Raw genomic sequence first — 139,354 nt, forward strand, 5'->3', positions numbered from 1 at the left:
GGATTGGAATGAGAAACCGGGTTAAGTTGATATAGATTTGAGGTATCAATTCTGATATCATGTATTTGGTTGAGTGCTAGAGTTAATACACTTAATTTTTATAATAAAAAAATTGGTTATTTAATTTAATTTATTCAAAATGTTAATAAAATTATTACTATATATTTTTACATCATTGATTTTTGTATTAGATATTTATACAATTGCTTATACATGGACATAAATATCAAGAATAAAGTTTATTCACATACCCATCTCTAATACCCACATCCCTATAGGTTTCCAAAGCCCGTATTTGTGGAGGTTTGAGGTATGGGTTTTAAAATTTTATTTTTTTTCAACTGAACACCAGATTTAGATTTGGAATGGATGAAATCCATACCTGATTCTAAAAACGTCTTGAACCAAACTTACTTAAAAATTTTGAAATGCAGGACAGCTCAGCTGCTACAACTCCCATGACAATAGCAAAAAAGTTAGATAAAGATATTGGGTCATCAGTAGATATTACTATCTACAAAGATATGACTAACTCTCTTCTTTATTTGATTTCTAGTAGACCTTATATCATGTTTCCTACCTGTCTGTGTGCAAGGTTCCTAGTTGATCACGAGGAACCAAATCCGGTAGTTCTGAAGAGAAATTTCAAATATGTTACGGTACAATAAATTTGGGTCTGTGGTATCCCTGATAATCAAATTTTAAGCTAATGGGCAATTCAGATGCAGATTTTGCATGATGCAAAGTAGACAGGCAGTTGCCAATTTCTTGGTGGTAGATTATTTAATAGTTTATCAAGAAATAAAAGTCAATTTTCACTTTCACGGCAGAGGCTGAGTATATTGCTATTATTTATTCTTTAATTTTTATTTAGCACTTAACTTAATCATCTTATTTGTTTACTTACCGCAATTCACTTTTTATTTCTCTCTCTTGTTACTTGATTGACATTCTGGTAACACTTTAGTTCCCCGCAAGAAAAATAACCAGATAAACCTAGTGTACGTATTTCTATACTTTCTACACTTCATAGTTGTTATTACTTTAAGTGCATAAATATCATATGGTTGGATTTGCATATTAAGATTGGTTAATTATTTGTTTATGCTAAAATTAAAAATTGAAAAACTCTCACTCCGAATGAAATAGAAATTATCTAGTCTCAGAAAACTATATTAAGAGAAGTGTTATATTAAAATAAGCTGTTAGTTACAGATCTTAAATTAAACAAGAATATTTAAATTCTCTTACTTCGAAAGTAGACATATTTTCAAATGCGAAGTAATAATTTCAATCTCATGTCATAGAGCTAAAAAAGACCTAATATTATGCTCTATTTCTTTCTTTGTTTTTTTTTTATCTCCGCACTTACTACGATACTCTTGATACAAGTTTTAAAAGGGAATTTTTTTTATTACACTTTATTAAACTTTAGATTGGTGATTAAGCTATTTAATCCCTTTTAGCTTAAGTAAATCATATATCAGGATAAAATATCATTAATACAAAATTATGATTGCATGAACATTCAGAGCTAAAAGTGTTAGATTTATTATATCAGCAAATATGTCAATGAATATACCAATTGATATATTATTTTGGCTTGACAAATATGATTATATTAGATCATTTTCAGTTATATAAAATCCTTAGATAAAAATAATTACACATTATAAACAAAAAAATATAGAGATTATGTGAAACAGATCATCTCTAATGGTATATTTGATGTGCTCAAATCAGGCAGTTCTGAATATTTTTTTTGTCTATTAATATAGCCAAACACCTGAAATGACTTTATTTGTCGAAACTCTATACACCTATAATTTTTTTAAAGAAGATTCTATGTCATTTATTATCATATTGAAATCATATATTTTTTTTATAACAACCTAATATATTAATAACATACTATTTTTAAAATATAACCGATCAATATAACCAATATCATCGAAACACAACATCTTACTTTAATATAATATTTTATAAATTTAATTTAACTAACCAATTTAACCAACCTAGTTGGAGATATTTTAGCGAACCTAGTTGGAGATACTCTTGCGCAAACACATGGAGACATGTGCAATTGTAAATGCTGTAAGAGGCCGTTTGTAAACATGCATTTCATTTCAAATGATAAGATTTGAGTTGTCATTTGAAATTCTCAGATTTATACTAATATTTGAATGTCTGGATTTCAAATAAAATCCAAATCTAAATTCTAAAACATGTTGTTTGATCAAATCCAGAATTTCAAATGAAATCCAGATTTTCAAACATGCCTTTATGTTCAGTTTGTTTGCAAGAACGGAATTTGTTTTTTTCATTTACAACTTCTATTTACTTCTGGAAAATAATTTTTAAAAATTAAAAATACTAAACAATTAGAAATGTTGGAAAATTCTGTAAATATATTCTATGATATATGTTATTTTGTTGCAAGAATATATTATTTAATTTTAGATAAGACATAAAGATGTAGTATGAGTTAAGATTTTAACTTATGAATAAATATCAAATTTGAAAATTTGTCGTTTAGGGCGTGTTTAAAAGGGTGTTGGACCATAATGTCGCATTTGGAGTGAAAATGCCATCAATGTCAAGATCGCTCAAAATGGCACTTCATGTCACCTCAAAACACAACTTCGGTTTGCATTTAGGTCAGAACACTACTTCGGTTGTCGTTTTTACTCATAACGCAACTTGAAGTTGTGTTTTACGGTCTAAATTGTGACGCCCCCGGCTCGGGATGACCTCAGCAACCCGACCCGGGGGTGCCATTCTACTGAACAAACCGAAATATGTCTTCATAATCTCAAACTTAATATAACTTAAAGGCATAATTAACCTTACATCAGAGTCTTACATCACTCTTCTAGAAGTTCACAAATATTTCTTTCGATTACATAATACTTCTACTTGCAAATCCAACCAAGTCTAGCACTTCGGTTCATCACACTTTTACCCTTGCATGAATATCCTTCTCCAGAATTCTTCCCTGTAAGGTTAGTACATAAAAAGGGATGAGCTCATAAAGCTCAGTAAGCATATACGTACATTTCAACTGAGTTTTATTCACAAAACTTGGTGAACCAAATCAATATTTCATCAGAGTCATCAAAACATTTTCACACATCAAGATGAGTATAAGTATGAGTATTCAAGCACGATAAGTTCATCAATTCATCAAGTTGGGATCCCGGCCAGCTAAACAATTGGTTTAGCTTTACTTCCAATAAGGAAGCATCATCATCAGTTCATCAAGTATCAATGCAAGAATACTCATTTCTCATCAGAAAATCATCAACAAATTTTTCACCGAAACATCACAAAATATCAACAGTGAAGGGTACAGTATATACTTACAGTGCACCACGTTCCAATTTATGTTGACTAATCAAGCTCGCCTTCCAGATAATCAATCTTCTATGTCACAAAATAATAAATTTAGAATCTTATCTTAAAATAACGATCTCGTAAATTCTACTTATAATTCCTCGTTTAATATTACTGAGATCATTTCCCATTTATTCTTCTCTTATTATTGATTTAAGTAAAATATTCCTACTAACTCATGTTACTATCCCAAAAGTCTCATTTTTTCTAAATTATTCCTTTTATTCAATTATTAACTAAATCCACCAATTGAACTTGCTATTTACTATCTCAACCAAAATATAAATTTATTTAATATCTCTCGAACCCAAAATTAGGCTTCACCATTATATCCGAAATATTATTTACTTAAACTTTCATGTTTTACATTTTTACTGATTCCATCATTTAACCCCTCAAATTAATTAAACACTAATTTTCAATATTCTAACCAATCAGAGGATGCCACGTCATCATCTTCTCCAACACACCCATCTACTTTCTCTCTCCACGAAGTCAACACTCATGGCCAAACTTTGACCAAGCATTACTCTCTCATTTTTCATCCAAATCATGTGATTCAAGAGTCCATTCCATCTATTTTTTCACAAGGAATTTAAATATGAATTTTATTTTACAATCCGACATCAAATAAATACCCAGCAGATTGTTTATCAGAACTATTTATACTTAATTACTAAACTGCCCCTACACTCATCTCCCTCATCTCTCTTTTTTTTTCTTTCTGCCCAGCAAACACCATCGTCGGCCGGAGGAGTCTCCGGCGCACCTCCGTCAACTCTTCCTCTCCTCTCCAACCTCTCTCTCATTTTCCGACACCCACACTCGACATATACACAATCACACACCCACACACCACTCTTCTCCACCCTCCCCTCGCCGTTCTTCTCTCCTGCCGCCGTGGCTCCGTCGGCGACGCCGATGTGAGCTCCGGCCGGACTCCCCCCATCGCACCTCTCAGCCACTCTGCATCCCCAATCAAGCAAGCCCCCATTCTTAATTAACCAACAGCCATCAATTGAACAAAAAGCCCCAAAATTCTTTATTATGAACCCTAACCCAGCTTTTCATTTTATTAAAAAGAAATTGGTTCTGCTCAATAAGTGCGTATGTTGATATGTACACCATTAGTAAAATATTAATGAAAAGAAAAGAGTGTCCTACCATAAGTATAGTCTAGACTATTTAAATGAATTTAAATGAATATTGTGTGTTTAAGGGAGAGAGTGATTACCTTATTTGATGAAACAGAAACTTAATGCTTCTTTCCAAAATTACGGACTAGCCTCTGTTTTCCACAATTCCCTCACTCACTTTGCAAAAAGAAGACACCGCTTGTCTCTTGTTCTTCTGCGTTTTATACTACAATTTAATTGTAATTATCTCTCTAATTAATCCATAAATTATTCCTAATTATCCTCTTGCTTAGGCCCCAAGTCAAATTACTTAGGCACCAAGTAATTTGCTTGCGGGTAAAGCAACGAGACTGAAAAAAATACTTAACCCCTCGACTTATTTATTCTTGTATCGGTTCTAATTAGCGTGAATATAAAATAATTAAATATTGTACAAAATAATTAGATAAATATATTATTAACTATTTTAATATTTTCTGGCTAATCCTCAAATTTATAAAATAATAAAGATAAAATAATCATCTCGGCTAAAACGTAATATTTATTCACGAGTCGGTAAATAAATAATCACGTCTACTATAATTCTCGTATAGACGCAGCTCCCTCGTTAATATACATATTTAAATTAACGACCGGCCCACACAATATAACCCACATGTTTCTAGCATTCTCGAAACTGTAATATTCTAATTAATACCTCTCGCATTATAATCTAAATCCGTGACTAATAAAATAGTCTTTCTACACAATAAATAATTAAATTAAATAAATGCATTTTTAGGAAATTGAAAATTTCACGGTTGTTACATTCTTCCCTCCTTAAAGGATTCCGTCCTCGGAATCCCGATTGGTGCTGAACAACTCTGGGTAGCTTTTCTTATTACGTCTTCTAATTCCCACGTAACTTCTTTCTATTAACTCTGGTTGCACTAACATCTCATAAATCCTTCCCTCCTTATGCTCTGAATTCTTAATCTTGAAACTTAACTTTTCAATTGTCTTAATCAACTCCTTTGATAAAGACATGTCATTAACTCTTCATTTTCAACTTAATTCATCAGCAACTACATTTGCTTTCCCTGAGTGACAGTTAATCATATAGTCCTAGCCCTTTATCAAGTCCAACCATCTCATTTGTCTCATATTTAACTTTTTCTGAGTAACCAGGTATTTTAACTATTATAATCTGTAAATATCTCACAGTTTCCACCATACAAGTGATGTTGCCAATCTTTAAAGCAAATACTAAAGCAACTAATTTCGAGGTTATGGGTACGATATCTCAATTTGTAGTCCCTAAGTTACCTAGAAACATATACTATTACTTTTCCATGTTACGTAGGAATACATCATATTCATAAGATCCATAATTGCTACAGGTGCATTAGTAAATCCGAAAAACATCTCCTAAGAATTCATCATGTTCATGTCGGGTCCTAAAGGCCGTCTTAGGTACATTTTTAGGTCTCATCCTTGATTGATGGTATTCAGATCTCAAGTCTAGCTTAGAAAAGTAAGATGCTTCCTTTAATTAGTCAACAAATCATCAAAAATGGTCATCTTATTTATCCCCCAATAATCGATGTGGCATCATTCAAATCCAGGGTCTGGATCTTACGTCATCATACAATATCTTCTTAAAACAAATTGTAATTTTGAAAAGGACAAAATCAAAGGATTTGAAATCTGAGCATTTTCAAAGGAACTCAAAGGAAATAAAAATTTGAAGAACTTTATTGGATGTATAGGAGTCTTTCACAGTGGCAATCACCGATCACTGATTTTTCAAAATAGCTTTCATTTGAAATAAAAAGATGACTGGGAGACCAACATGATCAAATGAACTAAGTGTTGCGTGTCCAATTTAAGACACTACTAAAGGTTGTTAACCTTCTTGTAATCACAACACACACAAGTGATGGCGTCCCATCCAACTCCTATCACACAGACAGGTATACCTTGTGTCCCCTATAATTAGGGTTGTTCATCCCAATCGGATTAAAGAAATATCAAGAAAACAAGATTTATCTCAAAGATTTGTTTTTGAACGGTTATCTCATAACTTGGACAAACTTGATTTACCGTAATTATTTCCTGGTCAACTAATTCTATACTCATTCGCTTCTGCTAAGGGTATTGACTTTTCTTTACTATTTGAGGCACATATCTTATACTCGAGCAACGGGGTCTCTTTTCTAACACATTCGCGGTCTATGAAGATCTAAACCTTTGATTTATTTGTATATCACTTATTCTCTGCTCGCGACATCTCTTACTTCTGAGAAGGTTTCTTCATATTATGATCCTAAGGTTTCTTTCCAACATTTTGATTATTTTGCGGGGGTTTCCGCTTCCTATCGACTTTCTCTTTGTTAAAACAACTCACAACTTAACTCAACGATACCAGCTTTGTGCACTAACATCGCACAAATAGTAATCTAAAGGATAGCAACCCTATTCTAAATCCAGAGCTTTTAGCCTGGCTGAAAACGTCTAACTTCCTTTTCATCCGTATTTACTTAATGCGGAATCAATCTCGAAAGTTCGATACACTTAGCTTCTTACTCAGCTATTGGCATAATCTCTTGCTTCAGCTCTAGAAATTTGAGCTCTATTTGATTCTCTATGTGTTTAGGAAAATACTTTTCTAGTAATAATTTTGTAAATCTAGTCCATGATATCACACTAGACTCTTCTGCTATTTGCTTAGCTTCCCACCAATAATTAGTTTCTCCATTAAGCATATAAGCATCTAAGAAAGTTTTCTTATCCTCCTCCACACCAACTACTTCAAAAATATTCTTTATTTCTCTTAGCCATAGCTTGGCCTCAACACGATCTACAGTCTCTTAACTCTGAGGTTTCCAACCATAGTAAGTACTAAACACATAGTATATTCCGCACATTCACAACTAAGATCCATATATCCCCCAGACCTCTTAACTTAAAATCACATCAGTCTAAAGTCTTAACCTTATTTTTGCCGATTCTCGAACCTATAGCTCTGATACCACCTGTGACGCCCCCGGCCCGGGATGACCTCAGCAACCCGACCCGGGGGTGCCATTCTACTGAACAAACCGAAATATGTCTTCATAATCTCAAACTTAATATAACTTAAAGGCATAATTAACCTTACATCAGAGTCTTACATCACTCTTCTAGAAGTTCACAAATATTTCTTTCGATTACATAATACTTCTACTTGCAAATCCAACCAAGTCTAGCACTTCGGTTCATCACACTTTTACCCTTGCATGAATATCCTTCTCCAGAATTCTTCCCTGTAAGGTTAGTACATAAAAAGGGATGAGCTCATAAAGCTCAGTAAGCATATACGTACATTTCAACTGAGTTTTATTCACAAAACTTGGTGAACCAAATCAATATTTCATCAGAGTCATCAAAACATTTTCACACATCAAGATGAGTATAAGTATGAGTATTCAAGCACGATAAGTTCATCAATTCATCAAGTTGGGATCCCGGCCAGCTAAACAATTGGTTTAGCTTTACTTCCAATAAGGAAGCATCATCATCAGTTCATCAAGTATCAATGCAAGAATACTCATTTCTCATCAGAAAATTGGTTCTGCTCAATAAGTGCGTATGTTGATATGTACACCATTAGTAAAATATTAATGAAAAGAAAAGAGTGTCCTACCATAAGTATAGTCTAGACTATTTAAATGAATTTAAATGAATATTGTGTGTTTAAGGGAGAGAGTGATTACCTTATTTGATGAAACAGAAACTTAATGCTTCTTTCCAAAATTACGGACTAGCCTCTGTTTTCCACAATTCCCTCACTCACTTTGCAAAAAGAAGACACCGCTTGTCTCTTGTTCTTCTGCGTTTTATACTACAATTTAATTGTAATTATCTTTCTAATTAATCCATAAATTATTCCTAATTATCCTCTTGCTTAGGCCCCGAGTCAAATTACTTAGGCACCAAGTAATTTGCTTGCGGGTAAAGCAACGAGACTGAAAAAAATACTTAACCCCTCGACTTATTTATTCTTGTATCGGTTCTAATTAGCGTGAATATAAAATAATTAAATATTGTACAAAATAATTAGATAAATATATTATTAACTATTTTAATATTTTCTGGCTAATCCTCAAATTTATAAAATAATAAAGATAAAATAATCATCTCGGCTAAAACGTAATATTTATTCACGAGTCAGTAAATAAATAATCACGTCTACTATAATTCTCGTATAGACGCAGCTCCCTCGTTAATATACATATTTAAATTAACGACCGGCCCACACAATATAACCCACATGTTTCTAGCATTCTCGAAACTGTAATATTTTAATTAATACCTCTCGCATTATAATCTAAATCCGTGACTAATAAAATAGTCTTTCTACACAATAAATAATTAAATTAAATAAATGCATTTTTAGGAAATTGAAAATTTCACGGTTGTTACATAAATGTTACTTATAGTTGCGTTTGGAATATTGTTTTTTTTTAGTTTTTTTAAAATCAATTTAATTTCAAGTATAAATAAATCATTCTCAAACCCAAATATGAACCCTAAATATTAAAAACTATTAATATATGTTTTTAGATTAATTTTTAAATTTGGTTCATCGGCTTTAGGGCCTCACGGCCCCAAAGTCTCGAATTAATTAGGGTTTAGGCTCGAGGGTTTAGGGCCTAAAGGCCCTAAACTCTCAATCCTAAACCGTAAACATCGGCCAATTTAATTTCAAGTATAAATAAATCTTTCAAAAACTCAAATATGCACACTAAAATATTAAAAACTATTAATGTATGTTTTTAGATTAATTTTTTAATTTGGTTTCTCAGCTTTAGGGTCCCACGGCCCTAAAATCTCAAATTAATTACGGTTTAGACCATCCACAATGCATGGACATATTGTGCCTCGGGGTACGTAAAGAGTAACTGGGCACCTCACATGTACACTTTTAGCATTGGACAGAAATTTAGAAAACCGGTCATGGGCAACATGGTGGCCTTAGACAACTCTATGAAACCTGCAATATTTATATTATTTTAATACAAAAAGTGAAAGATGCTGCAACTACTTTATAAAGATACAGAAACAATTGAAATGAGTAGTTAAAATGATAAAGTAACGTTAATATGTTAACGGTTACATTTTTTTTCTATAAATACATAATATTCACATCTTATTATTCACACTCTTACTTATTAAAAAATTAAAATTTCTCTTAAAATTAACATGAATCCAAATAATCACCCTCCTCCAAATTCTACAAATCCGAACACTCAATTTCCATATCCATATCCAAATTCTTATTTCCCAAATCCATAAAATTTTTATTCTCTAACCCCAAATTCTCAATACTCATTTCCACATTCTAAAAATTCTCAATATCCATTTTCATATCCTCAAAATTCTCCATATCAGTATCCATTTCCTACATTTTCAAATTCACAATTTGAAACTCAATAATCACCTACTAATTTCAAAAATTCTCCACGCTCACAAGTGCCCGCCTTTAATAACAGAAATTTTATTGATCTAAATGATGATTTTGAGGAAACTGAAGAAGTACGAGAAATTACTGGACTGTGGAAGTGGGCTGAAGATAAGCTTTTAATAAATGCATGGTTGTATGTGTCAATTGATCCCCTGGTGGGTACTGATCAAAGAGCCGACGCATTTTGGGACCGAATTCAACAATATTGCGAGGAAGATAATCCCGGTGTCATCAAGAGAGGAGCTGCAGCTATGAGAAAAAGGTGGCAACGCATAAATGAAGGTGCCCGGAAATTTAGATTATGTTATGAAGACGCTTATAAGAAAATGTAGAACGTGATCTACTATAGATGGGCGAGGCTCGTGGATTTCCTGGTATGGTGGGCAGCATTGACTGCATGCACTGGCAGTGGAAAAATTGTCCTTAAGCGTGGAAGGGAATGTTCATGTGGGGGTCACAAAGGAGTTGCAACAATTTTACTGGAAGCGGTTGCTTCATCTGATCTATGGATATAACATGCATTTTTTGGAGTTGCTGAATCAAATAATGACATAAATGTATTAGACAGATCACCAGTATTTGATGAAGTGTTACAACGTCGTGCTCCAGAGGTAAATTATCCTATCAATGAGAACAATTATTAGATGGGCTACTACTTGATAGATGGAATATATCATGAATGGGCAACATTTGTGAAAACAATATCACGTCCACAAGGAGAGAAAAGAATAACATGATTGTTGAAGACGAGAGGGACACGTACGCCACTCAATTTGGTCCCTTACCAACTTATGATGATGCAACAAATGACTTAATGCAACCAAATTTAGGTGAGAACCTTTTATCCCGTATAAAACGTATATTCAAAATATCGTACAGATGTGTGATAAAACGAACACATCGTCAGCTCCAAAATGACTTGATTGAGCATATCTCGCAGTTTCATAACAATCGTTAATTTTTATATTGTAATTTTTAAATTTAATGCTTTCTTGTATGATGTTTATGTAACATTTTATTATTTAAGTTTTTAATAATATGATGCATTTTAATTACATGATATGTTTTCATTTTAATAAAAATTTTAAAAAAATAAACACAAAATATGATAATTAGATTTTTACCATTGAGTTAAGTTAAACATTTTAACGAAATATAGCATACATAACTTAACTACAAATATGAAACAATAAAAATAACTAAAATGGGTCCTACAAATTAAAGCAAATGGGCTGGAACATTGCAGGAGTTTGGACGCTTTTATACGGTGGACGGTTTGTGATGAGGTGGTATAAAAATGGGGCCCATTCAAGGAAAACATGTCCACAACATTGTGGATGGTCTTTGAGCAGCCACAACGCTTGTGGCCATTTACCACACCTCCGTGACCCGACTGCTTGACACATGTACACAGCTGGGCGTTGAACTTTTTTTGGCTAAAGTTGGTCCAATTTGTATAGCCCATGTACCAACTTTACAGGTCCTATTACGTTCTTATTTTATTATATTTATAATAACATGATTGTTTATAATATAAAAATATGCACGTAGTTAATCATATTATTAAAAACCAATTTCAAGGAAAATATTATATTAAATAAATGACACAAGAAAGCGTTGAATTTAAAACATTACAATTAAAAAAAATTAACGATTAACATGAAATTGCGAGATATGCTCAACCAAGTCATTTTGTAGCTGACGATGTGTCTGTTTATCACGCATCTGTATAGTGTTTTGAATATACGTTTCATAACTCCTGTTTTGATGACGACGGGATTGTCGTCTTCACAATATTGCTTAATTCTGTCTAAAAAGGCTTCGGCTTTTTGATCAGTACCGATAAGTGGATCAATTGACACGTTCAACCATGCACTTATCAAGAGCTTATCTTCAACCCACGTCCAGTGACCAGTATTTTCACGTACATCTTCGGTTTCCTCATAATCATCAATTTACAAAATTTGTGTTACCAAAGGCCGACACTTGCGAATCTAGAGAATTTTAGATATTGACGGGTGATTGTTGGGTTTCAAATTGTGAATTTGAAAAGTGAGGAAATGAGAATGGATAAGGAGAATTTTGAGGATATGGAAACGGAATTTGAGAAGCTTGAGAATGTGGAAATGGGTTTTGAGAATTTGGGATTTGAGAATTAAAATTAAAATTTTGAGGTCTGGAAAATAAAATTTTGGATATGGATATGGAAAATGAGGGTTTGGATTTTGAGAATTTGGAGGATGAGGGTTATTTGGATTCATTTTTTTGAGAGAGAAAAATTAAAACTTTTATGAAGTAGAAAATATGTATAATAGGATGATTATATATAGGAGTAAAAAAGTAACCGTTACAAATATATATGTTACCTGTTTTCTAACGTTCATATGCTAAAGTCGATGAAGCATTAATACAGTGCCTGTCAGGAAAGTAATAATATAAAAACAAAACTTGCGTGAATGGTCGTAGCCACTTTACTGGCCGTGTCCACTTTTTCAATTTTTGTCCAACGCGTAGATTTAGAAATGGGTTGGCGAATTTAGTTTTCACGTGGTTACATGCACCCAAATGGGGGCAGCATTGAAGCTGCTCTTAAGGCCTCCTAAACCCTAACCGTTGCCAATTTAATTTCAAGTATAAATAAATCATTCTAAAAACCCAAAACATGAACCCTAATATGTTAATAACTGTTAATTTCAAGTATTTTTTATAAATCACGTGGTTACATGCACCCAAATGGGGGCAGCATTGGAGCTGCTCTTAAGGCCTCCTAAACCCTAACCGTTGCCAATTTAATTTCAAGTATATAAATAAATCATTCTAAAAACCCAAAACGTGAACCCTAAAATGTTAATAACTGTTAATTTCAAGTATTTTTTATAAATTAATACCTAAAACGTAATTTCGTGTTACGTTTCAAGACAGTAAAACACAATTTCGTGTTATGTTTATACTTATTAAAAAAATAAAAACACAAAACGTGACTGCGTGTTGCGTTTTATGAAAAATATTACACGCCACTTAAGTTGAGTTTGGAAGTGACGGACCTTTTTCCTGGACACTGACATTTGGGGAATTATGTATTGAAATTGTAATTCTAGGCCTTTTTTTCTGTCTAAAATATTTTAATCTTATTTATCTTTTTTTAAACATTTTGGTACTTGACAATTTGTATAGTGAATAAAAATAATTAGTAAGTTTATTTCTCATAATTAAAATTATGTGCTACTTTCAGTAATTTATTTATATTTTATTATGTGAATTAGAATCATAAATATGATAATTAATAAACTAATATTAAAGTGTAATTTAAAATATAATATTCACTTAAGAATAGAGTATGTTTTCTGAAAAAGGGTGAAAGGGGCTGAACCTAAACAAAAGAAAGAGAGAAGCCCTAATTATCAACAAATTGGAATCGAGTAGTGTAAATTGTCGTGGTAAAGGAGCGGAGCGCACATATCTGAAGAACAGAGTAGATTAGCTCATTCCTTCTGCTAAAACCCTAAAGCTCCGTCCAGGTAATTACCCCTCTTTTTTCAATTGATTTACACTGTATCTATTCCCATATACTTGTATTATTCTTTGTCTTGTAATTTAATTGCGATTCGTGGAGTTGCTTGAGATGTATCTATGTTTATGTTTACAGGTCCCCCATGATTCAGCTTCAATTACGAGTGTGCAGTAGTAGTAAAGTGGATTCAGTCGAATCACGCATAAGTCATAACTAAATAAGTAATTCAAAGTGGGATTGCATTTCCCATTCCTGTTATTAGGCCTCATTATTGCCTTGTGTGTATTACAATCGGCTACCCTACTTAGATTTAGAGGGTGGGATTGCATTTCCCATTCCTGTTATTCGGCCTCATTATTGCCTTGTGTGTATTAACAATCGGCTACCCTACTTAAATTTAGAGGGCGTTTGGATGGGAATGGGAATGGGGGTTAATGGGAATGAGAATAGTATGGAAACCCAAGAGGTGAGATGAGTATAATTTAACCACCTAAAAGGGTTAGGGTTCATATGTCATGCAACCAAATAACTAATCCAAACACTTATTTATGGGATTGAGGTTTCGATTCCTGTTAACTGGGCTAATTAACCACGAACTAAACACCTCCTTAGTCGTTCTCTGCTCTTACTTGCAATTAATTGTTTGCTGCGCATTATCTGTAAATTTATTCTGCCTTAAGACAGATGGTAGTTCAATGGATTTTACTGTATGGTCCTTTATTTCAACCTTAATTGTTTTTTTTTTTGTCTCTGAATTGCAGATTTTTCATTGATGTTATCATATCCTGTATTTTATGATCTTGGATCTTTTATATTACTATGCATCTGACCTGTCAGATTTAAGTTTGCTGCCTATGAAATTCAGAATTATAGCCAACATAAGCGAACTAGTATGTCCCTTGTTAAGATAGACAAGTAAGAATTTTTTTTCTACCATCTTAAATCACCCCTGTTTCTATGTCCTTGTAATACATATAGACTATGCAATTATATTATAATTTGAATTAAATGATTTTTATTTCTTTCTAGTATTTATGCAGTATACATATTGAAAGAGGCGTGTAGGTCTACATGCTCTCAGTCTATTTGATAAATGTAAATTGATAGTCATATACACATGTTGATTCTGACATCTGCACATTTTGCTTGAAATTACATAATATTTTCTTGTTTACATATAAACTGTGCGTTGGTGACCTTTATAAATTTTGATCCAGCTGTTTCCTCTTCATGTTTGATTTTTTGTGTTTCTCTTAATAATATATGATATCGGTAAAATCTTGAGACTTGTTGCAACTTACAAAGTTTGGTGTCTGCATATTAAGCTTTATAGTTTCGGGGCAACTTGTTGAACCTAGGTTGAAGTCATTGTTTTTATGCTATGGTCATAACACCTGTATATTGTATTCAATAGTAATATGATCTGATTTACCTTTTTTTTTTTTTTGCTGACATGTGATTTGATTATAATCATTTAGTTTTTTTTTTTCCAGTAAGCAAGAAGCCATGATGCAAGCATTGCACAGAGATGGTGAAAGTTCTTTGTCTCTGATGGGCCCCAGACCTATGGAATTATCTACTGCTCCACATGGTGGTTCTCATGCCTCCAGGTCAAATGGAAAGCAGCGAACATCAAACTTGGAGTCGCCAATTATGCTACTGACTGGTCATCAGAGTGCCGTATACACTATGAAATTTAATCCGACTGGAAATGTGATTGCCTCTGGGTCTCATGACAGAGAAATTTTTCTGTGGAATGTCCATGGTGAATGTAAGAACTTCATGGTACTCAAAGGTCACAAAAATGCAATTCTTGACCTGCAGTGGACTACTGATGGATCACAAATAATCTCAGCTAGTGCTGACAAGACACTGAGAGCATGGGATGTCGAAACAGGAAAGCAGATAAAAAGAATGGCTGAGCACTCCTTCTGTGTGAATTCATGTTGTCCTTCCCGTCGGGGTCCTCCCCTTGCTGTCAGCGGATCAGATGATGGCACTGCCAAACTCTGGGATCTGCGACAGCGGGGTGCCATCCAGACCTTTCCGGACAAATACCAAATAACAGCAGTCGGTTTCTCTGATGCTTCTGATAAGATCTACTCGGGTGGCATTGACAACAATGTTAAGGTGTGGGATCTCCGTAGGAATGAAGTTACCATGACACTTGAAGGCCATCAGGACACGATAACTGGTATGCAGTTGAGTCCAGATGGTTCTTATCTTCTCACCAATGGCATGGACAGCACTCTCCGCATCTGGGATATGCGCCCATACGCTCCTCAGAATCGCTGTGTGAAGGTAATGGATGGTCATCAGCATAACTTCGAGCAGAACTTGTTAAAGTGTGGCTGGTCACCTGATGGTAGCAAGGTCACTGCTGGCAGTGCTGACCGGATGGTGTATATATGGGACACGACTACTCGACGTATACTGTATAAGCTGCCTGGCCACACGGGATCTGTGAACGAATGTTGCTTCCATCCTAATGAACCTATTATTGGATCCTGTGGTAGTGATAAACAAATCTATCTTGGGGAGATCTGATCAACCCTGCCAGCCACCTGATACCTTCAATTTTAATTTCAGTTTAGCTACTACTATCATCAATGACTGACGCCCTGAAATATTACAATTCTAGAATGTGGAATGTGAACAAATGCTACAATTTATTTACTCTGCTATGATTGGGTTAATGTCAATCTCCGTCAAGGATGTAATGAGAAGAATTCGGTTTATTTATGTTACAGGACGATTTTTTATCGAGACTGCTGTCAGTGTAAGATTAATGAGTGTATACTGGATTCATAATTAGAAAAGTCTGTTGTTAAGTTCAAACTGTCAGTTACACGCAATCGAGAGATGAGTCCCAGTATTATGTACTGAAACACCTATAAAATAATATGATACATAAACCGTTCCGATCATGCACATTTTGGACCGCACTCATAAATATTTTTAACAAATATCAACATATTCTGCATATAACGGTAATATTATAAAAACACCGTTGTATCTGTTTGAGAATTGAGATTGAGATATTCACTAGCCGTTGCGTTGGGGTGATCCATTGAATTACGCAGCTAGCCGTTAAAGACCAACGGTCATATATCCTAGATTTATACTATAACTACACATTGACATGTAGAAACCTCAACATATTTTCTCAACATCATCATCATCTTTACAAACAATACACAAAATCGAAACAATGGGTGGTCTGTCGATCCAAACCCCCTCGCAATCAATCCCCGAATGGCAGCACAAAATCTTCCTCCTAAGCAACTACACTGTGCTTGGCGCAGCCTCAAGCTGCATTTTCCTCACACTCTCTCTGCGTCTCTTACCTTCCTGGTGCGGTTTCCTCCTCATTCTCCTCCACATCCTCACAATCGGAGGCGCTGTCACGGGCTGCACGGCAGCCTCAGCGGGCTCCAACAAGTGGTACGCAGCCCATCTGATAACCACCGTTGTAACGGCTATATTCCAAGGCTCTGTTGCAGTTGTCATATTCTCATCAACGTCGAGCTTTTTGGGCAATCTCAAGTCCTATGTGAGGGAGGAAGATGGCGGTGTGATACTAAAATTGGAAGGGAGTTTGTGCGTGCTTATATTTTGCCTGGAGTGGCTGGTTTTGGGGCTGGCATTCGTGTTTAGGTACCGTGAGTTTGTGCAAGGAGGGAATGGTGGAAGGAGCGCGGCGAATGGGAAAGTTGAGCATGAAGATTCTAGTGATTGGCCTTGGCCTTTCCAAGTTTAGGAGTATCTATATATGTTGTTGAAGCTCATTGCATATGAGCATTTCGTTTATTGTTTCATTCTTTGTAATGTCACTCTTTCTTTTGTGTCAAGCCAATTCTTTGTAGTTTCCTTCATTGTTCTCTTAAATTTTTTAGGAGACAGACGTGATTTTGAAATCAGAATTTAGCGCTGCATTTTTAAATCAAATTTAGGTTTCTACTTTAGAGCAGTTAATTGGTTACTATTTTGGCTTAATGACCTTTTAACCCTCAAAGTTTGGAGGGTTGTTCCGAGTCAGCCTCGATGTTTTAACTCGTTCGATTTAACCCTCCAAGTTTCCCGAATGTACCTTTTAACCCTTATACCGGTATGATTTAAAAAACCGGTATAAATCGGAGGGTAAAGTAGACAAATCCTAATGTGGGTAAACTTTGAGGGCATAAGGGTTAAAAGGTACAACCCTCCAAACTTTGAGGGCTAAAAGGTAAACACTTATATTTGCTTCATCAACTCATGCATTCAAACATCTATTCCTCTTGTTACAGTGGCTTCAATCACAAAGAAGCACAAAAATCCACATGTTCGTCGTGGTTCTTAAACTAACGAGTCCGCTATATTCCTTAAGATTTTGTATAATAAGAGGGTTAAAAGGTCATTAAGCCTAGATATAATCATGAAATGTGTTTGTGTGCTTTCATTCTTGCCTGACAAAAATAATCCTGATTTAACTTTTGTGTTTGTCTGAGTAATTTAATTTGTTACGTGAGAAAATTCTAATGTTAATGGTTTTAGATGCATTTAGTGACTCCTACTAAAGTCTTAACGTTTAGTAAAGTTGGTCCTTTAACATCTGATCTTGCTTAATTAAATCCGAGTAGGATAAAAGGAAATAACTAGTTTAACTCAAACTTCCAAGCTTAATTCAACTCCTCAGTTCTCCTCGTTTTCATGCTAAAGTATTATGGATCACATTCACCCTGAACCATTTATCATACAGGTCTTGCTAAATCACATCAAACTTATAATACTTCCTTCCCCTGACGCTGCTCCTAACCAACCGCGAGTAATGATTGTAGCGTGGTAGCTTCCTGTCGCGCACAGTGAATTTGCATAATTGTGACCCCAGAAGTTCCCTTTGGCACGTATTGATAGCCTTCGAATTGCCAAATTTCAGAGGAGTAACCTGCAAAAAAAATAAATATACCAAGCTATTATAGTATTCATCAAATCCCATTCCCGTTAGAATAAAAATCCGATGCAAATGCAACTACTGTGACTTTTTAAATAGTGTGACAAAATCATATCAATTCAGATTTTTAAACAAAAAGCAAGAAGATGGTACATTAATCCAAACTTCTGTCCGTGATCTGGTTGGGCTCCCCTGTTTGTAAGGCTTGTCATTAGTTGTACCCACAATTTACGAACTCCATCATCAAAACTGTAACGATCATCAAGTGGTTCGTTGTATGGTTTCTGCATCTTTATATTATCATCGTTTAATGGCAGACGAGTAAATCCATCTGTCGAATCAGCCCGACAAATTCCATTGGGGCTTGTTGAAACACATACAATAATCAATAGCAGCATAGTATAGTAATAGGACATCTTCATTTCGTTTGTGATTGGAGCCAGTGTAACAAGAGGAATAGATGTTTGAATGCATGAGTTGAAGAAACAAATATAAGTGTTTACCATTTAGCCCTCAAAGTTTGGAGGGTTGTACCTTTTAACCCTTATGCCCAAAGTTTACCCTAATTAGGATTTGTCTACTTTACCCTCCGATTTATACCGTTTTTTTAAATCATACCGGTATAAGGGTTAAAAGGTACATTCGAGAAACTTGGAGGGTTGAATCGAACGAGTTAGAACATCGAGGCTGACTCGGAACAACCCTCCAAACTTTGAGGGTTAAAAGGTCATTAAGCCTACTATTTTAGAGAATTGTAAACACGAAATACACAGTTTTAACATACAACGCGAGAAAGTGGGAAAGATGCATTCAAGAGTGCCTAGCTACATTGAAATCTTAAACAAGGTCCTTTTTTTGGACAGTGAACTGGACTATTTTATGCTGTTTGCCGATGAATTGAAACTGCAGTGAATTAACAGACAAAACTGACTGTTATTTGGATCAGGTTACTAGATTAGTCACTCAAGTTGAAGTAAAGATCCTCACAAGAACGATGCCTATTACCACACGAATGAACACATGTTTAGCTCAGTTACAAACTTTTTCCATCCGGCAGGGCACCCTATAATGGACTCAAAAGTTGGCAGTTTTGATATCCCAGCAGCCTCTATTCCTGTTATTCCTCTATTGTTTATGTGCATTCTCGTACCAATATATGAAGTTTTCCTTGTCCCCGTGTTTAGAAAACTGACAGGCCATCTCCAAAGGGGGTTGGTGTTGGGCTAATTTTCTCAGCCATTTGTATGAAAATAGCCGGACTTGTAGAAGTAAAACGAAGGAATGAATTTGTGAACCATAACAAGCGCATTAGCCTCTTCTGACTTTCATACCAGTACGAGGTATTTGGAATAGCAGATATGCTTATTTTTGTTGGCCTAATGGAATTCATCTACAGTGAGGCTCCAAAAGGCTTGAAATCACTCTCCACTTTTTTTTCATGGCTTTCGCTCTCAATAGGATATACTTGAGCACAATCTTCGTGGAAATTATTAGTTTGGTGACTGGTAAGTGCACTTCAAGTAAAAGAGGATGGCTAAAAACGGCTTGATATGAACAAAAACCATGTTGAACTTCTTTGTACAAGAGAGATATTCCAGTTGAGAATATTGACCAGCCGGTGCTGACAGAAACGCCTCGTGACAGTCCATCTCCTTTAGGATGGAGTCAATTGATATTAGAAACTAAACAAGGTGAAAGGACCAATTAAGTACATTTCCATAGTATACAACTTGAAGATTGACAACTAAAGCCAAAAAACACTGCGAGAACAGAGCAGGTAGAGCCTGTTAGATCCATTTATTGGGGTTGGTACAGGCATCAAGCAGCTTCCACTCTTCACTTCATTCTGCTGGAGCCTGTGGTACACAAAAATTATCACAATCTGATGAATTCACAAACTGATAAATTTCACTTCATTCTTCAGTCTTGATTTTCACAGATAATATGATAAGACAGTGATATTCTTGCCATCATGACACTCATATATAAGTTACACATTCTAACCATTTTCAGACGGTAACGATATCCTGTTATCTGATCAGATTTTTTTTTTTTTTTTTTTTTTTTAACGTGGGTACCCGCAGCCGCTACCCTTCGGGTGCGCACTGGGTAAACCCACGAGCTCACGCAATAGCCTGTAAACTACGTGAACTCTGCTCCCTTCGGGAGTCGAACCTGTGACCAAGAGGATACATGTCCTCTCTTTAACCAGCTGAACCAACCCTTGCGGGCCAGTTTTATGAGATTTTGACGATCATTAAATCAACAATTATGACATATTTTTTTTAATTTGGATAATATAATAATAATTATAATTATAATAAATGAATTTTTGTTATTAATATTTATGAAAACAATGTTATTTAATATTTTTAATTGTCTATTTTATTATTATGAAGGATAATTATTGTAGAAATCGTTAATCGAAATTAATTCGAGTGTAATTAATAAATTGGAGAATTTAGTTAAAATAAAATATAATCAATAATTTAATTAAATAATTTTTAAAAATAACCAAATATTAATCAAAAAAATTTCAATAAATAGGACTTTTAGAACGACCGAGGACCTTTTTTTTTAACAAAAAGTTTAAATGAGATATATCGATTTAAGAAAAAAATTGACGGTGGGACTTGGTGGAAAAGAAAGCCAAACCCTTAAACCCACAAGAATACACAGTAGTTGTACAGCGGCAGCAACCACCAAACCCCAAATCCAGAAAACACTATAAACTGTGATTGTAAAGAGAGATGGATCACATAGCAGCAGCGGAGGAACGAATTGTTACAGAGAGATTGAGGCAGAAGCTTAACCAAGTTAATTCTGCTGCTCAATCACACCTCTCTTCCGTTCAAGACCATGTCAATTTTACTCTTCAGGTTATCACTAACTTATGAACTTAACCCTCTCTCTCTCTCTCTCTCTCTCTCTCTCTCTCTCTCCCCCTCTCTCCCTCCCTCCCTCCCTCTCTCTCTCTCCCTCTCCCTCTCCCTCCCTCTCTCTCTCCCTGTCTCTCTCTCCATCTCTCTCCCGTTATATATTATTTATGGATGTTGTTTTTATTGTAGCAAGCGTATTTTAAGTGTGCATATGAATGCTTTGACAAAACCAAAAGTCAGGAAGACATAGGAAGGTGCGTTGAAAATTGCAGTGCTCCCGTTGTTGCGGCTCAGCGTCTTGTCGAAGACGAGATGGCCAAGTTTCAGGTTTCTTTTCCTTTTTATGTTTACCTCTTCCTCTTTCAATTTTTTGCTCATATTTGCTACCTGTAAATCATGTGTACTGTTTAACGATCTATTTGTTTGCCTATATTAATTTAAAAGTTAACTATAATACATTAAGCAGTATCGAGTTAGATAACGACCGACATCACATTAAGTAATATGAAAATAGGCATTTTTCTTACGAGAACACTTTTTGTGGTTGAAATAACAAGTTATTCAAGAAAATCAAGTCAATTTTAACCTGTCTTCTGTGATGTATATCAATATCAATCTACTAATAGTGTTATTATCAAGTATTATGGTAAGGCTAATGATGTCATAACAAGCACTAACCAAAAAAAGTTATAAGTTATAACACAGAATTATGACAATTAAAACAAGATTAAAAGCAAAGAATCAAGTACATCATTTTCGCTTCATATGGCCAATGTCAAAGGGTGCTTGGTTCATAAGCGAATGGAGCAAATATATTATTTTTGATAAAGTCTAGTTATTGAGGATCAGAAGAAGCAAAAGGTGAATTATTTATCCCTTGCAAGTTGTAGTCCAATTGGAATGGTTCATCTTCATCTTTCTTTGAAGTTCTTGACCTTTCATCACATGGCTTGAAGTCGATTCTTATATAATACTCTACTAGATATAAACTATAACTGAATAAAATTACAAGAATAAAGTACCCTTTTTTCTCTTGAGCACGAGGCTTCGAACGAGGACCCACTTTGCCAACGGACTGCCCCTGTAGGCGTAACATCCTCTTACGCTGCTGAACTCGATAGCTGAAAGCATCTCTTTCTCTTTCAACTTCTCCATCCACACTTCCATCATCTGAGTCTATCATAACATCTGCTGCTCTTTTTAGCTCGGTCTTCTATCATATGAACATCGTTTTTTTATTACTAGCCTTTAGCTTCTTTATCAGCTCTCAGTCTGCCTCCAGCCATGAGGATCTTTTTGTTTCTTATGGTCTACTACTGTAGTATCCTGATCCAAAAACTCTGCTAAAGATATCTGACATTTTTTTTTGTGGAATCTCTCTATCAGCTCCATTCCATGTGTATCTATTCGTATGATCTTTTTCTCCCTCAAACGTATCCTTGTCTTTAGGAAAATGCTTTCTCTCCCAATCAAACTTTTAAGCTTCTTTCGCGTTGCATACGAATTTTTAGCCCTCATTACTAATGTTACCTAGTTACAAGTTACTACTGGGATCGCTTCTTTCTTTATCCTTTTTCCTGGTTTACGGTGCTTTCGTTACTTCCTTTTCCAGTCTTTATCCTCTTTAACCTCTTCAAATCAACCTTGGGTAATAAGCGAATTCTTCAAGTGAGTGCTTTGTCTCATGTGGCCGTATTTCAATGTGGAGGGATGACCTCCAAGTTCCAACATCCTCATGCAACTTCTTATTTGGAGTACCACTCATTCTCGCAGCTTACCGCACGAAACAGATGCCAGATATGGGCACACTACGTAACAGTTGAAAGTTCACTTCTTTAATCGACTGCACTCACGGGCGAATACAAGGCCAAATCAGTACTTCATATAAAGAATTACTTTGCTGCTAATAAAAGGATTATATCATGTTGTGAATGTAAAATACTCCTCAAGTCCCACAAGAGTTGATAAATGTTCTTTTCCAAAAAATACAATAATTATAATAGTTAACATAATAATAATAATAATGATGATGATGATATTTTTTACCCTGGAGAATATTAAATGGTGGTAATAATTTATGACTTGACATGACACTACCATAAGAAGCTTGGTAATATTATCATCTTCTAAAAGCAGACTATTCCACAACAGAAGCTAGTTACAATTTCATCAAAAATAGAAAATATTTTGTAATACAAAGGGTGAAGCGCCAGGAGTAAAAAAGGGCCAAAGATTGAGGCCACTTTAGTGTGAAATCCTCAATATATAATTTTAACAGAGTACAAACCAATTTGATGCCACTGCAACTGAAATGAAACGTGATAAACTTGAACCGAATGAGGTGCCAGCAGATCTGTATCTTAAGTAAACAAATCACACAGATTAAACGTGAAACACACATAAAAACCTTCTGTGAATTTCAATGTTGATTCTTCAAAATCTTGCTTCCAGTTCAACATAACTAAACACTTGGCATAAATAATCTATAAACAAACAAAGAAGAAACACTAGGACTCAATTTTCAGAAACAGTGATAAATTCATAAAATGTAATGACAGAATTTCACAAAACTGCATCAATATATTCAAAAGACACAAACATATTAACGTATTAGCACAAAACTGCCAAAATGCTTAATTTTCCATAGTGAAATTCATTCAAATCAAATTCAAGAAGCTCAAATCTAACAAATTTATGCTGTGAATTAACATAATTTACATATATTCATTGCTCAACAATATAGTTCAAGGCCTTAACAGTCTAGACATACAAAACTTTGTAACAATCAAAATTAGACACACAAAAAGAAACAAAAATGCAAGTAAAAATATATTACTGCTGGTTATAACATATCAAGTAAATTTTGACCAAGGAGGCCACTTTAGTGTCAAACCTCGATAAATAATTTTAACAGAAGACATGCCAATCTGACGGCGCTGCAACTGAAATGAAACATGATAAACTTGAACCAAAGAAAGCGCTGACAGATCTGTTTTTTAAGTAAAAGAATCATGCACAGACTAAACGTAAGACACACGTAAATGCAGCCATGTCTTCTTCAGTATCATATCAGGTCTACCATGAAAATTATCCAGAACTGTGGAAATATCTATAAATAAAAAATAAAATAAACTATCAATTAATGGTGTCAGGTCACAATAAAACTAAAACTATGTATAATAGAATAACTAGAACAAAGATAAGTTTTTTCTCTGGTCTATCACGAACCCTCCTTAATTCCAATATATTTTAATTACATAAAAGAATCAATGGGAGTAAAACATGAATTAACAATCAATTCAAACATGTTCTGTAAATGTCTTCTTCACATAGTTTTTTTGGCACATATGATTTGAAGTAATAAAATCTAAATGATCCTAATATGCAAGGATCCGCAAACTAGTTTATGACATGATTAGTGCTAAGTACCCCAAATTATTTTCCCAAATGATGTGGCGTGGAGGTCAGTATAGGATGATTTATTGGTGATATTAATGTGAATGCTAGAGGTCCATTTTCATTTATTGATAACACGTCCAATAAGAAGATGCCATGTCGAATTTGGAAACTATTTTCGGATTTTTTTGGGGTACCTAGCATTTTCCTTTTGACGTATATGATAAATAAACACCTTGTACTAGCACCCTAACACAACTCCCTTTGCAGCAATCAACAATAAGAAACAACGACCATCAAGAATCTTGATCATAAGTTAAATAATAAAACTCTAATCTAATCAGAATTTGAATTTATAAGTCAGACCAAATTTGTCGAACGAACACATCAGTTCAATGTATAGTTTTACATATTAGGAGAATCTTATCTTTCTTCTCCACTATCTGTTTATATTAACTGTGTAATGAGATGTCTATATAAATTATACATATCATATGTATACGTATCTGTTTAGTTGCTAAAAATATAAAGATTCTGATCAATTATATCAACCCTAGAATCACGTATATTTCAGAATATTCACAGAATATTGCCATTATAGTAGAATTATTTGATTATAATAAAATTATAAATAATTAATGGTCTGGATAGTGGTATATCGAGTCTCTTGATAGGGAGGTTCTCCCTAGAACCCAACCCTATATATATATATATATATATATATATATAAGATATTATTAATTAATATTGTATTATGTATGCTGCATAATTCATGAAAATTTTATTTTGGTCAGTTCCAAGTGACCTCTGGTACCGGTGGTCGTTCTGTTAGGCTTAATAGATTAATGGAATGTAACCATTGATTCTACTGTTGTGGCACATTTATATTTTAAAGGTTTTACCCAAATTAGAATGTAAATTGATACATGTTGGATTGTTTTGCAGGAAAGGTTAAACAGGTCTCTGATGGTCTGCCAAGACAAATTTGAGTCCACCAAACTCCAAAAAATCAAAACTGATGCCACCAATGATTTAGAGTCATGTGTAGACCAATCGGTCCAAGATAGTATTAATACGTTGCCTCATCTTGTTCGACGATTGAAGACTTCTCTTTCCATCAATGAGTAGAACTATCAGGTAATGTGTAGAGTCTACACACAGTGACATCTCCCCTTTTCTCTACTCATAACAAGTGAGAAACTTGATATTTCTGCAGTGACTTTTAAAGATCAAGGTTTGATTGATGCAAGAGCCATCTGCAAAGTTACTTTGAACTTCATACTTTTGTTTTCAGTTGTTAAATTGTTAGTTTTTGATTCTGCCTCCTATCTGGTGGCACTTAATTTGATAAGCTTCCTAATCATAATGTGAATGATGTTAGGACGGAGAATATTTTTTCCAATAACGCATCTTTGCAGGATATTTGGATGATATGTTCTATTTTTTTATTTGCTAATTGATATGTACATCAATGTGATTTGATATGTTCCCTTCCTGCACCATGAATGTTGTATCTTGGAACAAAATCAGTCTTTTCAATAACATGTAAGACAGCAAACAACAAGTCTTTTGTCGGATCTTTAGACTTAACAATAAGAAGAGGCATAAATATGTATGGAGCCTTCGTGCACAAAGCCAAGGAAAGGTTGTAAACAACAATCATCACGGGTCATATTGTATGGTCTCTCGCATGTGTATTATGAAAGGGATCAAATCCGTCAGTACAAAATCCGAGTCTCACATTTCGAATCTCCTTTGAAAATCTACGATTAGATTGTTTACATTCATTTTTTTCGGTTGGATGACTTAATTCACTTTCAACCACATTTCTGTCATGATTCCAACTCATATATTTTGCAGTCTTCCCAGTCATGAACAAATGTTGCAATCTAAGGGTGAGAAGAAAATAGCACAAGACCTTTCGTAGGATCTTTTTCTCTATTTTTTTGCTATGATTTTTAATTCCTTGTATCAACTTTCATTATATATCACAACGCGTCTTCTCGTTGTTTTCCGTGTAAAATAGCATACAATCATCTTCACAAGCATTAATTTTTTCATATCTCAAATTCAATCTCTTAAGTATATTTTACATAGTATAATAGGTTTGAATAGGTTTATGAATGACAAGAAAGAGTGATCCAATGAGCTTAAGTAACTCATCAAAATCATTGTTAGTGCAATTATACTTGTTGAAATAAACGAACTCAACGATTGTATAGTTGACATTAGTTGGATAAATTGGTTATGAAGCACTATGAATCATCTTGCAAAATTCTTTTGCCACTGGATTTAGTTCATCCTACATATGCTCACAATACCTATTCGTCTCCCACAATCTCTTAACATATCATAGGCGTCCTAATACATATCATGATATCATCATTCACATCACCAACATGTTATTACTCATTTCGACCTTTTCTTCTGCCATTTTCTCTCCATGTGCAGTTCATGTAGTATACCAGTATATCATACTGTATCGATACAAATCAAGTTTGATAATAATACGAGTCTTGTGATGCTTGTTTTTACAATTTCCATATGAACACCTAACAAGCCCGCCATTTCTTCCACGAAGATTCTCACAAGCAAATTTAATGAAATTATCAATACTATTTTGGTATTAGTCTCTTAAATATCTTGACTCATTAAACCGATCATGACTAATTAAACTACGATCAGATTAATATATATATACATTGAATTTATTTGAATGCATTTCAACACAAATACACTAATAAAAATATGCTACAATTATGTGCAAACATTTCACAACTATGGAAATATGAAAATTTCATATATATGTAAAAAAAATTCTACTATTACAATAATTGATAAACACATGCATATATAAGTTGTTAATGACTAAAAAATTATTTACTTGATGTTTTATAAAGATTTCATACGAAAATCATAAGTTTCATATCATAAGTCTGAGAAAAAAAAAGAAAGAGACAAAAAGAAAGTAAATGGGGGTAAGAGGAAGAAGTAATATAGGAAACAACGGTTATCGGAAAAGAAAGATGGTTGAATATCTCACTTTTTGCAGCTAATTTTGACTAAAAACGATCGAAAATGTGTAAGCGACTAAAAACAGTCGAAATTATAATATCGACCAAAACCAGTCGAAAAAATATAATTAACGAGACCAAGTTAAATTACTTTTTTCGATCGGTTTCTGTCCAAAAATTTATTTTTGACTAAATAAGGTTGACAAATCGAAAGCCGAAAGGGACCAACATTATTGTGAACATTTTCAATTGAAAAATGCGACAAATTTCTCGCCACGAAACATTTTTGACCAAAATAATGGCCGGGGAGAACTTGAGGGAGTAAATTCAAGTGGCCAAAATGCCCGATCACAATTAAATATATTTTTGATCGTGTTTTTTTGACTGCGCTTATTTTCAACCACATAAGGTCACTTTTAATTGGTCTGACCGACTTAATTCGACTACTTTTAATATCAATCGTTTACGTTCGAAAAAAAAAGACCCGTCGAAACTTGTGATTAAATTTAGCCGCATTTTCTATGATGAAAGGGAAGGGCTCTTCCATATTCTTATCATCTAAATGGCTCTCATAAGACTTCTTCTTCTTCAAAAATTGTACTCTCGGAGGACGTGCCCTTCCGATATACATCACTCTTCTCATATAAATTCTTATGCAACTAGACCTTACAAGCAATATATTTTTCTGGGAGGTTACAACATCTAAAGGCGTGTCCTCTAACACGAAGACTCAATCGTATCGTTATTAACATCCTTGACCACATAAAGTCACTCACATTTGACAAAAATCCCATCCAATATTAGATATGCAATTTTGTTGAAAAAATTATTTTATTTTAGTGAGTTGGACGATTATATTTACTAAATCCTAAACTAATATATATGGGTTGCACTCCAAAAAAAACACTTTAAAAAAAACATCACAAAACACTATAATAACACCTTATTTATCACAGAAAATATTTGGCAAGACCATAATTACATAGTTAAACACCAATTAAACTCAATATATAAAATCTAAAATCCAAACTCATCTAAATTATTAATATGAAATATTATAAAATCCAGAGCAGAATCTAGAATAGAATCATATATGTATGTTTTGCACGATTAATATAACATAGAATCATGTTATTTTTAATTCATATATATTGTTAAATATGATAGATACAGTTAATTATTATTCATAATAAAAGTTTAATTAGCTTAAAATTAGAGTTTAGTTCAAGTTTTAGATGAGATTCTATATTAAATTCTAAATTGTTCTTCTTTGTTCTTTTTTTAAGAGAGTTCTTCTTTGAGCAATGCTATATATATATATATATATATATATATATATATATATATATATATATATATATATATATATATATATATATATATATATATATATATATATATATATATATATATATATATATATAGGGTAGCAATCTAGGGAGGGCACCTTATATGGAGTTATATAGTACACTCGATCTGAACCGTTGATATTAAAAAAAACTAACGGCTGTGATTAAGCATATTAAATACATGTTAAAACAGTTGGATCTAAATTTAATTTGGCAACTATACACACAGAGGAGCTATACACACACTGGACCTATACACACGGAAACTTCACACTGAGAGCTTCACACACACAGCAACTACACAGCTTGAGAGATTCGAACGACGAAGCTCAGAAACAAGCTCGAAACAACGAATCGAGCTTCTTTATCTATCAAACCGAAGGTTCAGAAGCGAATCGAAGCAATTCGATTCAATTTTGTTTTGATAAATTAGGGTTTCAAAATAATCGAAGCTAATCGAAGCTGTTTTGGTTTGTTTCAGGTGATTTAGAGCAGTATTGATAGCTTAGAAGATGCTCCGCCGAATAGGTCAGTAAAATTCCGGCGAACTCTTCATAATTTTATATTCTACAATAGAATGTTGTGAATTAGAATAATATACAATATACAATAGAATGTTTATTATTGTTCTACAGTAGGTGATTTAGCAATGTTCGAAATACATATGTTCCACAATAGATGTAATTCTGATTATTCTATATTAGAATAATATCATTTTCATAAAACAGAGCATGTTTATTAAGTTTATAGAGTATTTTTCATTATTTTGCATCTGTAGTAGAACATATTACAATTTCATGATGTTTGTGCTACATTAGAATAAAATCATTGTTTATAGTACATAGAGTTTTATCTTCCACAGTAGAATATATTACAAGTTTGTCAAATTTGTTGTATATTAGAATAAAATCATTGTTTATAGTACATAGAGTTTTATCTTCCACAGTAGAATATATTACAAGTTTGTCAAATTTGTTGTATATTAGAATAAAGATATATCATTCCTCGAGCAATTCTGATTGCAATATCAAAGCGTGTATTCCAATTTAGCACTAAACATAAAAACCTTTTGTTGTCCTTTAGTTCCACGCAAGCTTCATTTGTGGAAGATAGGTTGGATGATCAAAATAACCTTGCCATAAAAAATTCTTCTCACTAAACATATTCTTAAATAGAACTAAGTTTCCAGTATTCAGTAGCTGAGCTGAGTTTTTACATCCGGATTATGAAATGTTAGTTGACTAAATTGAAATATGAGGAGTTTCACTGTAAAATAAAACAAGTTGTCCTGTTTTATCCATTTAGTATCACTTAAGCTTGTGTGACATTTAGTCATTGTTTCATGTTATAATTGTATGGAACATTGTTTACAGGCACATATTTAGAGTACAACTTTAAAGCTATTTGCTCTTTCCATATTTTAACTCAAAGTGTATCTCTTAAGGAATAACTCAAAGTGGATCATATAAAATTATACTGGCTCTGCCTCTGGGTCATATGACAGCACAATCATTCTAATACTTTATTTATTTATTTGCATAAATTAATTAAAGTGTTTTAGGATGTCTCGGTGGTATTACCATCCTTTATCTTTTCGAAGCTATTTGACTGAAAAATCAGTTAAAAAACTGAAAAAATGGGTATCAAGACATAAAGTGTTCTCAAGCAGATATGTCTTCATTCCAATGTGCCAATCGTAAGTAAATTAACAACATGATGTTAGATATGTACTAAACATTCTTCAAACCAATTCTAATAAATTTATATTTGTTCATGACAGAAATCACTGGAACATGCTCATTATATGCAACATTGGCGAGGATATGAATTCTGAAACAAATAGTCCATGCATGTTCTTATTGGACTCGCTTCAAATCGGTGAAGCTACAAGACTTGAACCAAGATTAAGAGAGTAATATCTTATATTAACTACTAATTATAGTTTAATTATTTCTTATATATAAATATTATATTGTAACATAAAATTTGATATGATGCAAACTTCAGGTTTGTGTTTCATTTATATGAATCTGGAAATCGAAGAGAATCTGCTGAGGAAATCTTCAATATACCATACAACATACCATCAATTCCACAACAAGAAGATGGGACTAAATGTGGTTATTACATGTTGTTTTACATGTTCAAATTCCTCACTGCTTGTCCTTATCAATTTGACATTTCTAAGGATTATCCAGGATTTGTAAGTTCTTATTTATTGGCTTTCTGTAATCTATATGTTCCTAATCTGTGTAATGATTTATAAAATAAAATGATGTGTTAAAAACTTGTCTGTTGTAACAGATGACTGAAGATTGGTTTGATAAGGATGAATTTCAAAAATTTTATGAAGACTTGACATCAGAGAAAGAAAAGGATTGTAGTTTATCTGACACAACTACAGATAAAAAGAAAGATGGTGAAGGAAGTAGCATTCAAAAAATTGAGAATGTGAATAATGATATGCTGCAAACAACGCCATCACATGATCTATTCAGATCTAATGATGCCCTCCCTCCACTGGTATCATACACCCCAGAAAGCTCACAAGAAGAGCAGAAAATAACTCAATGTAAGGAATTCTCCACTTTGTTAAGTTTATATTCTTTAGAACTTTGTTTATTGCAAATTGCTTTAAAGAAACATAATGTTGTTCTTTAAATATGTCTCCCTGTAGGCAATAAGCCATCCCCTTTGCCAGTAATTGAAGAATCAAAGATCGAGGCTGATGTTGTCAAAAAGAAAAAGACAATCAAATTTAAAATCAAATCAGGGGAACAAAGAAAATCACCTAGGCTCATTGAAGCAAAGAAAAGTCCTAATGATTACGCCAAGGATGAGACAAAAGATGCTGCAGAAGAAGATGAAAGAAATTCTACAGAAGAAGAAGCTGAACCAGTCGTGATTGCTGTAGTTGATGGTAATGAGGATGAAGAAAATCTGGATGAAGACAAGGCTGATGAAGATGATTTTATTGAAGATGGTAAAAGCAAGAAAACAACTAAGCCTAAGAAAAAGAAGAGAAAAGCTTCAAGTCCGGTAAATAAGTTTATTATTCAACATTCTATTTCTTGTTTCACTTCATATATTAGGAACACTCTTTCATATATGTGCACACATTTGGAACCTGTCTATCTTTTGATATGTGTAATTCAAATACTAAATATTTTCCTTTAATCTGGATGATATTAGGTCAAAATGAAAAGAGCCAAGAAACGAAAAAATGTCAAAGAAGAAGAAGAAGAAACAGAAGAAGAGGAACCAACTGAGAACAGAAGAAATCCTGAAACAGACATGCCAAATAAGATATTGTTACGTGCCTACCCGAAAACCTTCACCGATGCTATCCAGGCATTGACAGAAGATCAGAAAAAATGGGTGACTGAAGCGGGATTTGGCCCTCTCTTATCATTTGCAATGAGAAAAGTTCCGCACTCAATGTGTGTGAATATAATTTGGTGGTATGATTTGACCGAAGATGAGATGATCTTCAGTAAACAAAGGGTGAAGATCACAGAGCAAGATGTGGCTGATACCCTTGGGCTGCCAAAGGGAGAGAAAGAAATCTGTTTCAAAAAAGGCAAAGTTAATAGAGACAAATTCTCTAGATGGAGGGCACAATTTCCTGACAAAGATGGAAATAGAATCACAGAGTTGACCGTGTATGAGGCGATAACAAGATCAAGAGTGGTGGATCTTCATTTCAAACAAAACTTCATGATTCTAATGATGAATCTGTTTGTATACACAAACAACAGCTCTTTCGTTTGTCAAGATGTTTTGGGATTTGAAGACGAGTTTGAAAACGCAAGCCACTACAATTGGTGCAAGCTTGTGGTTGAATCTCTTCGATCTACTCATGAGGAATGGTGGGATGATCCTCAGAAAAAGTACTACACTGGTTCACTAGTGTTCCTCCTTGTAAGTAAACATATAATATTAATAATTCATACTTGTCCTTAATTTCTATTGTGCATTGATTTTAACTAACAATGTTTGCAGTTCTTCTACCTTGACCGAAGCGTCCATACTGAATATAGAGCAGAAAGGACAAGGCCTGTATTCATTGGTTGGAGGGATTCAATGATTGAAAATAGAAACAGAAGTGAATCCATTGATGGAACATTTATGAGAGGAGAAATTGTAGGTTCATTTGTCCAATTAATATAATTCTCAACCGATTTCTTTGAAAGATTATGATTAAATTTTGTTTTTGAAATACATTTCAGGTTGGACCATTGCACATTTCAAACACTGGAGAGAGACAGAGTACTAGAAATGTATCAGCTGAAGAACATAGGCAGCAGGTAAGAATGACAAACACATCATAAACTACATTCTCAATATAAACATATGTGATAAGTAAACTACAATTTTCATATGTTATTGAACTTTGAAAATATAGGATGTAAATCATGAAAATGAGGAGGCTGCAATTTTGAAAAACAAAGGAAAGTTACCAGCTGAAGAATTTGTGGATGTAAACTTCTCAATTCTATTCTCTAAAGATTATTTTAATTTATTTGGATTTATTTTAATTATGTTCTATAGTACAATAGTAATTTTGTGCTTCCAAAGTATGCTCGATTTAATTGATTATTAAACTGCATCAATCTTATGCTTTTATTAACAACATAAATATGTCTTCTCTTACAGATATTTCAAGAAGGTGAGAATTTTAAAACACCAAAAGAAACCTTAAGGGGAGTAGAAATGATTCCACAAGTTTTCAAGGAAGATGAAACTTATTCTGGAATCATGTCTGTGGCGAGAGATATTAAGTACACGTATGAAGATAATGAAATTATCACTGAAGAGGTACAAATCTTTTTTTTTTATAATTCTATAAAATCTAGTTTATCTTGTGTAATTATATAAAGTTTTGAATAATGTTATTATGTCTTTGAAACTATGAAATGATGACACAAGTTGATAAAGACATCAAAGAATTGGAATTTGTGTATCAAAAATGCAAAAACAACTTGAAGCTGGCAAATGACCTCTTCCCAAACAACCATAACCTGAAGCTGTATGAAGACAAATTTGCGAAAATGTATCAACCACAAAGTCAGGAAGAAGAAGAACAACAAAGGTATTATAACAACACTTAGAATATAATGTAATTTTTGTGATTGTTTACTTTGATAATTGTATGATTCAATATTCTTATTTATCATATGTCATTCTCTTCTATTCTAGTTATCATTAAAATATAATTCAAGTGACAATAACATATTTTGAAAAACAGAATTGAACCAGAGAGTGACAGAGACCCAGAATGGCCTTACTACACGAACAAGGACTGGAAAACCATTGATATTTTAGCGCTTCCAAAATACGATAGAGCATATAACAAAATGTTTGATCTCGATGATTTTCTTGGTGATCTAACATTGGGTGGTGAACGTATTGATTTTGATAGATTTGAAAGAGAAGGTGACACTGAATATAATCCAGGAAGACTGAGGAGAGAGGTAAAGGTCGGAGACTCCAAAAAATCACCATTTCTTGATCGCACAATTGACTTCAACAAGCAAAAGATTACAAAGGCAGAGGAGGAGGTGTGGAATTGGATCACAGCAGATACATCAGATGCAACGTATGTTTTCACTAACATATTTGATTAAATTAAAAAATACGTCATTACTAAATCTATGCAGTGCTTTTAAGTATGAATAATATAATGTTACTGCAGCCAAATTATTTTCTTCTGGGAGGATGTAATTTGCATGAGCTACCAGATTAAAACTTTTCAATTCAATGAAAAAATATCAACTGCTGTCATTGATGTATATGCGACCATCCTGAATGAAGATGAAAAATACAGATCCCCAGACTCCCCACACCGGTTCTTTTGCAACACTAGTATCACGGTATGCTACTAGACGAAATATTTTAGACACAATGAAAGTCTTTAATAATATGTAATATGCACTGATTTATATTAACTTCTATACACTAGTGCAAAAATGACTTTCAGCGTCGGTCAAAATAGCCCTAAGGCGTCGGTCAACAGGCGTAGCAAATGTAGAAGACGCTGCAAATGTAGGAGACGCTGTAGGTCTAGACCTACAGCGTCGGTTAACCTAGCGTCGCTGATGGTGAACCAACAGCGTCGGTCTTCTAGATTGCCGACGCTATAAGTCAGTACAAAAGCGTCGGTCTTCTAAATTGCCGTCGCTATAGGTCAAGACCAACAGCGTCGGTCTTCTAAAATGCCGACGCTATTGTCTTGACAACAGCGTCGGTCTTTTAGAATGCCGACGCTTAAAGTGGTGCCATCTGCGTCAATTTTTTAGAATGCCGACGCCTTTGCTGTTGATATGGCAGCGGCTGTTTTTTCTACTTAACCGACGCTTTTGGTATTTTTAATTTTTCTTTTTTTAGATTTTTTTTATACCTACTAAACCCATCAATTATAAACCTGTTTCATCATAAATTCAATATTCAAAAACTAATAGCTCAAAATTATAAATACAATACACCCAAAATTTAATATAGCTCAAAAATTATATTATAATAAATTAAAAAGATTGTTTACATTAGAAAGAGTACAATATTAATTACAATCTCTCTAGAAATTAAGTCAGTTACATTAAACATCTTAGAGCATAAAAATCTCTCAACTAACTCCGCTTTCTTGAAGCTCCTTTTTCTGCACTCCCGTTTTTGCATTAATCGCCATCTGTCATGAATCAAAATAGTTTATGTAAGTACATAAAGCATATTGAAAATCACTCTTCGAGAAATCATGAATTGAGAATATGAATTATTTACATGTACTTCAACAAATTACCCGACTAGAGACATTCAAGAGTAAAAAACTGAGCCCAAATCTCTCGAATCTCATTGATTTCCTTTTTGCCATAACTCCTAGAACCAAGAACCTGCCAAGTATACCAAATATAAGAGATAACATATTTCAAAAATAAAACTCGAGCTTTAAACTTGTAAAATAGTGTTTGAGTTGTTTCTCTTACCACTTCCCACTTCCCAGTTCGTGTTAGAATTTTTCTGAGAAAGCATGACTATGTCATACATGTACCTCATGACAAAAAATCCACATTCTGTACCTCCTACCTGTTGAGGACACTATACATAGATAAACAAAATTTAGTAAGTAATAATTAAATAAATGAGGAAGAAAATAATTTAAACAACAGAAAGTTATACCTGAACCTCAGTGTGATGCCATATAAATTCTTTTCTATTGTTCCTCAGTCCACTTTGAGACACGTATAATTTGAATGTCCTGTAAAATACATATATGTCATCAAATCACTTATAGAACTAGAATACATACATTACATTACAGAACATGAAACTTGAACTTATATATAACATACATTCGTGCAGGTATTCTTCCTTTCTTTTTTCAATGAATCAAACACGCAGATAGCACTTTCATTAAGACAAAAAAGGAGCAACATCCAGTGGTCACTACAATAATACAAACATATATAATTAGATAGGACTACATCATATAACAATACAATTCTAATTAAAAATGATTTTGTTCTTACTCTTGGATGTAAGGTGCTATGATATAACGTTTATCTTGGAAGCATTTCTGCTAGAAGTTTGAGCATTTATGTGAAACTCTTGTCACTCCACCCATTTTTTACTTTGAGCTTACACAACTTTAAGGTTGTCGATAACCTGGTAAATTAATTATTGCACCCAGGATATAAAAGTTTTTTGGAATCGTCCACCAAATTTTCAAGAACTTCCGGCTGGTGCATTAGAATATCTTCAACGTCATGGATCATCTCATCGACCCTGTCGTTTTCTGCATCATCTTCTTCTTTTGAAGGCATTTTATCTCCATTACTTTCATGATTTCCACTATATGTCTCGGTATTCTCAGAGTGTATTCCCTCCCCATGCCAAATCCACTTAATATAATCAGCCATAAAACCACGCCGAAATAAATGTTCACGAACTGTATCAACATTAGGATATTTTTTCAAATTATAACAATCACGACATGGACATGTGATCCTCTCTTCTCCTTTCCTCTTCAAATATTCCACCGCACATGCAATGAACTCATTAACGCCAGTAACATATTCATGCGCAACCCGTGAAATTTTGCACATCCAGGTAAGACGATCCATTATCTATCTCTATAGAATGTGTAAAACAAAGGTCAGCAAGTATTAAATTAATGGTGGTGTTTATGAACAAAATAAGACATTACATAAAGTTTTTTAAAATATTTATTATTTTAAACTCCACAATTTAATTAATTAATTAATTAAGTACATATATAAGTTATAGATGACCATTATATGTACTACTGTATTTGTATATGTCGCACGACTGAACACATATGCTAGAGTATATAATACTAACAAAATAACTAGAGCTAGCAATATGGTCTAAATCCATGAAACAGAACCACATTTCTGGTTTTGGTTTATACCAAGATCATAGACTTTATTTTTGACCGGTTTGGTTTAGGATCACAGGTTTGCTCAAGTTATAGATATTTGACTGTGATAGCTATACTTGAAACCATAATAACTGACTTCGTGTTATAATACTCCAAACTGTAATGAAACACAGAAAAACACATAGATGGTGTGTTTCCATGTCCCTTCCCTGGTGCAACCCAGCTTACTCAGAAATAACATAGTAAAATCCTCAATCAAAAATACACATATACTTCCAAGCTATAAACTGAAAGTTAAAAGGAAAAATAGAGACAAGGTAAACTGCTTGAACTATTTCGGTGACTTGATGTCATAGTGTATCAGTCTAGTGGTTATATAATTAAACATTACTGAAAATTCTATTATTCATCAAAAATTTCTTTGGACGTGTACCTATTTTAAGCACCTATATATGTTAGATGTCCACAGCAATACCAAATGAAAAGTATTATAAAATGAAAAGAATTTATTTATCATAAATTATATTTAATTATATATATTTATTTGATTGTAAATTTATTAATTAAATTTACAATAGTGTTCGAGGCTTGTATCTTGATATTACAATAGTGTTTGTGCTGTTTTCACATGTGAGTCTAAAGCCAAACCAATTTTAATGCTGTAGTTTTCTCTTGCTTAAACATATTGATTAGTTTTAGATGTTTAAGCATTGTATGTATACAAAGTTTTTGACTAAGTTTTGTTTTGTTCTGTTATAATTAGAAGCCAAACAAGATGACAATGTCATAGTACAGAGAGACAAAAACACTTCTACTGCCAAAAATTAGAATTGAAAACTACACAACACCATAATCACTAAACTTATACTCAGAACATTTTAAAATAAAACCCAATATATACAAAATTATCGACTTTTAAAAATAACTGCAAAAATACCATTCATAATTTTTAAAATTTGTGCTCAGGAAAGAAAATAGAGAACATGAACAAAATCTAAATTTTTTTCCCTGATCAGAAAAAGTATTATCTTTAATGAATTCTATTTTATTCTGATACTTTGTGCAAGTAACCTGTTAAGATGCTAATCTATTACGACGGTGCTCCACTCCCTGTCCCCCACAGAAGTGCTACAATAGTGGACGAGGTTTGTATCTTGATCAAGGAGCTGACTGTGCATCATTCTTCTTATTAAAACAGCACAAGATCGAAATCACCCAACTATTCTAAATTTGTTTTACTGTGTCTTGTGGTTTTGTACTGGTCTTTCAAGTCAATCTAGCCTTAATCCTAAATTACTCAAGCACATCCAAATGATTAGTTTCAAGTATTTTTACTTATTCCTTTCCATTCTCCCCAACCAAACACAATATTAGTCCTTTACAGGTGAATGCTTGCATATATACTAGGATATCTAACACTTTCCTTAACAAAATAATTAGAACAATATATGAAGAGATTTTGCTAAATAAACTATGGTGTTTTTGTCAGATTTTCAGCAGAGAACAAAAGAAACACAACAATCTCAGCCAAAGTTAAATAAATCGGGGAGGATAAAAAACCCAAATCTTAAACAAGAAGTTAAACGAGAAGAAAACCTGGAATAACAAAGCTCTTAAACCTTGAACCCACCACTAGTAGCAGCCCAACGAGAAAACCCCTAAATTGAAAGCAGCCGAGAGATAAACCCCTGAATTGAAAGCAGCCGAGAGAGAAACCCCTAAATTGAAAGCAACCCAGCAAGAAAACCCAGCGGAAACGAGAGAATCACAGTTGCTGGTGAAGGTGAGAGAAACCCCTAAATTGCTGACGATATAGCGGGTTGTTGGTGACGATACAGTGGATTTAGCGATGAGGAATGGGTGAAATCAGCCCAGCAAGAAAACCCAAATAACAACCTGAGAAAACCCAGCAGCGAATTAACAATTGAACCCAGCGATGGAGATTTTCAGCGAGGGTCAGGATGCGGAGAGACAAGGGAGTATGTAGTCGCGCGAAATGTCGAAGTAGAGTTTAGAGTCAGGTTTAGTGAGCAGCGGGGGTTTAATTAATCTAGAATTTTGTTTTTTAAAAAATATAAACACTTCTTACGTTGGTTAAATGAACACCGACAGTATTGCCTCTTTTACAGCGTCGGTTAAAGCATGACCAAAACAAAATGATAACAAGTAGCGTCGGTTAGAGAGGGAACCGACATTATAGAGTGATCAATAGCGTCGGCATTCCAACAGCCGACACCTTTGTATCGAATATAGTGATCAATAGCGTCGACATTCAAATGACCGACACTATTGGTGTATAAACAGCGTCGGTTAAGTGACTAAACCGATGCTAAAAGTGGTGAAAAAATAGCAACAACGTCGGCATACCAAATAACCGACACTGATTGGTATCAAGCGTGTCGGTCCTCTACTTAACCGACACTAAAAGTGCGACTCCAAAAGTCACTTTTGTACTAGTGATAGTTTATATTAATTTGAGTTTGTTTGTACAATACATGGGATGTCATTGACAAAAAGGAACCATGTTGAGACTCCTGAAGAGGCTAAAGCAAAGTATAGAAGGTTTTGTTCAAGATTAAATATATGGCTTCTAAAACATGATACAAAAATTGATGATATCGATCTGGTACATTCTAAATCATTTAATAAATAATTTCTGTTTCACACAAAAACACAAACATAGATAGACTAAAATATATATATTTCACATTTATTTATGCAGATATTTTTCCCAATCCATGATGTAGACCACTATTATGTTGTCTGTTTCAACATTAAAAATCCATCAATAGAGATCATTGACAACAATAGAATTGCAGATGGCAGCAATGCAGTCTATGATGGATTACCGGAATGCTTGGTATTTTTCTACTTTTATTTGTAACTATTAGTTGTGTTATATGTATTGACCACAAATTTGTTTTCAGCAACAACATTTTGTGAGCTACTTGGAAACAAGCAGTCCGGCCAAGAGTAAACAGTTGGGCAGCGTTTCAATTGTTCGACTAGATATGAAATGGCGAACAATGTATAACAAGGTGGATTCTGGAGTGTTTGCCATTAACCATATGGAAACCTACAAAGGCAATGGATTGAGGAACTGGGAATGCAAATTTGCATATGAAAAGGTAAGACCATTCCATATCTGATTTGAGTTGTATAATAATTAAATTATAGTATCACCAAAATGCTATTTAGATACTTTACTCTAATACTATTGGTATTCAGTGTTCTACTATCTATTCAGTTCTAGAATACTTTATGCTCCAGACAAACTAACTAGTTTAAATGATCAATATATTGATGCAGGGAGTTCAACAGAAAAAACAGCTGGAGAAGGCATGCCAGATTTATGCCTCAAAGATTATATATTCACCAATAAATCTGTACAAAAACAAAATGGTGAATGAGATCAAGTCGTTGTGTCAACCAAGATGAATAGTAGTTGTCTTTGAAAGTACTTGTCTTAGAAAATACTTGTCTTTGAAAAGGATGTGAATAGTGAGGTGAAGCAAGTACTTATTTTTGAAAGTGATGTGAATACTCATTGTTTGCTGTTATAATGGTATGGAACAGTGTTTAGAGGCACATATTTAGAGTACAGCTTTAAAACTATTTGCTGTTTGAAAGTGATTGTGAATAGTGATCAACTGCTAGTAAAAATGATGCAGATTTTTACTCTCTTGTAATGTCTGTTTTCATTTGCTACATATTGGAATATGATGCGAGAAATTTTAAAAGAAATATTCTCTTGTAATGTCTGTTTTGCTCTATCTATCATTCTATATATAAAATAATCATTGTTATGTACTAACTTGTGTTGATCTCCATATGGATTGTAAGTTATTAAAAATGGATAGTAAGCTAATAATAGTAAGTTAATAATAGTATTCTTTAGTGGAATCATTATATTTTACCAAAACCAAAAAACCTACATTGTTCACATCAATATTCAATAGTAGAATAATTTAATTTATTAAAAAGAATTTTGGTTTTGACTGTAATACATCTAAATTTTAGTAAGCTAATAATAGTAAGTTAATAATAGTATTCTTTAGTGGAATAATTATATTTTACCAAAACCAAAAAACCTACATTGTTCACATCAATATTCAATAGTAGAATAATTTAATTTATTAAAAAGAATTTTGGTTTTGACTGTAATACATCTAAATTTTAGTAAGCTAATATTAGTAAGTTAATAATAGTATTCTTTAGTGGAATCATTATATTTTACCTAAACCAAAAAACGTTCACATCAATATTCAATAGTAGAATAATTTAATTTATTAAAAAGAATTTTGGTTTTCACTGTAATACACTTACATTTTTATAATGTTCTACACTAGAATCATAGTTTACATGATACCCTAGAAACAGGCCAAGCCTCAAGGGATGGTACATTAAGCCAAATAATTTACATGATCTTTACTCCGAAATACCATGTGAATCACAAGGCATCCCTCCTACTCATCTCGTATATGCAGCCTCTCTATGGCAGCCTGCCAAAAGATTACAACCTGGTCTTTAGCTTGTGCATTCAAGTACATATATAGAATCTGTATAGCCTAGCAAATTTGGTCAAGCAAATTCATATCTATGCCAATAAAGCCAATTGAAAAATAATCCATAGTTACATCTCCACCGTGAGAAGACATTGGTATAAAATCAGAGTTTCAGACAGTCATTCTTGCTTAGTAAAATTTGTAATTTAATCTCATGAACAAAGTAAAATTTGTTCATTTACACTGCAAAATATATTAAGAACTATAAACTTGACAAATCCACATTTTTGCTTCAATCCTTGTTTCTTCTTGTCCGATGATCCATGCAAACTAGCTGATTATTCCTAAAAACAGATATATGGAAATAAGTTATAAATTGAAATCAATCTATAAGTTTCAATTACCATTAGATAAAAATATTTAACAAGCATAATTGCAGAGAACTTTAAATTGCAGAATACCTGTATTGATGGTCTGGTTAGTGCTAATATTGTCGACAGAATTATTAGCAGCTTGCATGATTGGATTTTGCATCTTCTTCTTCGGGCAAGTACGTGAATCGTGATATCCTTCCAGCATACAGAATTTGCACACCCTTAATTTCCTCTTCTTTCCATCACAACTTTTTTCTGCAGGACCAACAAGTCTTTTTCGGCTACCTTTATTATTACTTTGGAGTGGTGGATGAACAGTAGTTATAGTTGAAGGTCTCACTCCGAAACATTCTTCTAGCATATCTTCTTTTGTAGCTCTGGAACTTTCAAATTTTTCTTCAACCCTTATTTTCAAACTATTCATCTCATCAAATAAAAACTGCATACCATCACCATTGTTTGAAACATATTCAATGCATCCTTGGAACACAGTCCATACTTTTTTTGACATATCCCTAATGTTCTGTACATTAGTACTTTCCATCACATCTGAAAATTTTGATTTACAAAATCTGTCCTCTGCATTTCTCATCCAGCGACTACACAAATACTGATGTGGAATTCGTTCAACACCCCATAGACCCAAACAGTAGAAACAATGCCGACAAAGGTATCCCACTCTAGTAAAAAGCTTGCAAGAACAATCCACATTGTTTGTCAAGAACGAAAACTGAACCTCGAAATACTTCTCATCATAAGTTTTATCACGTACAATATACGTACTAACACCATCAGCAACAATTGGCTGTCCAGCCAAACTAATATGAAAACAACTAGCTTTAATCTGTTTTTGAACCTTGTAAAACATTGTACGAGTGTAAAGCTGGGCTGCTTCCTTTTCAATTTCTTTTTCAGTGATAGTTTTAGGAATACATCTATCTCCATCATTAAGTTTTTTATTTTCATAAATCTGTTTCTCAATGGCACTCTCATAGCATATATAGAACTCTGACAGTGTGTCTCCCCTCTGCACAAAATGATTAAAGAAAAAGTTACTACTTTCTGACCTTGATGTCGTTCTCAGCAACGCTCCCATGGGCTTGTCCCGAAAAAAGGCAGGAATCCACGATTCTCTCATAAGGTACATTTCATTCAACCATACATGTTCGCTCAATCCAAACTCATCCAACACAGAATTCCAACCTTGTTCAAATTCAGATATCGTCAAATGTGATGACCAAACAAATTTATTAAGTTTCTCCATAAAACCAGATTCCGCACAGAAAACAGGACCAACCTATAATAAAAATATTATTTTTAATGGTTTTATACAAATGAGAAGGTATTTCTAACACACAACAGATAATCGAATTAAGTAGATAATGTACAACTAATCTATTCCTCTAATAGAATAAATGATAAAATATAATAACTCAAATCATACTAATGAGTATCTATATTACCAACAAACATATAACAGAAACAAGTAAATCAAAATCATTTAATTTCCACAAGGCAGATGTATTTGATTACCTTAGCTGTAAACTTTTGCATTATATGCCACATGCAATATCGATGAATTGAATTAGGGAATATCTTGTTGATAGCAACTTTCATAGCCGGGCATTGATCAGTGATAATACATTTTGGTGCCTGCTGAAAGACTTTCAAAAACATCTCGCACACCCATGTAAAATTTGTCGAATCCTCGTGATTAAGCAAAGCAGATGCAAAGGTAACACTTTTCCAATGATTGTCAACACCTATAAATGGTACAAAAACCATTCCATACCTACAATTACACAATATAAATTATACAAAAGCAGAGGTGAAAAAATGAAACAAAGATTATAAACTTATACAAATATAAAACTAACATACTTATTTGTGCGATAAGTTGCATCAAAAGAGACCACATCACCAAACACTTCATAACTTTGGCGTCCTGGAATATCAGCCCAAAATAGACGAGTAAGATGACCATCCGAATCTGTTTCATACTCATAAGAAAATCCAGCATCTGATGTCTCTCGCTTATTTTGGAATTTTTGAAGCAACATATCCGCATCATGCTTTCCAATATACAACTTAATATCCCTTACCCAATTCTGAAAATCTGTAGCAGTTGCCCCTATATCAGTGTAGGAACCGGCTATAGATTTATAGAGGCTATGCGCTCTATGAGCACCAATATTTGATTTAGCAGCATCTAAAATGAATCGACGTTGAAGTGAGGAAATAGTTCGATTGATACGAAGAAATTGCTTTCCAGATGTGGATGCTAAAGGATGATTGTGACCTTCAACAAAACAAGATATTATATATTGATTAAAACCACCATATTTCAGTTGAACCTTTGCTTCACATTGACATTTTTTTGTAACTGTCCTTCTTCGCCTTCTTACATCAACTCCTGCAGTGCTTGAGACAAGAGACAAATCCGAATTACTATCAGATTCTTTCGACATAGAAGTTTCATGATTACCTCCCTTCGAACACACAAAATACTTGTAAACTACAATACCATCTCTGACTTTTTGTGATGACTTGCGAATATCGAAACCACCTTGCCTCCCATATTCAGCATAAAACTTAAAACATGTTTCAATATCTCTAAAAATCTGACCAGAATAAGGCTTCACTTTGTTGTCATCAACCTTCGGTATCCATAATCCACTACTACTGCTAAACGAATCATCAAAACCTTCGATAAAATTCTCAACCTCATCATCACGAGCACACTCAACAGTGAAATCATTGTTATTAGCAGTGGAATCAACTTGTAAATCACTGTATCTATTGCAACTGTTATGTAAATTTCCTGGTCAGAAGAAAACTATAATTCAATAGAAAGTAGAATAAAATTGCATTCAAAACAAACTAAACACTTAATTTCCACTATCTATGATTCTCTAGTAGCATAAAAAAAATTATAAGTTCAATAATATAACTATAAGGACTCATATCTACTATACTTTAGCTGTACAACACAAACATGTAATCTGATATTAAGTCAATCAACACTTAAAAGATACCTCACAGTATTCAGAATCCACAACACAAACAAAAATAAATATAAACTTTCAAAAACAACTACCAGTGCAAGTAGAATCACAGATTTTAAGAAGTACAAATCTACTAATTATATTAGCTAAACACAATGAAATTGAAGATAAATACCGGATCATAATTGGATCTCAAATTTTGATTTAATGATATTACCTTGATTCGAAGAAGACGCCATTGTTACTTTACTGTGTTTGACAGAGAGAGGGAGGAGAGAGTGCAGAGGGGAGAGTGCAGAGTGCGGAGGGGTGAGGCACGGAGGCGAGGGAGCGGTTTTGCTGCAGTGACACTGACGGAGGGAGTGGGTATGGTTTGGGGAGGGAGTGTGTAGTTGGTTATGAATCAACTGTATCAATTAAGTGTAAGCATTTATTATTATTTTTATTATTATTTTATTTATTATTATTTATGATATTCCATAATAGAATAATCTTCAATTTTCTTTTCTCTCCTATCTTCCTCTCTTTTTTTCTCTTCATTCTCTCTTCCTCCACTTGTCTCTACAATGTGTTTGCTCATGGTGGAGGAGGAGGAACACAATGACAGCAACACGAAGCCCGAGAAGGCGATCTTGTCGCGATGAGCACGCCTTCCAATATCTTGAAAGGGAAGCGGACTAAGAGACAAAGGCCACAATCACCCTTACCATTCTCAGTTGCACATGCAAATTTTTCAAGCAAGTATGCAGGAGGTGATTATGTGACTAGCTCCACCACGAGTGACGAGGACTCGGCTGGGCCTGGCACCACGGAGGAGGAGGAAGACATGGCAAAATGTAAATAAGGCGCCATTGTGGAGGCGCCCCTGTCAACCGCAACAATGCCACAAATACAACTACTCTGTAAGAGAATAATAATTAAATGATTAATTATATTCAAGAGTAGAAGTATTCAAGTATCAGTATTCTTAACAACTATATTGCTTTTGTGCTTAAGTAGAAGAATTTTTGATGTTCTGCAAAAAAATCTTTTGCAATATAAAAGTACATAAAAAATCAAAATTTACATTTGTTTCGAACACAAATAACACAATTTCTTCAATATGTGACACAAACACAAATATTTACATACTATTTCAAGCATATTTACATTAGCAAAAAGTATTGCTTCTATACATATTTTGATTCAAGATACTACATCGAAATCTAGTGTCTTTTTCTCAACTTTTTCGGCAAATTTTACAGCTTCCAACCACCAACCATCTTTCAAGCAGCTATCCACGCTGTCTATCGTCTTGTTATCAACATTATTCTCATAAATTTTGTGACGCTTAACACCCTCAAAAAATACAGTTGTGTCAGGTACAATTTCTTCAGGAACTGGACGTAGTGGAGAGCGATAACCTGTTATAACATTAACAAGATTATTTAAAATTGATTATATTTTTCAAACATTTATTTCTATAACTTCTAGTGCACATAATTTAGAAATACAGTGACTCATACCTCTGCAATCTGGATCATGACATTTTTGATAATAACTAGCTCTTCTTAGATCAACAACATATATAACTACAACGTACAAGTCAACTTCAAATTAAAATAAAATCATGAAACTCAAAGCTACAATATAAAATCAAAATAGATACAACTAAGTGGGATAAAATGTACCATGATTGCTTTTGTGTTGTCTACCAATTCTCTCACAGTATCTATTTTTTGACATATTATACAACATTATACCATACTCTGAAAACCAATGCCAACTGTGAATTTTTCCTGAAAAGAACATGTAATATCCAACCTACTAATCATATAAACGATTATATATTCAAATATCAATAAATATATATTCTTCTTAGGTTTCTAATATTCAATTATACATAAATCAAAATCACTTAATGGATACCTGATATATTTCCTAAGGAGGCAACAGATTCTACAAACATATCCAATAGTGGAAATAGTGATCTCCCTGTCTGAAATATTCTTGACGAATCAATTATGCAAGAATTTGACAGAAGATTTCTTGGGACTCCATAATCTTTATGGAAGTTCACATGAACCTGAATCAAATTACATCTTATTTTAATTCAAAATAAAATTAACAAATATGCAAATTACAATGATTATAAGGGGTATGGATACATTCTATCAAACAAAAGACTTTCAGACGTGATAATAGTTACCTGTGTAGCAAATTGGAGAGTGTTTGAACAACCAATATCCATTTCACATATAAGAATCTTTTGAACATCAACATCCACTTTGCAGATCAAAGATGCCATAAACATATCTTCCTCACTCTATTTTAGGAATATTTCATTTCATTTAGTTGAGTAACAAATATAAGCATATGAGAAATAACAACTCAGAGTCTTAGTCTAGTATTTTACCATTAACCTGCACTTAAAACGTCCAGTAGGTACAAGTATAGAAGTCTTTCGTGCTTTTGAAGACAATGGTAAACGAAAGCATCGATTTCTGGAATACACTGCTCTATCAATAAAAACTTCTTTATTCACATGAGATGAGTTCCTATCTTTTAATATGAACAATTTTTCAAATCTTCCATCTCTTCCCCTTTCATTTTGTATCCTTGAGCAAATCTGAAATTTAAAAAAATATGAAAGCTTCATCAGTTTTGTGATTAAACAATACAAATCCCAAGAACCAAAACCTTGATGAATACAATGTAATTTAAATCTGAATTACACCTCACCAACAAATGCACCAGCATGTCGGTTGTTCTTAAAAGCAGTGTTAGGGAAACAAATGATTATATGGCGAGAAAATTTTTCTGTCAATAATAGTATAATTACAGAATCAGAATCCAAATTATAATTTGTTAAAAAAAGATTGTTTATGTCAAAATAATACCTTCTGTTGAGGAATCAAGTTCAACAACACACTCTTTATCTCCTTCAATAGAATACTTCTCATTCATGAAATCAAAAACAAGTGATAACAGTATATCAACCATTTCCTCACCATTGTTGTTTGAGTTTTCGATCTTATTGAATTCCAAATCAAAATAAAGGTGGCATGGTAATCCCTAATCACAAAATGAAAGTTTAAAACAGATTAGATAAATAAAAATACACTAATACTACATAATGTAATGGAACATAATTACCTCCTGAATAACTTCATAATGATGACGATATTTGGGAATCATGTTCTTGTACCTATGATTACATGACAAATTTATAAGTTATAGCAACCATAAAAATCAAAATTACATAGATATATTAAAGCAAATAAACAAAGATTATAAGAACCTTCGCCAAAACTCCTTATAGCTTGAAACAACAAACCTCCTCTGACCATTAACATGGTCTTGATAGCTAAATATAAAAACATTGCTATGTTCTTTTTGATAACTAATAGCTTGCTCTTGTCTAGGAAATGTTACCCATAGTTCATTCCTGACAAATATCATATGCAACAATAAAACTTAATAATAGTTCATTGATAATTGTAAAAACAAAACTAACTAAAAGCACATAATAACATTAATCCAATGTACCTTACTGCATTTTGTTCACTAATATCATCACGAATCTCGTGTAATAATCGCAGCACTCTATCTGGCAATGATTAGGACCATGAAATGGACTATATTCATTAGAAGTTTAACACATTCAACTATACATAACAATTTTATTCCACACTAGAATGAATATTAAAAACATTGCAGATAACAACACCAACACCTAATCTGATTCTATAGTAGAAGCGTTAATTAAATAGTAAACTATAAAATAAAAAAATCAGTTCTACATTAGAATCAAATCCAAATTAATTATAAGATACAAGAACATACAAATCTCATATGGAATACTATTCTACGATAGAACATAAACAACTTATCAAGATTATAATCAATCCAGTATACAAGTTCAACAATACAATCCGAAATCACATTCAAAATAACTAATCAACATACATGACTGTAAAATTGTAACTTTACACAATCTCTAACAATATGCAGCTTGAAAAAATGAAAAATCAATTATAATTAACAATAAACCTGATGAACTTGGAACATCACCGACTGAAATCATGCTTTCAGATCCATTGTAAGAATAATCCATAGTTCGTTTGCAAGAAACAGAGCAGAGAGAGAAATTCCGAGAGAGAAAGAAATTGTGAGAGAGAAAGAAATTGCGTTGAGAGAGAAAGAGAGAGAGAAGAGAGAGAAGTGCGAGAGAGAGATTTGAGAGAGAGGAAGAACAGAGAGAGAAGTGCGAGAGAGAGCTTTGAGAGAGAGAGAGAGAGAGAGAGAGAGAGCGCGCGTTGAGCGAGAGACACAGACAGTAGAGAGAGAAAGCAGACAGTAGAGAGAGAAAGCAGTTGGGTCAAACGGTCAGCTGGATAAAATTTCAGTTTTTATACAATTATTAACAGCCGTTGGATAAGATACAAATGAAGGGTGGAGATTGAATTAAAGGTTTACTACGTAACTCTATATAAGATGTCCCTCTCTTGAATTTTTGCCTATATATATATATATATATATATATATATATATATATATATAGGCTCATGATCAAATACAAACCACCCTCTAAATAAAAACTAAAAACCACAGCCCAATCCAATCAAATACCAGCCCAGCCCAATTACTTTAACCTATCCACTTTCTAAACAGTCTGCTAGCGTGTTTTCTAGAGACTAAACCAATGATATACACGCACAATACATACAACATAATTAATACTCACACCAAAACCCCCATCTCTTTCGTGTTAATCGTCTTCTTCTCTCTAAGTCTGCTAATTAAGAGTGTTTCCACGGAGTTCTAAGTAATTACTCTGTGTTTTGAAGTCTCATTGAACAAATCACTAATTTTATAGGAGAAATCACTAGTTTTTGGAACACAATCACCATTTCGCAAAGAGAAAATCACTAATTTCTGAAGTGCATATCACTAATTTGTACAGCAGAAATCATCGATTTCTGTAGATATATCAACAGGTATATTAAAGCTTTACCAACGTTATAATCCACGAGATTGAGAGAGAGAGAGAGATCGTCGAGAAATGATCAGGCGAGGGGAAGGGAAAGGATGGAGGTGGTGATGGCAGAGAGAGGATGGAGGTGATGATGACGGAGAGTGGGCGAGGATGGTGATGGAGGGAGGGGCAGAGTTGGTGAAGATGATGGTGAAATTAGGGCGGTAGTGTTGGCCTGGGTGTGACAGCGGAGGTGGAGATCTGTGAAGGTGGTGGAAGAGGCGGTAAAGGTGGGGTGGACGTTGTTGGTAGTGATGGTGGAGGCGGAGTGGAGAGATAGCAGTCGTGAACGAGGCGGCAGGAGGTGGCAGATGTGGAGGGAGCAGCGGACATGGAGTTGCCGAGAGTGAAGACAGAGTTTGAGAAGATGGAGATGGAGGTGGGGTTGTTAAAAGATTTAGTGATATTGTGTTTATAATTTAGTAATATTGCAGCATGGTTTTTAGTTTGTAGAATAAGAGGGTTTGTAGTGGAGTAGCACTCTATATATATATATATATATATATATATATATATATATATATATATATATATAGGGTCGCACTCAAGAGAGAACCGGTTCTTAAAATAGAATCATGGAACCACTGAGATTCTGCTGCAGAACCCTAAATTTAAATTAGATTTTCAGGATCTAAATCTAAATACATGTTTTTTTGTATCGTTTGTGTGTGTTTAAAAATAAATCTAAAATATAATACATGAAAACGACATTTTTTGCATGTGCAGTTCCTATTAATACTAGAAGGTTCTAAGGGTTCTTAGGTTAAGGGTTTTAAGAACATTTTTTAGTGTGAGAACAATTCTGTTCTAAAATAATACAATATTCAAAAATTGAAAATTTTCAAAAACAATTGTTCTGCACTTTTTAAGAAGTGCAGAACAATTGTACTCACTATTCTCACAAACAAAATGTTCTCACTTGAATCACTGCATATGTATGTATGTATATATGTATATGTGTATATGTTTGTGTGTGCATATGGGTTATGTTCTTTTTAGAACCCTGAATCCTTAACCTTCTTCTATTAATAGGGTTCTGCAGCAGAACTGCACATGCAAAAAATGTCGTGCTTAATTATATATTATATTTTAAAATTATTTTTGAACACACACAACGATGTAAAAAACATATATTCAGATTTAGATCCTGAAAATTTATTTAAAGTTTAGGATTCTCTAGCAAAACCTTAGTGGTTCTATAGTTCGATTTTAAAAATTGGTTAAAAGTGCAATAATTCTAAATTTTGCAACAACATGAAGATAAATTAGAATTTATTGAAACAACAGTCAATTGATATTTAAAGAAAAGAATTTACAATTAGTGAAAGAACATAGAACATATAACTATGCAAATACTTGAAATCTATAATAATATTTTCATCAATAAAGGTGAACTAATAAATTAAATACTCAAAAATATACAATGATTTTTTTGATAATAAAAATGTAGCGATACATTAAATACTTCGAAATGTACCATGAGATTTTGATCAACAAAAAATGAACTGATAAAAGGCGTGTATATTTCAAAAACGTCTTCCAAATTTAACCAAGCCCACATACATACGAGGGTAGGTGCAACTGTAGGCTGTCATGGAAATTACTAGCCACTAAATTTGGAGATACATCCAAAAATATGAGACATGCACAGTTATTACTTCAGTGGGCCCAGACATTTCGATCATACTATGGTCAAGTAACGGAACCATGCATGCAAACACATTTTCTCTGGTAGTGCCAAGTGTAGGTGGGGGTTATGCAATCAATGCCACGCACAAAGTTGTGTGCCCAATTTGCCCATGGTTTTTGTGCTGTTGTGTCACATATTATCACATAGTAGTATGGGTAAAAATGGAATTTAGAAAAAACCGGGGGCATGCAGTTTGCTAAGCGGTGTGTGTATATAAAGGGCATAGTAGCATTGCATGTTTCATCACTTCAACTCCTGCGAGATCTCTAGATATATACATTTAATATATACAGAAAACTGTTGTTTCAGAAGAAAAAGAAGCAAAAATGGCTATGAAATTGAACGCCCTCAGTCTGCAGTGCCCAAAAGGAAACAGCTTCACAAGGGTGGCTCCTCCTCAAGTAGGGAGGGTGGTGAGATCAAACGTGCCCATGGCTTCAACTCTTCATGCTAGCCCCCTGTCAGCGCTCTCTCTCTCTCTCTCTCTCATGTTTTTTTGTTGCTTATTTTGATTAAAATCTGCAAGTTTTATGTCAGATCTAACATGTTTCAACTTTAATTGAATTTTTTGACAAATTTCTGAATTTTTTTGCTGTAGTTATCACATTTATCATGTACATGCATCTATATATATGTCAGTGTATACCATATATTTTTAAATTATAAATTTATAATATTGAACATCTATTTTTTGTTGGACTTTGGGATTCATTACATATGAAGTACAGATCACTGATTTTTTTACCTACAAATATAATATTTTCTCTGGAATACCGGTTTTTTTATTTTTTGATATTTATTTAACTGTATAATAGGGAATTATATGCTGATATATACTCCCTCCGTCCCCCTGAGTTGTATACATTGGGGGACGGGGACGCGGCACGGACTTTAATGCTCCTGTTTTACATAGTTCTATAACTTATTTTTAAGATTTTTCTTTTCTGAATAAAAGTTTGAATGTTATATTTTTATTCAGAAAAAGAAAATTTTAAAAATAAATTATAGAACTATATTTTACAAGAGCATTGAAGTGCGTGTCGAGCAGTGAAAAAGAAACGTATAGAATTAAATGGGACAGAGGGAGTAATATTATCTGTCAAAAAATGTATTTACTCAGTTATTATCTTTAATTACATGCACCTGCTCATTTGTTTCTTACTGTAATTTATATAAGGAAAATGCTTGGTGCACATAATTGTGTACAAAAACATGTACATAATGACATGTGACAGATTTTAATTGGATGGTCCCTCTGCATTTACACCAACCACCCCAATTAAAACTCACCACATCACTTGCCACATCATTATGTACAAATTTTCTGTACACAATTATGTGCACCTAGCACTGCTCTTTATATAAGTCCAAGTGTAAATACTTTGTTAGGGCCTACATGAAAATACACATAAGTACCGAAAGAAGTAAATGGTACTTAGTAATTAAATTTTTTGAAAATATTTTTAAATAATCAGAATGGCGTGTTTTAATTGATGTTACTAATGTTAATGAAAAAAACTTGATACACATAATTGTGTTGTGTTGTATATGATAACTTGTGGTGAGTATTAATTGAAATAGGTCTGTATTTACATAACAATCCCAATTAAAACTCATCACTCGTTATGTACAAATTTTCTGTACACAATTTGTGCAATTAGCGCTACTCTGTGTGAATAGGTGATCATTACGATGTTATTTTATGAGCGTGTTTATGTTTTGGTGCAGGGTGCTTGATACGCTGAAGGCTCCAAGGCCTCACGTGGATGAGATATTCACCTCTCTGGAAGGTTGGGCCAGGGACAACATCCTGGTGCATCTGAAATCCGTTGAGAACTCATGGCAGCCACAGGACTATCTGCCTGATCCGACGTCTGATGGATTTGAAGAGCAAGTGAAGGAGATCAGGGAACGGGCCAAGGAGATCCCCGACGACTACTTCGTTGTTCTGGTGGGAGACATGATCACTGAAGAGGCACTCCCAACTTACATGTCCATGCTTAACAGATGTGATGGCATCAAGGATGAGACTGGCGCTGCACCTGATGCTTGGGCAACATGGACCAGGGCCTGGACTGCTGAGGAGAACCGCCATGGCGATCTCCTCAACAAGTATCTTTATCTCTCTGGCCGAGTTGATATGAGGATGATTGAGAAGACTATTCAGTATCTTATTGGCTCCGGAATGGTAACCAAACTAATCTCACACTTGATTACTCAGCGGATTCAGGGAGAGGCACGGGGCACGTGTCTCCCTAAAATAATTTTTTATATTTTTTTATCACTCTAAATTTTGCAAATTATAAAAATATCCCCACACAGTTTGAATATATATTGATGTTTGAATCTAAATCAGCCACAGTTCAGCTATAAATGTTTTCTGAACGCTCATGTGTTGCATTTATCTCACAGGATACAAAGACAGAGAACTGTCCCTACATGGGCTTCATCTACACATCTTTTCAAGAGAGGGCAACATTCATCTCCCATGCCAACACAGCCAAACTCGCTCGGCACTACGGTGACAAGAGCCTAGCTCAGGTCTGTGGCAACATTGCCTCCGATGAGAAACGCCACGCCACTGCCTACACCAAAATCGTGGAGAAGCTGGCTGAGATTGATCCTGACACCACAGTGATCGCGTTTGCTGATATGATGAGGAAGAAAATCCAAATGCCAGCTCATGCAATGTATGATGGCTCGGACACTCTGCTCTTCAAGCACTTCACAGCCGTGGCACAGCAGATTGGAGTCTACTCGGCATGGGATTACTGCGAAATAATTGATTTTCTCGTGGAGAAGTGGAATGTGCAGAAGATGACGGGGCTTTCGGATCAGGGGAGAAAGGCTCAGGAATATGTTTGTGGCTTGGCTGCTAAAATAAGGAGAGTTGAGGAGAAGGTTCAGGGGAAGGAGAAGAAAGCTGTGCAGCTGCCTGTCTCTTTCAGCTGGATTTTCAACCGTCAGATCATGATATGATGAGTGACCCGGATCATAGTTCAGTAAAACTTTTTATCTTTAGTATTATGTATCTTTAGTATTATGTTGTCAGTCTGGTTATGTAAACTTGTTACCAAATGAATGTTGGATGCAATAATGCTTGGTGGTTTAAGTAACTTTTCTTCCTTGCTTATAATATATAGCTGTTTGAATAATTTTCTTTCTTCTATTCACGCTGCCTTATATTAACTTTTAAAAAGGTTTACTTTTAATATTTTTCTTTTTATATTTTATCAATTTCTATTTAATATCATGTAGGGATATAATATGATATTTTCTTATCCTATTATTTTGTTTTTATTATATTTTTATTTTATATACATAGAGAAGTTCGTTGTAGACCACATTTTATTTATAGTATTGTAGACCAACATCTTAGCCATTCATTGTTTATCATCTGACGATTCTTATTAAACTCCTTTTATTACTTTTTAAATTATGTTTATTGATTTAATATTAGATATACGGTATAGAATACGACAGTTAGATTTTTAACAGTTACAACCACAAGTTACACAAAAGGCAGCAGTTATGTTTCGTGTTGTTTTATCTATCTCCATACTCCGCGTTAGTTCTGTACTTTATCTTCCTTGTTTACCCATTTCGTTCATCTCCGATTTTTGATCTTCTTCTCCATCGTGTTGTACCTCCATTTGTCTACGTTATTTCTGCCTTCTATATTTCTTGTTTTGCCACTTCGTTCATCACCAAGTCTCGATCTTCATCTCCATCATGTTGCACCTCCATTGACTAAAACATATGACATGCATCTCGAAAATAATATTATTCCAAAAAATCAAGTGGACATTCGTTTGTTCTTCAATTAAAACCCACTTTCGCTCATGTTTAGTTTGCATATGCATACAGTGAAAATAGGAGACGACGATGGCAATAATTGGGTGGGATGTTCTGCAACTGACCTCTAAACATAATTGAGGTCGATGATGATAGTTCGGAGGTGATGCTATGCTCGGATATTTAACACAGATGCAAACTACGATGGTACTACAGGCTTATTAACAGTGATGAGATTTTTTTGTAATTGAAGATTTTTAGGAGAGATGTACGGAATAATGATGTATACAAGATATACGGGATATTTAATTTTACAGTTGCAAGATATATGGTCCTGCAAATCCATATACAATTGTTGAAATTAATATAAATATAATTATTTTATTCCTTAAATCTCATGTACTCATTGGTGTTATGATCCGATGGTAGATTATTTGGTCTACAAAGACTACAAATAAGTTAGTACTATACAGAACCCAACTCTACAAAATTATTATAATTCTATTACTGAATATTCTTTTAGTTATATTTATACGAAATGTATTTTTTTTATCCTTTCTCGTAAGAATCATATAGAATCGTGGAAGATGACCAAATTACTCGAGATGGGTTGTTTCGCAGGTTGAACGAATATGAGTAAAATCACATGACTCGAGTATGATTCCTTGTATCAAGTGTTCGTTTGAAATGTATGAAATGTATGAATCGGAGGAAAATAATATAGGATTAATATATTATTATTTATATTATGTGTTTAGTTGAGTACTTTAATCAACAACTCATAGCTAAAAATACTTGAGAATTTGACAAATATACCATCTTTTCCATATTTATTTGCAAATATACCATCTTGTCTTAAATCTTGCAAATTTACTATCTTTTAATACATACAATCAATTAAATTTCAAAAATACTATCTCCCCTATCTCATTTCTTTTTTTACTTCTCTCGTCTTTCTCTCCCTCTCGCTCCTCTTACTCTCTTTCTCTCTCTAGACACTTCCACGTCATCCTTCAAAATCCCGGTTGTAACTTTCATGAGCTTTTCACTAACTTAATGGTCATTCTACAAATCAAAACAAAAGAAACTGAGATAATATCACAAAAGACAGATGTTGTTGTCTTGAAGAAAGCGGAGGAGTCCGCCGATAATCAGGATCGGAGCTTCATTAGCGGCGGCAATTGTAGCACCAGCCGGCGGAAAGGATGAGCGCGATGACGACGAGAGTGGCGAAGACGAGGATGCTGATGTTGAGCCATTTAGTTTTGTAGTAGTATTCATTAAATTTGATTTCATAAATGATCGCTGTGTGTGTGGGAAATTGAGAGGGTCAGGGGGTTTAATTAGTGTGGTGGTATAATTGATCGTTGTGTGGGTGTTTGAGAAATCAGGAGGGTTTAATGAGTGTGGTGGTGTGGGTCGTGATTTCTTGATGAGGTTGAAGGTTGGTTGTTTTTAGTTGATTTTCATATTTGCTTTTAGTTGATTTTTTGGTTGGTTTTGTGATATTAGTATTGGCCCCGTAGGGGTATTATTTTCGTCATTTGCAACTACTTGCAACTTATTATGCAATTAAATATAATTTTCAACAGACTTTTTCAAAGTTGCATTTGTGGTTGCAAATATAGTTGTTAGCAGTTGCAGTATGGTTGCATATGCAATCTTCGTAGTTTTTTAAATATTTTTTGAAACATTGTATTTTGCAATTTGTTTAAAAAAGTGACAGCATCTTTACAAAAATTCTTTTACACTTGGATATTTATGAAAAAAACCCATAATACTTTTGAATCGCTCATTTCAATTAATTAAATTATTATTATTGTATATTTTAAGTCATTTATATATAATTATATAAATAATAATGAAAATAATAACATTAAGTTCCATCTCATGTCCTTCCTTTCGTGCCTAACTTTTATTTGCTGTGCAAAAAACTCATATCATATCATGTGAGTGAGTTCAGTAATTAATTTTAAATAAATTTTTCTCAACCAAATATTATTTATGAATTTGAAATGAATGAAACTCATACTGAACATACGAAACTCATATATAATATCTCTAAAAAATTTTGGGCCGATGATAAATATGAGTATGTAACAATCACTTGTTACAATCATTGGATCGAGTCTTGGACGACCAAAATCAGAACATAAATTGTGAGCACTCTGCGCTCTTTTTAGTCACCTGCCCAGTAATTTTTTGGGCGAAAAGCCTAAACTTCCGCGCTAATTAATCACGGAAAGATTCAAAAGTCCAAAGACCAATCTACCCCTATTTGTTGATAAATAAATAAGGAGTTAGATAGATATGTTTTGTAGTAGTTGATGCAAAGAAAGAATAAAGAAGAGAAAGATGATGAATAGAAGAGGAAGAGTTTTAATCCTATCAAAATCTTTTATTCTGTTCATAATTATGGTAAGATTTTGTCATATTTTTCGCATATTATCACTTTATTTCTGTGATAATGGCAAATAAATTATTTGAATTTTTTTATAAGGAAACGAATGGAGAAATCGGAAATTTATTAGGTAGAACGTGTAGAAAATATAGTGAAAGATGTAGTAGTATATGTTAAAAAATGATATTGATTAGACATATATGAATCTTGATGACGACGATGATGATGAAATATTTGTTATAAATGAATATGTAGAGTAAGAAGAAGGAAAAAAGAAAAAGAAAATCTTGATTGTGATGTTATATCTAAAAAATATAGTAATATAATTGGATTTATTTTGAAGTCTCACAGAACTCGTTAAAATGTATCAAGTACCTATCCGATCTCCACGTCGACTCATCAAAACACTATAATAATAATATATAGTATTCCGTCAACTTTTCTTGAATCTTTTAACGGAAACCATTAAGTTTAAATTCTTATCATCAATAACATTCGTTTTTATTGAGTTTAGTGACACCATATATAAACAAATCTATATTATATTATAGTAAGTCAACATGACTTTATAATTTGTATTCCGAAATTTTGGTTATGTTTTTCTGGTTTGGTCATGTCACTTTATAACCAGAAACGTGCATCACGTAGAGTTATCTTACTCTTACATCATTGATTAACATGTTTATACAATTTAAATTACAAACACTTGTTATGTACTACAAGATAAAGACTCTACCATTATTCTTTTAAGGGAATTTGTCATGTATACTACTTTTTGGATCTTATTTACAAATATACTACCCTCCAAAAAATCTTTCAAATATACTATCTTTTCAATCTTAATTTCAAAAATACTACATTCTCTAATTCACCTTTTCATTTTTTATTATTTATCTTTCGTCCTCTCCCATCTCACCCCTCTCTTTCTCCTAATATCAATTAATCTCTCTTCAACCCCTCTCTCCTCTTCAACCCGCACTATCATCTTCCCGCCCATCCCCTCGCCGACGAATTCTCCGACCTCTCTCTATTCTCGCGCGCCGTCGCCAAGTCCCGCCTAGGCACCTCATCTGGTTGCGTCTTTTTGTTCTTTTGTTTGTGATGTGCACTGAGTCACCTCCAAGTCACGCCGAGTAGCTGAGTTTACGATTGATTCATCTGGATTTTGCTTCGATTTCTTGAGATTTGTTTGCTGTGTTTTGTTGTGACACTGAGAGTGGCTGATTTCTTGTGTGTTTTGTTCAAGTTCAAGTCGTAGATACGAGTCTTGTTCTTCTTTTTGATTGAGTTGCAGTCGGAGAGTTTTTTTGAAGAATGAGTGGCTGGGATAGTTAATTTGATTAGTCTGTTTCGAAGTTGCATAACTGAGTCGCGAATCTGAGTATTGCTAGCCTAGATTTCTGTTCGTAGTTAAGGAATAATTTTGAGTTGATTTTTAGGTTGTTGTGTTAGTTGTTTTTTAGGTTGTAATGTTTGGCCCTGCAGGGGTTATTCTGTCTTGCAACCTATTATGCAAACAAATATAATTTTCAATTTTTTTTTTCAAAATTGCATTTCTGGTTGAATGTGGTTGCTGGCAGTTGCAGATGTAGTTGCATATGCAACAACCGTATTTTTGGAATTTGTGTTAAAAAGTGATAGCATTTTCGCAAAAATTCTTTCAAACTTGGTTATGTATAAAAAAGCCTTTCTTTTAAATATAATATAAAATTAGTTAAAATAATAAAAAAATTAACCAACTACATTAACATATATTAATATTATAAAAGAAATAATAAGAAAATAGGAAGTCAAATAAAAAATTTATATAAAATTAGTGTAGATCTTCTTAACTCTAATGACTTCTACTACAAAATAATAATATTTTTTTAATAAACTAAAAAATAAAATATATGAAAAATATAATTTATAATTAGCCAAAAATACAAAAAGTAAAACTACTATTAATAACATATTTCAACATTTAAGAAAAATTACAAAAGGATAATCAAAATATATGTTAATCTTATGCCCATTTACAATATACAAGACCAACATGTGACCTCTTTTAATTCTAATTTTGTTCCAAGACAAAAGGGAGGCGGTAAATAATATTTTTTTTCCTTTATAAATGAAGATATGTGAAATGTATGATTTAAAATTAATCTGAAAACACCATAATCTCATATTAATATTATAAAAAAAAATAAAGATTGATAATAAAAATATTTATTGTTTTTCTCAAATAATAAATAATAAATTCGAAATTACAAATAGATAATAGAAATCTTAAAAAATTATATTTAAAAATTTTAATAAAATTAATATTCCCTCGGCCTTTTCACATCATTACAATTTTTGCGCTGCTCGCATTTTGAGACGCGTATAAAACAGAGTTTCATACCTTATTTTCAAATTGTTTTTTTATAAAAATTTAAACACTAAACTTTTATTCAAAAGAAAAAAACTTCAAAATAATTTATCAAGCTACAATATATATTATGAGAGAATTCGAATGCGTGCCGAGTCCCTGTTCCCGTTCCCGATATAAATAATTGAGGGGGACATTATAAAAAAACAAATTAAACTCTTAGTCAAATGATAATTTAAAAATGAATGGCGGTGTTGTATAGCATCTGTGCAATTCTTGAAACGCTTTATAGTAAAAGGGCATAATGTGCAGCCCCCAGTTGTCAGCTGTTTCACTACTTCATAACTTATCAACTAATTTTGTGCGGAGGCTGTTGGAGGAACTAGGGTGACGCCGCTGTTAACAATTTGTCATGTAAACGAATATAGCAGAGACACGAGGCTAATTACAAATATATTAATAAATCGATCATTCTTATGTAGCATTTGACTAGCTGCTAAAAACAAGTTGATAACTTGAATAACTCAGACCACATGCATAGTAGATTCAGATTTTATACAGAAAACATCTCCAGCTTTATATATTCCCATCTCTGCTTCATTGTAACATCCAGGCTCTGGCTGCTAAGTCACCAAGAAAACCACGAAGATGGGAGAAATCGACAGAGAATTGGCATGCAAAACTCATGTCATGATCATCCCTTTCCCTGCTCAAGGCCATATGAGCCCCATGATGCAGTTCTCCAAGCGCTTAGCGTTTAAAGGGGTCAAGGTGACCATGGTGGTTCCGCTGAAGCTGCAGGATTCTATGCAGATATTATACGACAGTCCGCTGATCAGCCTTGAATGCATCACCTTTGATTTTGGTAAAGATGAGATTCCCAATGACATGCAGTCGTATATGGGGTTTATGAAGCTGAAAATCACAACTGTATTGCCTGAACTCCTTGAGAAACAGGAAAATAATGGATGCCCTGTAAAATTTTTAGTGATCGATTCGTTATTCCCATCTGGGGTAGAAATGTGCCATCAGTTTGGCTTGAGAGGAGCCCCGTTTTTCACTCAGTCATGCGCGGTGAATGCCATTTACTTGAATGTTTTGCAGGGAAGACTCAAGATTCCTTTTGACAAAGGGTTGTCGAATTTCTCATTGCCTTCACTGCCAGTGCTGGATACCGTTGATATGCCTAGTAATGTGATTGGCACATTTCCAGATTTATGGGCCTATTTTTCGAGGCAGTTCTCTGGTTTGGAGAAAGCAGATTGGGTTTTTCTTAATAGTTTTGACAAGCTGGAGACCGAGGTTAGTCTTCCAATCACGTTAGAGTTGATGGCTTACCAGGATCATATTATATTCTAACAAGAAGTTAAAGAACTAAATTGCTGTGTTAATGTTGCAGGAAGCGAAATGGCTAGCAAGCCACTGTCCATTAACTACCGTTGGACCAGCAATTCCATCAATGTATTTAGACAAGAAATTACCAAATGACAAAAAATATGGCATTAGTCTTTACAAACCAGAAGCCGAAGTTTGCTTAAACTGGCTAGATGAAAGAGATCCTGGAACCGTAGTCTACATATCATTTGGGAGTGTAGACAAACTCAGTCAAGAGTACATGGAGGAAATTGGTAGGGGATTGTTAAAAAGCAACAGTTTTTTTCTTTGGGCAATCAGGGATTCTGAACGGGAAAAACTTAGTAGTGACTTCATTTCTGAATCCTCGGAGAAAGGCCTAATTGTGAGTTGGTGTCCTCAGCTCGACGTGTTAGCTCACAGGGCAGTGGGGAGTTTCATGAGTCATTGTGGCTGGAACTCGACCCTCGAAGCACTGAGCCTGGGAGTGCCCGTGGTGGCTGTTCCAGTGTGGTTTGATCAACCTACAAATGGGAAATATATTGTAGACATCTGGAGAGTTGGCGTACGTGTTCCAGTTGATGAAAGTGGTATGGTCTCGCGAGAAGATGTTGCAGCGTGTATAATGGATGCCATGGAGGGAGATAGCAAGGAGGAAATCAGAGAGAATGCTTTGAAATGGAGACAAGTTGCTATTGAGGCAATGGACGAAGGTGGCAGCTCGGATAGGAACATTGATGACTTCATTTCCAAACTTGTATCTAGTTAAATAAAATCTGTTATACATTATTATAATTATAAAATTATTGAAATAATTTGTGCGCAGGGCCGTCTCAACTAAATTTGAGGCCCTGAGCGAGATTTTAATATATGTTTAGTTGACTTTACTGTTGAGCCGGTCCTGTTTGTGTGATAATATTATATGTTGTGTGAAGAGGGTGAGTAATGAAAGCAATCAGGCAACACACATATTCCTACAAGAGTGGAAAGATTTGTGACCACAAAGCATGAGCAAGCTTAGGCTTTGAACCCGCATGCAGATTGACTGATCTTTCTCCTCACAATTGTGTGCATGCACAAACACAATCACAAAACACAAACAAAATTACTCACTCTCTCTCTCTCTGTCTCCTTAACAATGGGAGATCGACTCGAAGAAGATGAGAAAAGTGCTTTAGATAGTGTAGGTCATGCTGATGCACCCACCCCTGCTACTCACAAAACAACCAAGCCATTTAGCCACCAGCTCCGTACTAACACCGGAACTCACATCAAACGGCATCCTCAGCACCGCAAGCAGAGCCTTGATGACAATGCCATGCGTTGTAACATTTCCTACGGAGGCTCCTCGGATGATGATTTTGGCGCCTACTCTGCCACGCCTGATGCTTGTCGGTGGGAGGCTACTTCCAATAATGCCGGGGATGAATATCAAACAATGCCCGAGTTTATGGGGAATGACAGCAGTGCCCCCTCCACATTCAAAGCTCCCATTCGGGCAGCTGTGCATCCCAACCGCCCTACGTGTGTGGAGTTGAGGCCACATCCACTTAGAGAGACTCAGGTTGGGAGATTTTTGAGGACTATTGCTTGCACTGACACGCAATTGTGGGCTGGATCGGAGTGTGGGGTTAGGGTATGGAACTTGACCGATGCCTACGAACCTGGCCTTGGGATAGGAGGGAGGGCTAAGAGAGGGGATGAGGATGCAGCTCCTTTTTACGAGTCTGCTAATACGGCCCCTGCCTTATGTATGATGGCTGATGTTGGTAGTAAATTGGTCTGGAGTGGGCATAAGGATGGTAAGTTAAGATCCTGGAAGACGGATCAGGCAATGGATGATACTCCTTTCAAGGAAGGGCTTTCGTGGCAGGCTCACCGTACTCCTCTTCTTGCTTTGACAATATCAGCTTATGGTAAAATCCCTTGATATATTGTGATATTTTCTTCAGTAAGTTCAAATTGTCAATTTTCATGTGAATTTTCTCAATCTGAAGTACTATGCACAAGATGTACTAACTCGGGACACGTCTGATATAAATAATTCTTCCAGATATTCATGCCTATTTTGTTTGAATTCAGGCGATATATGGACAGGCTCAGAAGGCGGTGCTATAAGAGTTTGGCCATGGGAAGCCATCGAAAAGTCTCTTTCCCTATCACAAGAGGAAAGGCACATGGCTGCTTTGTTAGTGGAGAGGTCATTTATCGATCTCAGGGCTCAAGTTACAGTCAATGGGGTCTGTAACATAACTTCGTCGGATGTGAAGGTGTTAATGTCTGATCATTTTAGAGCTAAAGTGTGGGCAGCTTCATCTATGTCATTCTCCCTATGGTATATTTTCACCTTTGAATTGTGAAAATAATTTTCTAATTTATTTCAGTTGTAATTAATTTGACAGCTTGTTAACTGCAGGGATGCTCGTACAAGGGAATTGTTGAAAACATTCAATATAGAGGGTCAGATTGAGAATAGAGTTGACATGTCATCTGTGCCAGATCAAGTACTTGAGGATGATCAGAGTGTGAAATTAGCTACCAAATCAAAAAAAGAAAAAGGCCAATCTAGTTTTCTGCAACGCTCACGCCACGCTATTATGGGTGCTGCAGATGCAGTTCGTCGAGTAGCCACAAGGGGAACTGGGGCATTTGCTGAGGAAACTAAAAAGACAGAAGCTCTGGTGGTTACTGCAGATGGTACAATTTATAGTGGATGTTCTAATGGACTGATCATACAGTGGGATGGAAATGGTGTTCGTTTGAGAGATTTTCAGCATCATCCTTGTGCTGTACTGTGCTTCTGCACCTACGCGTCTCGTGTATGGGTTGGCTACGTCAGTGGTATGATCCAGTTGATGGATCTGGAAGGCAATCTGACGACCAGTTGGGTCGGTCATAATTGCCCTGTTATAAAAATGGTCGTTGGTAACGGTAATGTTTATAGCCTGGCCACACATGGTGGTATACGTGGTTGGTCTGTTGCAGCTCCGGGACCTATAGATCAAATTATACGACCAGAATTAGCCAAAAAAGAACTTATGTATACGAGCAAAGAGAATTTCAAAATTTTAGTTGGAACTTGGAATGTAAGCCAAGGAAAACCTTCTAAGGATGCCCTTACGGCATGGTTGGGTGCTGCATCCAACGATGTAGGCATTCTTGTTATCGGACTACAGGAAGTAGAAATGGGGGCCGGGTTTCTTGCCATGTCTGCAGCAAAAGAAACTGTGAGTTCTAGTCACACTTAATAGTGTAAATATTTTAGGTTAATATAATCATGTATTAGCCTCCTAGTGGCCTCACTAATGCCTCAGTAAGTACTCAGATACTGATATGTTATCCGATTTAGCAGTAAATATACGTTTGTCCGTGCCTGTACTGTGTTAGGTGGCTTCTTATACATGAATTGGTCTTATCTGTTATGTGCAAATTCTAGGTAGGACTTGAAGGGAGTTCAATCGGGCAATGGTGGCAGGATGCCATCGGAAAGGTGCTAGGTGAAGGAACAATTTTTGAACGAGTAGGATCACGGCAATTGGCAGCCTTGCTCATTGCTATCTGGTAAGTATTTTCCACAAAATAGAACAAAATACATTTAAATGCCATGTTCTTGTATATAATTTCTACACCCTTATTTATATGTTCATAATCCAGGGTAAGAAAGAATCTTAGAACACATGTGGGGGACCTGGATGTTGGCGCCGTTGCCTGCGGTTTAGGCCGAGCCATTGGTAATAAGGTATAACATAAGATCCCATTAAGTTCTCCTCCTAACACCTTGAGATATTATGGGAACCGGTAACTTGATATAGCTGAATATGTTTTTCACAGGGCCGGCTCCTTGATATAGCTGAATATGTTTTTCACAGGGCCGGCTCATAGTACAGGCCATTTAGGCAACCGCCTAAGGCCCCCAATATTAAGAGGCCCCCAATTTTATACTAGTATAGTATATATATGTGTATGTATATATTTGGAAAAAAAATAATTTAGTTTCATTATATTAATAACAAAATCAAAAATAAGATAAGAATTAATATCTAAATTTTGTGAAAAATTGAAAATTTTGTGTGATCAACTTTTCAAAAACATAATCAAAATACTAGTACAATATTATTAATCATATTTTTATTTTTTGTGCTAACTTAATAAACACTTACTTAAATCCATAACCTAATAAATATGCAAATGATTGTTTTATGTGGATGTAACATCATTCTTGTAAATATAAAATAAAAAGAAACACTAGAGATTTTATTGTTATTTAATTTTCCCTTCAGGTTAATTAATTTTAAATTCAGATTTAATAAAGTTATATATATATATATATATATATGAATATTATATAACTAATTTAGTTTTATTTTACATATTATGTAATTTTGTTTGCCTCCGATTTTATATATATTTATTTAGACAAATAAACATATATAATTATATGTAGTAGTGTGCATAAAGACTAGTGAAACCTGATGTAAAAATATTATTTTGTAGCAAGTAAATTTTGTAGTAGTGTGTTTAGGGTGATTCTATGTTAATTTGTAATGTTTAAATATTGTAAAATTTTGTATTTATATTCTTAGTATAATATTTTAAAAAAATTTAAATTAGGCCTCATTTTTGTGATTCGCCTAAGGCCCCCAAGTTTCTTGAGTCGGCCCTGGTTTTTCACTACCGTCTTCAAAAAGATTTTACTTGTGTTGAAACATTGTTTACATGGTCCTATGTATATAAACAGGGCGGTGTTGGCTTGAGGTTAAGAGTTTATGATCGGATAATGTGTTTTGTGAACTGTCACTTTGCTGCACATTTGGAAGCAGTCAATCGTCGCAATGCTGATTTTGATCATATATATCGAAACATGGCCTTTATTCGGTCACCAAACCTTCTGAGTAATTCTTCTGGTAAAGTGCTATACCTGTTTTTTTTCTGTCTCTCTGGCCATTTCTACATATTACTCATGGATCTTATTGCTGCAGCTGGTGTCTCATCAGCTGCTCAAGGGCTTCGCGGTCCAAATGTACGTATATTAATACAAAACTTACTTGATACACTTATTAATCAATGGCTTATACCGGATTAAGCTTGTTTATCTTTTATTTTCCAGGCAGTAGAGATTAATCCTGACGAAGGGAAGCCTGACTTGGCTGAAGCAGACATGGTTATCTTTTGTGGTGATTTCAATTACCGACTTTTTGGAATAACTTACGACGAAGCCAGAGACTTTGTCTCACAAAGATGTTTTGATTGGCTACGCGAAAAGGATCAATTAAGAGCAGAAATGAAGGCTGGCAAAGTGTTTCAGGGAATGAGGGAGGCTCTCATCAAGTTTCCGCCGACCTACAAGTTTGAAATTGGGAAACCAGGTTTAGGAGGTATGATTAATAATTAGTATTACATCCTATTACAGTAGTTCTTTGTTTAAATATTTTTAAATGATAATCTTCTTCTTAAAGGATATGATTCTGGAGAAAAGAAGCGCATCCCTGCGTGGTGTGACAGGATCTTATATCGAGACAATCGAACAAAGCAAGAAGCAGAGTGCAGTTTAGAGTGCCCTGTAGTGGCTTCTATATTACAGTAAGTTCCATAAGTACATGCATTTATCTGGCTTGTTGCTTTTTTAATTTGCCTTGCTCCTGACAGGTATCAAGCTTGCATGGAAGTGGTGGAAAGTGACCACAAACCTGTCCGATGCAAATTCAATGTTGACATTTCTCATGTTGATAGATCTATAAGGAGGCAAGAAATGGGGAAAATCATGAACTCAAACGAAACGATAAGGGCTTTGCGAGAAGAGCTACGCCACGTTCCCTGTACAAGTATCAGTCCAAACCGCATAACCCTACAAAGCCAAGATTCCTGCAGTTTTAGGATCACCAACAAGAGTGGAACAGATAATGCCATATTTCACGTAGTCTGTGAAGGACAGGCTACTGTCAAGGACGGTGAAGAACATTTGGAATACCGTTCAAGGGCTTCATATGGTTTTCCTCGTTGGCTTGAGGTAATTATATCTTGGACAATGCTAGGTATCCAAAAAGTGTTTCCAAATTCTTTTCCCAAATCTAGTTGGCAATGTATGATTGATTCCACTCACACTAATAATAATGGACCATATGTGTGCACATAAACCACCTAATTAAAATTAGTCATCTGTCTGTCACGTCAACATTTATAATTATCACTCAGACAATCACCAAAGATTGTACTAGTTTATTTTCATCTAACGTATTTTTCCGTTTTTGTGTAAGGTGAATCCGGCATCTGGTGTGATCAGACCTGATCAAACTGCGGATATTTATGTACGACAAGAGGAGTTCCATAGCTCCGAAGAAAATGCTAATGGTGCAGCACCAGGCTATTTGTCAGAAGACAATCAGGATAAAGAAGTGGTTTTGTTGGTTATTATAAGGGGCAGTTGCTCGACGGAGTCGAAAACGCATCGACTACATGTACGACATTGTGTCCCATCATCGAAATCAGGCACTGACTCTACAAAACCTCGAGGTTCTAGGAAATACAAAGGTAACACCTATCACCGCTCTGGACTTCGACATGGGGGCTCGACTGATGATGATCACAAGAGTTAGGATGGTTATAAATGGTAACCAGAAAAAAAAGAAAATGCAAAATATGTTTGGCATTTAGATAGTTCTTGCCACTGCTTGATAAGAAGCTGTGTATTTTCCTACTGCAGATTACCCTAGTTATAGCATACAAATTGTAAATACTCGGTGTTTATGATCAGTAGTCATTTTCCAAGGATCATCCAGTTTTCTTTTTTAACGGGGTTTCAGAAGCAAGCTGTTCCGCGTGAACAGATTGTAATTACCATGCTCTTAACACTCCAGCCGACTCCAAACTTGTACTCGTCTTTGTTTTAGTTTTCTGCTTAAAAAAAATTAATTTTCTTACAGACTTGTACAAGTTCGAGAAATATAATCATCCATTGCAGGTTGACTAAAATATAGACAACAAATAGGTATGATTGGAGTGTGAGTTTTCGAGTGGTTGACTATATTTTTTTATTTTGCTATGTCAACTCACATTTTAGCTATGGGCTTTCTATGGTTGGATATGCTGTGGCTAAATTGGGTGTTGGCCCTCTGGGGCACAATTACTAACAGAAAAGCCCTGTTTGGCACGATCTATTAAAATGATCCTTGGTGTCGCCCCAAAACGCGTCTTCATGAGACGTTTCGGGTAAAACGTCACTTCGCTTCACGTTCTGCACAGCTACAGTCACAAAACGGGATTTCGTCCCACGTTCTGCTATGTTTCTTTATTGGGCTTGCTTTTTAATGGGATTTAGCAAAACGTAGGTTTAACTTACGTTTAACACATTCATATGTAATAATGTAATAAATGAAAAACGCTATTTTATGTAGCGTTTATTTCAACTTTAAAATATTTTTAAGTATAAATTAATTATTTTAAAACCCAAATATGAATCCTAAAATATTAATGACCGTTAATTTACTTTCTAATTATTATTTTATTAAACTGGTTCCTCGGCTTTAGGACCGAAGGCCCTAAGCCTCGAATTAATTAGGGTTTAGACTCGAGGGAGTAGGGCCTAACGGTCCTACACCCTCAATCCTAAACCCTAACCGTCAGCCAATTTAATATACAGTACGAATTAATCATTCTACAACCCAAAGCTAAACCCTAAATGTTAACGATTGTAAATAAATTTATTCCGCCGTTTCTCGGCTTTAGGGCCTTCGGCCCTGCAGCCTCGCATTAATTAGGGTTTATGCTCGAGGGAGTAGGACCTAACGGCCCTACACCCTCAATCCTAAACCCTAACCGTCGCCCAATTTAATATACAGTATGAATTAATCATTCTACAACCCAAACCTAAACCCTAAATGTTAACGATTGTAAATTTATTTATTCCTCTGGTTTCTCGGCTTTAGGGCCTTCGGCCCTGCTGCCTCGCCCTCGAGCCTAAACCCTAACCGTCGCCCAATTTAATATACAGTCTGAATTAATCATTCTACAACCCAAACCTAGACCCTAAATGTTAACGATTGTAAATTTATTTATTTCGCTGGTTTCTCGGCTTTAGGGCCTTCGGCCCTGCTGCCTCGCATTAATTAGGGTTTAGGCTCGAGGGAGTAGGGCCTAAAGGCCCTAAACCCTCAATCCTAAACCCTAATGTCAGTCAATTTAATTTAAAGTATAAATTAATCATTTTAAAGCCCAAAAATGAACCCTAAAATATTAAAAACTATTAATTTCAAGTTTTATTATAAACAACAATTTAATTTCAAGTATAAATAAATTATTTTAAAATCCAAAAGTGAATCCTAAAATATTTAAAAACTATTAAAACTATTATTTTTTTTTTTTGAAACAAAAAACTATTAAAACTATTAATTCTAAAGTATATGTAAAATATAAAAACATATATTATAAACGTGACTGTAGGTGACGTTTTGTCTGAATAACAAATAAAAAAGTACAAAACGTGGGTGCGTCTGGCGTTTCAAGGGGAGTTAGGAAACGCAGCTTAAAGTTGGGTTTTCGAGTGACAGACCGGGGCCATATTTTTATATTGTGCCAGTTGGGTCATTATGTGTCACAAAGGTGACACTCAAGGCCTTTTCTCGACTAAATTGGACCCGTAAGAGTATCTCCAACCATAAAGACCCCTTATCTAAAAATTGAGTTGACATAAAAAAAATAAAAATATAGCTAATCTTTTCAAAAAAAAAGCCGCATTCCAACCATACCGACTGATTGTCTATAATTTTAACCTGTGGATGATTAAATTTGTCGAACCTCTGTAGGCCAGTAAGAAATTTGTAGGAAAATTACACATCATTTATTAACATAACTAATATATTATATTTATAACAATCTAAATATTAATAACATACTAATTTTGTTTCAAAAAAAATAACATACTAATTTTGAATTATAACCAACTAGTATAGTCAATATTATCGAAACACAATGTGGTTGAATAAATTTTACCTAATATCTTACAGGTCCAATTTAGCCAACGATTATAGACAACTCCATTGGAAATGCTCTAAGATATTATGTAAAATTTGCTGAACCCATAAGACATTGTGCTTCGATGGTATTAGTTATAATGTAAATATATTATATTATTAATATTTGGATTGTTATAGATAAATATACCAGTTTTATATGGTAATAAATGGGGTTAATTATCAAGTTGGTCATTGAAGCGGGCTTAATGTATCAAGTTGGTCACTGAACTCAAAACGGTATCAAGATGGTCACTAAAGTCACCATAAATATCAGACAAGTATCTTGAAATATAAGTTCAAGTAGTAAAAATATTATTTATAAAGTTTTACACATTATTTTTAAATGTTATCACAAACAACTAAAATTTTATGACTTCTAGTATTTAAAATAATAGTGATATTAATCCGTAATAAATGATAGGGAAATTATGAATGGTACCATTGTGTAATTGGCTTCTCCAAATGGTATCATTTCGTGTTTTTGACTTACAGGTGGTACCACTCAGTTTATGATCCGTTAAAGATACTACCATTCCGTCCATCAAAACGTTAAAAATGTTAGTTGACCGTATTTATTTCGTATTTTTCCTTTAAAAAACACATAAAATACAGTTGATATCTGTATTTTTTCTTTGTGTTCTTGAGTTCTTGAAGATTAAACAACTTTTTGATGATGTTGCTGGTGTCCGTTTTAAGAGTATGAGTAACCAAATCGAAACTTGAGACGAGTTCTATCTATTTTGATCATCAATTTCACGACACAACATCCTTTGAAAACCAAAATATGGGAAGCTTATACTCAAGCTTCCGCAGTTTCTTGGGACGCAAGCTTCGTATTGTTGATCTATACCGCAACATATTTTGAAGAATAAGGAGATAACGATGATAAGTATGCATACATGTATTTGACAATGATAAATGGCTCTCATTTTGTTTTTTTCTGGAGGATCTTGATCAGTTTATTCAAGACATATCATTGATTTGTAGATGTATTTCTGATCTGCATGAGCTATTTTGGTTTTCAAAGGATGTTGTATCGTGAAATTAATGATCAAAATAGATAGAGCTCGTCTCAAGATTCGATTTGGTTACTCATACTCTTAAAACGGACACCGGCAGCATGATCAAAAAGTTGTTTAATCTTCAAAAACTCAAGAACACAAAGAAAAATATGGATATGAACTGTTATTTATGTGTTTTTAAAGGAAAAATATGAAAAAAATACGGCCAACTAACGTTTTTAACGTTTTGATGGACGGAATGGTAGTATCTTTAACGGATCATAAATTGAGTGGTACCACTTGTAAGTCAAAAACACGAAATGGTACCATTTAGAGAAGCCAATTACACAATAGTACCATTCATAATTTCCCTAAATGATATGTAATCTTCCTACAGATTTTTACAGACCTTCGACAAATATAGTAATATGTAGGAGGTTGATATATTGATAGACAAGGGGTGGGTGTAATTGAAGTGATTTTTCTAATAGATTGACTATATTTTTATTTTTTATATGCCAACTCAATTTCCAACTAAGGGATCCTCATGAGCTCTAAGAGATGTCTATGGTGGAGTGTGATTTTTTGAAGAGGTTGTTATATTTTTTTAATTTTAGTATGCAAGGCCCCGAAAATCTTAGAGGCCCCAAATTTTGAGACCCTAAATTTTTATTAAATAAAAAGAGGTTAAAATTTAAACTATAAAGTACATGAAACTGTTAATCAGTTCATTCGAGCTCTTATTTTTTGTTTTATTTCGATTCTCAATCACTCGAAATTTATGTAAAACCAGATATTACTTATTAGATTACAATTCATATATTTTAAGAAACATAAAAATTACTTTACATGTTATTTTTTGTTCAATATTTAAAAATTATGTTGTTAAAACAATCGAATAGTGTGTGTGTGTGTGTCTATATATATATATATATATATATATATATATATATATATATATGATGTTCTATTATTAATTTTTTGCATAGGGCAAACTTTCGCTTCTAGCTCATTTTTTAGTTAAGTTTTTTTTTTAAAAGATCGGAGATACTAGTTGTAATTACGTTTAGAGCATCTCCAACAGCGTTGGCTATAATCGTTGGCTAAATTGGACCTGTAAGACATTATGTAAAATTTGTTGAACCTGTAAGACATTTTGCTTCAATAGTATTGGCTATATTGGTTGGCTATTGTGACTGGTCACCATAGATTATAAAATCTTGGCAATTACTTAATACCAGTAAATGTTTGGGTCTTCCCAGTCACTGTCATATAGACATCTAAGATCTCAAAGGAGTACCATGCTTATTTGCAGGGGTGTATAAAGCATCAGAGTTTATAATCATTGTCTAATTTACTGAGAGAAAATGCAAATTAATCAGTCTCACTTATAATTAAGATATGTGAAGTAATAGAGTCTCAATGATATCAACATGCATATGTTGTAATATAGTAGCACAAAATTGAGATCAAGATTAAAGAACTGAACTGAGATTCATGATTACTAATTCAGATCATGCTTCATAATATCTTCACAGGTTATTTGTCTCAGAGAGAAAAAAAAAATTGAGATCATCTATCAAGATTCAGAGTTTACAAACATCAGAGTTTATCGTCAGAGAATGACGTCAGAGAATGTCATCAGAGTATAACAAGCAGAGTATATCATCAGAGAATGTCATCAGATTTTAATAATCAGAGAATATCATGGCAAATTTGTGAGCAATACATATGGTAATTTGACAATTGAAATTTGAAAGATCTGACCAGTATGTTTACTCAGTTCCTGATATCATTCCTAGCTCATTCACCAGCCTAGTAAAGGTTGCTTCACTGAGTGGTTTGGTGAATATGTCTGCTAGCTGCTGTTCAGTAGGAACAAAGTGAAGTTCAATGGTTCCTTCTTCCACATGCTCCCTTATAAAATGATATCTTATACTGATGTGCTTTGTCAGAGAATGTTGAACTGGGTTTCCTGTCATAGCAATAGCACTTTGGTTATCACAATAAATAGGAATTTTAGAAAAGGATAACCCATAGTCCAACAGTTGATTCTTCATCCAAAGAATTTGAGCACAGCAGCTGCCTGCAGCTATATACTCTGATTCTGCTGTTGATGTTGAGATTGACTTTTGTTTCTTGCTGTACCAGGAAACAAGTCTTCCACCCAGAAATTGACAACTCCCACTTGTGCTTTTCCTGTCAATTTTGCAACCTGCAAAATCTGCATCAGAGTATCCAATTAGACTAAAATCTGATTCTCTAGGATACCATAATCCCAATGATGTGGTTCCCTTGAGATATCTGAATATCCTCTTTACTGCAATCAGATGAGGCTCTCTTGGATCTGCCTGAAATCTTGCACATAGACATGTGGCATACATGATGTCTGGTCTACTTGCAGTCAGATAAAGCAAAGATCCAATCATTCCTCTATAGTTTGTGATATCCACTGATGCACCAGTATCTTTGTCTAGTTTGGTTGCTGTTGCCATAGGAGTAGTTGCAGCTGAACTGTCTTGCATACCAAATTTCTTCAAAAGATTTCTGGTATACTTGGCTTGATTTATAAAAATCCCATCTTCAGTCTGTTTAACTTGTAAACCCAGAAAATAGCTGAGTTCCCCCATCATGCTCATTTGGTACCTGGACTGCATGAGCTTGGCAAATCTTTGACAGAGTTTAGCATTAGTGGAGCCAAAAATAATGTCATCAACATAGATTTGAACTAAAAGCAGATCATTACCATGATTCAAATAAAACAATGTTTTATCTATGGTACCTCTAGTAAATCCACTTTCAAGAAGAATTTGAGCCAGAGTTTCATACCATGCCCTTGGAGCCTGCTTTAGTCCATAAAGTGCTTTGTCCAACCCGTAGACATAGTCTGGATGTTTTGGATCCACAAATCCTGGAGGTTGTTCAACATATACCTCTTCATCCAGTTTTCCATTCAGAAAAGCACTCTTGACATCCATCTGAAATACCTTGAATTTCTTGTGAGCAGCATAGGCCAGAAAGATTCTGATTGCCTCCAATCTTGCAACTGGGGCAAATGTCTCATCATAGTCAATACCTTCCTGTTGTGAGTACCCTTTTGCCACAAGCCTTGCTTTATTCCTTGTAATGACACCCTCACTGTCAGTTTTGTTTCTGAACACCCATTTTGTACCAACTATAGATCTGTCTTTAGGTCTTGGTACTAGAGTCCATACTTTGTTTCTCTCAAACTCATTTAGCTCCTCTTGCATTGCTTGAATCCAGTCAGCATCCTGAAGAGCTTCCTCCACTTTCTTAGGTTCAGTTTGTGACAGAAAACAATGATGTAAACACTCATTTGCTGTAGCTGTCCTTGTTTGCGCACCTGCTTCTGGATTGCCAATTATTAAATCAGGTGTGTGAGATTTTGTCCACTTCCTAGCATGTGGAAGTTGACTATTTTCATCATTGGATCCTCCCCCTTGATCCATGCTCTCCTGATTCTGTTGATCATTCTCTGTAGCTCCCCCTAAATTTGTGCTATCAGAGTTTGAATAAGTATTCTCTGATGAGTTTGAGTCAGCATTCTCTGATGAGTCTTGGGTAGAGCCTGAAACATTTTGATGCTCCCCCTCAGCAGTTGCTTCATCATTATGAACTTGTAAAGTTTCACCAGAGTTTGCTGTATTTTGGTCACAGTCAGAGTTTGACTGTTCATCAGAGTTTGTTGAATCAGAGAATATTTCTTCATTCTCAAAATGCAGTTCTTCATGATCATCCATATCTGCTAAGCCCATTATTCGTTTGTCATCAAATGACACATGTATGGATTCCATGATCACTTTGGTTCTTAGATTATAGACTCTGAAGGCCTTTGTTATCAGAGGATATCCTACAAAAATGCCTTCATCAGCTTTTAAATCAAACTTTGTCAGCTGTTCTGGATGAGTCTTTAATACAAAGCATTTGCACCCAAATATATGAAAGTACTTCAGATTTGGCTTCTTTTTCTTCACCATCTCATATGGGGTCTTGCCATGCTTATTAATCAAGGTTGCATTTTGAGTGAAACAAACTGTTTGAACAGCTTCTGCCCAGAAATAAGTAGGTAATTTAGCCTCATCAAGCATAGTTCTAGCAGCTTCTATAAGAGTCCTGTTTTTCCTTTCAACTACACCATTTTGCTGTGGTGTACCAGGTGCAGAAAATTGTTGCACTACACCTCTTTCTTTGCAGAACTCTTCCATTGTTGAATTTCTGAACTCAGTTCCATTATCACTTCTAATGATCTTCACTTTGTCTTCAGATCCATGATCCAGTTGCTTCACATGATCCATCAGATGCAAGGCTGTTTCATCTTTAGAGTGAAGAAAATATACCCAAGTGTATCTGGTATACTCATCAATAATGACAAGAGCATATTTCTTCCTTGCAATGGATGGTACATTTACTGGTCCAAATAGATCAACATGTAGAAGATGATATGGTTTCTTTATTGAGAATTCAGTCTTACTCTTGAAAGATGTCTTTCTCTGCTTGGCTTTTTGACATGAATCACATAATCCATCAGATGTAAGTAGTGATTCAGGGAGTCCTCTCACAAGCTTTTTCTTTATAAGCTCATTTATGGAGTTGAAATTCAGGTGTGAGAGCTTCTTGTGCCACTTCCAACTTTCTTCTGCAGAGATCCTTGTAGACAAGCAAATTGCTTTTCCTTCAGAGTTTGTAGGCAAGTGGATTTCATAAATATTCCCATGTCTGTGAGCAATCACTGCCACTTTGCCTGTTGACTTGCTTACTATCTCACTGTGTTCTTCATAGAAATCAACATGATATCCTCTGTCACAGATTTGACTGACAGAGAGTAAATTGTGTTTTAGCCCTTGAACAAGAGCTACATTTGATATGATGACATTTCCAAGATTGATATTGCCATATCCCAGAGTCCTTCCTATGTTGCCATCTCCATAAGAAACACTTGGGCCAGCCTTCTCCACAAACTCTGACAGCAGGGCCTTATTTCCAGTCATGTGTCCTGAACATCCACTGTCCAAGACTAGAATATTCTTCCTGTTGCCCTGCAATCACAAAGACCACTAATTGTTAGTTTTAAGGACCCAGACTTGCTTGGATCCCTTGGCCTTATTAAGTTTGTTAGCTTTTGCAGCGGAATTATTATTATTATCAGAGTTTGAGCTAACAGACTTTGTAACAGAGTTTGTACTAGAAACAGAGTTTGTACTTGCAGAGTTTTTATTAACCTTTAAAGAAGGTTTCAATTGATAATAATCATAATACAAACTATGATATTCTTTGCAAGTATAAATAGAATGCCATAAACTACCACAATGAAAACATGGATCTTGTGGTTTATATCTAATACTACTTTTTCTAACTCCAGACTTTGTAGGTAAGGAGTTAATGTCCTTGTTCTTCCTGCAAAAATTAGCAAGATGATTAGTATTCCCACAGTTATGGCATGTCTTCCTAGGTGCATTTGGAATAGGCATGTAGTTATTACTCTTGTCTATTCCAATTTTGCCATTTCTATTTTTCCTAGGCTCCCTGTTTCTGTCATCAGACTTTACCTCTTTAAGCTTATGTTTAAGCTGTTTCTGAGTCATCAGTCCTATGTTAACCTGTTTGGGCTTATCAGATTTTAAATTGTTGTTAATCTCTGATTTTGGTCTACTTTGTTTAGACTTAGAGGATTCAGCAACAAATTTAACAGGTTTAACCTTAGGTTTTTGAGTTTTAACAAACTCTGTTTTTGATGACTCAGCTTCTGAGTTATCAGTGTAACCTAGTCCCTTCTTCCAGTTTCCACTACCTAAGATATCCTGAGTAGTTTTGCCTGAATTAGTCCATGTCTTAATGATCTTCCTTTCCTTAGCAAGTTCTGATTGAAGAGATGCATACCTCTTTAATAATTCATCTTTGATAATGACAGCATCATCTCTTTCTTTCTGAACTTCCAACATTTGAACTAATTCTTTTTCTAGATAATCATTCCTTTTCTTCACACTTAGAGTTTCAGATTTTAATCTTTCATTTTCTAAAGTCTGATCTCTAAAGCTGATATGCAAAGTTTTAAGAAACAATCTTAGCTCAGTTATATCTTCAGTATCAAAGGCAAGAGTAGAATGAGGTACCTTTGCAGCAGATTCAGAGTTGTTGTCAGTGTTTGCCATCAGAGCATAATTGACTTCTTCTTCTGAATCAGATGTATCTGTCCAGTTTCCTTTCTTGGTGATGAAGGCTTTTTCTTTTTCCTTCTTGGCTTTCTTGCATTCAGATGCAAAGTGTCCCTTTTCACCACAGTTGAAACAGGTATACTTGTCAGATTTTCCAGCTTTCCCTTCTTTGCCCTCATTCTTCTTGAAGTTCTTCTTGTCATAAACTTTGTCAGAGTTTCTGTCTTTCCTTGAAAAACTTTTGCCTTTGTTGAACTTTTTGTAGGCCAACTTCTTGAAGCTTTTCACCATCAATGCTGCTAACTGCATCATCTCATCATCACTTTCTTCAGAGTCTGAGGGAACATCAGAGTTTGAGTCATCAGAGTTTGATGACTCAATGTCAGACTTTGTGACATGAGCTTTTCCTTTGCTCTTAGCAGCTTCCTCTTGAACTTTCAGAGCAACAGACTTTGATTTTCCTCCATGACGTTTGCTCCTTTGCTCCATTTCAAGTTCATGAGTCTTCAGTCTTCCATAAACATCATCAAGAGACATTTCTCCAAGATCAAGATTGTCTCTTATTGTAGTGACTTTCAAATCCCATTTTTCAGGAAGAGCCAGAAGGAATTTGAGGTTTGAGTCTTCAAGATCATATTCCTTGTTGACCAGAGATAAGTCATTCAACAGTTTGACAAATCTGTCATACAGATCTGTCAAGGACTCACCAGATTTTGAGTCAAAGTGCTCATACTCCTGTGTAAGGATTGTTTTTCTGTTTTTCTTTATGGCCTGAGTTCCCTGACATCTGGTTTCCAGAGCATCCCAGATTTGTTTAGCAGTTTTGCACCCAATCACCCTATTAGACATTGCATTATCAAGGGCACTGTGCAGAAGGTGTTTCACCTTAGAGTCTTTACCAATTGACAAGATGTCCTCAGGGGTGTAATCTTTCTTTTCTTTTGGAACCATCTTCTGAGGTTCATCTGCAATCCCAACAGAGAGCTTAGTGGGCATATGTGGTCCATCAAAGATCCTGTCAAGGTATTCTGGATCAACAGAGTCTAAGAATATTATCATTCTTTCTTTCCAGACTGGATATTCAGATGCCTTAAGGATTGGAACTCTAAAGGATGAAGCTTGTGATTTTTCAGACATGATTGTGATTAAGATCTCACTGTAGTAATCTTAACAGAGCTGGCTCTGATACCACTTGTTAGGTCCTTTAAACTCACTATATAATATGATATAGTGATCACAATCTGTAACACAGTAAGACAATATGAGAGATCGAAAGCAATAAACTCTTATATTCACAAAGCTTTTAATGGTTACAAAAACTCTCTCAGTGATTTATATTGTATCACTAAGAGCTGCTAGGGTTCTTAACAATATACTCGATAACTCAACTCCTATAGAGTAACCCTAATCTGTGTTTATATAGACACAGTTACAAAATCAATCTCTGATTTGATATCCTATAAATCAGCTATGAATTCTATCAATCAAAGATTGCTACAGTTTTCTGTTTAGTTTCCATAGTCAGCAAATCACTCCTCCGCTTCTATCCTTCCTTGAAGTATATCCGCTTCTGAGCTCTTTCCACGTGTAAACTCTGTTCTAATGGCCACTACAGCATTCATCTTTGCAGGTGTGGAATTTGTTACCAATAACCATGCTGCCATTCTAAACACTGCCGACGCTCCAAGGGATTATCATCCCATGCAGCAATTTCTGGCACAGAGTGCCATTGCTACCGCCCTTACTGCTCCTGCCAGACTTTCAGGCAGCCAAATCATAAATTTTTGGAGGACGGGCAAATATGACAATGGTGGTGAAGAGGGATCACCATCGATTGTGTTTTCATATGAAGGGGAGGAATATTTTGTTACTCCAGCCACAGTCAGAACAGCATTCAACCTGCCAGAGCTTGACACTGCTTATATCACTAATGGAGATGCAAATCTGAGAACAATGATGACTGACTTGGGCTACAGTGAATCACTTGACAAATTGGGGCAACTGAAGCGCCCAGGGCTCAGAAGGGAATGGAGTTTCTTTTTCGACTGCATCACCAGGGCTTTTCAAAAGAAGTCTACAAACTGGGATGCCATACCAATGGACATGCTGCAGATTGGGTATTCTCTGATCTACTCTACTAATTTTGATTTTGGTAGATTAGTTCTTAGAAATATTGGTGAAAGAATGCATGAGAATAGACAGGTCATATATTTCTCGAGATTCTGTCAATTATTGTTCAATGCTACTGTTGGTGAGGTAGATTTTGATGTTGATGATGAGATCAAGCCATTCAGGCTTCACAAAAGAGTGTTTAAGGACCTCATCTCCAAGGATGAGAAGTATCCAATTCAAAGACCTCTTCTAATTCCAGCTCAAGTTAGAGCTAGGATGGATATGCCCCCAGTACAACAACAACCTCAACCACAACAGCCTCAACCTCCAGTCTCTCCTACAATCCCCAAACAACCCAGAACATCTGCATCCAGGTCCAAGAGGGCTGCAAAGTCTGATGCAGCCCCCTCTACTGCCAAAAGAACAAGAACCTCTGTTGCTGCACATGTTCTGAAAGCAAACTCTGATGCGCCGACAAACGCTGATGAGCAAGTAAACTCTGAGGCTCATTTAAACTCTGAGGCTCAAGTAAACTCTGAGCCCCAAGCAAACTCTGAGATTCCAGTAAACACTGAAGCTGCTTCTCCTCAAAAGCAGAAAAGAAGAAGACTGGTTGCAGCCTATGATTATGATGATCTTGAACCTGCACATGCTGTAAACTCTGAACCTATTCCTACAACAGCCTCTGAACCTGTTCAAACCAGTCCTCAACCAAAGCCAGCCAGATTCAAAAGAAGGGCTCACAAGCCTACAAGGGCAAAGGTACCCATCACAGAGATAACAGACTTCACTCTTGAGGAAGAGCAAGCACCTTCTACCACACTACCAGAACCTTCTCAAGCTCTGATGGTACTTCCTCTTCAAGCTGTTCCAATCTCTGATGGTGCTACAGCATCTACTACATCTTCTGAAGTAGATGAAGAAATAAAGTGTGATGAACCAATTACTTCTGAAGCTGGAGCAAAAATGTCTGATCCTCAAACTCCATTATCTGATCATGGCCCCTCCACTCCAATTCCTCATTCTCCAATGAAAATTCCTGAGGATGCCATTGTTCATGATACAGCTCCAGAAAACTACAAGTCTGATGTAGTTGATGAATCTGACAAAGTAGCTTTGGAAGCTCTGCAGTCTCTTGCTAAGGCTGGTGAAGAGCCTAGCAAATCAAAGTCTAAAACTCAAGAACAATCTGCTCCAGAGACTGATGAGAAAGTTGCTGATCCTCCATCTGATAATGATGAGGATGATGAAAGTTCAGATGATGACAATGATGAAAATGATAATGAAGTTCCTCAGTCACATCTACAACAGAAGTGGGAGTCTACCAGCCAATATCATGACAGGCTGCAAACTCTGAATACAGACTCTGAGCCACTTCCCAGGGATCTTCAGGTTGATCCACCACATGAAGTATGGGATAAACTCTGGCTGAGCCACCAGCATTCTCTGGAGCCAACTAAAGCTGAAGAATTCTTATCTATGGCAGAGAATAAAATTTCAAACTCTGATGTTATGTCAAGCCTCAAAGGCACAATTCTCTATCTGAAGACATTTCATCCTGCTCATGCCCAGACATCTAAATCAATAGATGGTCTAAGAACAGAGGTGGCTCATATCAAGGAGACAAATGACATGGAGAAGAAAAGGACTCTGCTACCTCTGAAAGATAATGTTCAGAAGCTGGTGTCTGCAAATGAATCTCTGGACAAGAGGATGACTATCATTGAATCAACTCAAGAAAAGATGTCCAAGCAGCTTGAAGCCATCCAATCTTCACTTTCTCTGATCACATCAATTCTGATTCCTGATGAGGATGATGTCAAAAAGGGGGAGAGAGTAGCTAAAGTCAAATGCAAGTCTACTACTCAAACTCTGAAGAGAAAGAAGAAGGATGATGATGATGATGTGGATGACTTCACAAAGCACAAGAGATTTCAAGCAGGGACTGGTGGAAGAGTTTCAAACTCTGACAGTCAAAAACAGTCTAAGCAAAGCACAAAGTCTGCTCCAACACATAATTTCACATCTGGATCTAAGCAAAGACCAGTGACTGGATCAGATAAACCCATGACTGATGAAGAGCTTGCTAGATTGGTTTTTGAACAAGAAAATCCAGAAGCCAAATTGGATTTGGAGTTGATTGCTGCAGAGGAAGCTGAGCTGAAGAAGGAACATGTTGAAGCCATAAACTCTGGAAAGATCCAAAAGCCTGCAAATTCAACTGTCAAGCCAAAAGAAAAAGGAATATTGATCAAGGAATCTACTGTTGCTGATCAGAGTTTACCAGTCAAAAAGGTATACTCTGAAGATGAATATACATCCAAGGGCAAAAGCAAAGTAGATGAACATCTGGAGAAAGGCTGGGATAAGAAGAAGTCTACAACCTCTGACAAGGATCAAGTTGTAAAGGAAAAGAAATCAGAAGCTGCAATCTCTGACAAAGCTCATGTTGCAGAACCTCAAAAAGAAAGATTAACCTCTGACATAGCTCAAGTTAATAAGGATGCAAAGAAAGACACAACCTCTGACAAAGCTCAAGCTGTGTTCAAACCAACAACTACTCCATTAGCTGGATTTGCAAAGCCTAGTCTGATGACTGAGATAAGCTTTGAAAAGGGACCAATTCAACCAATCTCTCATCGTAAAGCAGGAAGAGATAAAGGAGGGCTGGGATCCAAATATGAAAAATTTGATCAGAGTATAGGATCAAGACCAGATGACCCCTCATCTCTATGTGCTCCCAAGACTGGAGCTTTACAAGAAAGGATGGACAAATTAGATTCAGTCCAGTTGGTGAAGAATGACAGAGGAGATAATATTCTTATCTACTTCATGTCTGATGGAACAGTGTTTAGAGTACTTGAAGCAGATCTCTATGCTAAACACTGGGAGGAATTGAGATATGTATCACACATATTTCAAGTGAAAAACAAGTCATGCCAACACATCTCCAACCTGCTTAAAGATCAAATCAAAAGAAAGATGGGTATTACAGGAAACAAAAATGCTGGACCGTTTATTCCAAAATACTTCAACAGTCAAGGACAGCTGGTTGAGATGAAGAAAAATTCAGCCAAAATAGAGACATTAGCTGGAGTCAGTGCTCTGAGTTTCAATGAAGAATCTGACAAAGGCCACATTATGCTGAATAAGGACCTAATGAAGAAGAACAAGATCTATGATCTCAGAGCTGCAATTTATCAAACTGGAGTGTCAAATCCAGAACTAAGAGATGTAAAGAGACAGATGGTAGCAGCTCTTGAAGAAGCAGAAAAAGAACTCCTCAGAGGATACTTAAAGACTGCTCATGGTGTCTATGAAGTTAGGGAGTAAAGTTTCTATAAGTTTTAAAAGTTTTCTGTTATATAGTTAAACTCTGTTGCATTTGACTTAACTGTTTTGACATCATCAATTATCTGTTAACTTGCACATAACATATTTATGCACAAGTTGGGGGAGATTGTTAGATATAATTGATGATTACTAATGTTCTTAAAGTTTGTTTTAGAACAGGAATCATCAGAGTTTAATCTGGAAGCTGATCAGAGTTTAGTAAAGTCTGACAGAGTTTGATAAAGTCTGATCAGAGTTTACATAGTCAAGACTCGTCAGAGTTTACACGTGGAAAGAGCTCAGAAGCGGATATACTTCAAGGAAGGATAGAAGCGGAGGAGTGATTTGCTGACTATGGAAACTAAACAGAAAACTGTAGCAATCTTTGATTGATAGAATTCATAGCTGATTTATAGGATATCAAATCAGAGATTGATTTTGTAACTGTGTCTATATAAACACAGATTAGGGTTACTCTATAGGAGTTGAGTTATCGAGTATATTGTTAAGAACCCTAGCAGCTCTTAGTGATACAATATAAATCACTGAGAGAGTTTTTGTAACCATTAAAAGCTTTGTGAATATAAGAGTTTATTGCTTTCGATCTCTCATATTGTCTTACTGTGTTACAGATTGTGATCACTATATCATATTATATAGTGAGTTTAAAGGACCTAACACAGTATGTTATTAATATTTTAAATTGTTAAAATAGAATATATCAGTTCAATATGGTAATAAATGATGTGCAATTTTCACACAGATTTCTTACAGACTTGTAGAGGTTCGACAAATTTAGACATCCATAAGAGGTCGGGGAAAATTATAGACAACAGCTGGTTATGGTTGGCGTATGAATTTCTGGAGAGGTTGACTAAATTTTTTATTTTTAGGAGGTGTATTCGATTGGGATTTTAATGGATTGTTTTTAGTCTATGGTTTTAATGGATTGCATGTGATTTTGATTTTGTGCGAATTCTTGATAAAATGTCATATAGTTGATTTAAGCACAATAATTCAAAATCCCATTGATTTTGATTTTTGATGGAATTTCAAAAAATTTAAAATACACTGAAGAATACCACAAAAATCCATCATTTTATGAAGTCCAAAAAAAAATCCATCAGCATTTGAATACTTATAAGATTTTTATGGATTTTAAACAATCTCAATTGAATACCATCAGATTTTAATAGATTTTAAACCATCTCAATTGAATACCATCGGATTTTGTAGCATAATTTGGAATTCCAATTGAATACCTCAAGATATTAATAGATTTCAAACAATCTAAATCGAATGCCCTCGTATTTAATGAATGAAAAAAAAGCTTTAAAATCTCAATCGAGCACGCCAACGCACATTTTAACTAAGGGTTTTCGATGGTATAGATGCTCTTAGTTACATTTTGTTTAGTTACAATTGGTTGATTGATTTTTATTGTTCGGATATCAATAAGTTGAAACAAAGGAAAAGTGATTGAAAAGGGCATCCCTTTTCCTGAAATTCCACCCACATCTTTGATTTTCGTCTACTTCTCAAAGTTTTATTAGAAGACAAAAGATATGGCCGCTTGTACAGCACAGCTAGCCTAGACTCCACCTGCTGCTTCTTATTGATTGTGAAAATACTTGCACACAGAATTGGCGGTGATTGTGTGAGCACTAGATCAATCAATCCATCCGTAATGGCAACAAGTTGTTGTTCCAATTTGTTGTTATCAGTTCTGGCAGTCTCGGATTGTGTGGTTTCTTTTGCTAACCCTACTTCTACTACTAGTTGTAATTTCTCGTCTCTCTCTTCTTCGCACTCTTGGACAAGTTGCGCTAAGCAAACCACCACTCTCCTGCCAATCTTGTCTTCAAGGAGAAAGGTTTCAATTCATCCTTATTTTAGGCTCGATTGTTACTATATTTTCCTGTCAATTTATGGATTCGAGATATCGTTTTTCGTACTGTGTTGAATTACTATATGCTAATTGTGTTCAATCAATGGTGTTATGTTGATTTTATTCATTGTATGTGTGTAGTTGAGGGTAGGTCTTACTCATTACAATTGCTGTTATGTGCTCTTCGTATTATAATAGCTATTGATGTTAAGAGCAGAAGATCTTGTTTACTTAACTTATGTTTTGCTCATTGTTACAATTGCAGGATCACATGTTTCCTTTTTATTTGTTGTTTTCGCAGATTTAGGCTTTTCTTTCTTAGTTCTCCTAGTGGATAGTTATGTTTATGTACCTAGTTACTGTTAGGGGCATATTATACGTTCTTACTTTGATTTTTCAGTTGCTTCGTCGACATGCCAAAGGAGATGGAGGAGAAGCCAGTAGTTTGAGTAGTGAAAGTGAGCATGAGGTTAAGATGTTTGGTTCTGATGATGAAGTCACAACACAGATCCCAACACAAGCCCAATCTCTTGTAGGAGGGTCAGGCGAAAGTGCAGTTTTGGTTTCGGAATATAAGCCATCACCTGATATGGACTATCTACAGGTTTGTTAGGTCATTTTGCCATCCTAATAACTAGTCTGTCTAATCACACCTCTACCTCTGGAGGGATACAATTCTTCTTGTATGACCTGTATGTCCAATTATTTTTTATGGAAAAGTTTGCACATAAAATGAGCCCTGCAAACAACTGGGCCTATGTATGAAACTTGGTGATATTTATTTAAGTTAATCATCAAGTTTTCTCGACTGGCAGATACATATTACTAATTTTGTTAATAGTCTCTGGGAGCTCTTTGGTGGAGAGCCTGTATGAGTGGCATGAATTGTTTGGTCAACGTGCTTATAACTTTAAATTTTCAGAGCACAGCATGAATCAAAATTTCTGTAATTCTACTAGATGAAGTCTCAACTTGTAGCAATGTTAAAATATTGTTACGCGACATCTGCACATGTATTATTCATATATACAGTATAATTGACATCTGGATTTTTTCGCAGGAGTTACTAGCAATTCAACAGCAAGGACCAAGATCTATTGGATTTTTTGGGACACGAAATATGGGTTTCATGCATCAAGAACTTATTGAGATCCTAAGCTATGCAATGGTTATAACTGTATGTCTAATGCATCTTCTTTTTACTACAAAATTATCGTCCCAAGTCCTGTTGTTTTTCCTCTGCTTTGATCTTTTAAATAAAGACATCTTTGCTGTAGATTTTGTCTTTCAACTTAGATATTATAGCATTTATCCTTTAGTTGTTCGTGGAGAAGAGTACTCATGCATGTATTTAGATATTATTCAAATCACATTGGCGAATTGAACATTTAAAGATGCTCCTTTCCATTGTTCTGCATTGGGCAGTACTTTGCTAATTGATTATTTTTTTCCCTATCAATTATCTTTTATACTGTTTAATGCCATAGGTAAGTTGAGTACCTCTAGGAGATGAGTTGCTCTACTGATCAGCGTTTTTCCTTTATATGTTTACAGAAAAACCACATATTTACTTCAGGGGCTTCAGGGACTAATGCAGCTGTTATAAGAGGTGCTCTAAGAGCAGAAAAACCTGAGTTGCTAACTGTAATATTACCTCAAAGTCTGAAAATGCAACCACCAGAAAGCCAGGAATTACTGTCTAAAGTAAGCCATTTTGTTGTTTTCTGTTTCTCATTCTATATCTGAAATTTTGTAACGGGCATGTCTTAAATATTACTCCCTCTGCCCCCTTTAACATGTCCTGAGAAAAAAAATTGACCCAAAATACTTGTCTCATTTCTCTTTTCAAAGTAATTTTTTGAATGCTTTTCCAAAGAATACCCTCTGAATACAAGTTTCCATGTTTGACTACCACACATATACACATAAATCAATTTAATTCAGTGCATTTATTAAGGGTAGACAAGGAAACCAAATACTCAACTAATTTTTTCTTAAGCTGCGTAATTTTTTCAAAAGGGACATGTAAAAGGGGACGGAGGGAGTATTAAGTTGTTAAATGTTGATAGAATTGTAATTTTATTGGAAGTTGTGGTGAATTGATTACTGGAATTGATTGTGACAAGTGCTGGTGCTTCTGATTGATTGCCATAAGTGCTACAAACACGATAGATGTATCGGTGAGAGGAAGGTTTTGCTAAATTGTCTGTGTGACATCTTGTTGTCTATTTTGTAGAGAATTGTGGAATTGAGTGTTTGTGGTGTAGTTGTGCTGATATCGAAGAATTTACTGTGAACATTAGTTGAAATTTTAATTGTTGGAGGAGGATTGTTGTCGTGTAAACAACCTGTTTGATAAGTGTTTGAGAGTATCAATGTTGATTGTGAAAGACTTGTGGTTTTATTGAGAAGTTGCTACTGCAGAGGAGTTACTTTAAGAATTGGAGTACCAGTGTGGAAGCAAAACTACTCAGTTGTACTGGAGTTTATTAGTGCCTTGTAGAGAATAGTTGGTTGAAGGTGATTTGCAATTGTTAATGGTTTGTGGAGACTGTCATTGAGCTGTTGTAGTAGATCCGGTGGTACAGACTTCAATTGGCAGTGATACTATTGTTGTGAGTTAAAACTAGTAATGAATAACTTCTTCCAGTTTTTGAAATTTCTGAGGTTGTTAAGATGATAGATCCTTGATGATTTGATGCACAGGGGCACCAACAGTTTTTATGTTGAAAGGAGGAACCTAATGAGGGATTTTAGAAATAGAAGAGTTAGTCAACTTGGCTGTCCAGTAAATGAGTATTTTGAGCGACATGGAAGCTAAGAAATGAGAGGAAAGATGTGTAAATCCTTGTGGGTGGAAAACTAATAAAGAACATGGCAATCACAGGACATCAGAGGGTCTACACGCGAGTTCTTACAGAACCTCCAGTTGAATATTCCGAAATCTGAAGTAGTTAATGTTGATAAGTGGCTACAAAACTCTGAGCAATACTCTGCAGTCTTTGACATTAGGGATTGCAAATATGCATCTTGAAGGAGAAGCCAGACAATGGTACTAAGAGTATTCAGGAGAGTCGATGATGGGTAAATCTCTTCAAGATGAGCCTTGGGGTCTTTATGCAATCTGTAAAGAATTTCAGTAAGAATTTTAATTGCGAAAAGTGGGGAGCATCTAGGAGCCTTATTGAGTGAAAAAAAATAGAGTGACATGCAAAGTGAAGTTAGTATAACTCGCCACTATAACCAATTGAAGAAGAGAAGCTATTTATGATGAATTGCCAAATGAGGATAAAGAAGATTGGCAATCTGAGGAAATCATTCTTATAGCTTTGGAACTGGAGGATGTCTTCGAGCTCAAGCAGAATTCTGAAGGCAATTCTACTGGTGTCAAGGTGTTGGGGTGCATTTCATGTTTTAAGCAACCCTCTCGTTTCTTTTTTCCTGCTGCAGTTGCATATTTGCCTAGAAAGATACTAGATGAGCTCGAAAGTGTTGGAACTTTGTCAAGGAAATTTTTGGTTTTAAACCTGTTTTATTGTTGGAGACAAAACTGCTAGACAAGAATATTTAAACAAGAGGAGTCTTGGTTTCTGAAAATGAGATTGGAGAGGAATTGAATGATTCTATTACGGAGGAAAGCAAAGAACATAGGAATATGCCCAAGAATATTGGTAGTTGTGAAGTTGAAAAGAAACAAGGTGCCAGTGAAGCAGTATCATTCCTACCAACATGAGAGAGATTGAGGAGTCTCACTCTTTCCTTAGCAGAAGAATTATCAAACATTACATTTCCTATAGCTTGAGTAAGAAGTCTAGCACTATTAATGAGTTATATGCGCTTCTCTTTGATCCTGGTGGACAGGTGCAAAATTATCATTCAACATGTGTTACAAACATGTTCAAGAAATTGACCGAGGATGAGATGAAACTAGATGAAGTTTCAATAATGAATTCATCTGGTGGATACCATAAGGAGCATTCTCAGTTGACCGGGAAGGCATATAAGAGGCCATGATACTGAAAAAGTTACTGAGGAGGTTACTGGAGATTTATTCACAGTATGTTGATCCTGTGAGAGTTGAGCTGATTGCAATGTCAAACAGATGCATTGCTATAAAAGAGGATAGACAAGGAGCCTTACAAAGGCAATGGGACTGTCAGGAACTGGTGTATCAGCAGTACCATAGTACTATTGTAATGCAGTAGTATGCAGTAGTAATAAATTTTACATTATTTATTACATTCCAGCCTTTTCTCTGTAGTTATTTTATAATGTTACTAAAATTTTATGTAAAACTATTATTGGATCTAGACAACTAAATCAGCTAGTAAACCTTATCTGTAGCTAAGAGATTCAAATTCTTGTACTGAAGTCTGAAAGCGCAATTGCTAAATTTTTTAATCTTTGTCCTGCTCGTATAAAACATGTCATAATTTGTTCTATTTTTTTGCAGGTAAAGAATGTCATAGAGAAGCCTTACAATGACCATCTCCCTTTGATTGAAGCCAGCAGGTAAGTAAAGAAGTCTACTTGCCAGTCCCCTATTTTTTATTTTTTTTTTAATAGTACCATATGAAGAAATGTTGGTAATATTTGTATGGCAGCTGATTAGGAAACTCAATTTAATCTCTAAATCTGTCTATCTGCCTGAATATCTTGTTTCAATGTGGGATCAATGCGTCAAAAATACCCTACTTCGAGGGTCATTCCAGTTGGTTTGTTTAATTATTATCATATTTATAATTATTTGCAGCTATGTTATCTAGCTTGAATTAGTGTCACATGGTTATTTTTTGATGGCAATGGTGATGTTGCCAGGTCCTTGGTGCTGAAATGGAAATTAGATGTTACAAAAACCAAGTAAAATATGTTTGAAATACAATACATAAAATGGTGATGAAGTTTATAAAATCATTTCTCTTTTATCTTCCGACCACAGTACAATCTCACAACACATAATTTCTATACACAACCACTTTACCTTGGGAACCTTAGAAACCACTTTTAGAGATTTTAATAGTCACACCCATGCCTTTACTAGGCTGAAACCCTCAACCTATTATCACCAACATTGCAAGGCATCTGCTAGATTACATTTTGATAATTCTTAATTATAAATTACCCATTTTATACTTCCAAAATTATCACACACACATTAAGGTCAGTATTGTGGAAAATCCTAGTAGTTGTGTCATATATGTTTTCCTCTATTTATTGCGAGGCAAAACACTCTTGTATGATGAAACTTAGTCGCTCTAATATATTAATTTTTGGTAATCCACGGAGTAGAAATTTGTAGCCTAGCCTTAGAAGCTACGAGTCATTTTCCCAGCACTTGGGGCTTCTTTTCATATTTTTTGGTATTACTTTAGTGGAATTTAAGGAGATGGGTTGCATCTCTTGTATATATCTTTCAGGTGCAACTAAAATAAATAGGAGTATTTATTATTCATTTGTCTTTCTTGCACTATTGTCTATACTGTACTGTATGAATACTGTTAAGAATTAAAACTTCCATCTGAAGTGTCTTTTCCAGATTCTACATAGATATCTAAATGCTGTGAGAAGTAAAGTGGCTAAGGTTTTCTTCGGATTACAATGTTCATTCCATATTGTTTTGTTTCCGCGAGTCTGCTTGTGTGGAATGTAGTAATGCAGATTTGACTAATTATATGCCCTGCAACTCTTTGGCTTGCAAAGCCTTTATTTGTCATTACCAATTGACCTTAGTGTGGCAATCTTAGAGTCTATATTATATTGTAACATCATGAATTGTTCGTCGTGTTGGCATTGCAGGTTGTGTAACATGGATATCATATCTCATGTGCAGCAAGTCATATGTTTCGCATTCCATGATAGTAGGCTGCTTATGGAAACTTGTCAAGAAGCGAAAAACCTTAGGAAGATTGTTACTCTTTTCTACTTGGACTGATCAAGTAAAAATTGGCCAACATTAAAATTATTCTCGATGGGAGTTACTTTTCGTTTGTAAATTCAGGGGGATATAAGAAAGTGATGATTTTGACCAATTGCAGCTTATTGATTGAAGAATGGAGTAAAGACTTCCTTGTATGGGCCATGAATCTTTGTTGGGCGATAGAATATCCAAGATATGTGTTAGTTAGGCAAATTGATTTTACAATCAACATCAAGAATTAGAGACCGTTTTAGAACATTTTCTAATGATTTGAACCCAATGTAGCCTCAGTTACATTTCATCACTTCCATTGAATTGTAGTTTATTTGTAATGGCATTTTTTTGTAAGTGCTCTCCATTTCATTTACGAAAGAAATTGCAGGTAGTATATAAACTATAAAGCTTAATAGGCTTGCCCCTAGAAAGCATTGTTTTTTCCTCCACTTCGTTTTCCTTATTTCACCCAAAAGTGCACTTTCGATAGTGAGTTGATTGCTAACAGTTTGAAAAGTGGGTGACAATTTTAGTAGGATTCCAATGTGATGTGTAAACCATGTCGAGTTATTCAGAGTGTCATTGTCTAGCTTAAATTTGGTGGTTGAGTCCCCTGGAGTATTGCTGTCCAGCTTGAATTTGGTCATGAAAAAACAATTGAATTTTTGGATATTTCTGGCCTGCTGCTAAAAGTATGGGTGGTAAATTTAAACTTGATATATGGAATAAGGCGATGTGATATTTGATTGGGAGATCTTTGATAATTTAGAGCATCCCTGACATATTAGTTATGTGTATCACTCGAGTTAAGTCCGGGAAAAACATCTCCGGTAAATTAGTTATATGATTTGCATTAACCACTCGAGTTAAGTGCGGTAAATAGACTGCTGATTGGGAGATCTTTGATTATTTAGAGTATCTCTGGTAGATTAGTTATGCATATCACTCGAGTTAAGTGCGAAAAATAGACGGTTGTGAGACTATCTCTAAGCAGAATTGTTACATGATACGCATTAACCACTCGAGTTAAACGCAGTAAATAGATGGCTACAAAGAGATACAGAATCGTTACATGATACGCATTAACCACTTGAGTCAAGCGCGGTAAATAGATGGCTCCAGAAGAAGGGCAGAGAAATCTCTTCACAAAAAATTATTGAAGTGTAATAAGTTTTTTTAACTTCAAATATTTATATCTTGTCATTTAATTTTTGATAAAACGAGATATCTGATCGTGAAATTATTATTTTACGTCTAAGGAACACCTTAAAGAATCTCGTGAAAACAAGTTAGTAATTTAATATTAAAAAGATATAAATTAGTAGGTAAAATATAGGGGAATTATCTTGTATATTGTTTTTTCAATCTTATTTTCAAAAATACTACCTTATCCAATCTTATTTTCAAATCTCTAAAATATTTTCAAAAATACTACCTTTTTGAAAATATTGTCCAAAAATACGGTGGTTGCATATGCAACCATATATGCAACTACAAATCCTGATTTCAAGTTTCAGTTTTCAAATGTCATTTTCGACCTCATCTTTGGAGTCGATATATATATATATATATATATATATATATATATATGGATTCCAAATATGAGGTCGAAAATGACATTTGAAAACTGGAACTCGAAATCAGGAATTCAGTTGCATTTAGTTGCATATGAGGTTGCATTTAGTTGCATATGAGGTTGCATTCAGTTGATTCTATTGCAATCTAATGGCCCCGCCAGGGGCACCCATACTTCAGTTGGAACTTACAGTTTTCAGTTGCATTTAGTTGCATATGAGGTTGCATTTAGTTGCATATGAGGTTGCATTCAGTTGATTCTATTGCAATCTAATGGCCCCGCCAGGGGCACCCATACTTCAGTTGGAACTTACAGTTTTCAGTTGCATTTAGTTGCATATGAGGTTGCATATGAGGTTGCGTGCAACCTCATATGCAACGGAAAACTGTAAGTTGCAACTGATGTATGGGTGCCCCTGCGGGGCCATTAGATTACAATAGAATCAACTGAATACAACCTCATATGCAACCATATATGCAACTGAATCCCTGATTTCAAGTTTCAGATTTCAAATGTCATTTTCGACCTCATCGTTGGAATCGATATATATATCGATTCCAACGATGAGGTCGAAAATGACATTTGAAATCTGAAACTTGAAATCAGGATTTGTAGTTGCATATATGGTTGCATATGCAACCACAGTATTTTTGAAAATATTTTAGAGAAGGTAGTATTTTTGAAAATAAGATTGGATAAGGTAGTATTTTTAGAAATAAGATTGAAATCGTGGTTATGAATAAAAAAAGCCCTAAAATATACTATAACGGTAACAAAAGAATGAAATTTTCTTCTTTAAATCATAATAGTAATAAATACAAGAGATTTTGCGAATATTACAAGTAGATTTTTTATTGATATTATTAAAATTTTAAATTTTTTATTTTAATATTAAAATATAATTATTCTTATTACTTTCACAAACAAGTTATGGAATCTCCGTATAAATTAAAAGTTATATCCTAAACAAAAAAAAAATCTAATCTCTATTCACCTTCCCATAAAGTCCATACAAATTTTCTCACAATTTTAATAATAATAAATTTATGAGAGATTAATTTGAATATATATATATATATATATTGAAATATTTAATTTCCAAAACTTAATAACGTCAATATCTAAAATTTTAAAAATGAATATTATCTACTTTTAACGGATGATAAATGGACATTATTGATTTTATTTTTGTAAATTATATAAAGTGAGAATTCAACTTAAATTAAATGAAAATGTCTAATCACTCCCCTCACGAACACCCTAAGGAATCTATCAATATTTGCAGATAATGTGTTCATGAAAGTGATAAAAATAATTACATATTGATATTTTATAAATTAAAATTATAATAATATCAACAAGTTTCTACTAGTAATATGTGCGAAACCTATTGTTTTTATTACTATTATGATTTAACGAAGAAAATCTCATTCTTTTTCTATTACTATTATGATTTAATGAAGAAAATCTCATCCTTTTTTTGTTACAATTGTAACATGTTCATTGACTAAATTATAATTTTTGAATATTAATTTATTAACTTGTTTTAACAAAATTTTTTAAGGTGTTCATTAAAAAAACAATAAAAATTTTCTTTGGTTGATTAAGAATTTGGGAGAAGGTGGCAAGATATAAATAAACTCTAATACAAAACTACCTTTTAGAAAATATTTATATTAATGGATCACTTGATGAAAAAATGCCTTAAATAACCAATTTTTATATACTGCATGTTCAAAATAACAAATATCGAGTTTGCTGTCCTTTTTAACCTGTGAGTTGCGCATTCAAAAAATGCATGTATATGAATGGAGTGATCCAACTGCTATCTGTTACTTCTTCTACTACAAATAAAAATCGTAGTCCTAAACTAAAAAAGAACTAATGTTGCAGCAAAGAAGTCTTCGGGAGAAGAAAGAGCCCCCACAGCAGTATGCTATAAACCAATCAAACATTATACTGCAATTACTGTATTGCGCAGAAGTAGCTGGAGAAAATTATATATAACTGATTTTTACTAGCATTGGTAGGGATAGTCCAGCGTGTAGTAGAACTGAGAAGTGAGAACAAATAAAAGACTTTCAAAAAGTTTAAGCAAGAAAAGAAAACCAAACACTAATAAACCAGAAAGAAACACCAACCTTTAACGACTCCAAGATATTAATTTATTAGTCCTTCAAGTACTTCTCCAAGTACATCGATATCTTCCCCGAGATCATCAAGTTCTTCCCCAAGTTTATCAAGTTCTTCCCCAACTTCTTCGTCTTGGGAATGCTCAAAGATGGTTATGTGTGGAACAGGTATGTACTTTACCAGGATACCAATAGGCCAGGATAGAATGGCTATACCAATACATTCTCCCCATTTCCCCAAATTTAGCTTCTTTGTACCTGTAAAGTTGTTTAGGAATTCCACCATCACAACTTGGATGAGCATTATGATCCCAGTGATTCCGAGAAACATCTTGTTCTTGTGTATTCCCTCGAAAATATTCTTGTTTTCCAGCTTCCTTGCATTGAACAGATTGAAAACCTGGCAAAGCACAAAGATATTAAAAAGCATAGTAACTTTTATGCTTTCATCAACTTTGTAGATTTTTTTCCCTCCAAACTGCAATGTCAAGAAAACTATACTCTGAAACAACGCTTGGGCTATCAGGTTCCTCCACATTATATTTGAAATCATTGGCTCCTCGCGACTCACGGGCTGCATGTCCAGAATCTCCTTGCCTGGATGTTCAGCAGCAAGGGCAAGGGCTCCCAGCAATTCCATAACAAAATTGATCCAAACTAACTGGACGAATGTTAAGGGTGTTTCTCCGATTGATATATCTACCACAAAGTTGATTACGAGATTTGCCACATTTATTGTCAGTTGAAACTGAAGGAACTTCTGAATGTTGGTATAAACATTTCTTCCTAATTTCAGAACAGCGACGACAGATGCAAAACTATCATCCAACATAATGATATCTGAACTCTGTTTTGCAACTTCAGTGCCCTGGATTCCCATTGATAGTCCAATATCGGCTTCTTTTAGTGCAGGTGCATCATTGGTCCCGTCTCCAGTAACTGCAACCACGTGTCCCTTTTGTTTGAGGCATTTTACCAATAGAAGCTTGTCCAAAGGTGAAGATCTTGCCATCAAACAAATTGTATCAAGTTTCTTTATCCGCTCTGCTTGGGTGTAGTTTCGGAACTCTTCACCCTCAACCACTGCTCCATCTGTGTCCTGGTCAGGCCTTAGTATCCCGCATTCAATGGCAATTGTTTTTGCAGTGAAAACATTGTCTCCCGTGATCATCTTTACATTCACTCCAGCACGTTGGCAATCTTAGACCGCTCTTCTCACACCAGGTCGGCATGGATCCTTTATACCAACTACACCCAATAGGGTATAATTGTTTTCTTTTAATTCTGCTTCTCCATCATCAATTTCATGTTCATAAACTTCTTTATGCGCAAATCCAATGCACCTGAGACTACTTGCAGCCATACCTTGAACCAGTTGGTTAAGTTTCTTCCTTTCAGCATCTTCCATAGCTTTCAAATTCCCCAGTGAGTCATAGTAGTGACTGCACATTGCTATAATCATCTCTGCAGCTCCTTTCCAATGCATATGCATAGTGTTATCTCCATTTTTCTTCATCAGGATCCCACTTCTCTTTTTCTCGGAATTGAATGCTTCCACATGTACAAGTTCACAACTTCTTTTCAACAACTCAAAATTCATATTTAACTCCAAGGCACCCCAAGAAAGAAGTGCTTTTTCGGTAGGACTGCCTGAAAACTCCAAGTTAGATGCCAAATCAATCTTATAAACACTACCATTGGTGTTTAAGCCAACTCCTTGTTGAAAGAATTCCATAACACTAGAAGCAATTGAAGTATAATTATCTTTTTCTATGAACTCTTGTCCAAGCAGGAATTTTTCTACCTCCATTTTGTTCATTGTGAGAGTCCCCGTTTTATCCGTACAAATAGCCGTGACACTGCCCATAGTCTCGCAAGCAGAGATCTGCTTCGCCACAGCCTGATGAGCCACCATCCTCTTGGTTGAGTAAGAACGTGTGAAGGTGACCGCCAAAGCCAACCCCTCAGGAATCATAACAACTATTAAGGCAAGTGCATAAGCGAGGATTCCCACAACACCTTTGGACTTAGTCTCTCCATCCTCATCCTCAGAATCGTCCGTCAAATACCTTACTAACAAGATTACAAATTCTAGTGAACTGACTCCCAAACCAATCTTACCTATTAATGAAAAGAGTTTGTTGAGTCGGGATTGAAGAGGCGTTTCTTCACTGGAACCGTGACTGATGGAACTCATCATCTCTCCCCATGCCGTATTGATGCCAACAGAAGTGACTAAAAACTTGGCATGTCCATCGACCACTTGTGTTCCAGACCTCAGAAACGGATTTTCATAAACATCAACTTGCACATGATCACTCTCTCCAGTCATGCTTGCTTCATCAATTTGTAGAGAATGACCCTCTACTAACAATCCATCAGCAGGGACTGGATCACCCGTATTCAAGCACACAACGTCTCCCACGACAATATCATCCACTGAAATGTGAAGAATCATTCCATTCCGCACCACCTCCATCTGAACATTATGATTACTAGCCATAGCCAATTTGCTGAAGAGTCTGTCATGCTTGAAGTTCACAATTGTTGAGATGCAGATCACAAAAAGAACGGATGTAAATACGCTTACCCCAAGGTACCATCCTTCTGCTCCATACTCGATCATGCCAAAAACAAGAACAAGTACAGCACAAACAAGAATAATGATAACAGTTGTATCTTTCACTTGTTCTACGACAAAGCTAAAAAGACTCTTTCCAGGCGGCCTAGGGTAAGTGTTTATCCCGAAGGCTTCCTGACGTCGTGAAATATCCTCAGAATCTGCAAGTATTCCACGCTCCTCGTCTGTTATGAGAGCAGACATCAGACCTCTTACACCACCAAGATCGTTAAGATGAGCCAGATCCTTTTTATTAGCCAAGTGTCTGAGCCTTGACCAGTTAATGTCTGGAAATAAAAGTTGATCAGCATCAATATTAACATAACTCTCGGTTGGGATCCTCGAATAAGGTTCTGAGGATTTGGGAGGATTCCAGAAGGCTCTTAAGGAGTAGATAGCCGTATAAGCTAAGTGCCATCGGTTTCTACTAAGCATACAGACGGACTTGAGTTTCTTTAGAGAATCCATGTAATCAAGAAAGATGGTAGAATCAATGCAGAATTGTCAGATTTAAGCTGGCGAAAAAGCGTGATGATCAGACTTTATCATCAGCTTACGAAGAAATACTAGTAGGTGAAGCTTAATTTTCTTCAACATTTTCAACCCATCAATCATGTAATAATGCAAATGGGTTAAGTATGAAATGGTCACGTATCAGTCTTTTTTGCGTTTCAAGTCGAGAGTAATGCACTGGTCACTGGTGTGTGTTCAAATTTCAAAATAATGAAATTTTAGGTAAGAATAAAATTTTAACTGTTGTAACGGTTGAATAGGACTATGATGAATGATGGAAGAGTGGCGTTAGTGCACATAATTAAAAATCTGTATATAACTTCCTCTTCACTTGTTTTCTCTCTATTTAAAACTCGGAAGCAGGGTTTTAGTTTTGGTGCACCGTGTGGTTCTGCCCCGAGGTTGAACAAATAAAGTTTTGAGAACTTTCTTCCACAGTTCTGTTAACCAAAATGTTAAGAAAGTGAGTAGAAACTCTTTTGAAACTTTTTTCATTCATATTCTGGAAGGATCTAATTTAGTAATGTGTTCAATTTATTCTAAAACAAGGTTAGCATATATAAATTACATAAATATGTTAGTGTTCAAACTAGGCCTGTAAATGGATCGGATATCCGATTCGATCCGTGGTTAAACAAATGGATATGGATCTTTATTAAAAAAATCCGATCTGCTAATAATCCGATCCGATAATAATCCGGTCCGATAAAGAATGGATATGGATATGGTCAAATCCGATCTGTTAACGATCCGATCCGATTCATGTTTAACTATATTATATATTTTATATTATATTGTATTATAATATAATATATTATTATTAATATATTACATACAAAATAAAAAATTCTAAAGATACAAGACAAAACCCTAAATCATATTTTCTTATAATCGATCAGCCGCTCCTAATTCTTGACATGGCTCTCACTCTTGTTATCCGGTTAATCTAATAATCACTCTTTTTTTATGTAGAGTGAGTATAAACACAGGAGCTAACTCTTCCACTTAAAACCTCCTCAATCACCTGGTTCCGTATTTAAAAAATATTTATCGATTTTAATCCTTATTAATAGAGGAGCAAATCATAATTTGCTTCCTCCAAAAGTATTAAGCAACTTATTTATTATTTTTCTATTTACTTGATAAATTCTGTGTTGAAGTTTTTATAGGAACAACCTACAAAGTTTTTATTAAATACTGCTTTATTAGTTTTTTTTATCTATTACGCTAAAGTTTATGAATTAATATAGCTAGAAAATATCACCTTTTTTTGTATGGAAGTTAAAACATTGTTTACGGTGAAAAAATATATTTCATAATTTTTAGTGGATCGGGGCTCCGATCCGATTATCCATGATCCGAGTGGACCGGAAATGGATTGACTTATAAAATATCCGACTCCTGATCCGATCCGAATCCGATAAATTTAAATGGATTAGAATATGGATTTAGCTAGATCCGATCCAAATCCGATCCGTTTACAGGCCTAGTTCAAACCATATCTCACAAGATGACTTCTCATCTAAAAGGTGTTGCGAAATATAAAAAGAAAACAGACAACTATTGAATCATATTTCAATAAACATATTTTTTTCAGTATCTATGAATTATTAATTTATGATTTTTTTGGGACCGAAAATTATAAAGGGATCTCCCAAAAAATTATTATCTTGTTATGTTATCGAGATTTTCAATTTTTTACATTGGCCCAAGTCGGGACCAGACAAATTATTATTTTAGAGAGTTTATTAATTTACCGAATATTAATTTAAAGAGTTTCTACTGTATGAAGAAATGATTTCAAAGTGTAAAAACTGACTCATTCATCTCTGAGCCTGAGCTCATGTTTATATACAAGATGATTAGATGAAAAACAAATTCTGTTACAAAACTTCTCACCTCCGACCATCGAGCCATCATTGTCGTCGCTGAGAAATTCCTCATCATCAAGCTGCCATTCCTGATGCTGATTGACCAGCATTTCGTACTCCTCTTCATCTAGCAGATCAAAAAGTTCACCAATAACCTCATTCCCATATCCAAGTACCAAAGCTCCCTGACTCTGCCAAAGGACATGAGAATCCGAACTACCCTTATCTTGGTAGTTGCCCCGTCTTCAGCTAAGTAGCGAGCCAGCTTATTCTGGCTTTCCACAACGGCTTGCTTCCTCATAACTAGATTCTCATCTGTGAGACGTTGATTGAGTTGCTAAATGACTCGAGAATGCCTGGGATCAACAAACCAACGACAATCCTCCCATTCTCTGAGAGCATCAGCAGCTTCAATTTCGAGTTCGATGAAGTTTTCATGAACTCCAAAAGCAACACGAAGACCAGCCAAGATGGCCCAGAGCTCATTCGCCTTTCGATTGAGATGCCCAAAAATATCTGAAACCATAACGATGATGCGACTTTCATCTTCTCTAAGGACCGCTCCAACACCAGTGGTGTACTGGTGTTACCATTTGGGAACGGCCGATTGTAATGAACTGCATGCGCATTCAACTTTGCAAACCCTAAAATGGAGAAAGTCCAACCCACTTCCGTTTCGTTTTTCTACGAGACTCCTGAATTTGATACTTGGGGTTAATATAGCCCCAGGCTGGCGTGAAGAAATAAGGTTAATTCCTCTCCCCAAGCATCTTATTTCGACCAATGCATCTCTAATTGGAGGAAGAGTTTTCCAGTTATCTCGAAAAGAAGCGTTTAGCCTCCTTAAATCATTACCGGACAGTTATTAAAATTTCCTGGATGAAAAACACAATTTGATGTTTGGATTACTGAGGGCGTCATCCAGTTCAAATACAAAACAATCAAACGTGCTTAACATGATAAAGCCACTAATCCTTCCAGTTCAAATACAAAACAATCAAACATGCTTAACGTGATAAAGCCACTAATCCTTTCATTCACTTGTCATCAAATGAGGCCTAAGATAATAATACTATACTTCATTCTATATTTAGGACAAGATATTAAATAATTATAATTAACGTATCATCAAAAATTAAAAATACGGAAATTTATGCGAAAAGACAACAAAATAGAGGAATCAATCAGAAATGGCGTAGTATTTTAAAAGAAGGATGATGATCTGGGTTCGGTCATGGGCTTACTGGCTTCTTTTAGATATATAAATCCAGATAGCAATGTATACAAATTATATACTACAAACCTGTATCCTTGCTTATGTGATACTAGTAAAAGAAAATATATAACCAGCTGACGTAAAAGAAAATATATAACCAGCTGACGAATTCCTCCGTCAAAAGCAAGGTAAGTGTGCTAATACCATTACATATGATGACATGATATAAGATCTATGCTGTAAACAAAAAGATAAGCATTAAATCCAGTTTGATTTGTACCATCCATCACCAAACTAGTTGATACAACATCATCATAATAGAACTGACTGACAAGGCAAGACAATCTTCAAAGAACTCCAAGTACAGTAGATAGAACATATTACAATAGATTCCAAGATCACATTACAAGTTCGTTCTCATTCTTCAGCAGCACTGGCAGCACTTAGATCAACATTGAGGTCAAGCACCTGCCAAAAACCCAAGCTAGCTTTTTGAGCAAATATACCTTTAAACATGTCAAAACTCACTACTAATGAAGTTAATTATTTTGAACATCCCTCAACTCTTGCCCATTTTTAATTCAGGTCCATAAACAAAATTTCTTCCAAAGCGCATGCCTAAACTAATTTTTTGATGGGAGGTGTTAGTTAAAGTTCCAAAATCTTCAACCCAGGTGTGACTAATGAAAAGTGCAGGTTCATAAAAACAGAAAGCCAGAAGTGTGTATTTATATACGCACACATCTTGTATTTTTATAATCATGCACAAAATTATTTTGATGGGACGTTTTGGTAAAAGTTCCAAAATCTTCAAATCAGTAGTGTGACTAATAGAAAGCTAAATGTTCAACAAAACAGAAGGCCTAAAGGGTGTATTTGTATATGAATATATGTATTTTCAGGACCATGCCAGACACCCCCCCCCCCCCCCCAAAAAAAAAAAAAAAAAACACACACACACACAGGTATTAATAGGAAAAATTCGAAAAAGACCGGAGTCTGTGGGAAAGAACGAGGTTATATTGGCTGAAGATATTATAAAAAATGCTCTAAAAATAGTTGTACCAAGTGCTCGTTTAGTCTATTATGGAACATATTACTATGCCTTTTGCCTCCGTATACTATATAAATGTATATATAGGGTTCGACACTCCTGCTCCAACAAAAACCAGTTAAACAGAGACTAGATAGAAACCAGAAGAGTGAGAAGGGTTATAGAGCCCATGGATGGACCCCGAGGTGGACCTTGGTAGGGCCAAGTGGGGGCTCTTGGGGGTCTTGTGGAGACTACATGAGGCCATGGGAGCCTTGATGAGGCTTTGGTTCACCCGGGGTGGACCTGTGGTGGGTGATCTCATATTTGGATGGGTGATGACAATACAGGGGATGGGTGATGCCTTTCTCTTTGTTTCCATTTAGTTTCTATCTTAGTTGTTTTTATTTGGACATTTGCATATATGCAATTGCTCAAATACAAACCCCTAAATATAAATCAGACAGGCTCGAAACAGCCCAAAATCCCAAACTTAGACCTAATCAAGCCCCATCCAGGCCCACCTTGGGGTTCATCCCTAGGGCTCACAAACCTTCCCATTTGCCTTGATTACATTGGTTTGTATTTTTTAATTTTGGTGCCCCCCCCCCCCCCCCCCCCCGGCGGGTCTCTCTCTCTCTCACACACACACACACAGATATATATAATCACTCTGAGTTATAATTCACTTGGAGTACAGCTAAGGGCAAGTCCAATGGTGTGTTGTTCTATATCTATATTATAGAACAAAAACTAAAAGTTACCACTCCAATGGTATTCTATATCTTGTGCTAAAACTGAACAATACTATAATTTGTTCTATGATTCGAACAAAAGATAGATGGAGCTATAATTGCTAAAGTTTATAAAGTAGAAAGAGAGAGCCATGGATTAAAAAGTACTCAATAGTGTGGGATCTTTTAAAGTTAATTAAAGTGGGAAGCCTTTGGTATTTGATTGAATTTTAAAACAAGATTTGAAACGAACCATTGGAGACATGCTGTTATTTTAACACCAAAATTCACTTTTTGATGCTAAATTATAGCTACCTGTTTTAGCACAACCATTGTTCAAAAGGAATTATGATCACAAGTCAAAAGTTTCCATTTTCATTTAGAATAAACAAGGAAATGCTTCTTGTTTTTGCTAATAACTATTAAGACTCCAATAACTTTAAAGTTTAAAAGAAAACCGAAGAAGCTTTGAGGTCACCAAAATAAACATGTTTCAATATCGTTAAAAAGAAAATTTTACTTACCTTCCCAGTTATCAGGGTGTACATATTCAGCACATCAGCAACAGTGGACTCAAAATGAGTTGTGGCATCATAGCTCTGTGAAACATCAGAGAGGGATAAAATGAACATCTATGTTATGAATTTTCATATTAACAACTACCAAAATTAATAGTAAAAGAGACTAACCGTGGATATAAAACAGTTGTCCAGAGAAGGCTCATTGACTGGCTCATATCTGTCGTACATATCAAAGAATATCTCATCCACGGGCCCTAATAGGTCAATTCCTGGCTTTAATTCCGACTGTGGCTGGTCCGTCTCTGCCTCAGTGGAGACAAATGCAATAAATTTCCCTTTTGGAGCAACATTGTGAGAGTATGAACAGCAAAACAGGTACCTACAACAGGGCATAGACTGAGATGTTGAAACCTCAGCAGAATAAAGTGCATACTTTTAATTGATAATATTTAAAAATACAGGTGTCAGCAGGGAATGCTCAGACTCAGATATAGGCATATAGCAAACCACTTACAATGCTACAGATAGAGGGATGATGTAATTTTTGTACTAATGTCAGACGCCTATTAGTAGAAGGAAAAAGAAAGCATGATTTATGCAGTCAATCTTCAGTCAGCGAACTCATGTATAAAGAAACAATGTGTTCCAAAATAAATTTAGACAGCGCCTCATGTTTAATATGTCTTACACAACGCTTGAAATAAATTAACCAGATCCTTGATCCCATAAGAAAAATTGGATAACAAATAAATCAGTGCAGTTTTTTCTTGAAAGACTAGTCTACTTCAATACAATAACCTAATTTATTAATTTAATATGTTATTACATCTCAGATATCAAAAACCATATGTAGTTTTTATCTTCGAAGAACTTGACCGGTTCTTTTTTTTCCCCATTTGATCTAGAATAGCTAAAAATAGATTGCACATATTACGATTACAACCAATATATCACAGGTGTTATATAAATTAACAAGTTTCTGCTGCAAAATTTTAACACTCACATATCGGATCTACGACCCAACTGTTTCTGTGGCAGGATAACCTGCACTGAGTGAGAATCACTGGTATTTGGGATCGGATGACTCATTATGCATATTGCTCTGGCAACCTTGCCAACCTTCCTAACCTGCAAAGATTGTGTACTTGCAATCAGATTAAAATACATTTAACTAAGTTCAAAATCGATCAGTAGAAAAAGATGCCCTGCAATTCTTTCAAAGATTTACAACATGTACATACCCTCACCACTCAGTACAATTTTATAATTTTCTACGTTAAACTTCTACCTGCTATCCGTTAAAACTCTTCAATAAAACTATAAATCTTCTTTGAAATTTATTGATGTAAAGCATGCTTAAGTTATATGCTTGTTAGAGCTCTAGCCAAGATGCGGTCTAGATGTCTCTAGATGCCTGGGGGGATAACTGATAAGGCACCCGTCTAGAAGCAAGACAGCATTCAACACAAACAAGTGTGATCTATCACAATAATATTATCTTCATTCTAATCTATATTGCAAAATTTGTAATCTCTTTCAGTAGTTTAGTATTGTATGTACAAACTACAGATGCTTATACAAACTTTAAATGCTTCTGATTATATAACAGTATCTGTATCAATAAACTTCTTTTAACTGATCTAAATTTGATTTACATGACATTGAATCATTGTTGTCAAGGTTCTCAATCGAGAGTTGACTGGAGACGTAGACTTGTGAATTGTTAAAAGATTATCGAACTTGGTGACTAGTCATTGAAGCAACTAGTCGGTAAATCCGGCCTAGATTGTAATTGAAGGAAAAGAAAAATATCTATGTTATAATCGTACTCAACATGTACATGCTTATGGCATTTTTTCTTCTCGCTTCTATTCTCTGTAGAACTAAGGGACTGTTGAGTTAGCTTAAAAGATGTAACTTCTTGTTTAAATTAAGAAATGGAGTAGAATTGAGAAGTAAATAAGTTAATAAAGTGTTTGGAAAAGAAGTAGAAGCTCGGAGAGAAAAACTAGTATTCTCCACTTCTTAAAAGTGCTTCTTATTTACACAAACGGGTCAAGAAAAGCAGAAGCAAGAAGCAGCTTCTGTTTCTGCTAATCAAACAGGCACTAAAACAGATATATTGTGTGTGATCAAACTGAAATATGTGTGTGTATATGCAAGATAGTTGTGTATGCAGTCAGCGTATATATATGAACACATATAAATGAATAAAAACAAAGTGCAGATGTTTATAATTAATATACATACAGGAATGTTAGGACTTGTGTTGTGAGGAATCACATACTATATAGGATATAATATTGATATATTATTATTAATTTATTGACTAGTCAACGAGTTCTATCGGCTCGACTATATTAAATAGTAGCAAGTATTATTTTGTACATACATCATAAACTCCACTATACAATAATATAACTACAAGTATATGACACAGAATAAAGAGAACAAAACCATAAAATGACTGTTCACAATTAGAAAACATAATAGTTATGAGATGATGATAAAAGAGATTAAAGCATTACAATCATCACTTTAAACCATAACATGCTCAACTACCTCCCTTCAACAAAGACTTGACAAATTACGTGATGAGTATAGCATCTCTTTTGCTTCCTTTTTTCAAAAATAAAAAACATAATGCTAATGATGAGCACATGGAAACTTTAGGACCTTTACTTTTTTAATGGGCAATCCCGTTGACGATAACAAAATTTAATCCGGATTGGGCCATGGGTTATTTTAGCCCCAGCCCCAGTCTAAACATGGCAAGCAGTCATTTCTTCATATACACGTTCATCTAACTGGGCATTTATTAAATATACATTCATCAGACGCATAAACAGCCGAAGATCAATTGACTATTTTCCTTGATCAAGTACAACAATCTTATGAAGTTTTAATGTATTTAAGCAACAAAGATTGACTTCTTCGCATAATTGTTCAAGTAGAAAAACAGTGTCAAGATTTAAACTCCCTGAGCAACAAGGATTGACTTCCTCGTATAATTAAGGTTATCAGGAACATAGAAATTATAACATATATAGTTTAGCATCTATCTCCACAAATTGACTTGCCAGTAGAAGAAACTGTAAAACAGGACGACAGGTTAAAGAAGTTACTACCTTGTTGGTTAAGTAGGATGGATCACATACAACTTTCTTGCACTTGGCAGTTTCCCCTTCTGATGTAACACCACAGGCTTTGCCTTCCTCATCAAACTCAACCTGACATTAACGCTAGATCACCATAACAGCGCAATTGTATAAGGTATCTGACCAGTCTCACATAAGAAGAGAGTGCATACCTTGCATTCAGGTTTGTTCAACATGTATGTACCACCATAGACAGCACTAAGTCGAGCAAAAGCCTGAAAAATTGGAAATATATATCCAATAAACTTTAAAGGCATATTCCAAAGTCTTATTATGTTTCTTTGAGAATAGAATGAGGTATATATCATTAGCCAATAGGAATTAGGAACTAGAAGAAGAAGATTAGGGCGGGAAGAAGCAGTGCAATGTCTAGGACCTGTGGTAGCTCTGCTAATCCATACAAAGGATATATATACGGTGATCCTCCTTGAAAGCGTGCAAGAGATTCCGCATAAAGCTACGAAGTACAGAATTTAATTTTTAGGGAAGTTCATAGTGCATTTATAACAACAAAACCAAGAAAAAAGTATGAATCTTTACTTTCATTCTCTTCACAGTTTCCAATGCAGGTTCGTTCAGATAGCGATCATCACGATGAAGTGCCAACGCATGACCAATAAAGTCAATGGTGTTGTCATCAAGACCATATTTACTGTCATTTTTAAGTGCAACAAAAGGAAGTGAGCAACATTACTATCGTAAGCTCTGTTTGGAAAAAAATAGTTGCAGTTAAGGTTGCTGGTCTCTCACTCTTCTTCTAAACTAGTTTTAACAAACAGATTCAAAATGTGTCTAAACCGGGTAACAATTCCTATATATTTATTTTATTTTTTCTAGAGTAACACCTGAAACGAGAAAGAGTACAGTTAAATTTAACACAAGATTTCCAACACTCACTGGATATTAAGCTACAGAAAGAATAAATAAAATCATCATAAAGATAAGAGAGCATACGCAATAAGATCTTTAGTTGTCACTCTTGTCAAATCCATTCCCTCATGCGTCCTAGGATCAGTTTCATTGTAATCTTGGACATATATAAAGAATTTACGAGCACGGCGCTTCTCGAAGATTCCCATGAGAGGAGATTTGAGGGCCTCCATATCAGTTGCCGGCACTTTGTGCACCTATTGCACAGGTTCATCACAAGTTCAGATTGGAACAAATTTTACAGATACAAACCAGAAAGAGGACAGTTTTAGCTAAAGAGAAGACAACTGCCCAGTCTACCCCTGCTAATAAGAAATAGAATTTACCTTTCCTTTATTATAGACAAAGCTGCCATCAACTGCTTTGAATGACAAATATTTGGTAACATCAGTGTGAATGAGCACTCGAACAAGCTCACCGTTTGCCATAATAAACTAAAAAAACATTTCAATTAGAATAAACTGCAATTTAAACGGCAAAATAAAAAAAAATAAAAATAAAGTAGCCTTCAGAGCACTTCAAGCAGAGCAGTTTTGGTAGAAACCTTAGGTATCATGTCCACATTATAATCCCTACTCGAACCTAGATGAGCTGGAGGCTTATCACTTCCTCTAAACTTCTTCCACAGCTGCACATCAGTAATCACATAAAAGCTAAGTTAAAGTAATCCACAAACATTTGGCATTTTTTGTCACCAAAGGTTAAACATGCTTACCTGAATAAGATTAAGCGAAGTTGACTCCCCTCCATAATAGTCATTTCTGTCCATGTGCAGCACCTGATCCACGTTATGTGTATAATCAAACCAGTTAATATGTGTTTATACAAGAATCAATCAATAGTACAAAACATGAGATTCACTCGAATCGCAGTAACCAATAACAATGATCAATCAGATCCTACAAACATCAGACACAGGAACAAATGAAGGTGGAAGAAATTGCAAAAGTACGAAGCGGAAGACTACAAAGCAGTACATATAACAGAGACTGAAACAATGAATGCACCGAAAAACGGATCCCGACGTCAGAAGGTTTAGAAGAATAAATCCGATGGAGTCACCATTTCAGAATTCAGGTAGCAAAAAGAAAAAAGTAACACTTGCATTTCTACAGAAATCAAACATCTACTGCTCGCATATCAGTCAATCATTCTATCGATAGCTTGGAACAAGATATAAATTGATAATTTAGAAGAAATTAACATGATAACATTCTTTGAAGTCTACGCAAGATAAGAAATGATGTAGATCGATCATAATCAACGAAATTAAGTTCCGATCTCATGATGATTCAGTAAGATATAAATATTAATGAAGAAAAAAAGGAACCTTGAGACCGTCAACGGAGAGAAGACCGCTGAGAATACATTCTTTGAGACCAGTTCCAAGCACAATCACATCGTATTCTTCATCCATGGTGTGGTGTGATGTTGCGTGAGTAAGTTGAGTAATTTAAGATCCAGATGAAATCTAGGGTTTCCGTGCTGCCTGCCTTGTTTTGTGTATATATAACAAAGATGCTTTGCTTTTACTTTGCTGACCAAGAGGACTCCCTCAACTCAATATCCTTGCTAATTTTATACTCACTCTTTTTTTTTTTATATGACGCTTTGATTTTTGGCACACACTTTTAAGTGTTTTGACCGGGTAGTTAAAAATATTATTTTTTAAAATTTCTTTTTCTGAATAATAATATATGATCAAAACTTTTATTCAGAAAAAGAAAATTTTAAAAATAATATTTTTAACTACCCGGTCAAAGCACTTAAAAGTGTGTGCCAAAAGTCAAAGCGTCATATAAAAAAAAACAGAGGGAGTATTTTATTTCTTTCATATTTTTTTTAAAAGGAAATATTTATATACGAATCTATTTAATTGCCTTCCAGAAAATGTTAATAATCATTTTTATTTTCATCTCATATTTTTTGTTTTTTGAAAAATAAACTTCTTTCGTTAATGATAAACATCAAACAATAATGTCTCCAACAAATGAGTAGGAGGAGACGTGAAAATATTCGAGCAATTTATGAAACAAGGCACCACTACATGACCAACCTCCAGCAGGTTATCATTTCTTCCGTTTATAGTTTCAACTGCAAGCATAGAATCTGTTTCAATAATAACTCTTTCCTCTTGCCTATTTTTCATCCATGACAAGACTTCTCATACGCCTAATACTCTCTGCCTCTAGCACATTATCAGGGGAGGGGAAGCCATATTCTTGCCCTCCAAAAATTCATCCATGTGATTACGAAGCACCATTCCAATCGAGAAGGACACGGCATTAGGGAAGACCGACGCATCAACATTTACTTTTAGAGTTCCCTCCTTTGGGCACTTCCACTTCTTATCCTCAATCCCAACCTCATTGCTACGACTACCATCGAAAGTGCCTACCTGCTTTGTTTTCCTCCATCCGTCCAAAATAGTGAAACTCCTCTGCATTGCTACAGCTGGAGTTGTAGACTTGGATTCCCATACTTTTTTATTTCTCCAAACTCCCCCCCCCCCCCCTCACAACACCGTGCAAATCTTAGTTAACTCCTCATATGACGTCGTCGCCATCTTGTTCAAAAGCCAGTTTGATGCCGATGTAACAGTGTCCATGCTGTAAACTAATCCCACATAATGTCAACAATACGCAGCGAAATGACAGTCAAAAAATACATAAAGAAGATGTTCAACATCAGAATTACACATGGGGCAAATAATAGGCACAGAAATACCTTTTGACATGAGTCTATTCCTCACTGGTAAGTTGTTTCGACAGAAACGCGATAAGAAGATTTTGACCTTATGTGGAACCAGTAGATTCTATATCCTATTCCATCCACCTGACTGAGTTACTACAGCCACTCCACTGTGTTGATCATGCCATAGCTGATATCCCGTCTTTACGTCATAAATTTCTTTTGTCGATCTAGACCATACTACTCTATCTTCAACTACACGTTGAGGCACTAGAACTGTCAGAATAGCTTCAGCATCTTCCCCACTACAAAGTGCCCTGACCTTACCTTCATCCCAGACTTTGGTACCTGGATGAAATAAAATCAAAACACGCTCATTTCTACCTTCATAGATAGGGAGCTTCTCAACATAATATTTATTCTTTCTCAGCCAAGGATCTTGAACTGCTACAATATCTTTTCCATCCCCAACAACCCATCTAAATCCTAATCGGAGAGACTCCAATGCCGACCATATCCATGTCCAAATGGAACTAGACCCCTGGCATAAATCCGTGAAAAGATTTATTTTTAAATACCTTTAAATATTTGAATTAAATTGTCCAAATAAAGTGCAAATAATCAAAAAAAATTATCTGCGATTTATATAAATATTTGAAAATCGGTTAAAACATATACATACCAAAATTGAAATATTCTAGTAATTTTAATTGGACAAAATTTTATAATATAAATAAACACGAATTTTGATAATTTTAAATCAAAGAACAACTCTGATTTATAGAAAAAGTCTAATAAACTCAGTTCCTAAACTACTCGCTTTTACAAAAATAAATAAATAAAATTGATCATTTAACATGTACCATAATTAGATCAAATAATCACATAATTGCAGCAACTCACAAAATAGTTTTTGAAAATCAAACAAATCAGGATAATATATAAAATTCTATTCCTGCTCTTTTAGAAAATGAATAGCAAATTAATAGATAATTGTAGAAAATTCTGAGACGTTCGAGATACTAGAGTGAAGATTCATGTTCTTGACAAAGATAATTACTTTTATCAGAAAGTAAAGATGCATATACTCCTGATGTCTCTTGATAAAAGGTATGTGAACTGCATATTTAAAAGACCTCATGTTTCTATGAAGATATGCACAGGTGTTGGAGCTGATGGTGATGAAAATGTTGGCAATATGATTTCCAAGCATGTAAATGAGTATTCACCAGAGGATACTGAAGAGGTACACAAATACAAGAAGACCATGAACGTTTTGTTTAATGGTCTTGAGCAAGATATGTTTGATAATGTTATCAATTGTACCACTTCTAAAGAAGTTTGGGGCACCATCAGAACACGGTGTGAAGGAATAGAACAAGTCTGGGAAAACAAGATGCAACTTCTCATACAACAACATGAGCACTTCCATTTCAAGGCTGGAGAGAGTTTAAGCGAGACATTTAACATATTTCAAAAACTGTTAAATGATCTAAAACTCTATGGAACAATCTAACAAGCTAAAGATTCTAATATGAAATTACTAAGGGTTTTTCTTAAAGAATGGAAGTCTATGACAGTCTCTCTTAGAAACACTCAAGAATACAAGGAATACACCTTCGAGAGACTGTATGGAAGTCTAAAGACCCATGAGCTTGAAATGGAACAAGATGAGGAAATTGAAAAGTGTCAAAATAAAGGAAACTAGTCTGTAACTCTGGTTGTATCAAATGAAGATGTTGTGAAAGAAAAGAACATCACTCTAGCTGAAGCCTTCTTATCAAGAAGGTTTTAAAAGCTTAAATTCAAAAGAAATCCAAGTGCAACCAAGCTATTCAAAAGCAAATTTAAATCTGACAAGATTATGATGGATAGATCTAAGTTCTCTTTTTCTTCCTTCAGAGCATCTCTAATGTGGTTAGCTGTAATGATTGACTAAATTGGACCTATAAGATATTATGTAAAATTTGCTAAATCTGTGACACATTTTGTTTCGATTATCATGGCTATACTAATTGGCTATATTTTAAATATAGCATGTTATTAATATTTGAAATTGTTATAAATATAATGTAAAATTTTAATATGGTAATTGGTGACATGACAGTTGCTCCACATCTGTGGGAATTCGACAAGTATAGTCATTCATACAATCTTAGTTAAAATTATAAACAAGAGGGCAATTGATTATGGTTGAAGTGTCATATTTTCATGAGATTATGTATATATATTTTTTGATATGCCAACTCGTTTTTTGATTAAAAATTTATCATAATTCATAATCGGAGTTGTTGGAGTCAAAACACTGATAAAAGCTACATTTGTCGAAAGCTTCAAATATAATTATTTTTCAAAGAGATTACTAACAACCCCTTCAAATTTATATATACAAACATATATTCTTCAAACTCCCTCTGTCCCATTTAATTCTATACGTTTCTTATTAACTGCTCGACACACATTTCAATGATCTTATAAAATATAGTTCCATAACTTATTTTTGAGATTTTCTTTTTCTGTATAAAAATATAACATCCATACTTTACTTCAGAAAAGAAAAATTTTAAAAATAGATTGCACAACTACACTTTGTAGGAGCATTAAAGTCCGTGTCGCGTCCCCGTCCCCTGTTGTATACTCCTCAGGAGGACGGAGGGAGTATTTTATCACTCAAGATCTCAAAAATATAATAATCGAAAATATTAGTACTACCAATTTAAAAAGTAAAACGCTGAACTAAAAGACGAATATACCCTGATGTTATTTGCGAATACTGAAAACCAACCGAGTTCTGGGTGGCCCCGGACAGGGATAAAGATGAGAAGTCAACACATCTTCTATCCCTGACGACTAAACTGTGTTTGAAAGTAAAACACTCTCTCTCCCCCTCCCTCTCTCTCTCTCTCTCTCTCTCTCTCTCTCTCTCTCTCTCTCTCGTTCCTCTTCACTCCGATTTCCACCTCGCACGTTTCATCTTCCGGTAAGTCTCCCGAGTTCCGTCAAGTCTCGTAAAATCAACAATCTCTCCTGCATGCCTGTATACATATAACAATTCTACACACACACAATTGATGTTATTAAAGTTTCTTATTACTGCCCATCTTGTGTTTTCACTAAATCTTTAACTAGCGGAATGCCCTATGTTCTTTTCTTTGAATGATTTATGTTTCAAAAACTGGTCTTTATTATGTAATTGGCACTCTTTTTATTCATTAATCTTGGTTTTGTTAATGTTTTATTATCGTTGATTCAAGAAATTTGATGCCTTTGTTTCAATGTTAAAACTAGGGCAAAATTCTGTTACCCTGTAGCTTTACAATTCTCTCTTTTGGATATCGTAACTGGACACCTAAAAGTTTACTCCTTGTCCATAATTTCAGCTTCAAATTCGATGCGCCAAGTTTACGGTTTTGATAAAGTAATCATTCTTTTTGAAGACCATGTAGTTTATACGCTTTTTATTTATTGTAAAGTTTCAACTTGACAATGGATGTCGAAGATTAATGATTATATATGTGGGAGAATCCATTTTATACTTTCTTAATGTCTTATTGGTGAAATTATAAAAATGTGTTCTTGTAGCTTGAGATGTGCTGCGTGGTGTGTGTGTGTGTGTTCAGTACCATCAGTTTTTTTTTTAATTAGTCTAAATTTAGTCTTTAATGCTGATCAAGTATATTATAATTTTCCCTAGTTGCATTGCTCCCCCATTATATGTGGTCAGTAGAGGTATTTTTAAAAGTCAAATCTCACTTTCTTTAAAATGTGGGTGTTGCGCTAATGTTATTAATGAACTAACTAAACTCTCAAATGATTAGTTCCTTTTAGATGTGCAGGTGATCGTAGTTTAAGATATTCGATTCTGTAAAGTTGATCAAGAATATGCCTGGAATGAAGAAGGTTGAGTCAAAACCTACTTGCTGCTATATCTTGTAATCTGATTTTAGAATAATAATTTATTTACTTCACATATATGTTGTGCATGGTGAGATTTATTTGACTTCTCATTGTGATAATGTTTAGATTATATGATGATTTTACTGGAATTTAGCAACCCTAGTGTTTATTGTAGTTTTACGGCATTAAATGGATGAATATCCTTTAATTCTCATAACATATGTTTAAAAGGTTCAATCTAGTATGTTTTATGCAGGTTCTTATGTTCTTCGATACCCTTTTTTATATTTCATATTTTTGTTTCTTTCTCATTAATTTCCCGACCATCTGTACTCAGAAAAGTAAGCATGAAGGTTTTGGGGACATATTCGATAAATTGCTGGAAAATATTCCAGCTCCTGTTGACTTTGAGCTTCCAGATTGGCTAAAGAAGTCAAAGCCTATGCACTTCAGCTACATAAGACGCAGTATCCTTAAGCATTCTGAAGCAGCTTATTTCATTTTCTGTGGTTGTTTTCCAGTTTTCCTAATATTAAGCAAATATTTACAACTTTTTGCTTATATTTCTATTGGTTTTGCTTACATGGAATAGTTTTGGTTTCTCCTTACCATTTTCGAGATCATCTGCTAATATAATCAATTTTTATTTAAGTTCTGATGCTTATTTGGTGCTCTTTTTTCTTTTTTTCACTTTATGATATTAAGACAGCTCTTGTAAACAATTTCATTTTTGCTCTCACAGCCCACCATCATGTACACATGTATTATATCGTTTCTTTGTTTTATTAACAAGTTACTAGATATATATCGCACGAAAAAAATTAAAAAACGCCAGGAGGACGACGGCATATTCTGTTCCTGCAATACAGCAGTTGGGTCGTTGGGTGTGTGTGGTAGAGACTGTCATTGTGGGTAAGACTGACTCTCTCCCTCATGCTTAGTTAATAAGCCTTCAGGCAAAAATCATTATCACTGTGTATACCAGTGCACTGACAGTGAAACTTGTTTTATTTTAAATCTTGAATAAGATTCTGTACAGCATATTTTAGTGTCAGAACAAATTTATGTACTCCGTACTAGATTGATTCTGAAGCAGTCATCAGACCATGCCATTCCATCCTACTTAAGATGCCTAAACTACCACTGTCTTCGTGTTACAATATGGCCTAGAGTAATATGATAGTGTATTGTGAAAATTCGTTTTAATCTTAAGTTAGCATGCTACTTGACAGTATATGTTAATGATCACTTACATTTTCTAGGGAGCTTGACACGCTACTCTTCTAGCTGGTTTCAGTAGTGTTATGAGCATTATATATCTCTGTCAATTTGGCACATGAGGGAGCCAAAGGCCAAACATAAGTCAAATAATGGTTTCTTTTTGTAGGATGCTACTTTCTAGCTGCTCTTCAGGATGTAAGTGTGGGAGTGCATGCATTAATAAACCATTTCACGAAAGACCTGTGAAGAAGATGAAAATTGTGCAGGTAATGAACTGGATAATGGATCTCAAAACAAGAATACAAAATAGCAAAAGCATATAAATAGTGGAAAGAGTGATTCCTCAACACCACCTATCCTCCCCCTTCTATCCACCCCAGCCGCTTGTGTACTTTGTGTTATATGTTTGGGATGTATTTCGTCTTAACTTGACGAACTTAAACATTTCAAGGTAGGTCCATTCATTCTCTACAACACTTTGTAATGTGGTCTGACCAGATTTTCATGTTTATATCACATAGCATTACATCAGTCATCTTTAGTAGTCCTCTGGTGGTGTCTTACATCCACAGTGATAGGCAGAAACACAGACATCCTTCCAGGATCACCTTCTAGGGGTGTGCTTCATTTGAAAGCTATATTCCAAAGTATATTAGTGGAACTGATTTGTAATCCTTTCCAAGTATCAACTTTGAAATACTTCTTCTATTGTTTCACAGGACTTGGAATATACCTATAATTCTTATTTTTGTATTCCTCTCAGACAGAAAAGTGTGGATCAGGAATCGAAGCTGATGAAGATATTAAACATGGAGAGTTTATTATAGAGTACGTGGGAGAAGGTAAAATCTTGAACTACTGTTTAGTGTATTTCTTCGGTTCCTTGTTTGATACAGAAGAGGATATGAAAAATTCTTCCTCTTCTACCAATGCAGTTATAGATGACAAAACATGCGAGGAAAGGCTTTGGAAAATGAAAGACCGTGGTGAATCAAATTTCTACTTGTGTGAAATTAATCGAGATATGGTGATTGATGCTACCTACAAGGGAAATAAGTCGAGATACATAAATCATAGTTGCTCTCCAAATACTGAAATGCAGAAATGGTTATATGCTCATCTTTTTGCTGAAATTCTAATTGCAATGGTCATCGTTCAATACTTATGAAACTCTCTCTTTAGGATGATTGACGGTGAAACAAGGATTGGTATTTTTGCAACTCGAGACATTAAGAAGGGCGAGCATCTGACATATGATTATCAGTATAAGCCATCCCTTTACTTTCAGTGTTACACATACAATTAAATTCATTTGTTTTTGCTTATTCCTCAGGCTGTTTAAGTTCTCTAAGTAGTTTAGTCTAGCCTTCAGAAGCGAGGCATGAGATCTTACATGACAGCTCAAGTAGCATTTACTTCCTTGCAATTTTGTATGATTCGACCAGTCTAACATGTTTAGCAGGTTTGTTCAATTTGGTGCAGATCAAGATTGTCACTGCAAGGCTGCTGGCTGCAGGCAAAAGCTAGGGGTTAAAGCTAACAAGCCAAAGATTCCTTCCTCTGATGCTACATTAAAAGTTGTTGCTAGTCAGGTGACAATAACTCCTCCCAGACTGAAATCAATTTTACAAAGAAAGGATCTAAGCATGGTTAACTTAATATGTACAAGTTGAACCATAGTTAACTTTCTGTTATAACCTTTTCTATGCATCCAGATAATTTTTGACAAAGTCACAGTTAACGACTGTTGCAAAATATTTTGTTCAACTGTTAAGTTCCTTTACCACTGTGTATATGTTATAAAAAATTAACGAGGCAATGACAAAGTATACAAGAAACATCTCATTGAATTCTTTCTACACTTTGTAGTTTATATTGTTTATTATGAACCGTTAGGCGTGTTTATGTTCCTCTCTTAAATTTACACTCCAGGAACTGGAAACTGGATCAGATTTTCTTGACCTGATCTTGGATATTTTTTTTAAAATTTATTCATTCACATGCATTGTGATTCTATCTACATTGTGCCTTTGTTCTCGTTGCAAACATATATGCAAATGCAATGAATTTCAATAGTCCTGCAAAGGTGTTGACATTTCAAAGAAGAAAAGAGAAAAACAGGGGAAAGATAACATGAGAAGAAATATAGAAATGAAATATAAAGAAACTTAACAGAGGGGATTGACCAAGTCTGACTGGAGGATAGAAAGGAATGTACACAGGACTGGGGGTATAAATAGAATGCGATAGGGGTTTACTATTGTTATGAAAGATATCAATTGATATCTATCTTGAGGTGCTTTACTTTTAATTTTGCTAGTAGTTTTTACAAATGATGTTCAGTAGTCAGTGCTCAAGCTATTGGTATTCATCACACCTGTAATGAAATATCTGTATTAGCCTTTTTAAAGCTTCTTTTTACCTAAGCAACCGTTCAATTATATATATATATATATATATATATATATATATATATATATTCAATCCAACATCAAACTGATCAGAGACATTCTTTTTGTAGGTGTACCAGAATGGTGTCTCGCATGCAGGTAGGCGTTTCCTTGGTCCATATTTTTGCAAGTTCTTAATATGCTTGTCTTTTATGAGACCATGAAATGCTTGTTATCATGTTTAGGTTTGAGGTGTAGCGATAACCAGAAAAGGTGCAGCCATAATTGCATTGGTGAAATTGTTAAGATTACCCGTGGAGTGGATACCTGGTAAATCAAATTTATCCTAGTTTTAGAAGCTTGTGTAGCCTAGATGGAATTTTTTCAAAATTAAAATTCACTAAATTATTGCAAAGAAATTTAAATATTACAGGAAAGTCTATTTATATGTAACATGAAGCATTAGCAGTTCTGTATATTTTCCCTTCCGGTGTGGTGGAAGGAATTTTTTTTTACTTTTATAAGGTATCTTGTGTTTTTTTCTGCGAAAAGTTACTGATGAAATATATATTTATATTTTTAATAAAATGAGGCAGGCATGTTTTATTTGGTAGTAGACCTGTATAAAGAATGTTTTTTATTTTATCACAGCAGTGGTTAATTATTTTTGCTAGGAAATATAATAGTGGTTTCCTTTGTATTTTGATTTAATTGGCCTTTTGACTTTAACCACTGTGATCTCTATATTATTGTTAAAGCCTAAAATCTCTTTATCTAAACACTTGTAAGCTATATGTCAGACTATAATCTCTCCATCCACAATTTGGTTCAGATAATAGCATGAATCTATCCACAATGTTATATGCTCCCTTACTTCTCGAATATGATTTTTGTGTTCCCTTGTGATTCCTTAGAATTTTCCCTTGGACATAGGGCAGCTTCTAATCATCCATTCCTCATCTGACTAATTCTTTTCATTCTGTCAACAAAAAAAATGCTTTTCATGTTACATTGGGTTATCTACTTCAAAATTACTGACTTGCAGACTTGGCCGAAGTTGTGTTTTACTCTTTGTAATGCTATTATTTGGTTTTGTTCCTAAATTGGATAATCACGTTCTTTTTCTCAACTTGTACACATATTTCAGGACATTCGGCGTTGTGAAGCGATTCGATAGCATTACCCGAAAACATATGGTATGAGAAATTTGTAGTCCATGTAATTACTCTATTTCGCCAATAATCATCTTTTTTTCCACAGATAATGTATGAAGACGGCACTACTGAATATCTTGATATGTCGAAAGAAGATTGGGAAATATGCAACTTTTAGAATATCAAAGGTAAGTACAATTCTATATTTTACTAATTTATTGTCTCTAGCTTTCCTTAGGTTGCATCTTCTTAGGAAAATATATATAAAATTAGTATGATTTGTTGGAACAACAAGTATACTTAGTGTATGGGCATGAGACATAATTTGAAAAGAAATCTTGCTGTCATGCTATTCATTCTTGTATTTTCCCTAATATAGTAGAATTAAAAATGACCACCAAAGTCACTTGCAAGTTCAAAATATGACAGCAACATGGATAACAGATTACTGATCATGTGCGAGTGCGACGACAGACTACTGGTCAAATTTGTAGGCCTAAATGGGAAATAGAGAAACTAAATAGCATATCTATTTTTTGAAGTGGTCAGTTAACCTTCTGATCTTTGAAGGCCGCTTCATTGAGCTTGCTGTACAAGAGAATACCAAGTCCCAAGCTCTCTTGATTCTTGAATATTCTTCCCAAGTTCTAGTTTGGATAATTCCCTGTATTAGCATTTAGCATACAAATAGAAGAATATTTCCTGCAAATTATTGGTGCTTAGCCAAGTTAAATAATTCGAAGATCACAATATGACATAGAGCATATATCTGTGCTAGTTAATGTGGTATTTGACTTGTGCTGAGCCAAGTTCAGTGAATTCTATGAGCACAATATCCATGTAACTTGATGCTTGCTAATAATTGTTGTTGGATTGTCATAGTTAATTTTGTAGAATTTACCCACCCCCTTCTTATTCCCCAACTAAACACATTCAGTTAATCTATTGAACTTTTACCTAGTTCTTGAGTGTTTTTCAATGAGAAGCGCCGTTACTGCTATAGCATGACAAGTGCCAGTACTGCTATTATGAGCTTAAAATGGAGTAGTGCTGTAGATCAGAGTTGCCGGTTATAGAGATACATTAGCATGTCTGCTGCATCTCTCTACTACAGTTGCCACTTGCCACTTGTAGCATTTCCCTAGCATGTTTCAACTGCATTCCTTCTGTTTTTGATCAGATCTTTCGTGGTCTCTTACTTTTATAATTAACTAGTAGCTTAGAACTAGTCAAACAACTAGTTTATGCACATAATATATGTCCGAAATGGTGGTTGCAGGTATCAATGTCAAAAATGGCTGATATTCAGGCTCCTAGCTCAAGTGTCAAACCTATGTTGTAGCATACATTATTTCTATTTTTTTTTTTTTGCATGTAACAATATAAAGTTTCTCCTTGCCCAATATTCTTCTCAACAAACTTTCACCTTTTTATGTACTATTAGCATATATCCTTTATGAATACTCAATCTGACAATAAGCAAATTGTAATACTTTAGCTGATTTTTTTTAACTATCTTACACAAGTAGCCATGGTTGATTTGTGCATTATCTTTCTGATAAAGTCGAGAAAACGGTGTAGAAGGATAAATAATTTGTTGTACACATTGTTGACCATACATAAATTCAGGCGTGTGAAAAACATGATTTTTTTAAAAAAAGTGAAAGTTATGGAACATAAAAGATAGTATATTGTTTTGCTTAGATAGCCTTGAAACTGTCCCCATTTTTAATGTTGACATCTGTCTTGTATAAATTAAAGTTAATAATCGGTATTTTTCTTAATATTTAAATATTTTTCTTTTTATAATAAATATATTATTAGTTAAATATTTTTCTTATAATTAGTTGTGTATTCGACTATTATCACATCGCTTATAAAGTATATATGAAAATATAAATAGTATAAATTCTAAATAGATGATTAATTAAGTATAGTTGTTGAATTTAGATTGAAGTGGAGATGTGGTCCAGGTATAATTCAGTATTGAAAATTTTGAACCAGATGGGGTTGGATGAAACAATGTATTATTTCATGAAAGTTAGTATTTAAAGCGTAATAATTATCGAGACTTTATCATACTTCATTTTATTTATATGAGTAAAATTTTAAAATCCACTTATGATCATTTGAATTTAAACTATCAATGAATTTAAGTACCTTTAAATTTTAATACGCAGAGATGTACGTGAAAGTAAGAAGATGAAGACGTAATGCTTTGTACTTAAATCCATGTATTTTTGCGATGCAGATATAGAGCACGTGGTGATCAGTTGTAACGAGTACACTGATTTAACATAAAAAGCGTGTATTTCAAATTGTCTTTTAGATAGTTTAATATTATAGATAAAGTTATTGAGAAAATATAAATTAATTTGATAAATAATTTATTTGAGTGAAGAAACCGATTTTTATTAAAAATTATGAGAATAAAAAATTATTCCAAAAAATATATCCTAACAATTTATGTTTAACCCCAAGTCGATTTCAAACTTATTGGATCTCTAAATAATTACGCAAACGTATATTTTTTGACTTGAAGTCCCTCTCTCAACATGCTCATAATATTTATGTTTTAAACTTGTTAATACAAAAAAATTTTGAATTCAACAAGTGTAGTTTGAACTTTACCGAACTCAGTTGAACTAGTTTGACATTTAATTGCCACCTCTGATTTAAGACCATTCTTTTGTTCTGAAATCACCTACTGCACCACAATTTATTGAATCAGAAGATGGTAAATACCGAAAAGAAAAGAAAGTTGGTGGACGAGAGAGTAGGTGTGGGATGTGAGATGTTGTAGCTCAGCCCCCACTAACTCCTGCCGTCGCCTTCCAACACCCATCTCTTATTTTCGTACTCCCCCGTCCTCCTAAGTTATATATATTGGGGGAAAAAGACACGATATGGATTTTAATGCTTTCGTAAAGTATAGTTCTATAATTTATTTTTAAATTTTTTTTTCTGTATAAAAATTTGAATGTTATATTTTTATTAAAAAAAGAAAATTTTAAAAATAAATTATAGAGCTATATTTTATAAGAGTATTGAAATGTGTGTCGAGTAGTGAAAAAGACGTATAAAATTAAATGGGAGAGAGGGAATAGTATAATAACTATAACTACACTGATATTCACCGTTTCCTACTGTACTTTCTTGCATGCAATTAGTTTCTTGCATTCAACCTATCAAAGAGTATCCTGGCCACCCGGGTGGCCCGGACCGGTTCGTTTTCGGATTGGACAGTTGAAATCATAAATATTAGAGGTGAAAAAAAGCCAAAATCAACCCGAAACGGAAACAATAAAATCGATAAAAATCGATTTTTGTAAAATTGAATTGATTCGAAATCGAAAATTAAAATCCAAACGGGTCTGATTGTTCAGTTCCGATTTTATATTAAAATCAAATCGAACTGAAAAAATCGAACTAAATTTATCAATAAAAAATAAATCAATACTATATTATATATATCTACAATTATCACTTTATTGTTTTACTTTTTAATGTATAAGTCGCAAAATAAATGCTTAAATCCTTAACTTACATGTATGATATATGAAAAAAAATTTAGCCTTTACCAAATAAAGAAATCCCGATAATATGGATAATATCAATCTGTTGGTCATCATCTCTTATTCAAGTAGTTGTGAAAAAGAAAAGATTTAAAATCAGCAAAACATAAAAAGAAAGTCTCATGTATACTTATAATTCTGGGACATTCCTGCACAAGTGTATGACTTGTTTCTCGCACTCCACGTATCAACTATCCCAGCCTCTGTTCTAAAAGTCGGTGATTAATCACCGATTAATCCATGTTCTGTAGTTCGCCGAACTGATTAAATCCCCGATTAATTACTGATCAATCCGATTAATCCCTGACCAATGCAATTAATCTCTGATTAATCTTTATTTCGTAACTTCACCGATTAAGTCCGATTTCCCATTTTTACAAGACCGATCCCAACAAACCCTGGAATCGTAAATATCCCGTTTGACAACCGGGTCGTGTCGGGCTGGTTCTTGAACCGGGACACAGCCGGTAATTGCATAGTGTGAAGTGGCTGACTGGCAGCCTTCCACATTACTACTAGTCACTAGACTACCAGTGATACTAGGGTGTACACGATTTGGTAAAATCGATCAAACCAATCCGAATTGATCACTTTTCGACCGAATTAATCTGAATTTTTTGAACCCGATATGTATTTGGTTTAAAAAAATATAAACCCGATTTAATTGGGTTGATTACGGGTTTGAGTTTTTTTTGGCCGAACCAAACCAACCTGAAAAAAAAATAAAATATTTTAAATATTATATATATGCATAGCCCAGCACCTCGAATATATTTTTTTATAAGCAAAATTTATTTATTAAAACCATCTATTAGAAGAGAGTAGCTACATCAACGACCAAACAACATAGGAGCCATTACTATAACCTATTAGTTTATTACACAGAACATGCATACTACTACCAGAACAACCTAAGACACATACTGAAACATCCAAGGGGACATTCAAAGATAAAGTTTCTTAACCTGTATATATCATAAAATTTATTATGAAATATTTAAATTATTAGCCGTACATGTTTCAGTTTTACCTAGTAGTCTGATATGAGTATACTGGTATGTGTTAACGGAGGAATTTGGTAGTTAACAAAATTCGAGGTTCGTGGCCGGAATCAAGATCTATGACGGTGGCTGAGCGGTGGTGATGAGATTTTAGGGGTGGCTGAGATTAGGGTTTCGAGTTGCCTCCATATGCTCCGAACTCGTGTCCCCCTAATTTGCCTACGTACCCCTATATTTATAGGGGATCAAGCCAGTACGTAGTTCTTTTCTCCTTAGGAAACCTAAACCTAATAGGATTAGGCTTCCCCTTCTGCTATCTTCCTTCTGAAAGGGGCCCAATACGATGAGGCCTAGTCTTGGGCCTTGTAGACTCTCGAGCACCCAAGACTTACCCCAAATGCAAGGACGCTTCTCTACTCCCCGACAGGGACAACCCGCCAGACTACAGAGATAGAGCCTTCCAGGGTGTATCTTCGAGAAGGTTCCACAAGCTCCCCGACAAGGACAACTCGCCAGACTACAGAGCAAGGCCTCCTCTAATCTTCATTCTCTATCTCCCAAGGAGGGCAACTCCTCAGACTACAAGGTAGAGTCTTCAACAAGTTAACAGTAGGATCTATACACACCCAAGGGCGTCCCCCTAGGTAAAATATGTCCCCTTCTGCCCTTCAAATGACGATCTTTCTCTGTAAGCTTCAACTTGGCGCGCCCTGAAGATAAGGCGCGCCCAATCTTCTTGAAGTGGTCTCTTCTGACTGACATGGCTAGCTTGGGCTTGGTCCACTCCAGAGCCCATCATAGTCTTCTTTTATGGGCCGGGTCTTCATGGTGATTTTTGCGTATAACAACTACCCCCCAGATCTTGGTGGCATTGAAGACGTCGACGAGATCTTGATGTCCTTCATCCCTTGAGATTACCTATCTTGGTTGTTCTTTGTTGATGCAGAAGATGTTGACGTCCTTTAACTAGGCGCGCCATATATTGAAGAAATTTCCTCTGAAGCCGATGTTGAAGGAGTTGTTTGAAGATGATGATGATTCTGCCTAACGGAGGTGAAGACAGTGTTTGCTTGATAGAGACAATGGCTAGGTTGCAGAGAATGAGGCCGCGGAAGCCGAGGCTGAGTTGATGAAGATGAGGCTGCGGAAGCCGAGGCTGAAGGAGAGGCCGCGGAAGCCAAGGCTGAGTTGATGAAGATGAGGCCGCGGAAGCCGAGGCTGAAGGAGAGGCCGCGGGAGCCAAGGCTGAGTTGATGAAGATGAGGCCGCGGAAGCCGAGGCTGAAGGGGAGGCCGCGGAAGCCAAGGATGAAGGAGAGATGAGGCCGCGGAAGCCGAGGCTGAAGGAGAGGTGAGGCCGCGGAAGCCGAGGCTGAAGCAGAAGAACGTGCCTTCTACCACGTCTGTATGATCACCCCCCAGTTTCGGTGTATGAGCTTGACTTGAAGATGCAAGTTGGAGAAGACAGTGTTGCGGAGTTGTGTTGTGACGTATATTTACTCTGAATCTTGAAGACTGGAGTGTTGGATGTGTCTCTGTATACAACATATATATACAATTATATTTATCAAAATAATAAGGTTAGTATTTACCTCATGGCGCGCCCTGTTAGGGGAAGGCGCGCCTCTCGATAATTTCAAGAGAACGCTGTTCGGGGGAGAGACATCTTGTAAATATCCTCGATTGACATTACTTTCATCCTGAGCTCGTCTTACGAAATTCTTCGAAATTTTTTTTTTTCTGTCTAAAAATAGCTCACTAAATAAAATATTAGGTTTAGAGGTACGCAACATTTATTACATAAACACCACACATAAATATATAAATATATATGTGGTATAATAATAATAATCCATGCTCGATTAAGAGAGTTATATAATTCAATTATGCATAAAATAAATTTAAAACATATTCATTCAAGAATAAATGTACGCATGACAAAAATTATATATTAATTTAAAACTATATTAAAAAAATGAGAAATACTTATCTTTTCTTTGAACGTGCAAATCATCATGTACCTGCACTTATATTAGTTCAACTCTAAAATAATACTCTACATATAGATCGTAATATATGGAGACAATACTTTCATAAATTTATGAAAAACATATCATGCATAAAATATTAAAACATATATATCCAAGAGTAAATATATGCATGACAAGAAGACTATGCTTAATGAAAATTATAAATAAAATAGAAAATACTTATCTTCCTTTGAGAAAGCTGCAGACTTTTTATGCTCTATCCTCGTACAAGGTGGAAAAGTCTCCGCTATCTGGGAACATGCTTTTCATCGAACCTGTTTAACTTGCCACCACATCTGTTTAGTTCTAATAGTCCACCGTACTCGACATCCATGGCCTTCTATTATTTTTCCCTTTTCGACAGCCATTTCTGATTAAAGCTCTTATATAAAAACATGTTAGTAGCATATATTCACGGATAATATTTTTGTAACATCTAGTTTTACATTTTCTACGTTTTAATTCTAATAATTATTATTACTAAACAACTCAACCTAAAAAATGGGCACCAAAATTGAAAATCATAATCATAAGATTACTAATATATCTGGACCGACTGAATTCACATGAATAAACATATAAATTATTCAATATAATCCATGCATCTCAATTATTACAACTTATTATTGGTACAAGTGATGATAGCATTATAAGTAAATTACTAAATCAAATAATAAACATATCACATAAAATATAGCAGGAAGACGTGAGGGATTTAGCAAATTGCACTTGGCATGCATTCTTTAAACTTTAGCTAGACAATAACATAAATTCAGGCAAAAAATATTTAGTACATAGAATTAAGTTGCCGACACATGGAGAAAAATCAAATAATCATGAATGGCACATATTAGGCATCACCTATGCAATATAAATAAGTTAGTGGTGCGAGACAAAATAAGAAATAGGATACTTATCTTTTTATTTTCCGGTGGTTGCAAGCTTCAGCCGAAGTACTAGCACTGTGCCATCAACTTTCAGTGATAGCCTTAACCCGGAGAAAGTCAGTGCTACAAAAGTTTTTGTCCATCTGCAGAGCTCACGTTAAGCCCAGTAAGGTAGGCAGTAGGATACAAATTATCAATGAATAAAACAAATCAGAATCCTGTAAGTCAGAGACTCCGGTATCATCTAGTCCTTGCGCCTTCTTGAAATTCTGGATTGCCTATGAAATATTCCAAATTATTTGTTGCAAGCTCTGGCCGAACAATAAGCCTGCACTGAGTCTCAAGTTGCATGCCTCAGCGCTTCTGCATCCTAGAAATCTTGAGATGATATATATGAATGGCCTGATTACCACTATGAAGCATTGTTGTCGCCACCTTTAAATATAGAGATTCCAGGCAACTCGATTTCTCTCATGCGTTGCGATCAGTAGCCACAATTTGAGCTAGATGTAAACGAAGTTCACGCTTGTACTGCATTGGTCAAAAGATAAATCTACCAGAGGCATAACCAATAAGAAAGTCTTCGCGAGGGAGTCTTCTTCATGACAATGGATCATAGTCAAGCAAGTTAAACAATAAAATTAGTTGAAATCTTATTTTTACACATACAATCGATAGTAGAACATTAATTAAGGGGCAGATATATAAACATCAGGAATACTTATCTCTTTAACGAGCCGATACAGAAGTAGGTGAAGCTGGTATATTCATCACCAAGGTTCAACTTGTGTAGCTTTTTATGCAATACATGACAATCTGCTTCTCCTCCGGACGTAGTTACGTTTCGGAAAGCCGCTGATATTAACAATGTCCCAACATGACAAACTTTGTCTTTCTCCTCTTTGAACTACCCAGACGTTCCACCTAGACCTGACTACGGACCTGTTTCGGCATGTGCTTGCTTTGCTTCCACATCAAAATTAATCAAGGCTTCGGGCTATGTCATCTTTTACAAAGTCTCGAGCTATCTTCACGTCATGGCTTGAATGCCTTAAACTCGTTGATTCTGCCATAGCCAGACCCATACACCTCTCTGATGAGCGGGATTATATCACACATATCACGTTAATGATGACCCCGACGAGTCCTACTTTCGGATTATCCTCATGTTCTTGATACACTAACACATATATCCCCACTTTTGTAGATGCTCTGCTCTATCCATGACTCTGTCCGTTATCGGACTCTTGTCGTCAAACAAGATTATCGAACTTCAATCGCTGATATCTCTCCCGACACCCGTAATTGTAGCGGATAGAAAAGCTGATGAAAACTGTCCAAGACGCCATGTGAATATTCATTGTACCCAGTATTTTTGTCTTCAACGACCCCCCGAGATTCGGCAATCATTATCACTGTCCACCGTATTATACATGCCCCCGATTGTGTATAAATTTAATCATCGTAAATCAGCACTCATCTCTCCTCCAAAGATGATTATCGTGAAACTAGCCCCTCCTTCTAGCGCCAATTTGTTAACGGAGGAATTTGGTAGTTAACAAAATTCGAGGTTCGTGGCCGGAATCAAGATCTATGACGGTGGCTGAGCGGTGGTGATGAGATTTTAGGGGTGGCTGAGATTAGGGTTTCGAGTTGCCTCCATATGCTCCGAACTCGTGTCCCCCTAATTTGCCTACGTACCCCTATATTTATAGGGGATCAAGCCAGTACGTAGTTCTTTTCTCCTTAGGAAACCTAAACCTAATAGGATTAGGCTTCCCCTTCTGCTATCTTCCTTCTGAAAGGGGCCCAATACGATGAGGCCTAGTCTTGGGCCTTGTAGACTCTCGAGCACCCAAGACTTACCCCAAATGCAAGGACGCTTCTCTACTCCCCGACAGGGACAACCCGCCAGACTACAGAGATAGAGCCTTCCAGGGTGTATCTTCGAGAAGGTTCCACAAGCTCCCCGACAAGGACAACTCGCCAGACTACAGAGCAAGGCCTCCTCTAATCTTCATTCTCTATCTCCCAAGGAGGGCAACTCCTCAGACTACAAGGTAGAGTCTTCAACAAGTTAACAGTAGGATCTATACACACCCAAGGGCGTCCCCCTAGGTAAAATATGTCCCCTTCTGCCCTTCAAATGACGATCTTTCTCTGTAAGCTTCAACTTGGCGCGCCCTGAAGATAAGGCGCGCCCAATCTTCTTGAAGTGGTCTCTTCTGACTGACATGGCTAGCTTGGGCTTGGTCCACTCCAGAGCCCATCATAGTCTTCTTTTATGGGCCGGGTCTTCATGGTGATTTTTGCGTATAACAGTATGCATAGGAGAGTTGAGCATCTGTTCAATTTATATATATATATATATATATATATATATATATATATATATATTAGTAAACCGACTAAACGATACAAACCGAAACACTACAAATTGGTTTGGTTTTAGGGTTTACACGGTTCGGGTTGGTTTGAAATTTTGATAACCCGATTTAATTGAGTTGGGTTGTTAAATTCCGATAAACCGGCCAACCCGAACCCTGTGCACCCCTAAGTGATACTGTGACAGGTCAAGGTAGCGAAAAAAAAAAACAACTAACAGGTTAACGTATGGTAAAAAACAGCGTGCTGGGTCAGTTCTATTTTTCTTTATTTTCCAATTTCAACTTGTTTTTTACTTCGATTCTGAATTGGTTTAAATTGTATTTTTCTTGATTTTTTTGAAAACACTTTATTTTAATTTCCATTTCTTTCTCAAATTTAATTGAAGAAACAATTTGTTATAAGAGTAAACGACAAAATAGTGGCTGTAATTTTCCGAATTTTACTATGTTGGCTGGATTTTAAAAACTACATAATAGTGGTTGGAGTTTACTTCAGCATTTTAATAAGGTGGCAGCCATAAAATTCCATTAATTTTCCTCCGTCAACTCCAAAAAAATTTAAAAAATGAAGGATAAATGCGGGTTTTAGGCTTATTCCCGGTCTCATCACTGCCTGCCTAAATCTTTAAGTTATTCTAGGCTCGGAATCAAGCTATCATATTTTCCCGTTTCGATGTTGAAGTACAGGATAGGTTCATTGAGGATATCGAGGTTCACGTTCTAGTTTCACAAAGACTCTTGAAGTTCTCCAAAAACTATGAAATCAGTGTTTAGATGGGAGTTGGTTATTGAATACATGTTCTTTGAGGATACAAAATCGTGAGAAACATGACTTAAAGAACAGTCACAAGTATTTGTTGATATAAAATTACATTGAGCTTAATCTCTTATATAAACTGGATATGTATATACTTTAAAAGGGATGATTCATTTTTGAGAGGTCGAGAGCACCATATGTTTGAAAGAAATTCTCTAGTTGAAGTAAAATGGATGTGTTAGGAATTGTATCGCTCTATTCACTGGAATACCTGAAACATAGCTCATTGCATTTATCAAACACATCACATATCTTATAGAAGGGTGGCTCTGAACCTCTCTTAGACAGTCATTCTTTCCCCAATTATCCAGATAATTAATGGAGGGTGTTGTACCATTCTCTTGTCAACACATTTTTTTACAGTGGAAAGAGCTTGCAATTATAAGTGGACAAATATCGAGCAATTCAAGCAATGATCAAGATCACCGATCTGGTAAGGAAACTGCCGTCACAATCTAGATACCTGAATGCGATCAACAACATGAGCAAACAAGTTGATGATCTTGAGAAATTCTCGATGAAGATGAAATGTTGAAAAAGAAAGATACGTAGACACGAGATTACTTCATAAAAGTTGGACTCAGCCTTATAATCTTGCGGCCATAGTCGACCTTGGTAATAGTGATAGGGATAGATTGTTTGGCCGAGCTAACCAGTTACAAGGTATAAATTTGGCTAACATATTTGTTTGTAGCAGTTTTATTTTTGTAGTAGTTTTATTTGGCCGGTCCAAAACTGAAACTCGCGATAGAGTTCTTATTTCCCCTTCATCTTTGAGATACTTTGGGGTTAGTGCACATTCAAAAGATATATACACAGTACTGCAAAAAAAAGGATGCAATATTTAAATTCTCAATTATCAACATTGTTTATCAATAACAAGAATAGTAATATCCATCCCCGCATATGAAAACAGGTCCGTATCACGGACGAACTACGACACTTTGTTATTATATAACAAATGGATAGCTAGACAAAACGACTTAAGTTGTTTTCAAATTAGTGTTGTCTTTGTTTTTTTATTAATATATTAATTATTTGAACAAATTTTTATACATTAATAATATAATAAAAATTAATAATTTTATTATATTATTAAGAATTAAATCTCAACTACATATTATAAATTATAATTTTGTTGAAAAGAAAAGAAGAGGGGTTGTTGGGCGTGGGGACAAAAACGAGAGATGTAAAATTGCAAATCGATCCCATAGTTGGCGGTGGTTGGTGAAACTCACATATCTCCCACTCCCAATTCTTACCTATATATACTATACACAAACCCCCTCACTCTTTGTAGATCTACCCCAACCCATTATCATCACATATTACTAGAGTCTTGCAGCAGCTCAGCAGCTGCTACATTTCTTCCTGCTGTGTCCAAGATCTGATTGATCATGAAGGTGATTGACAAGATTCGCGAGATCTCGTCCTCCAATGGGGAAGACAACAAAGTGGTGTTCTCGTTCGAGTTCTTCCCCCCCAAAACAGAGGAAGGAGTCGAGAATCTGTTCGAGAGAATGGAGAGAATGGTGTCGCACAATCCCACGTTCTGTGATATTACTTGGGGGGCTGGGGGTTCGACAGCTGATCTCACACTTGAAATCGCGAATCGAATGCAGAACATGGTCTGTGTGGAGACTATGATGCATCTGACTTGTACGAACATGCCTGTGGATAAGATTGATCATGCTCTGGATTCTATCAAGTCTAATGGGATTCAGAATGTGCTTGCTCTCCGTGGGGACCCTCCTCATGGTCAGGATAAGTTTGTTCAGATTCAGGGGGGCTTCTCTTGTGCTCTTGATCTTGTAAGCTTCTACTCTCTTTTTTCAACTTGAGCATTCTACTCTCTCTCTCTCTCCCTCTCTCTCTCTCTCCCCCTCTCTCCCTCCCTCCCCTCCCCCCCTCTCTCTCTCTCTCTCTCTTACTCTCCCTCCCTCTCTCTCTCTCCCCCTCTCTCTTATTCATTTTTCTTCTTTTTGTATGCAGGTCAAGCACATTCGATCCAAGTACGGTGATTACTTTGGCATTACTGTTGCAGGCTATCCAGGTTACTACAAATCTTACCAATTCGAGATACAATTTTAAGATATAGTTTGTTGATGTTGCCAATTAATAATGCTATCGATTTTCTATTGCAGAGGCACATCCAGATGTTATACAGAGCAATGGTGTGGCTACATTGGAGAGCTATCAAAATGACCTTGCCTATCTCAAAAGAAAGGTACATGTCTTTTTGAAATCCCACAGCTTCGGCACATCTCGCTATATGTATAACTTCTCTTTTGCCTAATCGATTGACTACCATCATAGGAAGAAGCTCTATCCTTTACTCTTCTATCTAATGTTTTATGGCCTTCTTTCACTCGTATACTTACCTCAGAGGAATCCCTAACCCACAGCACAGCTGCTAACTCACTTTTATTACTACTTAAAAACTATAGAAAAATATCCTTCTAGGTACGAGAAAAAATCTTAAAATTTGAAATTAATTTTTAATAATAATTTAATCTAAAGTGAATGTAGTATAAACAATTGTTTCAGAATGTTACCATGAAGATATTTATTTTATGCGCAAGCCTAGACAGGACTTAGATTATAATATACTATTGAAAAAAAAGATAGATTCATGTTTGTGCACTCTGACGACTCTTTATATATTCAAATTTCATAAGATTGCCAAGAAAAAGATGGCATTTGTTGGTTTTTGTGGAAACAATTGCATAACATAAGCATTCTAACAAGTTACCCCTACTTGGTTTTCGTGGAAACAATAGTTTAGTCATTTGTTCATCTTATATCTGGCATTATGAAACAAAGATTCCAGCAATTAAAGGCACTAGTCTGCTTTGTTCAACATAGTAACTTCACAGTTAATTATTTTATATATGATTGGGTACTTAAATACACACTGTTTGCTTCTTTGACAGGTGGATGCTGGTGCTGATGTTATTGTCACACAACTTTTCTATGATACTGATATTTTTCTCAAATTTGTGAATGATTGTCGACAAATTGGGATAACTATTCCCATAGTCCCTGGCATCATGCCGATCAACAATTATAAGGGTTTCCTCCGCATGACTGGATTTTGCAAAACCAAGGTATGTATCTTCACAACTCTAAAAACTTGATAGGACAGGTTTCATGATTTTTCAATGTCATGCACTTCTATAGCGACAAAGAAAGAGTACTTTTTCGGCGTTGAGAGGCTCTACCTGTTTTAGATAGGTATTATTAGTTGGTCAAACTTATTGGCTATGGAAGGTAAAATCTGCTCCCTACCCTTTCCTGATGTGTACTATGTGCTCTATTTATTTTACCCCCTCCAAACCAAATGGTTTACCAACAGTGGGAGAACCAGAAATTGAAATGGCCCAGTGCTGAAATCTTTAATAATAACTTTCTTACTGATTATTCGAAATTAGCCAGGGCTTTTATGTAGTAATATGCTAATTTTAAGGAATATGACGGAAAAAAAATCCTTTGATTTTTCCAGATTAAGCCGGGGCTTTAACCTGAGTTGGCATTCCCTTGGTTTCGCCCCTTGTTACCAATAAAAATTATCCCTGTACTAGATTATATTTACCATAAGATGTGCAACTTAAAGATATGCAGAAATTGGAAAAAGAGTATTTTGCTCCACAGAAGTCTACCCTTCACCAAACATGCCTTTAAAATTGATCGTAAATTAATAATCCCAAATTCTGCCTATGTAGTGAATATCTGCAATGTAACTGAACTGCTGTATAAAATTAATGGTCCATGTCTGTTTCTTTTATTGATGGTCCATGTAGGTTCCTTTTCTTTTAGTGCACCGTACACCCCTTCATCTCTAATTTAAACTTTTTGGCTAAGCGATGTCATAAAACTGGAGATAATCATTCAGAAACTTACTTGCTACACTTTCCTTGCCACAAGAGTGAAAAATAGTTATTTCTCCATTTTTTATTTGTTGCATGTGGTAATGTATGATTATGTTTCAGTTTTAATATGAGTATTCAACATCATTCACAAGTGTTAGAAGGAAAAAGTAATATCTATTTAGCAGGTTGTGCTACTTCTGTATTCTTGAATAACCTAATAAATATAAGTATTGCAGATACCAGCTGATGTCACAGCTGCCTTGGAGTCCATCAAAGACAATGAAGAAGCTGTCAGAGCCTATGGAATTCACCTCGGAACAGAAATGTGCAAGAGGATTATGGCTTCTGGGATCAAAACATTGCATCTTTACACATTAAACATGGAGAAATCGGCCTTGGCGATATTAATGGTTAATATAAATACTATTTTGTTACAATTCCTCTTTTCAGAATTTGAAGATAAATGTGATCACATCTCTCTAACTTGCCTTCACAGAATCTGGGGCTGATTGAAGAGTCCAAAATTTCAAGGACCTTACCTTGGAGACGCCCAACTAATGTTTTCCGTGTAAAAGAAGATGTCCGCCCAATATTCTGGTATGCAGTGTTGGCAGTTATATATGTTAATTGCTGCACCACATTATCACTGAGTCATGAATGTTCGAGCAAACATATACACATTAGTTCTACTTCTGCTGCAATTCAACTCAACCGTGATCAAGATTCTGAAACATCTTATGCTGTATGGTTAATTAATACAGGGCTAATCGTCCAAAAAGTTACATATCAAGGACTATAGGTTGGGAGCAATACCCACATGGTCGATGGGGTGATTCTCGTAATGCTTCTTATAGTGCTCTTGCTGATCATCAGGTAACAGGGACTAGTATTATTTAAGTCTGAACGTATTATCTGTGCTAGTATAATCTACGTCTGACTCATTTTTGATGATTAAACTTAATGAGAATTAAACTTAATGAGAACTAAAATTGTATATAATCATTCAGGTATAACTAAATTCAGATAAAGCATATTTAGTGGTTGCCTAAAATTATATTAAAATGCCTATATGTTTGACACTGTAAGGATGATAATGAGATTATTCATTTTGTTGGCCAAAAGGACAAATATGTTAACTTGCAATATATATTTTAATTCAATCACCAAGTCCCCCAAGGCTATGTTTTTTGACAGAATCGAGCCTGGGATAGAACTTTCTGTTACAAATTTACACTATATGGGACTATTTTATCCTGAATATAGTATATGAAGTTATTGTATAAACAAAATTATATCACTTAATAGTTAAATTCCATGGTGGACTAGCAATACCGATTGAAAGGTCCCCTCAACTGAAAAGAAGTGATGACAATTACTCTTTGCTATCATTATAGAATTGAATTATTACCATATACCTAATGACAAACATAGTGTAATTCTAGTATGATATTTTTGTGTTTTTGTATTACCTATAATGTACATGTATTTTCCCCCTCTATCAAACGTTGTCCAGTTGTTCGAGAACAAAGGCACTTATCTATATTGCCAAATTTTCTAATGCTTTGTTCTACAACAGTTCATGAAACCACGTTCACGTGATAAGAAACTTCATGAAGAATGGGTTGTTCCTTTGACGAAAGTTGAAGATATCAATGAGGTATATTTGTAGTCACTAATTATCCTATTTGAGTTGATTGTAAGGAATAGCTTTACATATCAGGTCATTCACCCATTTGTGATGTTTATTTGTCAGATATTTAACAATTACTGCCTGGGGAAACTGAGAAGCTGCCCTTGGTCTGAGCTCGATGGGCTTCAGCCAGAGACTAAAATCATTAACGAACAGCTTGGAAATATCAACTTAAAGGGATTTCTTACCATAAACAGCCAACCAGCTGTAAATGGGGCAAAATCTGACTCTCCCTCTATTGGTAAGTGACATTATTGTGTGATGCTTTCTATATCTCTAAAACATGATCAAACATACATGTGTACTGGTGCGCTCGCACACACACACACACATATGTATTATATTCAATGGAGACCACTCCTAAATTGGAGATTTGGAGACCTTTAGAATAGCCGATAGATTAGATGTAATTATAACAAAATGAATGTTCAAGATCAATTCTAAAATATATTTTCTTGTCTTTCTTCCTCATCTACACGTTTCTGTACAGCAATATACAAATGCCCCTCTCTCTCCTTAATCGTCTTTATTCCCCTAGATCTACATAATTTTTATAGTCAATCATCAATTAATCACAGAACAATTAGCGATCACACTCTTCCAGTTCTCTTACAATATATTCTTATCACAACCTCTATAATGACACACATTAAAGATGTTGATAGGTGAAGTTCCGTGTCACGTGATTTTCTCCGCAGAACCAGGTTCTGTTAAAAACTTGATTATATCCTGTGTAGTAATGTGGTGTGAGTGATGGTTGAAAGTAGATTGAATCAATTGTTTCGCATTGAACAATGCAAAACAATATGTTGTATGGCAAGTGAACATGTTCTGCATTTGAACACAGTTTGTTTATTTTCTTTCCACTATTCTCTTGATTTGTAAGGTGTGGAAGTGATGGATGATTAGATATGAAAAAATTTGATAAAAAAAAAAAAAATTACAGATGTGATGTCCTGGAAACAAAACACTATACTCTTCTTATGTTTAATGCAAGCAAATATGCAAAACACAAAATTCTACTTAAAGGATAATATGTTTTGCATGCACTATGTCGTATAGTTTTGGAATGTGAATAAATATCTAGAAAAGAAAACTCGCTGGGAAAAATGGTGCAGTTAGGTAACAGCTTTCACTGATGACAAATCTTTGTATATATTCACTTGACAAAGTTCAGTTATTTTACTATTTATGTTAATTATTATTTTATTAGGTGTCTCCAAAGAATCCAATATATTAGGGTCTTCATAGAACCCATACGTGTGTATAGTGTATTGATTTTCCAAATTAAATCGGTCTCCATGGAACCCATATGTGTGTATAGTGTATTTATTTTCCAAATTAAACCTAAAAAATATATTTATATTTAGTTATTCATCTGCCTTGTGTCTATCTATATAAAAGGGTCCTCTTTGGGGTGCCACCCATATATGTTTGTGTATATATTCTCATATATTATAGTAAACAGTTACACATATAATGCACTAGTTTAACATAATTATATAAATTTAGGCATTGAAGCTTGGGGAGGTTGGTGGTCCTCATTGAGAACCCTTCAGTTAGTGTAAGAGGCTCTATAGACATAATTGACCTCACTCTTTTGTAATATGCTTTGCAGGATGGGGTGGCCCAGGTGGCTATATCTATCAAAAGGCTTATGTCGAGTTTTTCTGCTCCACTGATAAGTTGAATGCTCTGGTTGAGAAATGCAAGGGCTTTTCATCCCTCACCTACATGGCTGTGAATCAAGAAGGGAGTTGGATTTCCAACATAAAGCAAACTGATGTGAATGCTGTAACATGGGGTGTGTTCCCTGCAAAGGAGGTCATACAACCAACTGTTGTAGATCCTTCCAGCTTCCTCGTGTGGAAGGACGAGGCATTTGAAGTTTGGTCTAAAGGCTGGGCACAGTTATACTCGGAGGATGATGCATCAAAGAAATTGCTCGAAGAGGTTGGTGTTTCATCCTTCATATAACCTAATATGCTTCACGCTGATCACGCAGCAAGATTTTCTTTTCCTTTATTATGTGAATGCTTCTTTACCAATGACAATATTTGAACTACGTTTTTACAGGTGAAGAGCAGTTACTACTTGGTCAGCTTGGTAGATAACGACTATATCCACAGTGATCTCTTTGCTGTTTTTAAAGATTTATGAGATCTGTAGCTTGACAGGTTGTGAATCCCTTGAGCGACTGCAAGAATCAACGGGGTCTTTGCTTGATTGGTGTGCGGTTATAAAGATCAACAAACTTTACATTTATTTAGTCGGAACAACATTATGTTATGAATAACACAATTCTTTGAAAGTTTGAATTATCCCTTCGCTTCACTATGCAAACTGAAGATGAAGTCCTATCCTGCTACCATCTCTGTATTTTAATTAGCTGCTATGCCAGAGGCAATCATGTATTCGTAACCTATGGTCATATATATTCAACAGTGAAAGAATTATGTACTTTATTCTTCATTTATCCTCTATACACAGGAAATTGAGTAATACTATGTTTTATAGTTTACCAACTAATTGAACTCCAATATAAAGCTTTTTAGGGCTTCTGATAACCACAGTATCAGAAATCTCCATGAAAGGATATATTTAACTGTGTCTAATGTACCATCAAAGCGTACCCTATAAATTCCAATGGGTTCTACTGCAAAAGATGTGATGTGAGACTGTGAGTAGTATAGTAGTGCTGTCGGATGATTCAAACACAGATTTATAGCATCTCACTTTTATATCCGATTCTCATTTACATTCCCATCTACCATCTAAAATCCAAACACACCTGATTCTCATTTACATTCCCATCTATCATCTAAAATCCAAACACACCTGACCAAACCAGTTTCGCATACTGTCTTACACATAATCAAAATTTTCTAATGATTCCAATGTTTATATCATCTCACTTTTATTTTAAAAGTTCATTCGATTCATCAATTTTTCCCTTAATGACATGTTTTTCACATAATTGAAGATATTTAAATTTTATTTAGAGGCCGTTTGAAAACATACATTTCATTTCAAATGATGTATTTCAAATGACAAGATTTGAATTGTCATTTCAAATTCTCAGATTTATACTGATAGGATTTCAAATGAAATCCAAATCTAACTTCCCATTTCAAATGAAATCCAAATCTAACTTCCCAAACAGATTATTTGACCAAATTCAAAATTTCAAATGAAATCTGGTTCCAAACAGGCCATTACGTAAATGATAATTACTTTTGAGCTTGAATGACTTGTTACAATTTTGAAATATCCTTATATAGTTTAATTTATTTGTCTTAGTGTTTCTAATTTATATTAAATATTCAATAGTGTATATTTTTATTGAAGAATTCAACAATTTTCTTAATTGATATCTTTTAACAATCAATTATTTTCTTAATTTTAGAAATTTATTCCTTTTATTAATATTTGAATACTTTGTTAATAAATACTATACTCTCACTTCCTTTAGGTTGTTATTTTTTGTACAAAATGTTTGGCAAGTGTTTTTAGACATATAAATAGTATAGTTTTATACGTTATTTTAATTCTTTCTTCCTGGATAAAAATTTAATGTTGAAACTTGTATTTTAAAAAATAAAAATAAAAAATTAGTAAAGGAACTATATTTTATATATGAAGAATTGTTAACAAATGATGGAGACGTATAGAATATTAATTAGTGTTATAATTTCATGAAGTTCACAGATCTAATACAACTCTTTCACATGCTTAAATAACCTTTTCAGATAGACAATAAATAAATTTTAATGATTATATACTAAGGTTAATAATTTCATAACATTATTTTGAATTTTTTGCACTTTTATTAGTGAAATATTTCTAGCTGTCTATTAGATGTATTAATGACACTAGAGTTTAATCTTATAAGAAGATTAAAATTTAGAATCATGTTCCAGAAAAACTATTAAGTAAAGAACCTTTAGAACCATTACCTTATTTTTGGTAGGCTAAAATACATTTTTACCATTGAGATATGTCATGGTGGACATACCAACCATCAGGTTTTCAAAA

The 139,354-nt window shown here is 34.8% G+C and overlaps 15 protein-coding genes and 3 long non-coding RNA genes across 21 annotated transcripts; 11 read left to right on the top strand and 7 right to left on the bottom strand.

The window, feature by feature from the left end:
• Positions 1-2,775: 2,775 nt before the first annotated feature.
• Positions 2,776-4,735, bottom strand: LOC135150150 (uncharacterized). The gene is made up of 3 exons (XR_010288447.1): positions 4,631-4,735; positions 3,367-3,426; positions 2,776-2,998 (listed from the first exon to the last, which is right to left on the bottom strand). It is a non-coding gene; the product is annotated as an uncharacterized LOC135150150 (long non-coding RNA).
• An 8,614-nt stretch (positions 4,736-13,349) lies between these two features.
• LOC108205791 (uncharacterized) lies at positions 13,350-16,294 on the top strand. Of its 2 annotated transcripts, XM_017375863.2 has the most exons (3): positions 13,359-13,535; positions 13,664-13,749; positions 15,022-16,294. In XM_017375863.2, exon 3 carries the CDS (start codon positions 15,035-15,037, stop codon positions 16,073-16,075), a length of 1,041 nt encoding a protein of 346 aa, XP_017231352.1. In that variant the 5' UTR covers positions 13,359-13,535; positions 13,664-13,749; positions 15,022-15,034; the 3' UTR covers positions 16,076-16,294. The 2 variants fall into 2 exon arrangements, with proteins under 2 accessions (XP_017231351.1, XP_017231352.1); XM_017375862.2 differs by lacking the exon at positions 13,664-13,749 and having other exon boundaries at positions 13,350-13,535.
• A 375-nt stretch (positions 16,295-16,669) lies between these two features.
• LOC108208009 (uncharacterized) lies at positions 16,670-17,379 on the top strand. The gene has a single exon (XM_017378478.2). The coding sequence runs from the start codon at positions 16,740-16,742 to the stop codon at positions 17,286-17,288; it is 549 nt and encodes a 182-aa protein (XP_017233967.1). The 5' UTR covers positions 16,670-16,739; the 3' UTR covers positions 17,289-17,379.
• A 3,699-nt stretch (positions 17,380-21,078) lies between these two features.
• On the top strand, positions 21,079-26,217 carry LOC108206800 (uncharacterized). The gene is made up of 4 exons (XM_017377211.2): positions 21,079-21,337; positions 21,527-21,664; positions 25,679-25,870; positions 25,950-26,217. The coding sequence occupies exons 1-3, from the start codon at positions 21,209-21,211 to the stop codon at positions 25,859-25,861; spliced, it is 450 nt and encodes a 149-aa protein (XP_017232700.1). The 5' UTR covers positions 21,079-21,208; the 3' UTR covers positions 25,862-25,870; positions 25,950-26,217.
• Positions 26,218-34,051: 7,834 nt separating this feature from the next.
• LOC108207309 (uncharacterized) lies at positions 34,052-34,931 on the top strand. The gene is made up of 3 exons (XR_010288512.1): positions 34,052-34,188; positions 34,519-34,695; positions 34,792-34,931. It is a non-coding gene; the product is annotated as an uncharacterized LOC108207309 (long non-coding RNA).
• Positions 34,932-35,587: 656 nt separating this feature from the next.
• On the bottom strand, positions 35,588-39,539 carry LOC108206345 (uncharacterized). The gene is made up of 7 exons (XR_001804090.2): positions 39,088-39,539; positions 36,620-37,222; positions 36,443-36,536; positions 36,270-36,348; positions 36,077-36,188; positions 35,893-35,983; positions 35,588-35,781 (listed from the first exon to the last, which is right to left on the bottom strand). It is a non-coding gene; the product is annotated as an uncharacterized LOC108206345 (long non-coding RNA).
• A 452-nt stretch (positions 39,540-39,991) lies between these two features.
• Positions 39,992-40,929, top strand: LOC135150490 (uncharacterized). The gene is made up of 4 exons (XM_064086816.1): positions 39,992-40,117; positions 40,214-40,351; positions 40,419-40,619; positions 40,801-40,929. The coding sequence occupies exons 1-4, from the start codon at positions 39,992-39,994 to the stop codon at positions 40,927-40,929; spliced, it is 594 nt and encodes a 197-aa protein (XP_063942886.1).
• Positions 40,930-42,326: 1,397 nt separating this feature from the next.
• Positions 42,327-45,614, bottom strand: LOC108207310 (protein FAR1-RELATED SEQUENCE 5-like). Its single transcript, XM_064086818.1, has 5 exons — positions 45,593-45,614; positions 44,252-45,191; positions 43,904-44,162; positions 42,458-43,667; positions 42,327-42,340 (listed from the first exon to the last, which is right to left on the bottom strand). The coding sequence occupies exons 1-5, from the start codon at positions 45,612-45,614 to the stop codon at positions 42,327-42,329; spliced, it is 2,445 nt and encodes an 814-aa protein (XP_063942888.1).
• Positions 45,615-46,485: 871 nt separating this feature from the next.
• LOC135150491 (uncharacterized) lies at positions 46,486-47,662 on the bottom strand. The gene is made up of 5 exons (XM_064086819.1): positions 47,564-47,662; positions 47,284-47,440; positions 47,046-47,153; positions 46,881-46,946; positions 46,486-46,778 (listed from the first exon to the last, which is right to left on the bottom strand). The coding sequence occupies exons 1-5, from the start codon at positions 47,660-47,662 to the stop codon at positions 46,561-46,563; spliced, it is 648 nt and encodes a 215-aa protein (XP_063942889.1). The 3' UTR covers positions 46,486-46,560.
• A 4,665-nt stretch (positions 47,663-52,327) lies between these two features.
• LOC108208286 (palmitoyl-[acyl-carrier-protein] 4-desaturase, chloroplastic) lies at positions 52,328-55,196 on the top strand. The gene is made up of 3 exons (XM_017378805.2): positions 52,328-52,542; positions 53,811-54,270; positions 54,495-55,196. Exons 1-3 carry the CDS (start codon positions 52,409-52,411, stop codon positions 55,059-55,061), a joined length of 1,161 nt encoding a protein of 386 aa, XP_017234294.1. The 5' UTR covers positions 52,328-52,408; the 3' UTR covers positions 55,062-55,196.
• Positions 55,197-61,217: 6,021 nt separating this feature from the next.
• LOC108207311 (UDP-glucosyltransferase 74AE2) lies at positions 61,218-62,875 on the top strand. The gene is made up of 2 exons (XM_017377770.2): positions 61,218-61,930; positions 62,028-62,875. The coding sequence occupies exons 1-2, from the start codon at positions 61,277-61,279 to the stop codon at positions 62,748-62,750; spliced, it is 1,377 nt and encodes a 458-aa protein (XP_017233259.1). The 5' UTR covers positions 61,218-61,276; the 3' UTR covers positions 62,751-62,875.
• A 190-nt stretch (positions 62,876-63,065) lies between these two features.
• On the top strand, positions 63,066-84,390 carry LOC108207312 (type I inositol polyphosphate 5-phosphatase 13). Its single transcript, XM_064086820.1, has 15 exons — positions 63,066-63,897; positions 64,064-64,316; positions 64,398-65,208; positions 65,418-65,542; positions 65,636-65,720; positions 66,720-66,885; positions 66,961-67,001; positions 67,089-67,356; positions 67,438-67,561; positions 67,628-67,988; positions 68,236-68,569; positions 80,958-81,206; positions 81,342-81,685; positions 84,241-84,290; positions 84,372-84,390. The coding sequence occupies exons 1-15, from the start codon at positions 63,120-63,122 to the stop codon at positions 84,388-84,390; spliced, it is 4,008 nt and encodes a 1,335-aa protein (XP_063942890.1). The 5' UTR covers positions 63,066-63,119.
• Positions 84,391-85,027: 637 nt separating this feature from the next.
• On the top strand, positions 85,028-91,761 carry LOC108209877 (uncharacterized). Its single transcript, XM_017381068.2, has 6 exons — positions 85,028-85,481; positions 85,897-86,100; positions 86,557-86,673; positions 87,051-87,200; positions 89,950-90,008; positions 91,293-91,761. Exons 1-6 carry the CDS (start codon positions 85,296-85,298, stop codon positions 91,426-91,428), a joined length of 852 nt encoding a protein of 283 aa, XP_017236557.1. The 5' UTR covers positions 85,028-85,295; the 3' UTR covers positions 91,429-91,761.
• A 3,212-nt stretch (positions 91,762-94,973) lies between these two features.
• Positions 94,974-96,286, bottom strand: LOC135150599 (putative calcium-transporting ATPase 13, plasma membrane-type). The gene has a single exon (XM_064087097.1). The coding sequence runs from the start codon at positions 96,284-96,286 to the stop codon at positions 95,144-95,146; it is 1,143 nt and encodes a 380-aa protein (XP_063943167.1). The 3' UTR covers positions 94,974-95,143.
• Positions 94,974-98,427, bottom strand: LOC108207313 (calcium-transporting ATPase 12, plasma membrane-type-like). Its single transcript, XM_064087096.1, has one exon. It carries the CDS (start codon positions 98,201-98,203, stop codon positions 96,317-96,319), a length of 1,887 nt encoding a protein of 628 aa, XP_063943166.1. The 5' UTR covers positions 98,204-98,427; the 3' UTR covers positions 94,974-96,316.
• A 3,043-nt stretch (positions 98,428-101,470) lies between these two features.
• LOC108209433 (guanosine nucleotide diphosphate dissociation inhibitor 1) lies at positions 101,471-109,277 on the bottom strand. Its single transcript, XM_017380334.2, has 13 exons — positions 109,042-109,277; positions 108,427-108,489; positions 108,256-108,339; positions 108,038-108,145; positions 107,736-107,908; positions 107,322-107,433; positions 107,158-107,238; positions 106,934-106,996; positions 106,752-106,853; positions 104,627-104,751; positions 103,792-104,002; positions 103,627-103,701; positions 101,471-101,803 (listed from the first exon to the last, which is right to left on the bottom strand). Exons 1-13 carry the CDS (start codon positions 109,126-109,128, stop codon positions 101,753-101,755), a joined length of 1,335 nt encoding a protein of 444 aa, XP_017235823.1. The 5' UTR covers positions 109,129-109,277; the 3' UTR covers positions 101,471-101,752.
• Positions 109,278-113,270: 3,993 nt separating this feature from the next.
• On the top strand, positions 113,271-120,579 carry LOC108205677 (histone-lysine N-methyltransferase ASHH3). Of its 3 annotated transcripts, none has more exons than XM_064087098.1 (14): positions 113,271-113,382; positions 114,231-114,302; positions 114,637-114,766; positions 115,100-115,211; positions 115,687-115,786; positions 116,284-116,362; positions 116,456-116,627; positions 116,703-116,783; positions 116,983-117,112; positions 118,042-118,069; positions 118,156-118,240; positions 119,058-119,106; positions 119,171-119,252; positions 119,494-119,950. In XM_064087098.1, the coding sequence occupies exons 2-13, from the start codon at positions 114,285-114,287 to the stop codon at positions 119,240-119,242; spliced, it is 1,056 nt and encodes a 351-aa protein (XP_063943168.1). In that variant the 5' UTR covers positions 113,271-113,382; positions 114,231-114,284; the 3' UTR covers positions 119,243-119,252; positions 119,494-119,950. The 3 variants fall into 3 exon arrangements, with proteins under 3 accessions (XP_063943168.1, XP_017231176.1, XP_017231178.1); XM_017375687.2 differs by lacking the exon at positions 119,494-119,950 and adding an exon at positions 120,344-120,579 and having other exon boundaries at positions 113,272-113,382; XM_017375689.2 differs by lacking the exon at positions 119,494-119,950 and adding an exon at positions 120,344-120,579 and having other exon boundaries at positions 113,283-113,382; positions 114,239-114,302.
• A 10,337-nt stretch (positions 120,580-130,916) lies between these two features.
• Positions 130,917-137,791, top strand: LOC108209267 (methylenetetrahydrofolate reductase (NADH) 1). The gene is made up of 11 exons (XM_017380087.2): positions 130,917-131,571; positions 131,753-131,813; positions 131,905-131,987; positions 132,694-132,867; positions 133,866-134,039; positions 134,126-134,226; positions 134,391-134,502; positions 135,206-135,286; positions 135,383-135,560; positions 136,938-137,272; positions 137,396-137,791. Exons 1-11 carry the CDS (start codon positions 131,158-131,160, stop codon positions 137,477-137,479), a joined length of 1,797 nt encoding a protein of 598 aa, XP_017235576.1. The 5' UTR covers positions 130,917-131,157; the 3' UTR covers positions 137,480-137,791.
• Positions 137,792-139,354: the final 1,563 nt, after the last annotated feature.

The sequence above is a fragment of the Daucus carota genome, chromosome 2, assembly GCF_001625215.2.
Source record: "Daucus carota subsp. sativus chromosome 2, DH1 v3.0, whole genome shotgun sequence".
NCBI lineage: Eukaryota > Viridiplantae > Streptophyta > Magnoliopsida > Apiales > Apiaceae > Daucus > Daucus carota.

Excerpts from the sequence above, each read along its gene's own strand:
- LOC108205791 (XM_017375862.2), top strand. The coding sequence starts at position 15,035 with ATGATGCAAGCATTGCACAGAGATGGTGAAAGTTCTTTGTCTCTGATG.
- LOC108208009 (XM_017378478.2), top strand. The coding sequence starts at position 16,740 with ATGGGTGGTCTGTCGATCCAAACCCCCTCGCAATCAATCCCCGAATGG.
- LOC108206800 (XM_017377211.2), top strand. The coding sequence starts at position 21,209 with ATGGATCACATAGCAGCAGCGGAGGAACGAATTGTTACAGAGAGATTG. Across the intron at positions 21,338-21,526 it reads ATGTCAATTTTACTCTTCAG|CAAGCGTATTTTAAGTGTGC; the intron begins GTTATCACTAAC and ends TTTTTATTGTAG. Across the intron at positions 21,665-25,678 it reads ACGAGATGGCCAAGTTTCAG|GAAAGGTTAAACAGGTCTCT; the intron begins GTTTCTTTTCCT and ends ATTGTTTTGCAG.
- LOC135150490 (XM_064086816.1), top strand. The coding sequence starts at position 39,992 with ATGTCATTGACAAAAAGGAACCATGTTGAGACTCCTGAAGAGGCTAAA. Across the intron at positions 40,352-40,418 it reads ATGGATTACCGGAATGCTTG|CAACAACATTTTGTGAGCTA; the intron begins GTATTTTTCTAC and ends ATTTGTTTTCAG. Across the intron at positions 40,620-40,800 it reads GCAAATTTGCATATGAAAAG|GGAGTTCAACAGAAAAAACA; the intron begins GTAAGACCATTC and ends ATATTGATGCAG.
- LOC108207310 (XM_064086818.1), bottom strand. The coding sequence starts at position 45,614 with ATGGCGTCTTCTTCGAATCAAG. Across the intron at positions 44,163-44,251 it reads GCAACTTATCGCACAAATAA|GTATGGAATGGTTTTTGTAC; the intron begins GTATGTTAGTTT and ends GTGTAATTGTAG. Across the intron at positions 43,668-43,903 it reads TGCAAAAGTTTACAGCTAAG|GTTGGTCCTGTTTTCTGTGC; the intron begins GTAATCAAATAC and ends TTTTTATTATAG.
- LOC135150491 (XM_064086819.1), bottom strand. The coding sequence starts at position 47,662 with ATGGCATCTTTGATCTGCAAAGTGGATGTTGATGTTCAAAAGATTCTT. Across the intron at positions 47,441-47,563 it reads CTCTCCAATTTGCTACACAG|GTTCATGTGAACTTCCATAA; the intron begins GTAACTATTATC and ends AATTTGATTCAG. Across the intron at positions 46,779-46,880 it reads TCATGATCCAGATTGCAGAG|GTTATCGCTCTCCACTACGT; the intron begins GTATGAGTCACT and ends ATGTTATAACAG.
- LOC108208286 (XM_017378805.2), top strand. The coding sequence starts at position 52,409 with ATGGCTATGAAATTGAACGCCCTCAGTCTGCAGTGCCCAAAAGGAAAC. Across the intron at positions 52,543-53,810 it reads ACTCTTCATGCTAGCCCCCT|GGTGCTTGATACGCTGAAGG; the intron begins GTCAGCGCTCTC and ends GTTTTGGTGCAG. Across the intron at positions 54,271-54,494 it reads ATCTTATTGGCTCCGGAATG|GATACAAAGACAGAGAACTG; the intron begins GTAACCAAACTA and ends TTTATCTCACAG.
- LOC108207311 (XM_017377770.2), top strand. The coding sequence starts at position 61,277 with ATGGGAGAAATCGACAGAGAATTGGCATGCAAAACTCATGTCATGATC. Across the intron at positions 61,931-62,027 it reads TTGACAAGCTGGAGACCGAG|GAAGCGAAATGGCTAGCAAG; the intron begins GTTAGTCTTCCA and ends TTAATGTTGCAG.
- LOC108207312 (XM_064086820.1), top strand. The coding sequence starts at position 63,120 with ATGGGAGATCGACTCGAAGAAGATGAGAAAAGTGCTTTAGATAGTGTA. Across the intron at positions 64,317-64,397 it reads TCTATGTCATTCTCCCTATG|GGATGCTCGTACAAGGGAAT; the intron begins GTATATTTTCAC and ends TGTTAACTGCAG. Across the intron at positions 65,209-65,417 it reads TGTCTGCAGCAAAAGAAACT|GTAGGACTTGAAGGGAGTTC; the intron begins GTGAGTTCTAGT and ends TGCAAATTCTAG.
- LOC108209877 (XM_017381068.2), top strand. The coding sequence starts at position 85,296 with ATGGCAACAAGTTGTTGTTCCAATTTGTTGTTATCAGTTCTGGCAGTC. Across the intron at positions 86,101-86,556 it reads CTGATATGGACTATCTACAG|GAGTTACTAGCAATTCAACA; the intron begins GTTTGTTAGGTC and ends ATTTTTTCGCAG. Across the intron at positions 87,201-89,949 it reads GCCAGGAATTACTGTCTAAA|GTAAAGAATGTCATAGAGAA; the intron begins GTAAGCCATTTT and ends ATTTTTTTGCAG.
- LOC135150599 (XM_064087097.1), bottom strand. The coding sequence starts at position 96,286 with ATGATCACGGGAGACAATGTTTTCACTGCAAAAACAATTGCCATTGAA.
- LOC108207313 (XM_064087096.1), bottom strand. The coding sequence starts at position 98,203 with ATGGATTCTCTAAAGAAACTCAAGTCCGTCTGTATGCTTAGTAGAAAC.
- LOC108209433 (XM_017380334.2), bottom strand. The coding sequence starts at position 109,128 with ATGGATGAAGAATACGATGTGATTGTGCTTGGAACTGGTCTCAAAGAA. Across the intron at positions 107,434-107,735 it reads ACAACTAAAGATCTTATTGC|TAAATATGGTCTTGATGACA; the intron begins GTATGCTCTCTT and ends TAAAAATGACAG. Across the intron at positions 104,003-104,626 it reads TTGGGTCGTAGATCCGATAT|GTACCTGTTTTGCTGTTCAT; the intron begins GTGAGTGTTAAA and ends GCCCTGTTGTAG.
- LOC108205677 (XM_064087098.1), top strand. Across the intron at positions 116,363-116,455 it reads TATAGAGTACGTGGGAGAAG|TTATAGATGACAAAACATGC; the intron begins GTAAAATCTTGA and ends CTACCAATGCAG. Across the intron at positions 116,628-116,702 it reads AATACTGAAATGCAGAAATG|GATGATTGACGGTGAAACAA; the intron begins GTTATATGCTCA and ends CTCTCTCTTTAG.
- LOC108209267 (XM_017380087.2), top strand. The coding sequence starts at position 131,158 with ATGAAGGTGATTGACAAGATTCGCGAGATCTCGTCCTCCAATGGGGAA. Across the intron at positions 134,503-135,205 it reads GTGCTCTTGCTGATCATCAG|TTCATGAAACCACGTTCACG; the intron begins GTAACAGGGACT and ends GTTCTACAACAG. Across the intron at positions 135,561-136,937 it reads ATCTGACTCTCCCTCTATTG|GATGGGGTGGCCCAGGTGGC; the intron begins GTAAGTGACATT and ends TATGCTTTGCAG.